The following is a 144,179-nucleotide window of genomic DNA, read 5'->3' as shown; positions in this document are numbered from 1 at the left end:
GTAGCCTTCCGGGCTCCTCTGTCCGTGGTGTTTCCCAGGCAAGAGTACTGGATTGGGTAGCCGTTTCCTTCTCCAGGGGGTCTTCGGACCCAGGGATCAAACCCATGTCTCTGTTGCAGCCTGATTCTTTACCACTGAGCTACCTGGGAAGCATGGCTCATTCTTATGTCAAGATTCAGCTCGGGTGTCATCTCCAGGAATTCTGAGCCTCCAGGTTGATGTCATTGCCCCTTCTGTTTGTTCTCACCGCACCCTGAGCAAACCTCCGTCTTAAACCTTAGTATAGACACTCCTTGAAAGCAAACTATTAATAAAAATGATGACTTATATAACTATCCTTTTATTTTTCTTTTAAAAGCCATAATATTGGCCAATTTCCAAGCTTTAGGTTTAAATCCTTAATGGAAAACATGTAGCTTTGTGCAATGCCCAGTATCATTATTATTTTGTCTGCTATTAAACATAAATGATCTAGATGAAGATTCTAAGTCCTTAAGCACACCATGATGCTGAGCAAATATGGACTGGTGTACACATTGTGAAAATTTGCCTCATCTGCTTTTGTGTGTCTTTTGTGTGTTCCTTCCTTTACTAACCCCTTATGGTCTCTGTTGAGGTTTCCCTGGTGGCTCAGATGGTACAGAATCTGTCTGCAATACAGGAGAATCAGGTTCAATCCTTGGGTCGGGAAGATCCCGTAGAGAAGGGAATGGCTGCCCACTACAGTGTCCTTGCCTGGAGAATTCCATGGACAGGGGAGCCTGGCAGGGTCTCAAGAGTTGGACACGACTGAGTGACTAATACTTTCACTTTTCGCTATGGTCTTTGTTAAACTATATTTTCTTTCTTCTGATTTCTGAAAAGTAGTTCCTTGTTTATGCTGTTTACTGCCACTTTAAGGATTTTTGTTTCCAAGATTACACCAAAGGAAACAATTTCCACTTTAACAACCATATATGAAAACCATGTACCTGTCACCCAGTGAAGGCTGATATCCAGGCTGTGAGCATTTGCCCTAACAGTAATCATAATAGTTTATATCTGTACCAGCAGGTCTATGAGATAGGAATTGCAATTGTGCCTTTTTACAGATTCAGAGAACTTAATAACTTTTCCACCATCGTGCAAGTTATAAACGCAGAGCTGGGTTTAAGAACAAATCTCCTCCAGATTCCAGAACTTATGTTTTAAAATTTTTAACTGTTTGATTTTGCAATAAAAGAAGGATAGATTAATGTGGGGAGGTCCTGTGCAACTGTCACCCCATCTCCCCCAATTTGACATCCTGTCTCACTGTAGTCAACATCAAAACCAGGAAATAGTTTAGCATCCCTTCATGTGGTAAACTAAAGTCACTGATTACCATAGACTTTTAGTTAAATATGGCTTTTGAATGAGAATAGCTTCTTTATATTGTAAAGCCTTCTTTTAAATAAACAACTCATTATTACCATGATACACACTGAAGAAGAATGTGGTTTAGATCATTAGTTCTTAACCTTTTAAGTTAGATATATTTTAGAAGGCAATGCAATGTGGACCTTCCGGGCAAAAAAGATCCATGCACGCATATGTACAAAATCATGGTTTCCTAAACATCCTCTATCTCCACCCCTCAAAATATGCTGAGACTTAGATTAAAAACTTCTGGTTTATGAGCAGCATTTAAGGAAGTCACATTTACTTAATCTGAAACAGTCTTTCTTAGTGCTTTTTTATTTTTTCCCAACTCTGCTTATAGAGAAGCCTCCAAACTCTCTTATTACTCTTTTGTTGACATTTAAAAGGCTGAAAGTTCCTTGGGTTTTCTACAACTCTTGGTGGCTTAGGGAAAAACTGTTTCCAACATTATTGCTCTTATGAACACACTTTATCTGGGTCTGCTTTCGTGTGCATAGAAGTCCTTTGGTCAATAACTTTTAAGTTGCCATTCCCTTTTCAGGTCATCACCAGAACTTGAGTAATCTGGGGTCCTGGCTCTGGAGTTAGGGATCAGGCCTGGGATCTCTGAAGCCCAGCTATATACGAGAATGTCACTGAGAGCTTCTGTCAGTTTTGAGCCAGCTGCCAGGACCCTGGAAATGTATTTCCACTGTCAGGGCTCACCCAGAGAGTGCAAGGTAACAAGTCAGATGTCAGAGCTGCAACCTGGAAGGAGAAGGGTAGATATATATCTATATATATAAGTCAGGCTGATGGTCTGGCCAGAAGGGTAGGACAAATCTTTCATTGTGAGGAAGATTATTGCCTTAATCATAAACCTCTTATATGCTTCCTGCTGAGGTAAAGCTCAGAGGCGTGTTCTTCTGCCGGAAGCCAAGAGTTCAGCAAGCCAAGAACCCACAAGGAAGTGGTCATACCTGGAAATGTGTGGGTGAAATTAAGGGCTGATGCTGACACTTTGCATGAGGAATTGGCTGTATTTTGCGCTCAATTGGCTAAGGCAGAAGAAAGCCAAAATACTTTCACTGTGTATCAGCTACCTGATTTTTATGATGATCTTTTTCCAATGAGAAGAAGTTTCACACCAGCTCTACCACTTTTTAAGTTTTCTGTCTGCTGATGAATGCATTTTATTTTGCATACAGTTGGCTTTTTACTGCCCTGAATAATTCTGTAGCCTGGTTGTTGAAAGAGACTAGTTGAATAAACTGCTTTCAAAGGTATGGTATCCATTTCCTCCTCGTGAATTTGTCTACTTAAGACGAAGTCTTTTACTGTGGTTTGTTTGCACTGTCAAACCAAGTATTTGACCCAAGAGGAGAATGAAGATTGGAAGGAGGGAGGGTGGTCCTGGGCTAGTGTCTGTTTCTAACTTTGTGAAGTGCTGTGTTGGGGTCCCCTGTTGTTGAAGATCTGCCTCAGTTTTATAACAGGAATCAGACTCTTACACCTACCATGCCAGACACTGTGCTAAACACTACAAATAATCCTCCCAACAACCCTAAAGTTGGCTCTCTTTTTTGGCCATGCTATGTGGCATTCAGCATCTTAGTTCCCTGACCAGGACTGAACCAGCAGTGGAAGCACGGAGTCTTGACCCCTGGACCACCAGGGAAGTCCCCTAAAGTTGGCTGTGTATCCGTGAGGAAACTAAAGGTCAAAGAAATAAACTAACTTGACCAGTGTCAACAAAACTAGTCAGTGAAGAAAAAGGGATTTGATCCCATGTGTTTCATCCTTCTGTATTTAAGGGGAGGATTTGGTCCTCAGCTCTGGCTTCTTATGGTACAACCTCTCTCTGCCCCTCATCCCTCCATGAGGAAATCTGGCTCAGGGATAGGAGTTGACACTCAATCCGTTGGAGACTGATTAATGACCCCAGAATGCCTTTTCACAGAAGCAGATACGCCTTTCCAGTAAACAGAATATCCACTGACCAGGGACCCTCCTCTGGGTCGGAGTGCTTAGTGAGAGGTAGATAACCTCAAAAGAAAAAAGTGAAAGTTGCTCAGTCGTGTCCAACTCTTTGCAACCCCATGAACTATACAGTCCATGGAATTCTCCAGGCCAGAATACTGGAGTGGGTAGCCTTTCCCTTCACCAGGGGATCTTCCCAACCGAGGGATCGAACCCAGGTCTCCCGCATTGCAGGCAGATTCTTTACCAGCTGAACCACAAGGAAAGCCTGGATACCTTCAAGGCATCTCATATTCAGACTGTAGTGTTAGTTGCTCAGTTGTGTCTGACACTTTGCAACCCCACAGATTGTAGCCCACTAGGCTCCTCTGGGAGAAGGCAATGGCACCCCACTCCAGTACTTTTGCCTAGAAAATCCCATGGACGGAGGAGCCTGGAAGGCTGCAATCCATGGGGTCGATAAAAGTCCAACACGACTGAGCGACTTCACTTTCACTTTTCACTTTCATGCACTGGAGAAGGAAATGGCAACCCACTCCAGTGCTCTTGCCTGGAGAATCCCAGGGACGGGAAGCCTGGTGGGCTGCTGTCTATGGGGTCGCACAGAGTCGGACATGACTAAAGCGACGCAGCAGCAGCAGCAGGCTCCTCTGTCCATGGAATTCTCCAGGCAAGAATATTGGAGTGGGAAACCATTCCCTTCTTCGGGGGATCTTTGCAACCCAGGGATCGAACCCGAGTCTCCTATATTGCAGGCAGATTCTTTACTGTCTGAGCCAAAGTCCTGAAGAATTAAACACAGCCTGTAGCCCTGAGATGGCTAAATGTCTGCCAAATATAGTCTACCCTGAACAGTGCAAGATAAACACTGATGAAGCTTCTTTCCAAAGTCATCATTTTCTGGACTCCAGGCAACTCAGGGCAGATGACTCTTCTTTTATTTATATTATCTTTAGTTGTTAGTAGTATTATATCGCTTAGATCACTTAGCCTGAGGCGATTTTAGCTGTCATCATGACTTTCTGAGCATTGGATAGAATTCATTAGAATTTACAAACCATTATTCAGGGTGGCTTACTTTTGTAATCCCAAGCCTATTTCTTTAGGTGTTGATTTATGATGAGATTATTGTCTCTAAATTCTGAGGAAGTTATCTCAAGAGTTTGCAACCTTTATTCTGTCAAGCTTGGTAGCTTTTAGAATTTCCTCTACTTGAAGACTTTAGTGATCAAAACCAGCTACATGGCTGAAAATCCAGCATCTATAGCAGTCATTTATTTACATTTTATACTGAACAACAAATGGGCAGGCTGCACAAGTTTTTTATGCACTTTATGTATGTGTGACACTTTCACATATAATGCCTGAATGGAGAGGAAGAACATCTCTTCAGTCCTAGCCTGTCCCAGTCTCACAAAGATAATGGATGGAAAGATTTCAGGAGAAATGAACATTTTGTTCTTCAGTCCATAATGGTCTTTTCCCTCTTCTTCCTTAAAAGGAATGAGGTTTATCCTACTCACCAAAGTAGATTTCTCTTTGCATCAAAAAGCTTTGTAAAGGAGCCAGCTGCACCAAGAGAGTCCTGAAATTCTTGAGAAACCGGTTTTCAATTAGGAAGGCTTGATCCAAGGCTAAGGGGGTTCATCATTTAGTGGCACTAAATTAGCCATGGGGGACTCTGGGGTCTCTTTCTAAATTGGCCACTTTTAGCCTTGTGCAGCTTGCCTGCTTTGTGAATTGCTTGTGAAACTGCAATGAGGTAATGTTTTGAAAGTGTTTTGAAAACCATAAAATGCTATATACAACTCTTAAGTTGTTCCTTCGGAGCAAAGCAGTGAGCAGTGAAAAAGGAATCAGCTGAAAGCAATTGATGCATTTACTTTTTCATGAGCCAGACATGAAGTGCTGATGTTTATTGAGCATTTACCATGTGCCAGGCATGGTATAAGTGTTTGGCTTTTATTAACAGATCTAATCTTTATAACGTTGTAGTAAGGTCGATACCATTGCTGTTGTTTAGTTGCTAAGTCATGTCTGACTCTTTTGTGACCCCATGGACTGTAGCCTGCCAGGCTTCCATGTCCATGGGATTTTCCAGGCAAAAATACTGGAGTGGGGTGCCATTTCCTTCACCAGGGGGTCTTCCTGACCCAGGGATTGAACCTGTGTCTCCTGCATTGGCAGGTGGATTCTTTACCACTGAGCCATGAGGGAAGACCGTAAGGTAGATATTTATGGCCCATTTTACAGATGAGAAACACTGAAGCACAGAAAAGTTAAGCATCCTGTCCAAGGTCATATAGAGGAAATATACTCAGGTCACACATTTAGCAAGCAATGAGATGAAGCTGGGATGCAAATCCAGGCAGCCTGGCTCCAGAGCCCAGACTATACTGCTGGCAGTCTAATCCTTCCTTACTAACTGAATTGGTAGCAGGTCCAAGACATTTGTTATGTATGTCTCAAAAGGTTAAATGTTATGTAAATCTTGAAAGGTTAAAATTGTGATGAGTAAAGACACTAAGAATCCTTTAAGGATTTGGATTTGATTCCCTTCTGATGCCTAGTCTTCATAGTTTTGGGTCCTATCTTGCTTATATAGAATAAGTGTGTGGTCCTTAAACATGCTTGTAAAGTCATCTCTTAAACACCCACTTCATCAGCAAAATTGTGGTAATGGAATTGTTTGATCTTCAAAGACCAATAAGATTGAAATGAGAGGATGTAAAGAAAAAAACTTTATAAAGTATAATGTCAGTGAAGTATTTTATGCTGGAGTCTATAATAAAAATCAGCATCAGTTAATATAATTCTAATAATTTTACTCTTCTAAAAAATTCACCTGCTGATGGTGATTGGATCTCTTTTCCTTTTTAGTAAAAAAAAAAAAAAACCCAAAACTGGCCGCACTTGCCCTCTGCAATGGCCCACACTCGTCTGTGGACTGCGCCTCTCTCTGAATCTGAATAAATCCATTTCTTACCTAAAAAAACAAAACAAAACAAAAACAACCAAAGTATCAACTATATTTTTTAACCTAAGATTGATTCATAAACATGTTTGATTTCATACTAAAATATAAATATATAACATAAAAATATATTCTTAAATATTTAAATCTATAGCTTTTGATGTATATGTGTCAAGGATATGTGTCATAGTTAACCATTCACTATTATCGGATATTTAAGATGCCTCCAGTTTTTAAATGATAATAAATAATATCACAGTGAATTTCTTGGTGCATATCTTAGGAGGAATAAATACCCAGAAGTAGAATTATTGACCCAAAAAGTATAGATATCTGAAAGCTTTTGGTATGTCTTGCTAAATTTGTTTTTTTAGAAGCATGAATTAATATTTACTTGTGACAAAAATGTACAAGGTATCTTTTTTTTGAAAATTGGATGTTTTCATTTAAAAATATTTGCCAATTTATGGTTTGCATTGTTTCCATTTAACAGCTCTTCATATATGTTTAATGCTAATTCCTTTTTTTCTATAAATGGGACATACTTTGCATATCTATTGGTTAGGTTTTCATACTGATTTCTTATGAAGTTTACTAGTCCTTTTGATTCAAATTTGTAGCAGAAATGTGTTATTACGTAGCTTATATTTATTTTGATTCCATCCTCATAATTTTCTTTGTAATTTAGCTTAAAGTCTCTAAGCTTAGGATGTCATTCCTCACCTATGTAACCATTGAAAAGAATTAAGTACTAATAATATAAAGTGCAGAGAAGGCAATGGCACCCCACTCCAGTACTCTTTCTTGCCTGGAAAATCCCATGGATGGAGGAGCCTGGAAGGCTGCAGTCCATGGGGTCGCTGAGGGTCGGACACGACTGAGCGACTTCACTTTCACTTTTCACTTTCATGCATTGGAGAAGGAAATGGCAACCCACTCCAGTGTTCTTGCCTGGAGAATCCCAGGGACGGGGGAGCCTGTTGGGCTGCCGTCTATGGGGTCGCACAGAGTCGGACATGACTGAAGCGACTTAGCAGCAGCAGCAGCAATATAAAGTGATATCCAGTTACACTGTTAAGAAAAAAACATAATGTCTCGCAAAACAATGTTAATTATGATCCCATCTCTCTCCCTCTTTCTATCCCCCCATCCCTCTCTCCCTTCATACACACACACATACAGGTTTATTTATTTATGAATTGATATTGAATGTCTCCTTTGTGGCACAGATATAGCATTGGTCAAAACAGATAAAATCTGAGTCCTTATGGAACTTGATTTATTGGAGAGGCCATACAGCAAAAGATTGGGAATTCCCTGGTGGTCCAGTGGTTATGAATCCACTGGATTAGCTCTGTCACTGCTAAGTACTTGGATTTGATCCCTGGTTGGGGAACTAAGATCCCACAAGCCACGGGCGAAAAAAAAATCACCAAAAATAAATAGAATGTCAGATAGTGGTAAGTGCTATTAACAGAAGTAGAGCAGGGTAAGAGATGGAAAGTGACGGGGGCTCCTTTAGATTCAGTGGTCAGAGATCTTTCTAAGGTGGCATTAAGATCAGAAAGTATTGAATGAAGTAGCTAGTATAATATTTTATATACCCATATGGATAGAAGAAACCCAAAGTTCTGTATTCCCCTTCTCACTGAATATTAATGGTGGTTCTTTTGTCACTCAGACAAATCCAGCAAAGGAACCTATCCTAAACTTTTCCCTTACCTGCCATAACTAATCATCACATTTTTGCCCCCTATATATTTCTAAATTTATTTTCTACTTGCCATTGTCTTCTCTTAGGCCCTTGTGACTTTTTGTTTTCTTTCACTTTTTGAAAAGATATAGTGGTTTATTTTTATGCACCAAATAGCGTGCAATTAAAATCTATAACACACGAGAACTAACTTGGTGTGGCTTCCACTGGTCAAATGGGGGAAACATGAGCATGAAAATAAACATTAATAGTAATGGATTATCAAATAGGAATCTGGGAGTTCACACTGATATAAACAAAAGAATTTTTAAAAATGAGAAAGAAGAAAAGGTCTTCCTTATAGTAGAAATGCAGCTGATCAATGTGGAAACAATGATCAGATCAGATTAGATCAGTTGCTCAGTCGTGTCCAACTCTTTGCAACCCCATGAATTGCAGCATGCCAGGCCGCCCTGTCCATCACCAACTCCTGGAGTTCACTCAGACTCACGTCCATCGAGTGGGTGATGCCATCCAGCCATCTCATCCTCTGTCATCCCCTTCTCCTCTTGCCCCCAGTCCCTCCCAGCATCAGAGTCTTTTCCAATGAGTCAACTCTTCTCATGAGGTGGCCAAAGTACTGGAGTTTCAGCTTTAGCATCAGTCCTTCCAAAGAAATCCCAGGGCTGATCTCCTTCAGAATGGACTGGTTGGATCTCCTTGCAGTCCAAGGGACTCTCAAGAGTCTTCTCCAACACCACAGTTCAAAAGCATCAATTCTTCGGTGCTCAGCCTTCTTCACAGTCCAACTCTCACATCCATACATGACCACAGGAAAAACCATAGCCTTGACTAGACGAACCTTTGTTGGCAAATTAATGTCTCTGCTTTTGAATATGCTATCTAGGTTGGTCATAACTAAGAATGATAGAATTAGAAAAATCATGACTAGGTAGCCACTATTACAAAAACTGACTCGGCCACGAGTCATCAATGGCTGCTAAAACTGGGTGAAAGTATGATGATAAATGGGATATGTATATAATCTCATAAAGTAGTCACCTACACAAGGTACTTACTGATTACAAAGGGAAAAATAGTAACTGTATAGTGGAGAATTCCTTCAGACACTGCATTAACCAAGCAAAGCAAACATCACTGGTAATAGGACACATGGACATCACATGCCTCCATCATGCACTGAGGACAGAACAGTACTTCCCTGGTATTTTTGCCAAAAATGCATAACCTAGATCTAAATACCATGAAACAACATAGGTTACCAAATGCAGGGGCCTTCTTCAAAATAATTGTCCTGCACTCTTTAAAAGTATCAAGGACATGGGGCTTCCCTGGTGGTCCAGTGGCTAAGACCCTGCACTCCCAATGCAGGGGGCCCAGGTTTGATCGCTGGGTGGGGAACTAGATTCCACATGCTTCAACTAAGACTTGGTACAGCCAAATAAATAAATATTTAAAAAATAATAATAAAAATATCAAGGTCATGAAAGAAGACAGAGAAACTACTTTAGACTACAGAAGACTAAGGTGACAGATGATAACTAGATTCATTTGTAATCCTAAATTGTATCCTGGTTAGAAAACAATTTTTCCTTTTGATATTAGACAGTTGATGAAATCTGAATGTCTATAAATTATAGGCTTCCCTGGTGGCTCAGATGGTAAAGAATCTGCAATGTAGGAGACTCATGTTTGATCCCTGGGTTGGGAAGATCCTCTGGAGAAGGAAACGGCAACCCACTCCAGTATTCTTGCCTGGAGAATTCCATGGACAGAGGAGACTGACAGGCTCCAGACTGTGGGGTCACAAAGAGTCAGACATCACTGAGCGACTATCACTCATTCACTCAGATTATAGTAGTGTATAAATGTTAATTCCTGATTTCAATAACTGTATTGTGGATATAGAAGGAAATGTCCTAGTCTTTTAAGAAATAACACTAAAGTGTTCAGGGTAAAGCATGTCCAAAGAAAATTTCAACTAGAACCTCTTCTAGATGCTTTTTTATGGATGGAGGTCACATGACACTCTGTCAATTGTCTGGTAGAGTATCCATAATAACCACTTGCAGGTTTCTTTGATACTCCTGGATTTGTTTGTTCAGGAGCCATCACTGAATGCCAGTGTGTAAGCACAGCACTATGTGTGCACAGGATAAGGCAGGAGCAATTGAAATGTGTCCTCAGGGAATTGACCACCTATAGGAGACAAGCCAAAGAGAATTAATGAGAATGAGAAAGCAAATGTGGTAAATACTAACATTTGAGGAATGTAGGTGACGGGTATCCGTTTATTATTTTTGCAAATTTTCAGATCTATGAAATTATTCCAAAATAAAAAGTTAAAAAGGTAAAAACTATTAGAAAGATGAAAAGAAATTAAAAAACAGTAAAAATATTTCAATAGAACTAGACTTTTATAGACAACTTACAAAACTTGTCCCTCTATTAGACCACAAAGGAAAATAACATTCTACAAAGCACAGAAATGTACACACCATACTCACAGACTACAAGCACTAAAGCAAGGAAAAATAAAGTGTTTAAAAATCCAAACTGCTTAGACAATCTCAACTGTCTCTAAACCATAACTGAATCAAAGAAGAGATACTATATACTTCCAGACAATTTAGAGTACGAGTTAGTTGCTCAGTCGTGTCCAACTCTTTGCGACTCCATGGACTGCGGTCCACCAGGCTCCTCTGTCCATGGGATTTCCCAGTCAAGAATACTGAAGTGGGTAGCCATTCCCTTCTGCAGGGGATCTTCCTGACCCAGGGATCGAACCTGGGTCTCTGGCATTGCAAGCAGATTCTTTATCAATTGAGCCACCAGGGAAGCTCATTTAGAATACATTTATATATTTAGAATAGAAATATATATTTCTATATTTAGAATATAATAGTAATGAATAAAACCTCTGGGATGTTGCCTAAATTATAGGCAAGGGAAAAATCCACAGTCTAAAAACTATTATTATTCATCAAGAAAGAATAAAAATCATAAACTGTTTTAGAAATTAGGGCAAAAGTATAAAAGCTACTAGAAGTCCAGTAGTGGTGGTGCTCTCTTTTCTCTTTTGGTGCTCTCCTTCCTCTGCTCTCACAAGGCTTTGTCAGCTACTTTAGGGAGCAATTTAGGGAGCAATTTCAGTGGGCCAGTACCGAGTGCTGGACTGGAGAAGAAAATAGGAGTATCTCTTTGTGGAACTTTCAAGGTGTGTGTGTAAGAGAGGGAAAATATCAGATAATAAATTATAAATTCAAAAATTCAATGAAGGTTAGGAAGATGAAGTACATATTGCTATTCAGTATCCCTAGTGTAGTGTCCGGAGAAGGCAATGGCACCCCACTCCAGTACTCTTGCCTGGAAAATCCCGTGGATGGAGGAGCCTGGTGGGCTGCAGTCCATGCGGTCACTAAGAGTCAAACATGACTGAGCGACTTCACTTTCACTTTGCACTTGCATGCACTGGAGAAGGAAATGGCAACCCACTCCAGTGTTCTTGCCTGGAGAATCCCAGGGACGGGGGAGCCTGTTGGGCTGCCGTCTATGGGGTCGCACAGAGTCGGACAGAACTGAAGCGACTTAGCAGCAGCAGCAGCAGCAGTAGCAGTGTAGTGTCACCTAACAGGGCTGTCTGTTGTCACTGCCTCCCTCCTTCCTGTTTTTCTCTGACTCTCCCTCTCCCTCTTTTCCTGTCTCTCCCTACCTTTTCGTTTTTCTCTTTTCTCCTCTCGCTTTATCTCTCCCCCGCCTCCCAATTTCCTGAAGACAACATGCTTATTTTTGCCTCATCTCGAGCCTAGTGCTTTGCTTGATAGCACTCAACAGTGGCCACTGAATGAATGTATTGAGAAATTAATGAATGAACCCTATAGGCTATTACTGAGTGGACACTCTGCCAGACAATGTGTAGGTTACCATTTGATGAACTATTTGTAAAAAAATAACCTAGAAGAGAACGTAGGAAATATATACTATAGAGTGCAAAATAGTCACAAAATAGTTTAGACAAGCTAGTAGACTGTTTAAGCAGTATAAGGTTAATTGAAATTCTATGAAGGGTAGTTTGTGTAAGGGAAAATCATGCCTAGTTTATTTTTTAGAATGCCTGAATGAAGTATTTCAGTGTACTCTGGGAAATCAGTACATGTAGTTTATTTTGATTTTTCACAGAATTCTGATGAAGGTTCACATCCAAGACCCACACTGGGGTGGGAATGTGAAGTGTCAAAGGAAGGACTGAGGTGTATGACAGAAAAAGTAGTAAGAAAAGACGTGGAAGTAATAAGTGAGGACTAAATTAGGGACACCTTGCATGGTAAGGACTTGGGATTTTATTGTGCTGCCTTTGAAGAGTTTTGAGAATGTTATCTGATTTATAGCTCTAAAGGATCTGGTTGCTGTGAGGCTAAACCATAGTTAAATAAGAGCAGTACATCAAGACTAAATAAAAGGTTGCTGCAGTAGGCGATGGTGGTATGAACTACAATAATAGCAGTGATAGTAGTAAGAAGTGTTTAATCTAGAAAAATGTTGAAGGTAGAGGGAACAGAAATTTACTGTGATTTGCTGTGTGGTGTAAGAAAAACAGAAGTTTTTGACTTGAGCCCTTGAATGAATACATTTATACTTGTCTCCTTGCCATACTGCCTGAAGAGGAGTGAGTATTTCATGGAGTTTATTTCTGTAGGACAGGGAGATTACTTACTTAGGAGGTTGTTGCAGTCATTCTGGAAAGATGAAAGGGGGCCTGAATCCAGGTAGCAGCTCTAAGTACGGAGAGATATTCAAAGGTCACAGTCCTGAGAGACATTTACGAAGTAAAAATAATGATTTAGGAAAGCAGTTTCAGGTATTTCAATAAAAATTCAAGATAACGGAATCATTTTTCCCAATAACTCCACCTACTGATATACTAAACCTTTGAGCAAGATTTGTCTGAGGCCTGTTTTTACACAGCCCAAGAGCTCAGAATGGGTTTTCCCGTGGTGCAGTGGTAAAGAACCCACTTGCCAATGCAGGAGACTCAGGTTCGATCCCTTGTTCGGGAAGATCTCCTAGAGTATGAAATAGCTACCCACTCCAGTAATCTTGCCTGGAAAATTCTGTGGACAGAGAAGCCTTGATGGCTACAGTCAATGGGGTTGCAAAGAGTCAGACATGACTGAGCACTCATGGACAGAGCTAAGAATATTTTTTAACATTTTCAAAGTATTTTAAAATGCAGATGAGGTTGGATATGTAACAGAGAACATTTATGGCTTCCAAACCTAAAACATTTACTGTCTGGCCCCTAACAGTGTATATTTGCCAACCCATGGTGTGGATCAGTGGGTTTTTTTTTTTAGTTTGTCTTTAATCTTCTATTTCTTTAAAATTTTATTTTTTAATTGAAGGATAATTGCTTTACAGAATTTTGTTTTCTGTCAAACCTCAACATGAATTAGCCATGGGTATACATATGTCCCCTCCCTCTTGAACATCCCTCCCATGGATCAGTGGTTTTTAAAGTGTGGTTCCTAGAGCAGCAAGCAGTGCCTGGTAACTTATTATAAATTCAGATTTTCAGGCCTTAACACAGACTTGCTGAATTAGAAACCCTGAGAATGGGACCCAGCATTGTGTGTTTTAACAAGCTCTCCAGGTGATTCTGATGCATGTTGATTTCTGATAATCACAGATCTAGAGAAATTTTTGTACCTGGTGAAAAATCACAGCTTCTCTGGAGGCTCAGTGGTAAAGAATCCGCCTGCCAATGCAGGTGATGCAGGTTTGATCCCTGGATGGGGAAGATCCCCTGGGGAAGGATATGGCAACCCATTCCAGTATTCTTGCTTGGGAAGTCCCATGGACAGAGGAGCCTGGCGGGCTACAGCCCTTGGGATTGCAGAGAGTTGGAAACAACTTGGCAACTGAGCACATGAAGAATAAAAGTGCATAAGAGCTTCAAACTGGAAACAGAAATGTCAACCAATAGAAAGGTTGGTACAATGAGAATATTTAATAGCTTGTGGTAAAGGGCATGCCACGGAGTGTACAAAAAAGGCAGACTGCTTGTGTTTGAATCCCAGCTCCACCAGAGTAGCAGCTGGTGACCTTGGGCAAGTTACTTGACCTCTCTAAGCCTCAGTTTCTTCATGTGTTAAATGGGCATAAAAATAGTAACTACTTTATAGGGTTATAAGGATTAAACAATTAAAGTAGATGAGTGGCTGGTACATAAGTATTAGATATGAAGGGCAATATGCATTTAATGTATTATGCTACTTCTAAGGAAAACCATGTCAAAGTTAACTTCCTAAAAGTGACAGCCCATGTATTTTGCATATAACAAAATGATTGAGCAACCTGAAAGTGTAGATTTTGAAGGTTCAAATGTTGGCACTGCCCCGTAAACCTGTTTTCACACGTGAAAAAAACCTTTAAATTGCTTTAATAGGATTGTGAAGAAAACTGCTTAAATGTGTATCCCTACATTTTATCTGTATATGGGCATTTCCTAATTGCCTTTTATTTCTTTCACCGTTTCCTCAGCTCCTCCTTTCCAAAATTCCTCAGCTGTCTTGATAGTCCCTGAGAAACATTGCCAGAACTAAGGTGCAAAGTGGCTTCCTTCACTGTAAGCAGATTTGGCTTTTTCCATGAATCAAGGTCATGAGAGTCGGTGTCTAGTGTTTTCTCAGCTATGTCCCCGGGGCCAAGTCTGATCTAGGACAGGGCTGTAATCCTGATATCTCCTGGGATTTCACCCTTTTAGCTGCTTTGGCATATAAAATGCTTAGCATGTATTTAGCAACGCCTGAACACTGAACAGGCACACAAAGAAATAGAATGCCCCCCCTCTCCGTGGAGGCCACGTCGTATTTTTTTCTACATCCCAGTACCTAGAACGCAGTAGGCCCTATAATGTATGTTGCGTTAAACCTGTTTGAACGGATGTGCCCTTCTCCGTGGAGCTTAAAAACCTCCATTTCCTAGGCTGAGTTTACGGTGCAAGCAGCTAAAGCCACTGACTGCATTATATGCTCGTCTAGAGCAGCAACCTGCAGATACCTAGTTCAGAAAGAAGAATCACTACATTTTCTCCCCCTTAACATTAATAATATAAAAGGACCAGAAAAACCAGTCCCCAAAGGGGCACAGCGCAAAAAGCACAGCGCTGCAGCCACCCGGCTCCTGTTACGCCGCGATTTCGAAGGGCGACGAGGCCCGAGCCTTGGGCCGGAGAAAGGCAGCCTCCTTGTGACGTCAAATCAGCGGACTCTCGCCCCGGCTTCAGGCCGGTTCCGGTTCCCCGGCTTTCCGGGAGCGAGAGTACGTGAGCGCGGCGGCGTTCTGCGCGTGCTCCGCAGAGGGACGCGAGAAGGTTGGGTCCAGCTCGCGGAGGAGATGCTTGATTGGCTGAAGCCGTGCTGGGGGGTTCCCCAGCCCTTTCGGCAGGGGTAAAACAATAAGAGGGGGCGGCGGCAAAGGGGGCGGGACGTCCGTGTTCCTTGTCGCTCGCCGCAGCGCCTGGCGCCCGGGAAGAGGTGGTTGTGAGCGGAACCTGCTCTCGGCTCTCCGGCTTCCTAGGCTTGAGATTTGTCAGAGGGAGGGGGCGGCGAGTGAGAAGAACCTGCTGCAGCCGGTCCTCGGCGACTCTCCCGCTGACCTCCGCGCGACGTACCCGCCGCCGCTGTTGGTTGGAGGTGTGTACGGGGGCCGGGAAGGACGGTCGGTGTGGTGGTCGGAAGGGGACATTCCCGTCGCGCGCAGCGGCCCGCGGCAACCGTTCTTTACGTGAGCCCCGGTGTCGGAGGTGTTGAGGCCGAGAGAGACATTGTTCTTGCCGGCTGCCTACGCTGCTGGTGTGTGCGTGAGAGAAGCCGAGCCTTTCCTCTCAGGTGAGGGGTGGGAGGCCGCGTGGGCAGGGAGGTGACCGGCGCGCGTCGTGCGGACAGAGGGCTCCGAGGGCACAGGTGGGGCCGGTGTTGGTTGGGGATGAGATGGCGAGCTGGGTAAGGGGACGCAGCGGCTCCCAAAGGCGCGCTGATAGAGGCTTCGGACGGGACGTAGGGGAGTGGGCTTGCCGGAGAGTGTGTTTTCAGGTGCGCAGCCCCCCACTCGTCCCCGACTCTTGTGGCTCTTACTCCCGGTTCCCCGGGAACGGGGAGGCCGCCGCTGCCGCCCCGCCCGTGGGGGAGGGGAAAAGAGGCTGTGTCGGCGGAGGCAGAAGCGACGCAGATGCGAAAGTAGCGGCCTCCGGGCACCATTTCTCTGCACGGAAACAGAATCCGGGTCTGAAGCAGCCGCCGCTTTGCTTACCCAGTACCTGGTGTTCCGCGGTCTCTGACCCGCCTCGGTTTTATCCCGGACGAGTTCTGAAACCCGGGCTATATATAACGTGTTCCTTCTCCGTGCCCTTTTATGCAGGCGATCTCTTACTGACTCAGGAATAGAAGAGATGTTTGCTCTGGGGAGGGGGTTTATTTATTTTTTCCCATCTCTTTTTTTGGGGAGAGTGGGAAGGATAGTCAAGGGGAGGAACATAACGTCCCTAGGTTGTGTTAATTTTGTTAGTTGAATCTGATCGAATTTTACCTGCATCTCTAAAGGCAGATTTCTTAAGATGGCCCTGTGCCGCTTTGGGGCGAGTGTAGATTGCAGCTACAATTTTCCGCATAGATCAATTTTTTTTTCCCTCCAAGGTATGCCTAGTTTCTTAACAGAACTTTTTTTTTTTTGGAGGGTCAATGCCTTTGCTGTCTGAAAAATCAAACAAAAACAAAACCATACACGTGCACCGAAGCTGGAATAATAGCAAAGTTATTCCGTCTTGTCCCCATATGATTGTTGTGATAATAACTTGTGTCGAAATACTGGCTTTAGCAGCTCGTGCTAGTCTTTCAAATGTTAGCATTGCATGTACCTGGATTCGTGAAACATTAACTGCAGTTTGGGGAGCCTCCTATATTAGAGGGGAAGAAAGTGGGAATTCCTTGTCTAGCTCCATATTTGGCAGTTAATATAGCCTTAGGCATGTGAACAAAGTTTCAGAGTAAACATTTGGCCCTGTTAGTATCCAGTGGTCCTTTTGATGTCCAAAATTCCTGGTCTCAGAAAATAGACGGTATGATTCGTTTAAACTGAAATGTGTTGTTTCTTTGGTGATATTATTTTCCCGTTAAATATTTGGGATTAGCCAAGAGAAAACATGTGTTATGATTTCATCTCTTGAGGCTGTTTAATTCTGAAAAGTTAGCAAGGAATTGAAGGGAGGATAAGGACCTCAAATGGATTTCTTTCTATTTAGGAGCTATTATAGTTCAAGTTGTTGAATATTCAGGGTTGAAATATTTGTCAGTGAGTAGCAAGAGGAAATGGCAACCCACTCCAGTGTTCTTGCCTGGAGAATCCCAGGGACGGGGGAGCCTGGTGGGCTGCCGTCTCTGGGGTCGCACAGAGTCGGACCCGACTGAAGCGACTTAGCAGCAGCAGCAGCAGCAGCAGCAAGAGGAAAGAACCAGAATGCTTGTGGAGTGGATAGGGACCAAAAATGGAAGGAGAAGTAAATGTCTTGAATTTGGTAGTCGAGTGAGTGAGTAGTTAGTAGGTGAGGAGAATTGCTACCAGAAAGCTCTTGAGTTTGAATAGTATTGGCACTGTTGGTAGTAGGTTATTTTCATTATCCACAGTTCACTTAATGAAAATCTCCGTATAGAACAGTCTTATGGACTCTGTGGGAGAGGGAGAGGGTGGGAAGATTTGGGAGAATGGCATTGAAACATGTAAAATATCATGTATAAAACGAATTGCCAGTCCAGGTTCAATGCATGATACTGGATGCTTGGGGCTAGTGCACTGGGACGACCCAGAGGGATGGTATGGGGAGGGAGGAGGGTTCAGGATGGGGAACACATGTATACCTGTGGCGGATTCATTTTGATATTTGGCAAAACTAACACAATTTTGTAAAGTTTAAAAAATAAAATAAAAAGAAAATCTCCCTATCAGCTAGTTACTGAAAATATATAAATACCAGTAGTGTCTTTAGGTTAACAGTTTCCTTGTCCTGAAGAATTATTGCTGTTAATTGCCCATTATCAGGATTGAAAGTTCTTCCCTTGATTGCTTTAAGTAAGACTTTTCCCAACATATTTTATACTGAGTGGGTATGGAGGTGAGGAATGACCCCTTTTCAAGGCTGGTTTTGATAATTACAAACTAGAGGGTTGTTCCTGAACTTAAATTCAGTAGAATTTAATTGACAGACATGACTCTTGCCACGGGAAACATTTAAAAGCTGACAGAACAAACAAGTTCCATCTCCTGGAACTCTGGACTGGCTTGAGCAGCAATGTAATCAGTTTCTTGATGGCTGTCCCTCAGCTTATTTTTATCTTTTAAATTCTAGATATTTTACCGTATGTTGATACTGTAGGTATGTTGGGATGACTGTTGTGGATTTCCTTTTATGTTACTGTCTTTTGTCTTTTAACTTCTTCCTGCAGTATCAAATAAACTAACAGTTGGACTTTAATTTTTTTTTACATTCTTGCATCCTGGGATGGTCTTCAAAAGTGGTAGTTCTTAAACAGATATAATGAAAACATCACTGTCCTAGGGAGGAGACCAGGTTTCAAATGCTCTCTCTCATAACTGGGGGACTTTGAACTACTTTCCTTAGGCTCTTAACATTGTGGCTTCCTTTTCTGTAAATGAAGCTATTATCTTATCTATCTGAAGGAGGTAAAGGGATGTGTAGGTTACTTGTTTAAGGTTGCCTTAAAGCATAATATAAATACACACTAATTTTTGTGGGGCAGCATTTCCACTTCAGTGCTTGGTCACTTTTAATACTTTCTGAATTTAAAAACTCACCTCCTTACCTTTGGGGCCCTCTGAAAGAAAAGGCTTAATCCACAACTATCTCTTATTTCTGTGACTGGTGCTTAGATCTTGTTTGTGATGCTTTCATTTCATGGTGCCACAACAAATTGAAGGTTGCTGCTTTCAGTAGATAAGCATTGCTGTTTTGATTGGTAAAGTCATTTTAAATAGAGACCCTTTGGTAGTTCCAAAGGTTTCAATTTTGATATGGGGTTAGCTGTTAAGAATGGGTATTGCAGTCCTTGCTTCAGTGACAATGGACCTGGGCCTGACTAGTGTGAGCCAGCCAGGAGTGAGGGGCTCTAGAGAGGAAAGGGTGGGATAATTATTCAGTAGTAGAGATAAGTTCTGAACTAGCATAGACATAGCCTTTGGTAACAGTTTTTGATAAGAAAACTGCATCCTCTTTATAGGATCTTACTTTTTTTTGTAATAGAAAGCAAGATAGAGTACTACTTCTAACTTCACAATACTGAAAAATTATTTTTGTAGAATTTTTTCTGTTTTCCAAAATGTCATTTTCTTTTGGCTTCTTTTTTAAAAAACAAGACAACATGGGGTCTCAACTTTTTAGCAGTTTTTATTTTGGACTTTTTTCTTCTAAGTATTAAATTGTGATGGAATTTCATGTAATTAGTTGCAATAACTGAAATTCCCCATCCCCAACTGTTAGAGTTAAAGATACTGCAGTTCTCATCACTCCTTATAGATGGTGGTCAGAATATTCCAGGGTCTTTGAAGAGTGAATTTTCAATTCTGCATTTTGATGCTTAAGGGGCTTCCCAGGTGACTCAGTCATAAAAGAATCTGCCTGCAATATGGAGGGCCCTGGTTTGGGCCCTGGGTTGGGAAGATCCCCTGGAGAAGGGAATGGCAACCCACTCCAGTATTCTTGCCTGGAGAATACCCAGACAAGGAGGAGCCTGGTGGGCCACAGTCCATGGGGTTGCAAAGTGTTGGGCACGACTAAGCAGCTAACACTCACTCACTTTGATACTTATATATGGCTGAGGTGCAGCTAGGTGTTTAGCAGTTTAGTATAGCTAGATTTTATGATCATGTGTAGATAGAGCCATTTTATTACTGAGTAGAGAACGGAGGTGCCATTTCAGAGATCCCTAAGATTAAAAAGGGTTAAAGGAACACAAAAGTATTTCACTTGGATAACCTTATCTTTTGTATTGTATTCTACACTGATCATTATTTTGCAGTAGTAGATCTAAAGAATTAATTTCATTTTCCTGTCCAAGTGCATACATTGCCCTTCATGTTAGTGAAATCATACTTTAGTTGCAAATTTTGTATTTCATTTTTTCCCCTTATGGTTTTAGCCTTTGACAATATTTTAATGACTGCATATGAACTGATGTTCCACAGTTGGGGTTCAGTATATTATTACATTTTTGGTTTCAAGACCATTAATTTAACATTGCCGCTGCTAAATCACTTCAGTCGTGTCCGACTCTGTGCAACCCCACAGACACCAGGCCACCAGGCTCCCCCATCCCTGGGATTCTCCAGGCAAGAACACTGGAGTGGGTTGCCATTTCCTTCTCCAATGCACGAAAGTGAAAAGTGAAAGTGAAGTTGCTCAGTAGTGTCCTACTCTCCGCTACCCCATGGACTGCAGCCTACCAGGCTCCTCCATCCATGGGATTTTCCAGGCAAGAGTACTGGAGTGGGTTGCCATTAGGCTATCAGAAAAAAAACAGTACTGTATCAGGTAAGTATACCAGATATTTTTAAAATTACCTCTTGGAAACAAAATTCCACTGTACCTTTGTATCTAGGCAGTAAGTTTCTTTATTTTTGTTTCTCTGTGTAGCTGCTCATTTTAAATTCCAGCATGGTAGAACTTTACTAGTCTGTTCCCCTACTCCACCTGCTCAACTTTATCTTCAATTAGTTGGTAATATTTAAGCACACTCAAGATTTTAACAATAAATTGTCACTAATGTAGGCATAATGTCAGATTATTTTTGCTCTGCTAGTAGTGCTAAATTAATTTTCACACTTTCGATCTTTATTTTAGAGCCATGTTTTTGAACCAATAACATATATCTGTTATGGTTATCAAAAAACAAGTGAAAATTTTAAAGTGTTTTAAAATTACAAAATTAATTATACTCTTTTTAATACTCAATAAATAGTTTACCAGTGGTGGTATGAATTGATATGAAGTTTTTTTTTCCCCTAGATCCACAACACGTTTTATCTTGTATACTTCTTTTTGTATTATCCCTTCCCCCTCCTCCCCGCCCAAGATGGGATTTGTAGCATTCTAGAATTTACTGTTTCTCCCAGCAGTCTTGATTCCAGCTTGTGATTCATTCATCCCAGTATATCACATTATGTCCTCTGCATATAAATTAAATAAGCAGAGTGACAGTATACAGTTTTGTGTTCCTTTCCCAATTTTGAACCAGTCTGTTGTTCCATGTCCAGTTCTGTTAATAATTTACTTCTTGACCTGCGTACAGGTTCCTCAGGAAACTGGTAAGGTGATTTGGTGCTCCTATTTCTGAAAGAATTTTCCACGGTTTGCTATGATCCACACAAAGGCTTTCTCGTAGTCTGTGAAGCAGAAGGGGATGTTTTTCTGGAATTCTCTTGCTTCTTTCTATGATCCAACAAAGTGGTGGCAATCTGATTTCTGGTTCCTCTCTGCCTTTTCTAAATCTAGCTTGTACATCTGTAAGTTCTCATTTCACATACTGTTGAAGCCTAGCTTGAAGGATTTTGAGCATTATGTTGCTAGCATGTGAAATGAGTGCAATTATCTTGTAGTTTGAACATCTTTGGCATTGCCTTTCTTTGGGATTGGAAAAAAAACTGATTTTTTTCCAGTCCTGTGGCCACTGCTGAGTTTTCCAAATTTGCTGACACATTGAGTGCAGCACTTTAACAGCATCATCTTTTAGGATTTGAAATAGCTCAACTGGAATTCTATCACTTCCACTAGCTTTGTTCGTAGTGATGCTTCCTCAGACCCACTTGACGTACACCCCAGGATGTCTGGCTCTAGGTGGGTGATCACACCATCGTGGTTATCAGAGCCATTAAGACCTTTTTGTATAGTTCTTCTGTGTATTCTTGCCACCTCTTTTTAATCTCTTCTGGTTCTGTTGGGTCGTTATCATTTCTGTCCTTTATCGTGCACATTCTTTCATGAAATGTTCCCTTGGTATCTGATTTTCCTGGAGAGAGCTCTTGTTGTTATTCAGTGGCTCAGTTGTGTCCAACTCTTTGTGACTCCATGGACTACACACCAGGCTTCCCTGTCCTTCACTGTTTCCCAGAGTTTGCTCAATCTATGTCCATTGAGTTGGTGATGTGATCCAACCATCTTGTCCTCTGTCGTCCCCTTCTCCTCCTGCCTTCAATCTTTGCCAGCATCAGGGTCTATTCCAGTGAGTCAGCTCTTCACATCAGGTGGCCAAAGTACTGGAGCTTCAGCTTCAGCATCAGTCCTTCCAATGAATATTGAGGGTTGATTTCCTTTAGGATGGACTGGTTTGATCTCCTTGCAGTCCAAGGGACTCTCAAGAGTCCTCTCCAGCACAAAAGTTCAAAAGCATCAATTCTTCGGCACTCAGTCTTTTTTACTGTCCAGCTCTCACATTCATACATGACTACTGGAAAAACCATAGCTTTGACGATACGGAACTTTGTTGGCAAAGTAATATCTGTGCTTTTTAATACACTCTCTAGGCTTGTCATAGCCTGTCTTCCAAGGAGCAAGCATCTTTTAATTTCATGGCTGTAGTTACCGTCTGCAGTGATTTTGGAGCCCAAGAAAATAAAGTCTGTCACTGTTTCCATTGTTTCCCCCGTCTGTTCAGAATGAAGTGATGGGACTGGATGCCATGATCTTCGTTTTTTGAACATTGAGTTTTAAGCCAGTTTTTTCACTCTCCTCTTTTACCTTCATCAAGAGGCTCTTTAGTTCCTCTTCGCTTTCTACCATTAGAGTGGTATCATCAGCATATCTGAGGTTGTTTATATTTCTCCCAGCAATCTTGATTGACAAGGGCATTTCATATGATGTACTCTTCATGGAAGTTAAAAAAGCAGGGTGACAACATACATACAGCCTTGATGTACTCAGTTTTGAACCAGTCCGTTGTTCCATGTCCGGTTCTACCTCTTGTTCTTGATCTGCATATAGGTTTCTCAGGAGGCAGATAGGTGGTCTGATATTCTTGTTTCTTGAATTTTCCACGGTCTGCTGTGATCCACACAGTCAAAGGCTTTAGCTTAGTCAATGAAGCAGAAGCAGATATTTTTTTGGAATTCTCTTGCTTTTTCTATGATCTGACAGATGTTGGCAATTTGATCTCTGGTTCTTCTGCCTTTTCTAAATCCAATTTGTACATCTGGAAATTCTCAGTTCACATACTTCCCATACTGAAAGAAGTCTTGCTTCTTTTCCATTCTGTTGTTTTGCTCTATTTCTATGCATTGTTCACATAAGAAGGCCTTCTTATCTCTCCTTGCTGTTCTTTGGAACTCTGTATTCAGTTGGGTGTATCTTTCCCTTTCTCCCTTGTCTTTCCCTTCTCTTCTTTCCTCAGCTATTTGTAAAGCCTCCTCAGACAACCACTTTGCCTTCTTGCATTTCTTTTTCTTTAGGATGGTTTTGGCCACTGCCTCCTGTACAGTGTCATGAACCTCCACCCTTATCTTCAGGCACTCTGTCTACCAGATCTAATCCCTTGAATCTACTTGTCACCTCTGCTGTATTTTTATAAGAGATTTGATTTAGGTCCTACCTGAATGCCTGGTGGTTTTCCCTACTTTCTTCAATTTATGTCTGAATTTTGGAATAAGGGGCTTGTGATCTGAGTGAGCCTCAGTTTGCTCCAGGTCTTGTTTTTACTGACTGTACAGAGCTTCTCCATCTTCAGCTGCAAAGAACATAATCAGTCTGATTTCAGTATTGACCATCTGGTGATGTTCATGTGTAGAGTCTTCTCTTGTATTGTTGGAAACAGTGTTTGCTATGACTAGTGTGTTCACTGGACAAAACTCTGTTATCTTTGCTGTGCTTCATTTTGCACTCCAAGGCCAAATTTACCTGTTATTCCTGTACCTCCTTGACATCTTACTTTTGCATTCCAGTCCTATATGATGAAAAGGACATCTTTTTGGGGGGTTCTAGAAGGTGTTGTAGATCTTCATAGAACTGGTCAACTTCAGCTTTTTCGGCATCAGTGTTTGGAGCATAGACTTGGATTACTGTGATATTGAATGGTTACTTTGAAAATGAACCAAGATCATTCTGTTGTTTTTGATGTTGCGCCCAAGTACTGCATTTCAGACTCTTGTTGACCGTGAGGGCTACTCCTTTTGTTCTAAGGGGTTCTTTCCCACAGTAGTATATAAAATGTTCATCTGAATTAAATGCAGGCATTCCTGTCCTTTTTAGTTCACTGATTCCTGAGATGTTGATATTCACTCTTGTCCACTTCTGCTTGACCACGTCCAATTTACCTTGATTTGTGGACCTAACATTCCAGGTTCCTATGCAATAATAATGCTCAAAATTCTCCAAGCTAGGCTTTATCAGTACATGAACTGTGAATTTGATGTTCAAGCTGGATTTAGAAAGGCAGAGGAACCAGAGATCAAATTGCCAACATCAACTGGATCATCGAAAAAGCGAGAGTTCCAGAAAAACATCTTCTTTTGCTTTATTGACTATGCCAAAGCTTTTGACTGTGTGGATCACAACAAACTGGAAAATTCTGAAAGAGATGGGAATACCAAACCAACTGATCTGCCCCCTGGGAAATCTGTATGCAGGTCAAGAAGCAGTAGTTAGAACTGGACATGGAACAGCAAACTGGTTCCAAATCGGGAGAGGAGTACATCAACGCTGTATATTGTCACCTTGCTTATTTAACTTATGTGCAGTGTACATATTGAGAAATGCTGAACTGGAAGAAGCACAAGCTGGAATCAAGATTGCTGGGAGAAATATCAATAACCTTGAATACACAGATGACGCCACACTTATGGAGAAAGTGAAGAACTAAAGAGCCTCTTGATGGAAGTGAAAGAGGATAGTGAAAAAATTGGCTTAAAACTCAATATTCAGAAAACTAAGATCTCAGAAAACTAAGATCATGGCATCTGGTCCCATCACTTCATGGCAAATAGATGGGAAAACAGTGGAAACAGTGAGAGACTTTATCTATTTGGGCTCCAAAATCACTGCAGATGGTGACTGCAGCCATGAAATTAAAAGATGCTTGCTCCTTGGAAGAAAAGTTATGACCAACCTAGATAGTATACTAAAAAGTTTTAATAATGTCTCATTAAAAAAGGGACATTACTTTACCAACAAAAATCTGCCTAGTCAAAGCTATGGTTTTTCCAATAGTCATGTATGAATGTGAGAGTTGGACTGTAATGAAAGCTGGGTGCTGGCAAGAATTGATGCTTTTGAACTGTGGTGTTGGAGAAGACTCTTGAGAGTCCCTTGGACTGCAAGGAGATCCAACCAGTCCATCCTTAAGGAAATCAGTCCTGAATATTCATTGGAGGGACTGATGTTGAAGCTGAAACTCCAATACTTTGGCCACCTGATGTGAAGAACTGACTTATTTGAAAAGACCCTGATGCTGGGAAAGATTGAAGGTGGGAGGAAAAGGGGACAATAGAGGATGAGCTGGTTGGATGGTATCATCGATGTGATGGACATGAGTTTGAGTATGCTCCGGGAGTTGGTGATGGACAGGGAAGCCTGGCGTACTGCAGTCCATGGGATTGCAAAGAGTCGGACACGACTGAGTGACTGAACTGAACTGAATATTGCAAGTTCCTATCCAGTATTGTTTTTTACCTTCACCATGAGACACATCCACAGCTGAGCATCATTTCTGCTTTGGCCCAGCAGCTTTATTCTTTCTGGAGGTGTTAGTAATTGCCCTTCCTTCTTCCCCAGTAGGGCTTCCCTGGTGGCTCAGAGGATAAAGCATCTGCCTGCAGTGCAGGCAGGGTTCGATCTCTGGTTTGGGAATATCCCCTGGAGAAGAAATGACAACCCACTCCAGTATTCTTGCCTGGAGAATCCCATGGACAGAGGAGCCTGGCGGGCTACAGTCCACGGGGCCGCAAAGAGTCAGACACGACAGAGTGACTTCACTTTCTTTCTTTCTTTCTTCCCCAGTAGCATATCAAATGCTTTCTGACCTGGAGGCATCTTCTGGTGTCATACCTTTTTGCTTTTTCATACTCTTCATGGGTTTCTCATGGCAAGAAATCTGCAGTGGGTTTCCATTGCCTCCTCCAGTGGACCATGTTTTGTCAGAATTCTTTACTATGACCTGTCCTCCTTGGGTGGCCCGACAGGGCATGGCTTATAGCTTCATTGAGTTAGGCAGGCCCCTTCACCAGGAGAAGGCAGTGATACATGAAGGGGAGCATTAACTTTATCTTTTAGTAATACTTTGGAAACTCGTTTATGTTGTTGCATTTTGCGTGCTAAGTCGCTTTAGTTGTGTCTGACTCTTTAGGACCCTATAAATGCAGCGTAGCCCGCCAGGCTCCTCTGTCCATAAGATTTTCCACGCAAGAAGAATGGGCTGCCAACCCGGGGATGGAACCCATGTCTCTTAGGTCTCCTGCACTGGCAGGTGGATCTTTACCACTAGTGCTACCTGCATATTATCAGTAAATTATTATTATTATTATTTTTTTAGTTCTACCAGTTTATTGCTACCAACCTGTGACCCTCCACCCTCATGCACACATGCTCAGTCATGTAACCCCATGGACTGCAGCCTGCCAGGCTCCTCTGTCCATGGACTTTTCCAGGCAAGAATACTGGAGTGGGTTGCCATTTCCTTCTCCATCAGTAAATTATTTTTATTGCCAAGTAGTATTTGATTATTTGGATTTACCACAGTTTGTTCATTCACCTGGCTAATGATCATTTAGTTGTTTTCAGGTTTTGAGTGTTAATAAAGCTGCTGCAAACAACATATAGTTCTCTGTGTAGACATATGCTTAATTTCTTTTACATAAATATCTAGGAATGGAATTGCTGGGTAATATGAGACATGTATGTTTACTTTTATGAGAAACTGCCATACTGTTTTCCAAAGTGACTGTACCTTTTTTCAGTTCCTACCAACTTTTCCCATCCTTGCAAGCACTCAGTATTTTTAGATTTTGATGTAAGCGTTATTAAAGGTATTTAGTGCTATGTCATTATGGTTTTAACTTCCAATTTAAAAAATATTTATTGGCTTTGCTGGGTCTTGCGCTTTTCTCTAGATGGAGCAAGTGGGGGCTGCTCATTGTGGTACGTTCTCTTGTTGCTGAGTGTGGGTTGTAGAGCACAGACTCAATAGTTGTGGCACATGGGCTTAACCCACCAGGCACCTCTGTCAATGGGGATTCTCCAGGCAAGAATACTGGAGTGGTTTGCCATGCCCTCCTCCAGGAGATCTTCCCAACCCAGGGATCGAATCCTGGTCTCCTCCATTACAGGCGAATTCTTTACTACCGTCTGAGTCACCAGGGAAGCTGAAAAATACTTGAGTGGGTAGCGTATCTCTTCTGCAGGGAAACTTCTTGACCCAGGGATCGAACCAGGGTCTCCTGCATTGCAGGAGGATTCTTTACCAGCTGAGCTACCAGGGTTGCAACTAAGGGCTGGGGCAGCTAAAAGAAAAAAAAAAAACTAGAGTGTAAAATATTGGCTTTCAAAATGTTTTGAAATTACATGATTAATGACTTAATTATTTTTTCACTATCATTCCCACATTGCATCAGATGGTAAATAATATGCCTGCAATTTAGGAGACCCAGGTTTGATCTCTTGGTTGGGGAAGATCCCCTGAAGAAGGGAATGGCTACCCACTCCAGTATTCTTGCCTGGAGAATTCCATGGACAGAGAAGCCTGGCCAGTTACAGTCCATGGGGTTGCAAAGAGTCGGACACAACTGAGAAACTAATGCACAATTGTCATAGCATTATATAAGTTTGTGTACAGCAAGATGATTTGACTTAACATACATTATGAAATGATTATCACAATAAGTGTTTGACTATCCATCCTCTCATACAGATAAGAAATTATAGGAATAGAAAGAAAAAGTTGTGATGTGACCTCTTTGGATTTACTCTCTTAACAGCTTTCATATATAATATAGAGCAGTGTTAATAACTTAAATTGATCATGTACATTATATCCCTCATAGCACTTTTAGAAACTGTTGAAATACCTTTGTATTTTGGTAGGCTCCTTCTCTTAAGAGTATTTTGTGTGTTTTTTTTGGCTGTGCTTTGTGGCATGCACAATCTTAGTTCCTTGACCACGGATGAAACCCCTGCCCTTGGCAGTGGAAGCATGAAGTCATAATCACTGGACCACCAGGGAATTCCCTTTAGAAGTCTTCAGCATCACAGATTTGTTCAACAATTTTTTTTAATCCTCTTAAGTACAAAGGAATGATAGATGCTGCAAAGAATCTCTTGAGCATCTCCTGGAAGCATAATACTGCCAGGCTTTTGTTTAGCCTTAACTTAAGGAATCTTCCAAACAGGAGAGGGTTATGCCTGTGCACATGTACACATTACTAGGACTAAACGTGTTAATAAAAAGAGCCAAAAGATGATACACATAGTACTTAGAAGAAGAAATGATTAGTCCTGCCTGAGGGACTTAGCTAAGAAAGCCAGGTTGGGTTGGAATAGGATCTTGAGTATATTTTCGAAAAACCCATGAAGGAGAATTGATGGTTTTGAAGAGATGGTCGTTCCCTAAATATTTTCTCTTTTATTAATAGTTCTGATTTGGAATACTCACTTCATCTTCTGCATGCCAGATTTCTGTTCCTGTTCCAATTCAAGTGGTACATTCTTTGTGGTAGGGCTATAGCATGTATCCGGAGAAGGCAATGGCACCCCACTCCAGTACTCTCGCCTGGAAAATTCCATGCACGTAGGAGCCTGGTAGGCTGTAGTCTATGGGGTCGCACAGAGTCAGACGCGACTTAGCAGCAGCAGTAGCAGCAGCAGCATAGCATTTATCACATTAGATAATTGCATTTAGGAATTCTTGCTCCCACTGGACTTGAAATTTCTTTGGTGCAGCAGATCAAGTCTGTCATATTCACCTCTCTTTTTCCTTTCATAGTTTCTGGCACTTAGATAGTATGTATTTAATAAATATTGAATGAGTTTGTATTGTCCCACCTATTTATCCAGCTGGTGTTGAATGAAGTAAGACAGTAGCCTAGAGTATGAAAATTGCAAGTTCAGGGAAAGATGCTAAATGGTATGATACTCTTGCTTATTTGCTCAGTTGTGTCTGACTCTTTGCAACCCCATGGACTGTAGCCCTCCAGGCTCCTCTGTCCCTGGGTTTCTCCAGTCAAAAATACTCGAGTGGGTTGCCATTTTCTCTGGGGGATGTTCCTAACCAAGGGATTGAACCCAAGTCTCCTGCATTGCAGGTGGATTCTTTACCATCTGAACCACTTAAGAGCATAGAATTTGTTTAGAGAGGTGAGAAGTGTAGTGGAAGGTACATTTGAAATGTTGGTTAGGGATGTGTATGTCAGCCTGGATTTCTCTGGAAGGCATAATACTTCAAACTGAATGCACGTGTTTCAATTTTATGTGTACAATGATACAGAAGTTTGGAAGACTTTTTTTTTAATGAGGGCATTAAACTTAGAAAAATTGTTTCTTTTCGGTCGTGATGGATCTTTGTTGCTATGTTGTGGGCTTTCTCTGTTTGAGTGAGCAGGTGCTGCCCTTCCTTGTGCTCCAGCTTCTGAGGTGGCTTCTCTTGTTGCTGAGCACCTGCTCTAGGCGCAGAGGCTCAGTAGTTGTGGTGCACGGGCCTAGTTGCTCCATGGCATGTGGAATCCTCTCAGAACAGGAACCTCACCCCTGTCCCCTGCATTGGCAGGCAAATTCCCATCCACTGTACCAGTTTGGAAGCCTTTTGAGAAAGAATTGAAAGAGTCTGAATTTAGTGGGAAACAGAAAGGATGGATCAAATTCCAAGAGATTTTTGAGTTGTCAAGATTTTAGTTTGAAGCTTTTTAAAGAGGACAAGTCACTCTTTAAAAGGGCCCTCCCTCTAAAGAGGGCAAGGACTGAGCTTTAAAGCAAAAAAGGTGGTGGCATCATTAACAGAAACAAGGAAACTGCTCTATCTGTATAGAAGAGAGTGTATGTATTGGTTTACTTATGAGATCATGTGTACGTATTCAGCAAGGGGTTAAGGTGTCAAATTTGAATTCTAGCAGAGACTACATACAAATTGAGATAAATCTGGAAGATGAAGCTGTTTGATGAGCAGAAATTGCCACATTAGCAGACAGACCTTGAGAACTTTGCATTTTAATGAGAAGGAAAGTTGCCTCATGGTAGAAATCTAGAAGCGTTAGGAGGAGGTGAGCATCAATGGTGATGCAGACTGGTAGAAGACTGAGGTCATTGGATTTTTGAGAATCGTGACTTTCTAGAGAATTACATTTAAGGGAGAACTTGGATTATAATATTTGAGAGGGGAGTAGAGAAGGGGAAGACTAAGATAGATGCAGGGTTAGTAATTTAGGTCAGAATATGATTAATAGAGTGCAGAGTGCATGATAGCTTCTTGGAAGAAAAGTTATGACCAACCTAGACAGCATATTAAAAAGCAGAGACATTACTTGGACAACAAAGGTCTGTCTAGTCAAAGCTATGGTTTTTCCGGTAGTCATATATGGATGTGAGGGTTGGACTATAAAGAAAGCTGAGCACTGAAAAGAATTGATGCTTTTGGACTGTGGTGTTGGAGTAGACTCTTGAGAGTCCCTTGGACAGCAAGGAGATCCAACCAGTCCATCCTAAAAGATACCAGTCCTGAATATTCATTGGAAAGACTGATACTGAAGGAAGCTGAAACTCCCAATACTTTGGCCATCTGATGCGAAGGACTGACTCATTTGAAAAGACCCTGATGCTGGGAAAGATTGAGGGTGGGAGGAGAAGGGGACGACAGAGGATGAGATGGTTGGATGGCATCACCTACTCAATGGATGTGAGTTTGAGTAGACTCTGGGAGTTGGTGATGGACAGGGAGGCCAGGTATGCTGCAGTCCATGGGGTCACAAAGAGTCAGACACGACTGAGTGACTGAACTGAACTGAGTGCATGATAAAAGTACTTTGAGAATTCAGGGGAAAGACAGGAACAAATAAAAAGATGTTTGAAGATACACAGGAGTTACAGGCAGAGTTAGTGAATGACCTCTGAGATAGTTGAGGTTCTGTTAAATAGTGTGGAAAGCCAGATGTAATCAGGTTGGTATCTTGATGAATAAATAGGATGATATCGCTTTTAACTGACAGGAAAAGAGTACCTTTTACACTGTACATTCCAGTGTGACAACAGTCTCCATATATTTATGTGTTTTGGGAGAAAGTAGGACTTTATAGGGGAATTTGACATTCTGTAAAAAGGTGTTAGATGATAATTGCTCTTGGAAGATGATTTGAGGCTAACAAAGGCTAACAACCTTCTGAAGATTCTTTTTGTACATAAGTATTCTTAAATCTTGACTATCTTTGTTGAATTATGTAGTCTTGTATGCTTGACTAAAGATCACTTCTTAATTTGTGAGTTGAGAGATCACCATCTCAAAAGGTTAAGATTTCTTCATGGCCTTAGTTAAAACCCTTTCCTTACTTTCATGTTCAGGGTTTTATTTTATATATAAACATAAGTGAAAGGACCCAAATCCCGTGAATTTCTTGCCTGTGACTTGGGTTCTTTTCTGTGAATGCATTTCCCCACTCGAGGGGAGAAAACTGAAAGATGGCAGTTGTTTGTGTAAGTAAGTGTAAGTGTTAGTTGCTCAGTCGTGCCCAACTCTTTGCAACCCCATAGACTGCAGCCCACCAGGCTCCTGTATCCATGAGATTTTCCAGACAAGAATACTGGAGTGGGTTGCCATTTCCTTCTCCAGGGCATCTTCCTGACCCGGGGATTGAACCTGGGTCTCCTGCTCTGCAGGCAGATTTTTTATACCGACTGAGCTACAAAGGAAGCCCTTGTAGCTTCCCTTGTTCGTGTAGAATACATAAATTAACCTGTTGTTAAAAGTAGAGTGAGGTTGCTTTCCATACCCCTCCCCTCCATACTTTTTACTTTCTGGTTAATGTAGTTTATTTCCCATCAGTCAATTATATTTTAGCCGTCTAAATTGAGTCCATTTAAGTCAGTGTATTTAATTGGAACACCTTCCTCTATGTAACATCTTCATTTCATCTATATTCCCTTTGGGAGTCTACCTGTAACTTTTAAAAACTGGACTCTGCACAGCCTCTTCTGTATAGCTGTTTAGGCTTTTACCAGGTTAGCACTGCTTTATCTCATTCCCCATTCAAAGTTCACTTTTCAGGTTATCTATTTTTGAATAAATGTAATTTATTGACTAATCAAGTAAAAAGTTACCCCCACTGCCAGTTTCCTTTGCCTGTCTCTCTGATCTAAATTGATGATACCATGGCTTCATGGCCGTCAACTTCAGTGACTGTAAAGGTAGTGGGCAATGTGCAGCCTTTCTTGAACTTCGTTACAAAAACTCCAGTGTATTTTGACCTTTCTTTGATACTGATTTGTGTGACACTTTTTTTTTACTTTGGCTATACGTAGGTGACAAAAATGGCAGGTGAATGTGTACTTTATAAATGTGATGGGAAATTGGGTTAAGTAACAAAGTCTCACTGAAGAAAATCTGAAGTAGAGAAGAAAAAGAGGGAAAAGTGAGAATCCCCAAACTCAGAAACAATGCCTAATAGTGTTTTTTTGTCATTGACCTTTGAACAGAACTGTTTTGTACATAATATTTTATTCAGAGGGTAAGTTAGTATTTTGCCACAGCTTAACATCAGTTGTTAACAGTAGTATTAAATGTGCATAATTTCCACATTTTTGTTGTTTTATAAAATTTTACTAGATAAATCTCCTGTTCCTCAACCTTGCCTGTCATTCTTAATAAAAATACTATGTTTTTTTTCTTCATTACTTTTTAAGACTGTTTATTTGGCTGTGTCTTCGTTTTGTCGTAGAGGAGCTTTCCTTGTGCTTGGGCTTTCTAGTTGTGGTGCGTGGGCTCAATGGTTGCAGTGCTCAGGCTTAGTTGCTCTGTGACAGGTGAGATCTTAGTTCCCAAACCAGGGATCAGCCCCATCCCCTTGCATTGCAAGGTGGATTCTCAAACATTGAGCCATGGGGGGAAGTCCCTGCTTCATTTCTTTAAACATAGCAAGTAAGTCTCTTTATGCATCAGGATTTGTTAATTCTTATTGTTGGAGGTTTTTAGGTTTGGGGGAAACTAATGGCACCTGAAGTGACTGTGTCTGACTTTGCTTTGTGCTTTAATTTTTTTAAATGAGTTGATTTAATTGTAGGTGGCACAAAATTTAAGGTAGAGCAAAGATTGAAGAACAGACTGCCTGGATTCTAGGCTGGGTTTACTTTGACCTCACAACTAGGATAGAAATGACTAAAGGAGAACTGAAGGGATAAGCCACTGTGAACATTTCTTTTCTTGAATGTGCCACGGGCTCCAAGACAGCATTTTATTCTAGCTTATTTGTTGTTTAGTTGTCAAGTCATGTCCAACTCTTTTGTGACCCCATGGACTGTAGCCTGCCAGGCCCCTCTGTCCATGGGGTTTGGATTTCCCAGACAAGAATACTGGAATGGGTTGCCATTTCCTCCTCCAGTGGATCTTCCTGTTCCAGGGATTGAACCCACTACTCCTGCATTGGCACATGGATTCTTTACCACTGAGCCACCAGGGAAGCCTTTTATTCTAGTTATAGGTGGCAAAAAAATGTTATGGAAGAGAATGCAGGGTTTAAACAGCAGTGGAAGTAAGGATTACCATCACCTGAGGCATAAGGAACAGCTTTTTGCCAGATTTCCAAATTCTGCCTATGGCCCAGGGCACCTTCCGCATGGCCTTCGCTTTTAGCTCCTCCAGCTTCTCTGCTCCTCTTTTTGTTACTGCTTGAAGCCTTACCTTCCTCTTCCATCTCCTTTGCCTGTTTCTCGGCTATTTCAAGGACTTCTTGCAACTGCTCCTCCCCCCAGACCCTGGCACTGGAAAAGAATTTTTTTTTTTTAATATCAACTGAGATTTTCAAGACAATCGCAAAAGGAGAAACAGGGAAACTAATACAGCATTGTGTAAAAATTGAGTTGGGAGTCACCAGGATTAATTTAATAGAGTTTTATCTGTAGGTTCCTTTATGGCTGGTATCTGATTTTTATTAAAAAGCATCACAGTTGTAATGATAATGGTGGGCTATCTTTGTGAAATTTTTTAAAGGGGGACCTACTTTGAGGGAATTCCCTGGCAGTCCAGTGGTTAGGACTTCTCGCTTTCACTGCCGAGGGCATGAGTTTGATCCTTGACAGGGAGCTAAGATCCAGCAAGTTTAGTGCAGCAGAAAAACCCATGTTGAAGTTTATTTGTTAACAGGAATTTAAACTGCATCTTGATTTGCTCAGTAATTTCACACACACAAACGTGTGTATGTATGTATTTAAACTAGTGATACTCATATTTTCTCTTTTTTCTTCCCATTTCTCTTAATTCCTAGTGTTACGACTTTTACTGTTTGGAGGGCTATAGACATAAATTATTTACTTTAAATGATGAAAGATTATGTTTCTATTTTTATTTTTTACTTGTTTATCTTTGAGAGTTGGGGCTTAGAGGTACGTTTAGGTCGCACCTAACCCATTCTGTTCCCTATTTGCTTGTCTGTATTCCATGATAGATTATAAACTCCGAGGGCTAGAGTCCTGTTCACTGAGGTATCCCACTTCCTATGAACAGTGCCTGACATGTAGTTAGATAATTAATAGCAAGAAAGGTTGAAAAGACACACACAAAATGTGAAACACCATTATCTGAGTATTTAGAGTATTGCTGATTTTTAATGGTAATTGTTATCATTTTGAAACAGTGCAATTAATCCCTAGAAGGCTAGAGTATTACATAAAGAAGACAAAAGCTAGTGCTGTCTATAAGTATGATCTCCCAAGCCCTGAGTTGTGCCCTCTGCCTAGTTTCCAAAAACAAACCATTAGAGTCTAAGAATGTAGGAGATAATGTTCCCCAAAGGAAAAATATACTATGAGTAAAAAGACTTTATTATGGTGCCATCTAGTCTGAGACAGCACTGGACATGCCACTTCCCCTTGTATTGAGACATAGGGAGATCAAGAAATAGAGACATAAAGAGGAAATGGCAAATGTTGGAGGTTATAAGTAGTTATTGGGAATTTATTATTTTACTGTTATTTTTTAATAAGTGATATTTTGTTTTCATTTGAATGTCTAAGAAAATTTGCTTCATGGTATTTAACAAAGATGACTTTTAAGAATTATTATTCCTATGTTTGTTTCCCTAGTATTTGACATTGTGCAGCAAAGAAATGGTTATGGAGAAGCCCAGTCCGCTGCTTGTAGGGCGGGAGTTTGTGAGGCAATATTATACTTTGCTGAATAAAGCTCCAGAATATTTACACAGGTAAATTTTAATTGGATTATTTACTATTTTTATTTACTTTTATTTTCTTGAATATGACTACATATAAATTTTGTCTTTCCTGTCTCCTCGTGTCCTGACAAGTATCTTTACAAAGCTCATGCAATATTTTAACAAACTGATGACATAAAACCCATCTTTTTCAAGTTTCCTCCTTGAATGAAATCTACAGTAAGAAAAACACTTATCAGATCCCATTATATAACACATTCACATCTATATACCCACTTACACATACACAATTACATAGTCTGGTATTTTATGTTTCTTTCTTTCTTTTTTAAACCACAGACTTTACCAACTAATGGGTTCTAGTCTTGATGGAAATCACAGGTTAAGTTGTTTCGTTTGGTTTTTGTGTGGTTTTTAAAAGTTCTCTGTAGCAGTGTTAGGAAATGAATCAGTTAATTGATTTCATTTGTGAAAATTCCTTCAGATTGATTCACAAGAGAATATTCCTTTGTGAGATGGCAACAGTAGCCTTGTTTACTAGTTTGGCAAGACATGTATGAGCTTACTTTTTTCTGGAGATTGAAATGAAATTGATTTATATTATGAGTAGTATTTATAATTTTTGTTCTACCTGTTGTATTTCTTAGTAGGTCAAAGATAAGTGAGACCTTTGTAAGGATTAGGCTGTGCCAGCGTTTATTGTAGAACACACTAGCCAGATGTGTACTTGTGTGTACTTAAGGAGAAGTACGTCATTGCTGCTTCGTATGGGAAAGAATGTTAAAGGACTTTTCTCTTTTATATATAGGTTCTCTTTATAAATGTGCTGGGCATTCTAAAGTTCTGTTTTGCATTGTGCCCTGCCATTGTTAAGCATGTGTGTAATATTCCCTATGTTATTCCAGGAGACATTTTTAGATAACTAACACTGCCCCCCCCCCCCCCCAAAAGAATCAGTACCTGTACATTTTTCTGATTATAAAAATAGAAACATTCCTGTTAACAGTATATGTGAGTTTGAGGGAGAATGGAATTATTAAGGCTTTTCATTATCTGAAATTTTGTCTTCACAGTGTAGGTATTAGCATTTTTAACTTTTCCTTTTTATAACAAGGAAAAACAAGACTCTCTACCATAATTTCAGGTAACAGCACAGACTTCTGTTTTATACTTAGCTTGTATAGCAGATTTCCCTATTAATAAAAAATTTAAGTTTGTTTAAAATTTTTTAGTTACTAACACGGTAGTGCATATCCTTTCTTATACGTGCATTTTTGTGCATCTTTCTAGTTGTTTCCTTAGGATAACTTCCTAGAAATAGAACTGTTAAATCAAAGGTATGATTTTCTCTAAAGCTTTTCTTATGCACACTTAACAGCCAAATTGTCCAAATGATAACTGTATACATGCTTGCCAGTAGTACATGGGAGAGAACAGTGTAAACAGAAAAAAAAATATGGGTAGTGGTTAAAAGCATGGGCTCTGGAGTCAGCTGCTCTGACTTGATAGGTGTGTAACATTTGAGGAGTTAATTTAACCTCTCCTGAACTTCAGTTTGTTCATTTAGATAACAGCACTTAGGTTAGTCCTGAAGTTGTTAGACTAGAATGAATCAATACATGTGTAGTGCACTGAGAATGTTGTTTGTCATAGAGGAAGTCTTCATGTTTTATTGCAGTAGGAGCTGAGTTCTCTTTATGAGAAAATTAATTTTGCATATTTGATAACCTTAATTTAGGAAGATCTCCTAGTTGCTTTATGTTAATACCAGAGAAACACTAATTTATCATGTACTTAAGAGCAGTATAAAAATATTGAGAAATTAGATGCTAAAATTATATATATATATATTAAACTTGATCTCTGAATTATTTCAATTAATTTAAATCTAAACTTTTAACCTTAGCCTTTGGAATTAGTAGTCATTTGGAACTCTTAGTAGAATGAATGTTAAATAGTATCTGATTCCAAACAGATCTAAACAACTGAGTTTTTATATTTGACAAAAATGGGTAAATAAATAGCAGCATCAGTATTTAGAATATATTTTGAATGTCTCATTTTCCCACTTAACAGCATATAGATAACAGTAAGATGAGAATAGCTAAAGACAGCATAACTAATAGCCAGGCACACTAAGAATTCTATGTCATTGCTCATTTAATCCTTATAATAACTCTGTGGAGAAGTCACTCTTATTCCAAGTTACCAAGGAAAGTGAACTTGAAGACTGTAAGTCTCAAGGTTACACAGCTAATGAGTGACAGAGCTAGAGCTGGAAACTAGCTCTGGTTAATACCGGGACTCTACTCCCTCTTAGACTTCTTTCTCTTCATAACTTTATGTTAATCATTATCAATGCTTTTTCAGGTTTTATGGCAGGAATTCTTCTTATGTTCATGGTGGTGTAGATGCTAGTGGAAAGCCCCAGGAGGCTGTCTATGGCCAAAATGTAAGTGTCAATTTCATATACATATTTAAGGTTATTTTAACTTATTTAAACTTTAACTTGTTTAAGTTAAGATTATTTTAAGTTAGAGAGTTGGAAAATAGCCTTCTTGTGCCCATGGATTTCTTCTTGAGTGTGATCAGTTAGCTGTGCTAAGATTTATGTTGCAATACTTGTCAAATGTGCTTTGAGTTCTTATAAACATTGATTTTGTAGGAAGCACAGTATTAACATTGGCATGGATACAAAAGAGAAAATGGGACATTTTTATATCACTGGTGTATTTTATACCTGAAACAGTTGAGACAGTGTATAACATTTATAGAAATGTGGGCTAAACCTTATGTTACAGGAGTGAGTAGAAATATATTCCTTATGACTTTGTAGAGGATGTGGGATTTCAGCTAGTCTCTGAATTATAGGATTGGCCTTACCAAACAAGAGGAAATTGAAAGAAGAAATGCAGACAGCAGTAAAGTAAAACCACATGTGAGGTCATGTAGTAGTCAACATAGTTTATGGAGCATGGGTCTGTCAGTAATGCATAGCATGGTGGAATGGATTCAAATGAGGCAGAGAGATTAAGTAGTTAGTATTCTAGAGTTGTTAGGAAATCGGTGGAAGTCTGTAGTATTGAATAAGTAACTTAGTATTAAAAATGTAATGCAATATCATGAGTTTATATTTCCTCTCCACCTTCTCCTAATAAAGGATATACACCACAAAGTATTATCTCTGAACTTCAGTGAATGTCATACTAAAATTCGTCATGTGGATGCTCATGCAACCTTGAGTGATGGAGTAGTGGTCCAGGTCATGGGTTTGCTGTCTAACAGTGGACAACCAGAGAGGAAGTTTATGCAAACCTTTGTTCTGGCTCCTGAAGTAAGTTTTCATTTCAATTAATTTTCATTTATGTGATTTCATTTTGCAGTTAACTAGTTGCTTGAAGTGGCTAGAGTTTCCTCTTATAGGTATAGGTATGCATATAGCTGTTTTTGAGAAATCTGTGTTGGACCTGTTCGTTTATTTGAACTTTCTGTGCTTTATTTAGCAGAAAAAATGAGATCCTGATACAGATGTGCAAACAGATGATTAAGATTACAGAAATAATATTAAAAGTATGTTATTTAATAGTTTGAAAGTAGTCGTTTCTTGAGTTTAGGTATTCTGTGATTTTCTTTATATTAACATTATAGCATGTTCAGCTTTGGAAAATTATATTCAGTATATATTATTTCTGTATTAAAATAAAAACTTTATTCTCTTTATGTCATACCACGTTTATGGGTATTTATGGAGTATTTGGGTGTTTTTTTTTTTAATAGGGATCTGTTCCAAATAAGTTTTATGTTCACAATGATATGTTTCGTTATGAAGATGAAGTATTTGGTGATTCTGAACCAGAACTTGATGAAGGTGAGGTTACTTTTAAGATACAAGGGTTTTGTTGGTATCAGTACTCTTTAATGACATGTAAAGTGTGAAACTTACAGAAATTTGACTCTGTAACTGAGTCAAAGCCCCTTTGCTCCTTTTTCTTTTTGTTTGTTTAAAAAACAGATGTTTTTTATATAAAATTCATACACAGAAAGTGGAAAAAAATCTCCCTCAATGTCATTCTCTATAGATAACCAAGAATTTGGTGCCTACTACAGAATTTTATTGTATTCTATACCAACTGATACTTTCCTAAAAGTGGAAGTAGCTGATTCAAAGCTAGGCCTTTTTTTTTCATCTAATGTATCTTTGTTAGCTGTTGATATTTTTTTGTCTGTACCATAATTATTTAATCTTCTATTGATATACATCAGCGCGTTTCTGATTCTCTGTCATTATTGCTTCATTGAATTAATGTGGCAAAGGAAACCGAGTTATGACTTTAAGACCATTTTTTCTGGGAACTTTGCTGATGGTCCAGTGACTAAGACCCCGTACTCCCAATGCTGGGGGCCTGGGTTTGATCCCTGGTCAGGGAACTAGAACCCACATGCTGCAACTAAGATATGGCACAGCCAAATAAATAATATTAAAAAAAAAAAAAAAAAAAAAGACCATTTTTTCCTACCCTTTGCTTTTTTTTTTTTTTTTTACCCTTTTCTTTTCTTACTAATAGATCTTTTTAAAAAATAGCATAATTCCAAACTTCATCTTGCTTGCTTTTTTTTAAGAGAACAAGGAATATTAAGTGCCTTTGTACTGTCAAGAAACACGCTGTTTTTAAACTATTTTATGATTTCTTTGAACATTAAAAATACATATATGAAATTGTGTATTAAGCCTCCTAAAGAAAGATGTGGTGTATTTTGTGTTGTCAGAATCAGAAGATGAAGTAGAGGAAGAACAAGAGGAAAGACAGCCGTCTCCAGAACCTGTGCAGGAGAATGCTAACAGTGGTTACTATGAAGCTCACCCTGTGACGTAAGAATAGTGCTTGCAAGGCCAAATTTGACCTAAACTATTCATATCATGTAGTTGCAAGTGGTTTTTGTTCCTAGAATTGTTGCTGAAAGTAAATTCTTGATAAAGCTATGTAGCCAGTGCCTGAGTATTTACCATGTTATATGCAAGAAATTTGGAAAGCATTCTTAAAACGTTTAATTCAAAAATTGAACATGGTTTGGCCTAAAACTAATCACTTGCTAATAATGTGTACTGTTCGGGACAACACAGAGTAGGCATTTTATTTTTTAAATAATGAGTTTTCCTTATTCCTTATTCTTTATTTCCTTATTTCCTAATAGTTAGTGCTAAAGTAAACATGTTGAATAATCCAGTTTTTACATTTAGGTTAAAGAAATGCTGCTTGAGAGTATTGTTCTTCTGCCTTCTGGTTCTTAGTGAACTTCGTGTATTATTACTTGTTCTGCCCATTAATTAGAGAAATGCTGGATTTTCTCCTATTTAAGTTGATCATTTCACTCCTACTGAAAAGGGAACGAAATGTTTTGTTGTAGTAATGGCATAGAGGAGCCTTTAGAAGAATCCTCGCATGAACCTGAACCTGAGCCCGAATCTGAAACAAAGACTGAAGAGCTGAAACCGCCAGTGGAGGAGAAGAACTTGGAAGAGTTAGAGGAGAAGTCTGCTTCTCCTCCGCCTGCTGAGCCTGTTTCTCTGCCACAGGAACCACCAAAGGTTAGATCAGAGGAACTCTTTAGACCCATAACATCACGCTTTCATACGGTGCCATTAATGAAGCATGACCTTTGTTCTGTTGTGTTTAATTGCTGAATAGTAAACTATGCTTTTTTATGTGTATGAAAGAAGCTGTGGGTTTTTTTGGTAATTCTGAGGAAATCGTACTTCACCCCCTAAAAAACACCCCTCAGAATAAAATTTAAGATTGATTCTTATCTGTGTGCAGTGTTTAGTACCATACATGAAATTATTCGAGTCCATGTAATAAAGTTGAGAGTTGCTCTTCCATTCTGTGTTAAGTCCTCTACACATGGATGCAAATAGGAGTCATGCAGTTTCCCAACTTAAAACAAATTTGCCTATTGTTAAAACAAGTGATATGTGTGCTATTTCTGGTTTAAATGGGAACAATTTCCTTACTACACCAAACTGTCTTGGAAAGATGAGTGATACCCATAGTGTTTCGTTTAAACCTACCTAAAACATCTTCTATCTTTCTGTAAAGTAGGTATATTTGGGTAGTGAGAGGAGGAGATTGCTTGTTCTATTTGTGAATGTCTGTTAAAGTTTCCAGCTAGTACTCTCTTCTTTCCTGTCCTTCCTCTCTCCCCTTAGCGCCATCACAACACCTTATCTTCCCCCCAAAAGGGGAAATAAATTGATTCTATTAGGTTCTTATTTTTCTAGCATGTGTAGTTGTTAGTGGTTTGCTTGCCACTTGCTCATCTACTTAGAGTATATAGGAACTTGCTTGTGGATTTATTTAGTAGTTCAGACAGTCATAATCTTGCATAATGAGATTTTGAAACCTGGCACATAGACTGGCATGTGTGTGTGTGCCTTTCTTTTTAGGAGTCCTCCAATATAGAGCAATAGTTCAGAAATGAAAAGAAAATATATATTTGGAAGTTTCCCTATAGGAATGTTGGTGGTTTTCCATGATTAGTAGTCTAGGTTTGTTGCATTTCCTGCAGGCTTTCTCCTGGGCTTCAGTGACCAGTAAAAACCTGCCTCCTAGTGGCACTGTTTCTTCCTCTGGAATTCCACCCCATGTTAAAGCACCAGTCTCACAGGTAACCAATCTGTGAACACATTGGATTGTATCCTTGTTACATTGCCAATTGCTTATCTCTTTCATATTTTTTAAAATGAGTCAATCAGAAATTATGGATTAAATATACAAAAAAATTGTATTAAATGTCAGTTGCACCCACTTTAAGCGCCAGATCTCCATTCATCATCTACATAGGTGGTATTTGGGGTATGGGTGTGTGAAATACAGATTTAGTTAGTTTTAACAATATATATTGTCATTTAAAAGCCTTCTTAAAATAACCAAAAAAGTCCTTTTTATAAGTTTAAAATATCATTTAGCAAAAATATTTTAGGGAAAAAATTTGAAAGCCACAGAGTAGTATGGCATTATAAAGAATCATTGTTATTTTTTTTTTAAACAGAAAACTGAAAAAAAAAAAACAAAAACAAAAAACCACTGCCTAAGCTCTCAGTCTGTAAGTGGTTCATACTGTTTAATTGAAGCCTGTACCAACTTATGACTGTAGTGTTTACCTTAACTGATCATTCTAGTATTCTGCCTTTTGTCTGTTTATCATCTTACCCACCTCAGAGCTTTCAAAAACATTGAAAAATAAAGACACTGGCTACCTAATGTGTTCATTAGTATACTTTACAGTTAACCCAATTCTAAAGTAAATAGGCACAGTTAAAGGGTGTCCAGTACTTCTCCTACATTTTGAGTCAAGCTTCATTCTGGTATAAAATTTACATGTAAAATGGTTAGTGCACATAAAATTGTGTTTATACACCTCTTTCTGTGCTCTAAACATTGAAAGTGTGAGATTTCAAAAGTAGCTAGGAATTATTAGGCAGTCTGCCTGGTGTTGGTACACATAATTAGCTATGTAATAGAATACATGGCCTTGTGGTAGCTTTTCTTTTTTTTCCAGCTAGATATTCAGGAAATACTGAGTAATTACCTCAGATCACAAACTAGAAGTCTGTCTTAATGAAGAAAATTATTTTGCCAAGTACTGATTGTACTTTTCTACCCATCTGAAGACTCAATAAGTGATTTTCTGAATTTTCTTTTGGAATTCTTGATTTCTTACCAGATTTGTGTTTGGAATCTTTTGAATTATTACTTGAATTTCAGAGAGTTGGCTACATTTATTTTAAACTTAGCGCTAGTTAAAAGTTAGAGTAACTAATGCCTATTATGCCTTTAGTATGGCACCACACATTGTGCAAAGTACTTATTTATTCTTACCTAATCCCTACAACCACCTTGTGAGAATGGTTACTATTATTATTCCTGTTTCACAGACAAGTAAATTGAGACCTCAAGTACTTCACCTAAGGTCAGACAGCTATATAAATAAAACAACAGGGCTTCGAATTCATGCAGTTGGATACCCATGCAAGCCTGTAGGTTTCTTCAGGCCTTGGAGGGCAGTGTATCTCTGCTCATCAAAGAAGAGTGTTTACATCAAGAAGAGGAGTGTTTACATCAAAGAAGAGGAGTGCTGTATCTAAGTCATGTCTATATATTACATTATATTAGATCCTAGCCTCTTGTCTAGAGAAATAAAATTTTAAGAAAAAAAAAAGTAAGAGACTGGATTGTGTTTTAATAACTTATCCCCTTATTAAGACAGAATTTTAAACATTTATAATTTAAAATTTAAAATAAGTTTCTGATCTCCTTAAGCTGTATAAGAATGGATTCATAATTGTTTTCCTTTTGATTTAATAAACCATTCAGTTTTATTTTGTCACTTTGGTATAGTATCCATTTCCTTAACACTTTGAGCATCGATTATTAATAAAAGGCTTCCCAGGTGGTGCTAGTAGTAAAGAACCCACCTGCCAAGGCAGGAGACAGACATGGGTTCGATCCCTGGGTCAGGAAGATCCCTTGGAGGAGGAAATGGCAACCCACTCCAGTATTCTTGCCTGGAGATTGCCCTGGACAGAGGAGCCTGATGGGTTCCAGTCCATGGGGTTGCAAAGAGTCGGATATGACCGAAGCGACTTAGCACACATTAATAAAAGGAGAATTAAATGTAATTCCAAAGTATTGGTAGGCATTAATTTAGAAGTAGTTAAGTTATTTTCTTGGAAGATTTGTTGGAAGTTGATCAGTTCATTTAAATAGCTTTTGTTTGGTTGAAGTACACATTAGTTGTGGTTTTACCTGCTATTCCTGAGTTGATTTGATGGTTTCATTTTTATTTCATATTCTGTTTGCTTTCATTTGTGGAATTTGTCATGTGAGCACACTTTCTGGTGGCATGGAATTAATTTTCAGGCCCTGAAGGTTGTATGTGGTTGTCTTAGTTACTTTATCTCCTTGGAGCAAGAATTTTTCATGAAATTAGTCCTGAAGAATTGTAAGTGCACAGCTGGCTTAGTTGACATATATTGAAAGAAATATTGATAATTTTTTTTTTGTCTCATATTTTTCTTGTACTGACATCAAATATCTAAAAAGTTGCTAAATTCATGTATGGGTTATTTGTAAGATGTTGGAATTTACTTAAACTTGTGTTTTTAATATTAAATCCTTAAAGGATAATAAGAACCTTTTTGTTTTGCTACTTGTAGTTATTTTTGTTTCAGTAATCTTTTGAAAAGAATCTGAATCAGTCAGCTAGAATTCTTTTTCTTGGATTGAATGAATTGAGGTTTTTCTAGGTATTTAAATTAAAAAGTGTGATTTTCTATGTTTGTTCCTTAAGTACTAGCTTCATCAAACTTTAGAAAATATTTGTTCTTTAATAAGGTTTTTTATTCATACTGTTAAAGTTGTGCTTTTAGGCCCTGCCCTCCTCAGTTGAAATTTCTAAATAACTTGCCTTTTCCAGGCATCATATCCTCAAATTATTATGTAGTCTTAAATTCTAAATACAGATAGCAGTGGTCTCAGGGCTGTAATGTTGGTTCCCTGGTCAGGCTAGAACATTCTTCTACATGTTTTGAATTAGAGAACCAAATATAATTTAACTTTAAATGAACCATTAGTTACTGAACATCTGTGTTTAATAGCACTGTACTTGGTACTTTTTCTGGTGTAGAAATAAGATATGGTCCTTGTAGGAATAAATACACATAAATAATTTAAATACCTGAAAGAGTTAGACATTGAAAATTTTTTTTTTAGCTAACAATTTTAGAACATGGGAAGCAATTTCATTTTGAGAGAAGTAGAAAATCTAGAAGAAAAATAACTGAGTGAGACAGGCAAATTTATTAAAGACTGCTAGGATAGGCGATAATATACCTTTTGGTTACAGTGGGTGAAACTATAAATTGTTTTTGGAAAAAACATAGCTCTTTGTATCAAAATTTGTCCTTGCAAATCATAGTATCCCAGTTATATAAATTATGAAAGAGTTTGAGCCACTCTTGGGCTGAGGTACTCAGAAGTGGTCAGCCATAAAGACAGCTAGTTTTCTGATTTGAAGACACATTCTCCATATTCCTGCTGAGTGTTTTCAGCATTCTTTGAAGGTGCATATGTTTTCTCTCTTCCTTGGACCATAAATATTTGGGCAATAGACTGCCTGAAGAATTTGGAAATACTGAAAATGCCATGTATGAAGGAAAAGGTAATAGATGTAGATGTCATGTTATATTTTTAACATAGTTATTTAATTACATGTATTTAGCAGTTAGCAGAAACTTTTGGAGGGTAACTTAAAATGATCTATTACTACTTCTACCACCCTCAAGAAAAAGTTGAGAAACATTGTTGGGGTCAGTCCTTAAATGCATACCTCTCTCATAAGGAAGAATAACAGGGAGCTAAAGGACTTCTGTGACTGTTTGAGATGCTATAAACATGTTCCTATATTGTTTTTTGTGTGCATCTTAAGGTAGTATTTTTAGGTGCCAGAGTATACTAAATTTTATATTTTGAATTACCAAAATATTGATTTTAAAAAATTATTCATGATGTGGAGTTTATATGAACACTAAATTTGAAGGGCAGCAAACTAGATAATTAGAAGTATGTATCATATATTTTTATCTTCCAAAGATAAAGACAGCTTTTTATTTTGTATATGTATTTACATGAAATGGCTCATCTTGCATTTTTTTACTTTCGTAGCAGTATCTGTCTCAATGTGGATGTAACTTTATTGAAAAAATATGGTTGTAAAAAACAGCTTATTATGAATTATAACCTAGAGTGAGAAAACAAAATTTACCCTACAGTCCTAGATTGGTACAGAATATCTTTATAAAAATTTATGTTTTACATATATAGGACATACACTAAAAAATATTCTAGACTTAAAATTACCATAATGCCTGCTGGTGACTTGGTTGTTGCTTTAGTTTGGTTGTTTTTCTCCTGTGGAATGTGTTTCTTTATAATGTGTTTTTTTCCCTTGTATTTTAGCCGAGAGTAGAAGCTAAACCAGAAGTTCAATCTCAGCCACCTCGTGTGCGTGAACAACGACCTAGAGAACGACCTGGTTTCCCTCCTAGAGGACCAAGACCAGGTGAGTCAGCCCCTCCTGTGATCTTCAGCAGTTAGCAGTTGAAAAGTTAGAGAAAACTGAACTGAAAAAAAATTTTTTTTAATTATAATGTATTTTATATGCAAATCCTTTTAGTACCAAGTTGCTTAAAGGCTAAAGTAATCTGATATATATACAGCCTGGGTAAAACAACTTTGAGGGGGAAATTAGTTGACATGCCATAGAGACATGTATTTTGAAAATAATAAGAGAATTTTGAGACACATTTTCTTTGGTTATTGTCACTGGTTCTAAGAATTCAAAACCGAGCTGCCAATAACCTACTCTCTTACTTAGCACTCTTATCTCTTCACAGATAAACAATAAGCACACCCTGATTCTTCTTATTTTGATTGTCTTAGGTATTAAGTAAGTTGCCATGATTTTTGACTTGTTTCCATTGTTAGCTAATATATGTAGAACCTCTATTTGAATTCTATGAATATGTTTAGATTGCTTTTGGGAGGAGGTGGGAGATAGTATACATCATATTTAGAAAATATACTTTTTTAATAAAAGTGTGTTATTAAACCAGGAGTTATGGGAGCTGGGATTCATCCCAGCCTTGTCACTGAGTTTGTTATTTTGGGTAAGACCCTTAAATTGTGACATTCTCTTAAACCATTCAGTTACTACACAAATTTTTTCTGTGTGATGCCTTTTCTTTATATGCCTCATTCTGTTCCTTGTGTTAGTGGGAGGATCATATAAGATTTTATATATGTATATATGAGCACCCTAAGGTGTATAAAAGGTTATATAAATGACATTATTGCTGTTAAATTTACTGATTTGGCTATAATTTTATACAACAGTCTTTTATACAAGATTAATTTGTGAACTGTAAAGTACTAAACAAATATTTAGTACAAACACATCTCACTATCTAAAAGCAGTTTGGTGCCTGGGTGATTGCAAGAGTTTGGTTAAGGAGAAATACTTATACTTCTGATACTTGGCTTTCACATGATCAGACCAGTAGATCTCGAAGAAGGGACTTTAGCAGTCTAGTCAGTACCCTCGGTTAACACTTCAGTGTCATGTTGTTTTCTAACTAACCTACTAATAATAGGCAGTTCCACAACTCAAAGGAGCTTATTATCTTATTAAACTAAAACAAGAATATCAAGTGTTAGGGTTTTTAACTTTCATTGCTTTGAACTAATTTTTATTATATGACATTGTAAGCTTTAATATCTGCTCTGTTCCTCTTCTCAGGCAGAGGAGATATTGAACAGAATGAATCTGACAACCGTAGAATAATTCGCTATCCAGATAGTCATCAACTCTTTGTTGGTAACTTGCCACATGATATTGATGAAAATGAACTAAAAGAGTTCTTCATGAGTAAGTGGTTTACTTTGCTTTATGGTAAAATTAAGCAGGAGGCGAAGAGAATTTTTTTTCTAATCATAAGACTTATTCCTCTTGACTTTTATTTCGGAGAAGTATTCTGTTGTTATAATCAGGATTTTCACATAACATTATATTCCAGATAATTGACGGTAATGCCAAATATTTTTGACAACTATTTTGATTTGCTGTAGATTCTAGAGTTTTTAAAAAAAAATTTTTTTTAGACTCTTCTTCCCCTTTGTTAGTTACCCATTTTTATTTTAAACTTTTTATCTTATATTGGGGTGTAGCCAATTAACGATGTGATAGTTTCAGGTGAACATTGAAGGAACTCAGCCATACATACACATGTATCCATTCTCACTCAAGCTCCTTTCCCATCCAGGCTGCCACATGGCATTGAGCAGAGTTCCATGTAGCTATACAGTAGGTCCTTATTGGTTGGTTATCCATTTTAAATATAGCAGCATGTACATGTTGATCCCAAACTGCTTTAACTATCCCTTCCCTTTTATCTGCTCCCCGCCCCACAGTCATAAGTTCGTTCTCTGTGAGTCTGTTTCTGTTTCATAAGTAAGTTCATTTGTGTCATTTCTTTTTAGATTCCATGTATTATGTCATATGATATTTCTCCTTCTCAGTCTGACTTCACTCAGTATGGCAATCTCTAGGTCCACCCATGTTCCTGTAGATGGAATGATTTTATTCTTTTTAATGGCTTAGTAGTATTCTATTGTATATATATTCTACACTGAGGAGAGTTCTTTTTTCATAATATGATTTTTAAAAAAACATTTACCTCTGTACATAGTATGTATATCTCTAGGTACCAGCCACCTTTAATTGGTCAGGAGTATAAGGTTGTATCAGATGTTTCCCAGTGACTGTACTTAGTGTTGATTGACCTGGTTCTGTAGAGGTTAGAAGAGAGAGCTGAGTGAATCAGTCTTAAATTTGGAAATGGGATTCATCTGGCAAATACAAATCTAATATAGAAAATAAAATTGTCTCTCTAAAATGTGTAGGTAACTTTTCCTTTTGAATGGACTGATAAAGATGCAGGACAACAGAATAGGCTAGTTGTTGGCATCTTAAGTGAATGACCTGTAAGAGTGAAAAGTATCTTAATGTGCACTGGCTATAGCAGCTTGCAAGTTGTGTTTTGAAATGGATCGGGAGAATGAGGTATTTCATTCTGAACTGTTAAAGTTACAAAATATCCTGTTAAAATATTTTATTTTATCCTTTGTGTAATGTATATTTTCACAGGTTTTGGAAATGTTGTGGAACTTCGCATCAATACCAAGGGTGTTGGGGGAAAGCTTCCAAATTTTGGTTTTGTGGTTTTTGATGACTCTGAACCAGTTCAGAGAATCTTAATTGCAAAAGTAAGTGACTTAAATGGCATGATTGAATACCTTCTTATTCCTGTTGTATTTAATGTGCATTAGTCTTTTTTAAATGGTACAGTTAAAAATAGTTTACTATGAACTAGTATTTATGCAAAGAATAAAGATGTGTTAGTAGTTTTAAAATTTGAGGTATGGGTCATTTTAAAATAAATTTGTTTCATTATTTACTCTGGTAAAGAAAGTTGGATATTGAGAATAGATTGCATGTTGAGAATTTTGAAAGTTTTTTTTGTCTTTTAGGATTTTCTTACTTTCTTACGTAAGTGATTTCTTACTTCTGTAAAAAAGTAAGAAAATCACTATTTCTTACACCACTATTACTGTCTAACCTGCCCATGTACATTTTTTTCTTCCTTTTTAAAGCCAATTATGTTTCGAGGGGAAGTACGTTTAAATGTGGAAGAGAAAAAGACAAGAGCTGCCAGAGAGCGAGAAACTCGAGGTGGTGGTGATGACCGCCGGGATATTAGGCGCAGTGATCGAGGTCCTGGTGGTCCCCGGGGAATAGTGGGCGGTGGAATGATGCGCGACCGGGATGGAAGAGGACCCCCTCCGAGAGGTGGCATGGCACAGAAACTTGGCTCTGGGAGAGGAGCTGGGCAGATGGAAGGCCGCTTCACAGGACAGCGTCGCTGAGGCTCCACTCTTGGCAGAGTCTTGGCAGTGGTACATTATTCATCGTGTTTGCATTCTTGTTAATTTTTTTTTTGGCTTTGGAATGTGACACAGCCTTTTTGATCATTTCTTTGATGTGAAAAGCATCTTTCAGTTATCAGTTAAATTGAGGTGGACATTATTTCCCCAATTTTACAACAAGATTCGCATTGTTAATTTATAAATCTAGACTTGGAGAATTAAGGACTGAGAAATGACCATATCTTAAACTGTCTACAACAAAATGAACTTAAAAGGACATGCCCAACTGAATTCAGGTCCTTTGAGTCAAAAAAATCCTCTGCTGCACATTTTGTTTAAGTGTTACTGTTTCTGCCTATTGTTGGAAACACAAATAGTGCAATTTGTGCAATTGGAGAATCTTGCCTTTTTTTCTTGGCTCCCCCCAAAAATACAAACCAACAGAAACTTGTTACGCACTCATCAGAATGCACTAATGGGTACTCTGAACTCATTAACCTTGACATCTGCAACAGGAGGCAACAGGGGAAAAAAATCTTTCATCTTTTTTTCCAGTAGAGCATAGTTTGTGAAATGATGAGGGCATTTTTACCTGCTTGCTGTGACCAGCGTGTGTACACATAAACCTTAACAAGACTACAAGTATATTCCAGAAGGAAGTCATTTAGTTATGAACTAAATAAAGATCAGAACTTCAAATGCTATGGTCTTAAATATTAGACCAGATTTAGTAGCTCCATATCTAAGGTTTTTTTCTACCTGCCCCTCTTCAGTACAGGGATGGCTGGCTGCTCAACACACTCCTCCTCCCCCTTTTCCTTTCTTTAAGCTGTGTACAGTGAAAATTGTCTTTACTGTATTTTTGTTCTCTGGTAATGTAATACGCATGATGGTGCCTTCTATTAATACATCATTCCAGTCTTGCTGGTAATTTTGTACAGTATAGTGTATAAATTGCTGTGCTGCAAAGCCAAACAGCTGCAAAATGTTGAGAAATCATTGAAGTATATAAAAATTGCAGTATCTTTAAAATCAGTAAAATTAACTAGAATATTATTTACCTTGTTCTTGAGTTAACAACTTTGTGTTCTCTGTGGGAGGGAGTCTTGTGTGTTTGGGAGGGAGAGTGAAGGAGGAAGTCAGTTATTTGAGTCAAAGTCTCTTGTTGACTTTTCTCTTAACCTGAAGGTGAACGTTGAAGCGTATCACTTGAGAGGTGCTTGGAAAAGTCAGTCAACTTGATGTACATTTTTAGTGACCTTTTAAAAGCAGTCAGATTCCATAAATGGCACGTAAACCTGAAGTGAGGATACTGCAATTTTCGGAGAAAAGAACAGCAGCTCTTAAGTGTTTGCATTTTCTATTTGGGGGGGCAGGGAACTGTCATTCATTTTGCACAATTCTTGACCTGATGTCAGCACCCGAGTGGCTCTGAATTTAAGTCTGGGACGACATCTTTTATTTTTACATGAATCTCTAAACAATTCTGTGAGCAAAGTTTGTAGCTGCTGGATTATTGTCTGTCTTTATAGCAAGTTCCGGTAAACCACAAATATGACAAAGGATATCCGATTTTATGCTTGGAGTATTTGGTACCTACCAGTTTCTGATGTTTCAGGCCAGGAGTGGGGTAAATAAGTGTGACCACTTAAAGCTGCTTGTAGCATGGAAGACTTCTCCATTCTGTCTTAGTAAAAGCAAACAAAAAATGCACTTGACATAATAGCAAACTGTTTCTTAATTATGAAACTGTTTGCTATTTAGTAAACTAGCAAATGATGCACATATTTTGTTTTCCATGTACCGGGCAATGTAAGTAAAATTAAGCCTATCCCTTTTTCCCCCCCTTGAATGAGGTCTTCCATGTTCGAGGAAAAGTCTTGCACTATTGGATATATTTTGGGGACACAGATTTCTCAATTTCCATTTTGGGGGGCTTAAGGATTTTTTTTTCCTGTTTGAAATACATTTACGCTTTCTAATGTATAGTACTTGAAGTTCTTACAAGAAAATTACTTTTGAGTTTTGAAGCTTTTATTCAAACTGCTTTTAAATAAGTGGTTTCTTGTCAGTGTTTTTTTTTTTATATATAGCATATTGTTCCTCTTTCATTTCTTTCTCTTCCTTCATTTGATATATATATATATAAAATTTTCAATCCAAGATATTGCCCTACCGCCCATGAAAACTGTTCTGGCACCAAAAGTAATGATAAATGTTAAGTGTAATAGAAAATTAAAGCAAAGAGCCATTCAGCTTCAGTCTCTACATACCATGAATAAAACATTAAAACATCACATGGAGAAGTTTACATGGTGATTGTTCACCTGCAGTACTGTGGACTTTTAACATTTTGTCCCCTTTTCAGTGAACCAGAGTAAAAATATTCATCTACCATAACTGTCATTTGCTGGGTTTTTTTATTGTTGTTGTTTGTTTGTTTTTATTTTTTGGATGGTAATATTCTATTCTATCCTTATGACACTATTGCAACCAAATTGGCTTTACCATCTTGGCTTTAGTAGGTATAGAAGACAATGGATTACCATCTTTATTGCTGTAATGTGTTAAGCATTATATGCTAGTAGTATCTAGTTTAATTGTTTCAGGTGGAAAGTATTCTTTGAGTTTCCATTTTGAATGTGTTTGGACTAAACAAACAATAAACTACTGATGTCTGCAGCATTTTATCTATGTCCCTAATTTAATCTATAGGTTTGTGTTCTGAAATATTTTCTCCCAGTGGCATTTCACACAACCTCAGTAAAATAAGGAATTGTTCTAAAATCAACTGATTATTATTTGTGAAATTTGATACATAAATTATTTAAGTAAGACTTGAACATAATTACTTGAACTGAGATAGATCGCAATTCAGTTAGATAGCTGATAAACAAGATAGAGAATGTTAGACCAGAATAATAAGTGGTGAGGAAGGTAAGAAGCAGACTACTAAACATTTATTTATTTGTTTTTAATAATCTTGGGTTTTCCAAAGGATTGCTACTTCATCTCAGAAGGAAGAGAGGATGGGAAGATCGAGGTGATCTGAAGTTATGGACATGACCAGTTCAGCAATTGGAACAAATTTGTGAAGCTCTAAAAGAATATTAAAAGGGAAAAGAATCATTCAGTCATAATTAACAAATATATTCTTCAAATGAAAAATAAAATCATAAGGCATATGTAATTTTAGAACTTGAGACTTTTACTTTGTTAACAGGGATAGTACAAGTGAATTTTTCCTGATATATTTATAACACTGTATGAAGATTCCGTAAATCAATCTTTACTAGTTTGTACTGGAGAAAAGCTAGACTGTTATTCAAGTACTTTTAGGAAGTAAGACTTAAGATTTTTTAAGTGTCTATTAGGCTCACTTCCAATTATGATGTATAATAACATTTAATTTTATGGCTATGGAAAAACATTCAGAAGGGATAAAATGTATGTACCATACTATATTGAAAACAAATTTGAAGAAGTAAAATATTGTTTGGTCCAGGAAATATGGAACAAAATATTTGAAAGTTGAACCACACATGATGCTTCGTTTCAGTTGTGTTATATAATATAGTCTTTGTATCAAGTAAATGAAAATGTAATGAATAGATGTTCATATTTTTTCTTCAGGATAACCTGCTCATCATAATTTATATTTCAACTTCAGGTGAATACTTGATTTTTTTTTTTTTTTTTTCCTTTTCAGTCTGTTTTCGTAAGACTTTCTAATTATTGTCTTGATCATTTTAATGCCAGAATTCTAAAGTATCTTAAATGACTGGGTAAATGAATTATGTTTTATTATGTTCTGAAAGATTTCCCTTCATAAAAGATATGAGTAGTTTAATAGATCATAAAAGATGTCAGTAGTTTTGTTTAAAGCCATTTGCATAGTTGAGTCAGAATTCCTTCAGTTTTCAAGGTATTTTTGACAATTGAAGTCTTCCAATCTGTTTATGTAGTATGTAACCACACCTTATACTTAAGAATTAATAGGAAATGAAATTGGTTTTTAGCATTACCAAATACTGGGCAAAATACTATAAGTGAGAGTTTAGAATTAAACATTCACAGTAAGATTACTACTCTTGTCCCTGATCTCCTAAGAGTTTTGATAAAGCTGGCTGCCTGCTTGGAATGCTTTCAGTTTTATGACAATAAACTCATCACCCCATAACCACCACCACCTGCCCCCTACACACATACCTATCCTTTCTGTCCTCAGCCTGTTTCCCCACAAGTTTTCTCTGAATGGTTTCATTTAGGCCAGGAATTACCTTAGCTTCAGTATATTGTCCATTCAGTAAATTTCATGTAGTGTGATGATAAGAAGTGGGCTTTGAAGATAGCCTGGCCTTGAATGGGAACTCCACCATTCAGTGGTTAGCCATTTTCTGTGCTCCTGTTTAACTCATTTGTAGACTAAGGAGGAGGAGTGTGAGGATTCAGTGAGTTAATACGTGAAGCTCCTGGAACAGTGTATGGGGCGTTCAGTTAAGTGTTGCCTGTTACTTTTTTTTATACAGTTGAATTTCTACTGTCTACCGATAATTATGTTTCAAACATTTCTTTTTTTAATCCTATTTTGCCTTGTCCCCTTTTAAAGTCCTGGTGGTGGTTTAGTTGCTAAGTCATGTCTGACTCTTGTGACCTATGGACTGTAGCCTGCCAGGCTCCTCTGTCCATGGGATTCTCCAGGCAAGAATCTTCCCGACCAGGGCTCCTGCATTATAGGAAGATTCTTTACCAACTGAGCTATGAGGCAAGCCCTTTGAAATTCAAAATTCAGAAGTCCAAAGCCATGTGTTTTCTAACTGCCATGCTTCTCTAAGTGGTGTGCATACCTAATTCTGTGATAATGAACATCTCTGTTAGCCTAAAAATGTTTGAAGTCTCATCTGTTCTGCTTAATATTTTCTCTTTGTCTCCCTTCTGTCCATTTTTTCAGGATGGGGAACAAATAGCATTTGTTCATGCTATTCTGATTAACTTTCACTGGCTTATTTAATTCATTAACGATTGAGCTTCTGCGTGCCAGGTGTGTTTTAGGTACTGTTGATAAATAATGAAATAAAACAAGGTTCCCTGCTCTCAGGTTAAAAGGTCTGAAACAGTGGTTGCATATTTAAGGTAGCTAAGGGGACTTCCTTCACAGTCCAGTGGTTAAGATTCCGTGCTTCCACCTCCGGGGGAGCTCAGGTTCCATCCTTTTTTTTTTTTTAAGGAAAAACTAGGAAGCCGACTGTGAGGAGGTTGGTCTTCATGACAAAAACAATAGGAAGTTGGTTTATTTGGTAGGATGGTAATTCTATTTTGAAATACCTGGCTACAGAGTAAGCAAAGTGAAGGAGTTAATGAGTAAGTTGGATGAAAGGATGCTGTATTTCAGTAAGCCATGATAGTAGAGTGGTTGTACTAGCTTGGACTAGAGTGATGTTAGAAACCTAAACAATTTGAAAGACTTTGTGGGTAAAACAGCCTGGTCTTGGTGAGGAAAAAGGTAGTATCAAAGAATCCAAAGTTGTTCCCTTGCATAACTACAAAAGCAAAGTGATAATGTAGAAAGTTTTAAAACCAGCCTTTCATGATGGGGAGGCAGGAGTGTTCTAAAAAAGTGTATGTTTTAAAAAACCATGCTTTCTTGATGGGGAGGCAGGAGTGCTAGTGGAACCCTCTTGGATTTTGATATGAAGTGGACCTAAAAGAAGAAGCTGTATAGGAGAGTGTAATTTAGACTCGTGCCTTTTAATTTCCAAAAGAGTATATAGAATGATTTATGTACTGTGTTTTAACACAAAAAAGCATGCTGTGCCCATTGTAGAAAGTACAGATAATCCCACAGAATGAACTTGACAGTGTAACCCATGGATGATTTCTATAAATAGCTTGGTGGGTGTGGGGGTGTGTTTTCCTTCATAATTGTTTTAATGAAGACAGACCACTTAACACTGTTTGTCAAGTGTTTATTGAGCACCTGTGTGCCCCAGGCCCTGTTCTTGAGGATACATGAGCAAGAAGTTCCTTAGTAAATAAGATGTAAAAGAAGATAATACAAAGCAACTGAGTGGCAACTTTAGAGACTGTTCCCCAGTCACCTAGAGTTGACATGGGACATAGGAGCACTCCAGTCAGAGGGACCAACTAATGTAAAGCCTACGAAATTAGAAAAGTGAAGAGGGTAATGAGAACCTGCTGCTGCTAAGTCGCTTGTCGTGTCTGACTCTGCGACCCCGTAGACGGCAGCCCACCAGGCTCCCCTGTCCCTGGGATTCTTCAGGCAAGAACACTGGAGTGGGTTGCCATTTCCTTCTCCAATGCATAAAAGTGAAAGTGAAGTTGCTCAGTCGTGTCCAACTCTTAGCTACCACATGGACTGCAGCCTACCAGGCTCCTCTATCCATGGATTTTCCAGGCAAGAGTACTGGAGTGGGGTGCCATTGCCTTCTCTGATGAGAAGCTGGGATAGGTGGAATTGGGGTTCAAGGGGTGGCAAAGTGATAAGAGGTGAACTAGACTGGATCATGTAAGCAGCCCACATACTGAGTTTATTTGGAGAAACTAATTGGTACATATATACTATACTAACCTAAAGCAATCTACAGATTCAGTGCAGTCTGTTTCAAGATTCCAATGGCATTTTCCACAAAATAGGATTTTTAAAAAAAAATCCTAAAACTTGTTTAGTAAGTAAGCATTAGTCACTCAGTCATGTCCAACTCTGTGACCCCATGGACTACATAGCCTGCCAGCCTCTGTCCGTGGAATTCCCCAGTCAAGAGTACTGGAGTGGGTTGCCATTTCCTTCAATTGCAACATGAAGCCATTAATTATGAAGACAGTTAATCATGTGAGTGATATGCTGTGTACAGGTTAGGTAGGAGGTTAAGAATGGAAACTGGAGGCTGTTGTGATATCTGAGGGGGAGGGAAATAGATTTAGGTTATTTTTTGGCAGCTGACATTAGGTGTCTGAAAGGAATTGAGGCAAGTTCTAAATAGCATAAGTATACAAATCGATAAAAACTAACCAGTAAAATAGATATCTTTACACCCATTTTCATCTCTCAAAATTGAGTTTTCTCCAATATCTGACCTAATATTTAGGCAAACCCAGGTGTAGTTATCTTTTATGGACAACGAGACGGAGGCTCATAAAGTGTATATAGTTACACAAGCATGAAGTAATTTGAAATACTGGATTAGCTAAAAGTGTTGCTCTGCTTCAAAAAGTAATTTTAGAAAAAAAATGAGTTTTAAGCAGTGAGAGTTTAAACTTTGCAGTGAATTTTACTCTGGCTTTATTTTACAAAATTGAAAAATAACAGTTTCCAGCATGAGTAGGCCTAAAATTAACGATCCTTTAATCAGGAACTACAACATTCAGGAAGTTCAGCATTAATTAAAGTAATGAGGCAGGGTGTAGACTTGGAACAGAAACTAAATACCTGTTAAATACTGTGAGAAAAATTTTGAGGACCTATTATTTTATTTAGGTTACTACAACTTACTCTGATAATCTGATTTTCCTTTATTTTTAAAGAGGTGAACTAAAGCTTGGAGAGGTGAAAACAAAGCTCTACTTGACATGTAGCAATGAGGATAGTGACCTGGAATAGAAAACAAGATGTGAGACATTTCAGTTGGAATGTGGCTTACCAGGAAGGATTAGTGATGTTTCAAAGCAAGCAGTGAAATTACCAATATGTGTGAAGGCAGTGAGAAAGATTTGTACAGCAGTTAGTGAATATTAGCATCTTCTTTGGTGGCACAGACAGTTAAGAATCTGCTTGCAGTGGTGATGCAGGAGACCCATGTTCGATCCCTGAGTCAGGAATATCCCTTGGAGAAGGGAATGGCAACCCATTCTAGTATTGCCTGGAGAATTCCATGGACAGGGGAGCCTGGCGGGCTACAGTCCATGTGGGTCACAAAGTGACATGGCTGAATGACTTAACACATGTGCCAGAAACTCTGCTCCCTGGGTGCTGGCTGGCAATACAGCTGATGCAGCCTACCCTCAGAAAACTTGTAGTTTTTGAGGGAGGCAACAGACAAACAGTTTCAGTCCTCATTAGTCCTGGGCATAATACAACTCATTTAGTTCCAATAGCAATCCTGTGAGGTAGTTCAGTTCAGTCACTTAGTCGTGTCTGACTCTATCCAACCCTATGAATTGCAGCACGCCAGGCCTCCCTGTCCATCACCAACTCCTGGAGTTCACTCAGACTCACGTCCATAGAGTCGGTGATGCCATCCAGCCATCTCATCCTCTGAGGTCCCCTTCTCCTCCTGCCCCCCAATCCCTCCCAGCATCAGAGTCTTTTCCAATGAGTCAACTCTTTGCATAAGGTGGCCAAAGTACTGGAGTTTCAGCTTTAGCATCATTCCTTCCAAAGAACACCCAGGACTGATCTCCTTTAGAATGGACTGGTTGGATCTCCTTGCAGTCCAAGGGACTCTCAAGAGTCTTCTCCAACACCACGGTTCAAAAGCATCAATTCTTCGGCACTCAGCTTTCTTCACAGTCCAACTCTCACATCTATACATGACTACTGGAAAAACCATAGCCTTGACTAGACGGACCTTTGTTGGCAAAGTTATGTCTCTGCTTTTGAATATGCTATCTAGGTTGGTGATAACTTTCCTTCCAAGGAGTAAGCGTCTTTTAATATCATGGCTGCAGTCACCATCTGCAGTGATTTTGGAGCCCCCAAAAAGTCTGACACTGTTTCCACTGAATCCTGTGAGGAGTCCTATTTATTTTACAGATGAATTAAACTCAGGCACAGTGGGGTTGACTGCTTTTCCAATAGCATATGGTTAATAGTAGATAGAGCTAGTAGAGGATGTAATAGTGACTGGAGATGGGCTGTTCCTTCATCACTCCCAGGGGTGGTATGAAAGGCTTCAGGAGGTACATTTGAGATCTGAAATGAAGAGATGGCAGCTTTAAGGAAGAAGAGCATTCCAGATAGAGCCAATGCTGTGCTTGCAAGGAGCTTGGTGTGTTTAAGGACATTAACACCAGTGTGGCCATGATAGTAAGCAGATGATATAAAGAGGTAGTGAAGTGAAAGTTGTTCAGTCATGTCTGACTTTGTGACCCCATGGACTGTACAGCCAATGGGATTCTCCAGGCCAGAATACTGGAGTGGGTAGCTGTTCCCTTCTCCAGTCAAGAGGTAGGTAAGAGCTAAATTGAGGATGGCCCTGTAGTTGGATTTTACTCTTGAACTGGGATTGTAGGCATCTGGGCAAGGAAATGATGTGAGGAGCCTGTCAGGAAGGGATGCTGTGTTATAGCAGTGGTCTCTTGGAGTAGTGAAGATGGTGATAAATGGTCAGTTAATAACTGGGATACAACCTATAAGACTATAATGGATTTGATTTTTTTTTTTTTTCTTCTTCTTTTGGCTGCACTACATGGCATGTGGGATCTTAGTTCCTCCATCAGGACTGAACCCTTGCCCCTGCACTGGAAGTGTGGGGTCTTCACCACTGGACTACTGGGAAAATTCCATTATGGATTGAATTTTGAATGTGAGGGAAAGATAATATTCAAGGATAACTCCTAGGATTTTGAAGCAACTTGGGTGGAAGGCAGTACTCTTACTGAGATAGAGAAGGAGATGAAGGAGCATGAATTAAATGTGGAGGGAAAAATCAACATTTCTCTTAGGGATTTCCCTGGTGGCCTAGTGATTAGGATTTTGGGCTGTCACTGCCACAGGGAACTAAAATCCCTGTGGAACTAAAAGCCACATGGTGTGGCCCAAACAAAATACCAGTTCTGTTGTATCCATGTTTTGTATGCCAATTGAATATCCAAGAAAAAATGTAAGGCAGTATGATATTGGAATTCTGAGAGTGCTATGCTGTGATTGGTCAGTATAGGTCTTTGCAGCTATTGGGTTAGATGAGATCATCTAGCAAGAGAGCACAGAAGAGGCTGAGGACAGCGCTCAGATAATCCCCGCATTTAGGGTTCTACAACAGGAGAACATGCAGAGAAAACAGATAAAATGTGGCAAATATTGGTGTCAAGGGAAGCTAAGTTTTGGGAATTTGTCTTGCAAAGTATAGTAAGTTGTTTAAATGCTGCTGAGAGGTCAAATAATTAGATGGACACTCAGATGGTAAAGAACCTGCCTGCAATGTGGAGACCCAGGTTCAGTCCCTGGTTCGGGAAGATCCCCTGGAGAAGAGAATGGCTACCCACTCCTATATTCTTGCCTGGAGAATTCCATGGACAGAGGAGGCTGGCGGGCCACAATCCATAGGGTTGCAAAGAGTCAGACATGGCTGAGTGAATAATACACAACTGCTAAAATAAACAGACCCTGAAATGTGTAATAGTTCAAACGCAATAGTTTTCCCCCCTCATATAAAAAAGGAGTGGTGGTGAAGAGGTCAGTAGTCGCTCCCTCACACAATCATTTAGGGACCTAGATGAATGAAGGCTCTACCAGCTTCACAGTGTGGTTTGAAGATCACATTATAATCATCTCCATTACTGCTAGATGGAAGGCAAAAGTAACATGGAGGATCTTGAATGGAGATTTTCATGGGCAAGGTCTGGGAATGGTACACATCTCATATTCCATTGACTTCAGTCACATGACCACCCCTAACTGCAATGGAAATTTCAGAAAATAAGCGAGCCACACATAGAGAAAAAAGGAGCCAGCTTATTGTGAGTGTCCAGTAGTCTGCCACACACAGATGGCTTTATATAGGTCGTAGTGACTTTTGGGAAGAACTATTCCAATGAAGTGAGAAGGATGAAAGCCCAAGAGAGAACAGGAAATTAACAATTTTTTATGTAGGTTTGCTATGAATATCTTGGAGAAGGAAATGGCAACCCACTCCAGTATCCCTGCCTAGAGAATCCTGTGGTCTGGGGAGCCTGGTGGGCTGCCGTTTATAGGGTGGCACAGAGTCAGACACAACTGAAGCAACTTAGCATGCATGAGTGCTATGAATATGAACAGAGGAAGGGGATAGAGGCTGGAGGGAGAGAGGGAACATCAAGGGAGAGTTTGTAAGAGTCATCAGTGCAAACAGAATATGCTATTTTTAACATTTGAGGAATGGATTCCAGGTTTATACTATTATGATATAACTGTGTTGGTGACTGACAGATCAAATATGGTGTATATTGAATTTGACCAAGTATTGTACTTTAGGTTTCCAAATCTATTTGTCTTAAACACTTTTAAATGTGGCAATGAGTCACTGAATCAACTACTACATTGTGAACAGAATTATCTTTTCTATGACAAATGTCCATCCTTCCATCAAAGAACAAGAACTGCAAAATGAGTCAGTCTGTTTTAATAGAATGATAGAATGCATTCATAGCTGCATGAGCCATAAAATACTGAAGATAACCTTACTTTTTTAGTCTGAAGATTTTATGGCCCTTCCGTTCACTTGGTAACTCAACTGAAGTGATCCCAAAATCCCATGATCATTCAGTATCTCATGAGACCTAAGTGAGAGGTTTTTTAAAGTTTTCTTGCAAGAAACTGACTGAAGCACATTGTTTTGGGATATCCAGATACATAGAGAATGATTGTTGCCGAGTTATTTAACAGATGACTGCTAAGGTGAGAAAGAATTGGGCTGCTCAAAGCTAAAATATATAAATTTACTGAAAAAGATTTCTGGGCCAGCTATGAATTTCTTCTCCTCCTGTATGTCTATTGTTTTATTGCAATATCATTCACATACATAAAATTCACCCCTTTAAAGTGTACAATTCAGTTTTTAGTAGCTCTGCTATCCAGGACACACTCCTAACTGGATCAAGGAATTACAGAGACCAAATTCCATTATAAAATGGTTTTTATGATTTAATGTGAAAATAACAGTTTAAGGCATCCTCATACCTTACCTTGCAGAGGTAAGGAATGAGGAAAAACCCTGTTTTGTGTGTGTGTGTGTGTGTGTGTGTGTGTGTGACTTAAGCATCTGCATGATTCTGACCTACCAGTTTTGCCTAATCATGGATTGACTTAGTCTTTGCCTTAAACATAGCATTCCTAACTGCACCCTGCTTGGCTGTCTGTCATATGCCAGTATTGCTCATGTCTTTTAGTTCCCCAACCGTCTTAGCCACTTTCCTGTTATTTCATCCCTGTCCTCCCTTCCCCTTTCGTTATCTCCAAAATATTTCCCTCACTTTCAGTGCCCAGGCTGTCCTCCCCAAGGTCCCTTCTAACGTCAGTTCTGTCGTCACTTACCTACCTTCACCTTGCCTCGTTTACTTATCACCTCCTATATTGTCACTCTCATCTACCTGTCCCACACTGGCCCCACTGCCCAGACCGGAAAGGAAGCGTCGAATCGCTTCCAAGCCCGAACATTCCCGGGCGAGGGCTGCAGAGCCCACTTCCCGGCTCAGTGGAGGAGTTTGAAGAACGCTTCATCGCACTATTTTCACGGTTTCTCCCTTCCATATTCACCCAATCCTACAAAACCACCACCACTTTTAGCCTCTCCGTGAGCACCAGAATCGCTTGTTGCTCCCAGTCTAGAGGAGAGATCTCCCACCGAAGGAAAGAAGGAAAGGTGCTCCCTTACTTGAGGACGTAGGTGTATGCTGATACTAGCGTCTGCGCATCAGAGATTAGATCGAGAGCCGAGCCCCAGGAGAACTGGCTGGATGGGTGATGCCAAGCCAATCAGAGATCTTGACGACAGAGCTCAACCAATCAGAACACGGGCGGCTTGGCGCACTCGGGGGCGGGCCTGGGCGGGTGAGGATCCGCCCCCTTGCAGCTTGGAGGCCAACGCCTTCGCTTAGGGCTTGCCAGAGCTGAGCCGTTTCACTGACTACAAGGACCAAGCATCTTAAGAGCTGCGGGGCGGTGCCCTCTCACCTTCGCTAATTTCCGTACAGGCCTTGGCCTTAACAGGTGTTGGTGCCTGCCGTGGACGCATTTCGACCCCGGCCGTATCTCTCTCTGGAGACTTTGTGCCTATGGTTGGGGACAGAGTGAGGTCGTTGCCTTGACGACGACAGCATGCGGCCCGCGGTTCTTCTGAGTGTAAGCTTGCGGCGGGTTGAGGCCAATCTGCCTACCTGCCTGCTTCACCTGGGACCCGTGACTGCGTCCGCAGAAGAAATAAAGACAGCTGTGGAATTGCTAGTTTGCTAGTCAGCATCTTTTAGACCTGCGAAGAAGATGCTCTTCACCTCAATTTTGTCTCCAAGTTGAAAACCTTTGGGACTTTCCACGCGGAAAGATTTAAAACAAACAGTAAGTACAATACTTTTTAAAGCTTCAATTATCTCGTTCTTTCACCTATAATAGATTTGTGTCTTTAACACAATAAAACAGCGTTATTTTTATTATCTAAATTATTGGTAGAAGAACCCTATGCTTCCTTGGCATATGTCCAGAGCTACCGCATTGCCAATTGGTCAGATTTCCTTTTAGTTTGTATCACCCTTTACATTTACAAGTAGAAGGCATGAGAAGTTATGGTTTATGAGTAACCGTTTCACACAACAAGAAGCTTTTTCAGCCTTGATACTGTTAAGGTATTTGTGGGCAGTGCCACTTGAAAAAGCAAGTGTGTTCAATGTACCGTGACCCAGTGTGCAGCTGGTTGGAGAGTACATGTGGATTAGTTAACTTGCAGAATGTTAGCTTGTGACATGCTTAAGGTAATTTTAATTTTGTTCACTTTGCATTTCCAAATATTGAGGACACCAATTACAAATTTTTTTTAAATGGTTCAAGTTATAGATTCCAGCTATTTTTGTCCTTGGTATAATAAGCCTAAAGTCTAGTCCTTAATAAAATATGCCGTCTTAGTGGAAGGAAAAAAAATTAAGGAAAGAGAGAGAATTACATTGATTTTTTTCAAACACTGACATTTTATTTTAAAATAGTTAATAGAAGTTAAATGGAAGTTAAAATGTCAAATGTATGGCAAGTTAGTGTCAGGGACAGTTTATGGGAGAACCTCCTATCAGAGCTGGTAGTAAAATAATGACATAATTGGGTTGGTGTTGACTGGGATTTATTTTTTCTCCTTTCGAAGATCAATCTTCTGATTTTCCATGTTTATCAACATATATATATATATATTTCATTTAACCTCTGTCTATTAACTTTCAAATAAAATGTCAGTGTTTGGAAAAAATTATCAGTGTAATTCTCTCTTTCTTCTTTCCTTAATTTTTTTTCCTATATCACTAAGACAGCATATGTTACTAAAGACTAGACTTTAGGCTTATCATACCAAGGACAAAAATAGCTGGTGTATATATATATATATATATATATCCTAAATTGTCAAATGTAAACTGATGAAAATGTATACATTGGGTTTTCACAGTTTGCTAGAACAAAGAGAATATTTGTCTTAGTCATTAGTGTACCAATAGGGAAGAAAGGAAAATATCACACTTCACAGTCTGGGTGGGTAAATTAATTTTAGATTGCCATAAGTACACAACTAATGTTATAGGTAAGAATTTGTTTCTTTCCGAGTTTTATGAATGAGTGTTTCTATGTTGTCAGGTTAAAAAATTTCAATTATGAATCATCATTTGAATATATATTTTGTTGTGTAGTAGCTAAGTCGTGTCTGACTCTTTTGTGACCCCATGCACTGTAGCCCATCAGGTTCTTCTGTCCATGGGATTTTCTTTTTCAGGCAAGAATCTGGAGTGGGTTGCCATTTCCTTCTCCAGGAGATCTTCCCAACCCAGGGATTGAACTTGTGTCTCCTGCACTGGCAGGTGATTATTTCTCAGCCACCAGGGAAGCTGGAATATAGTACCAAAGACTTTTTTTCCTCCCAAAACTTTTAGAATCACATTGGAATTAAAAGCAATATTTTTTATTTTCTGCTTCTGGAATTTAATTTCCAAAACACATGTAAAAATAAATTTAACTTTGAGGTTGTAGTTTATTAGTTTTTATATTTCTTGACAATCAAAACTTATGAATTAAAACCTAACTGTATCTGGACTGAAAAGTTTCTTTCTATTCCAAAATATCAAGTGGAATGGTTGCTAGTCCTTCACCAATCATTGGTAAAGTAAGACAGAATTTGTTAGGATTGCCTTTTTTCAGAAAATGTCATATAATGTGATGTAAAATAATTCTAAACACAAAATTCAAATAATCATACTTCTAGTGATTAATCATTAAAAGGATTTTTGAAATACAATATTTGGAACATTAACATTTAATTTTTAAAAATCTTCTTACATACTGTGTGACTGTTATTTAGTATGTTCAATGTAAGAATTTAATTACTATGGTAAGAAAAGTTAAAAAAAAAAAGTTTATCAGAAGTTGTTAGTGTTAACATGGTAATATTTCCCTCGACTGAGTAGAAAGACTATAAAGATCCTCAATTTTGATCTTTTAAACCTGATGTAAAAAAATAAATTTTATCTTCACTAAAACCAGATTCACTTGGTTTTCACATCTGAGTGAAAAGGAATTGTATTTTTCTAAGGTAGACTGTAATTGTTTTGTATAATAGTTCAAGCATTGTTTTATCTGCATTAAAAATATATTGAGATTTCATTAACATGACATTCAGTTATTTAAATTTGAAGTTAATGGCTTCAGTTCCACTTGCCTTGTCTATTATGAAATGTATGTGAATATTTTGAAAACATAGCTTAGATGGGAATAAATACAGAGGACAGCTATAAATGCAGTGTCTGCTCTAATATGGAAAACAGGTGGGGAAGAATTAATTTGGGAGGGTAGAGGAATTAATGTATTCAACATAATTAATGCCATATTTCGGTTCCCACAGAGAGAAAAATTCCTGGTGGTTTTGAATTAAAATGGAAAAATATGAGAACCTAGGATTGGTTGGAGAAGGGAGCTATGGAATGGTGATGAAGTGTAGGAATAAAGATAGTGGAAGAATTGTGGCCATCAAGAAGTTCTTAGAAAGTGATGATGATAAAATGGTTAAAAAAATTGCCATGCGAGAAATCAAGTTACTAAAGGTGAGTAAACATGTATATTGAATTGAAAAAAAAAAAAGAGTTGTTTCTTGGTCAACAGTTTTAGAAAGTGCTTTTTAAATATTTGTTTTATTTCCATAAGTAAGTTTAAAGTATAGATTTTTGTTTCTCTTTTGGTAATAAACAGAAGGATTACATCTGAGTTTTCATTTATCCATAACATAATTTTTTATTATTTATTTATTTATTTGGATGCTCCAGGTCTTAGTTACTGCAAGCAGGCAGGATCTTTAGTTGTGGCATGTGGAATCTAGTTCCCTGACCAGGGATTGAACCCAGGTCTCCAACACATTGGGAGCCCAGAGTCTTAGTCACTGGGCCACCAGAGAAGTCCCAGAACATAATTTTAAAAGTATTTGTTGTCCCTCTCTCTATCTGTCTGCCTATCTATTTACCAACAGCTGTGTTGGGAGTCTTAAAGACCATCCCAAGTTTCAGTGATTAGGAGGACTCACAGCACTCAGCAAATAGTTGTACTCTTGGCTATGACTTGTTAAAGTAAAAAGATATACAGTAAAATCAGCAAAGGGAAAAGGCACATGGGGTGAATTTCAGAGGAAATCTGTCACTTTTCTCCCAGTGGCTTAACACAGGATGCGCTAATTTCCTCCAGCAATGAGTTATGACACTACGTGTGATTGTCTAGTGAGGAAATTCATTAGAGACTCAGTGCTGAGTTTTTTTTACGGGGCTTGTCATAGAGGTACTCCCTGCTTTGCTTGCACCAAAATTCCAGACTCTTAGTAGAACTGCAGGTATTCAGCATACACCATATTGTTTGCACCATGAGTCACTTTATCAGTTCTAGAAATGAAGGAACACTTCTGAAATCCAAGTACCTAGGTACAAGCCAAGGGCTCACTTTGCAAGCCAACTTTCTAAGGATAAAAATCTCAGACCTGCTATGTTAACTCCCTCCTCCACCCCACCCACATCAATCTAACTGGAAGTTTATCCGTTTTGTCTTTAGAAAGAACCAGTGTTTGGCTTTGTTGGTCTTTCTTGTTGTGTATTTCTTTTCTATTTCATTAATTTTTGTTCTTTAGCATTTTATACCTTCTACTTATTTTGGGTGGGTTATTTTATAGTTCTTTTCTCTAATCTTTTGAGTTATACGCTTAACTTCTTTTATTTCTAGGTTGTTTTTTTTTTTCTCATATATGCATTTAAGGCTGTCATTTTCCTTCTAAGAATAGCTTGTATGTGTCCTAGAAATTTTGATTAGCCGTGCAAAATGTTTTCTCATTTTCCTTCATTTCCAAACGTGTGGAAAATTTCTAGGTTTTTCTCCCTAGATTATTTGGTTTTAACACAATTGCCCTGTGATCTGAGTATGTACTATGTAAGATTCTTATTCCTTTAATAAATACCTAATATTTGTCTTTTCCGTTATTTATCAATTATTCCTACATTTCTGAGCTTCCATCTTGGATCATTTTTCTTGTACTTAAATCATGTCCTTTTATTTTCTTTGAAGCTAGTAAGGAATGTTGTCCGTTTGTGTTTGTCTTTCAAAAAAAGTCTTTGCTTTCTGTTTAAGAGAGTGTTTTTACAGGATATAGAACTCTATGTTGGCAGTTAGTTACATTTGATATGTTCAAGATAACATTACACTGTTCTGCTGGCTTTCATTTGCATTGCTTCTATTGAAAGGTCAGACATTCCTTAGTGGGTGCATTGAAGCTTTCTCTTTGACTTTGGCTTTCAACACTTTTACAATAATATGCCTAAGTGTGGGTTTCTTTATATTTATCTTGCTTGGATTTTATGGCCCTTGCATCTATAAAATAATGTCATTTGTCACTTCTAGAAGATGCTCAGCTATTATTGTTTCATATATTGCTACGGTCCCATTCTTTCTCTTTTCCATGTAAGATTTCAGTTTCATATATGAGACCTTCCTTATATGTGTCTTATATTCTTTTGTGTTTTTCATCCTTTTGTTTTCCCTTACTTCATTCTACAGATTTTCTTTTGACCTATCCTCCGTTCAGTAGTTCTTTTTTAAAATTTTATTTGTTTCTGACTGTATTGGGTCTTCATTGCTGCGTGGGCTTTTCTCTAGTGAGGCATGGGCTCTAGGGCACTCAGTACTTGTGGCATGTGGACTCAGAGTTTCAGCTCCCAGGCTCTAGGGCACAGGCTCAGCAGTTGTGGTACACAGGCTTAGATGCTGCGAGGCATGTGGGATCTTTCTCGATCAGGGATCGAACTCCTGTCTCCTGCATTGGCATCCTTTACCAATGAGCCACCAGGGAAGCCCCAGTTCAGTAGTTCTGTTTCAGCTATATCTAATCTATTGTTAAGCTCAGCCACTGATTTCTTAAAGACATATTTTAATGTTCTAATTTTTTATTTGATTTTTTTCCCTATAATTTCCATTTTGCTGCCAGACCCTCTATTTTGCTTTCTATTTAAATCACAGGCTTTTCTAAAGTCTGTGTCCAGTAAATAGATCTCCCACATGTTTATTTCCATTGTCTGTTTTTTCTCTTGGTTTTTGATTGAGTCTTATCTCTTGATATGCCAGTATTAATTTCTAAAAGTTCTATAGAGTTTTTGGATGATGTTATCTTACCCTCTGAGAGAAGTTATGTTTGCTTAAATGAGGCTCTTGAGGGTACCCTTAAGGGTGCTTGGTGGCACTAACATTCAGAAATTTTCTAGAACTTTTCTGTTCTAGAATTTTTCTTTGGGTTCAAATCTATTGTATCACTTTTTATGGTTTCAGGTTCCCTCAGTTTTTTGACATTGACTTTTTATGCATAGTCGCTTATATCTGATAATTCCAATATCTGAACTCATATTGCATCTGTTTTGATTAACTTTATCTTCTGATTTTTTTTTTTTTTTTTACTTATAGTAACATTTCTTTGCATGCCCTGGTTATCTTTATTTTTTCCTCTGGACATTACATTTGAAACATTATTTTTTTTAGGAATAATTTGAGGCTAGAGTGAAGACGTTTTGTTCCCAAGATTTTTTTTCTTCTATGTTCATGGGCTACTGTGCCATATATCAACTTTCAGCTTTGAATCACTCCTTTTTGCTCTGCTTTGTGAAACTGGAGGGGGCCTCTGCAAACAGTTCTCCTTTTGCCAGCTTGTATGATTTTAGGCATTGTCAGTAGAGGCTTCCCTTCCTGGTGGGTCCTTTTTTTGTCATGAAGGGAGCAGATCACATGGTGGACTTGGTAGCTTGTATCAGCATCATTCATGGAACACCTCTGGTGCACCTGCACTTTCTCCACGTGGCTGGCTGACGTCCTGTGGCACATGTCTTCACCGCTGGCAGTCTGTACATTGCTATGGCAGCCATGCCTTCTCTAATGAAGTCTGAATCTCAGCTTTGGTCTGTTAGTAAGAAAAGCAGAGCAATAGAGGAAGAGAGAGGGGGATGGGGGATAATATGAAACAGATAGCCTGTGTTTTAATTTAATTAAGAAGTATATTGTTCAATCTCCACCTATTTTGAGATTTTCCAGTTATCTCTGTGTTATTGATTTACAGTTTAATTCCATTTGATCTGACAGAAGGCATTGCATGATTTCTTTGTTTCAATTTGTTACTGTGTTCTGTGGCCCACAGAGTGGTATATCTTGGTGCATATTCCACATGAGGTTGAGAAAAAAGTTACTTCTTCTGTTGTTGGATGAAGTAGTCTATAGATGGCAGTTCTACCCAGTTGTTGGATTGTGTTCTTGAGTTCAACTCAGGCCTTACTGATTACCTGCCTACTTAGATCTATTTCTGAAAATGTTGACATTTCCAACTATGATAGAAGATTCATGTATTTCTCCCTGCACTTCTCAATTTTTGCATCATATAGTTTGATTCTTTCTTGTTAGGTGCATTTTGTTGTTGTTGCTCAGACACTAAGTTGTGTCCAATGCTTTGTGGATACGTACTGTAGCATGCCAGGATCCTCTGTCCTCCACTGTCTCCCAGGGTTTGCTCAAATTCACATCCATTGAGTTGATGATGCTATCTAACCATCTCATCCTCTGCTGCCCTCTTCTCCTTTGCCTTCAATCTTTCCCAGCATCAGGATCTTTTCCAATGAATTAGTTCTTTGCATCAGGTAGCCAAAGTATTGCAGTTTCAGCTTCAGCTTTAGTCCTTCCAATGAATATTCAGGGTTGATTTCCTTTAGGATTGACTGGTTTGATCTCCTTGCTATCCAAGGGACTCTCAAGAGTCTTCACCACCTCAGTTCAAAAGCATCAATTCTTTGGCACTCAGATTTCTTTATGGTCCAACTCTCACATCCGTACATGACTATTGGAAAAACCACAGCTTTGACTAGATGGACCTTTGTTGGAAAAACGATGTCTCTGCTTTTTAATGTGCTGTCTAGGTTTGTCATAGCTTTTTTTCCAAAGAGCAAGTGTCCTTGAGTTACATGGCTGTGGTCACCATCTACAGTGATTTTAGAACCCAGGAAAATAAAATCTGTCACTGTTTCCACTTTTTCCCCTTCTATTTGCCATGAAGTGATGGGACTGGATGCCATGATCTTAGTTTTTTGAATATTGAGTTTCAACCAGCTTTTTCAATCTCTTCTTTCACTCTCCTCAACAGGCTTTTTAGTTCGTCGTTACTTTCTGCCTTTAGAGTGGTGTCATCTGCATATCTGAGGTTATTGACATTTTTCCCAGAAATCTTGATTCCAGCTTGTGATTCATTCAGCCTGGCATTTTACTTGATGTCTCTGCATATAAGTTAAATAAGCAGGGTGACAGTATACAGCCTTCTTGTACTCCTTTCCCAATTTTTAACCAGTCAGATGTTCTGTTTCTGGTTTTAACTGCTGCTTCTTGACCCTAAATGATGATGCTGTCAAAGTCCTGAACTCAATATGTAAGCAAAATTGGAAAACCCAGCAGTGGCCAGAACTGTAAAAGTTCAGTTTTCATTCTAATCCCAAAGAAGGGCAATGCCAAAGAATGTACAAACTACTGTACAATTTTGCTTATTTCACATGCTAGCATGGTTGTATTCAAAATCCTTCAAGCTAGGCTTCAGCAGTACATGACCTGAGAACTTATAGTTTACAAGATGGTTTCAAAGAAGCAGAGGAATCAGAGATCATATTGCCAGCATTTGTTGGATCATGGAGAAAACAAGGGAATTCCAGAAAAACATCTACTTCTGCTTCATTGACTATGCTAAAGCATTTGACTCTATGGATTACAGAACAGTGACAAATTCTTACAGAGATGGTAGTACCAGACCACCTTACCTGTCTCCAGAGAAACCTGTAAGTGGGTCAAGAAGCAACAGTTAGAACCAAACACAGAACAACTGACTGTTTCAAAATTGGTAAAGGAGCACACAATGTTATCTATTGTCACCCTGCCTATTTAACTTATATGCAGAGTATATCCTGTGAAATGCCAGGCTGAAATAAAGATTGCTGGGAGAAATATCAACAACTTCAGATATGCAAGGAATATCATTCTAATGGCAGAAAGTGAAGAGGAACTAAAAAGCCTGTTGAGGGTGGAAGAGGAGATTGAAAAAGCTGTTTTGAAACACAGCATTCAAAAAATTAAGATCATGGCATCTGGTCCCATCACTTCATGGCAAATAGAAGGGGAAAAAGTGGAAACAGTGACAGATTTTGTTTTCCTGAGCTCCAAAATCACTATGGATGGTGACTACAGCCATGAAATTCAAGGACGTTGCTTCTTGGAAGGAAAGTATGAAAATGATAATTGCTCAGTCGTGTATGACTTTTTGCTACTCCATGGACTGTCGCCCACCAGGCTTCTCTCTCCATGGAATACTCCAGGCAACAATACTAGAGTGGGTTGCCATTCCCTTCTCCAGGGGATCTTCCCCACCCAGGGATCGAACCTGGGTCTCCTGTGTTTACAGGAAGACTCTTTACCATCTGAGACAAACCTAGACAGCATATTAAAAAGCAGAGACATCATTTTTCTAACAAATGTCAGTATAGTCAAAGGACCACAGCCTTGTCTAACTCAATGAAACTAAGCCATGTCGTGTAGGGCCACCCAAGACAGACAGGTCATGGTGGAGAGTTCTGACAAAACGTGGTCCACTAGAGAAGGGAATGGCAAACCACTTCAGTATTCTTGGCTTGAGAACCCCATGAACCGTATGAAAAGGCAAAAAGATAGGACACTGAAAGATGAACTCCCCAGGTCAATAGGTACCCAACATGCTACTGGAGATCAGTGGAGAAATAACTCCAGAAAGAATGAAGAGACAGAGCCAAAGCAAAAACAACACCCAATTGTGGATGTGACTGGTGATAGAAGTAAAGTTCGATGCTGTAAAGAGCAATATTGCATAGAAACCTGGAATGTTAGGTCCATGAATCAAGGTAAATTAGAAGTGGTCAAACAGGAGATGGCAAGATTGAACATCGACATTTTAGAAATCAGCAAACTAAAATGGACTGGAATGGGTGAATTTAACTCAGATGACTACTGTATCTACTATTATGGGCAAGAATCCCTCAGAAGAAATGGAGTGGCCATCAACAAAAGAGTCCAAAATGCAGTACTTGGATGCAATCTCAAAAATGACAGAATGATCTCTGTTCATTTCCAAGGCAAACCATTCAATATCACAGTAATCCAAGTCTATGCCCCACCCAGTAATGCTGAAGAAGCTGAATTTGAATGGTTCTGTGAAGACCTACAAGACTTTCTAGAACTAACACCCCCAAAAGATGTCCTTTTCATTATAGGGGACTGGAATGGAAAAGTAGGAAGTCAGGAAACACCTGGAGTAACAGGCAAATTTGGCCTTGGAGTACAGAATGAAGCAGGGCAAAGGCTAATAGAGTTTTGCCAAGAGAACGCACTGGTCATAACAAACACCCTCTTCCAACAACACAAGAGAAGACTTTGCACATGGATATCACGAGATGGTCAATACCGAAATCATATTGATTATATTCTTTGCAGCCAAAGATGGAGAAGCTCTATACAGTCAACAAAAACAAGACTGGGAACTAACTGTGGCTCAGATCATGAACTCCTTATTGCCAAATTCATACTTAAATTTAAAAAAGTAGGGAAAACCACTAGAACATTCAAGTATGACCTAAATCAAATCCCTTAGGATTATACAGTGGAAGTGACAAATAGATTCAAGGGATTAGATCTGATAGACAGAGTGTCTAAAGAACTATGCATGGAGGTTTGTGACATTATACAGGAGGCAGTGATCAAGACTATCCCTAAGAAGAAGAAATGCAAAAAGGCAAAATGGCAGTCTGAGGAGGCCTTACAAATAGCTGTGAAAAGAAGAGAAGCAAAGGGCAAAGGAGAAAAGGAAAGACATACCCATTTGAATGCAGAGTTCAAAAGAATAGCAAGGAGAGATAAGAAAGCCTTCCTCAGTGATCAGTGCAAAAAACAGAGGAAAACAATAGAATGGGAAAGACTAGAGATCTCTTCAAGAAAATTAAAGATACCAAGAGAACATTTCATGCAAAGATAGGCACAATAAAGGACAGAAATGGTATGGATCTAACAGAAGCAGAAGATATTAAGAAGAGGTGGCAAGAATACACAGAAGAACTATACAAAAAAGATCTTCATGATCCAGATAATCACGATGGTGTTATCACTCACCTAGAGCCAGACATCCTGGATTGTGAAGTCAAGTGGGCCTTAGGAAGCATCATATCTCCACTAGGAAGCTAATGGAGATGATAGAATTCCAGTTGAACTGTTTCAAATCTTAAAAGATGATGCTGTGAAAGTGCTGCACTCAATATACCAGCAAATTTGCAAAACTCAGCAGTGGCCACAGGACTGGAAAAGGTCAGTTTTCATTCCAACCCCAAAGAAAGGCAGTGCCAAAGAATGGTCAAACTACCACACAATTGCACTCATCTCACATGTTAGTAAAGTAATGCTCAAAATTCTCCAAGCCAGGCTTCAACAGTATGTGAATCATGAACTTCCAGGTGTTCAAGCTGGAATTAGAAAAGGCAAAGGAACAAGAGATCAAATTGCCAACATCCGCTGGATCATTGAAAAAGCAAGAGAGTTCCAGAAAAACATCTACTTCTGCTTTATTGATTATGCCAAAGCCTTTGACTGTGTGGACCACAACAAACTGTGGAAAATTCTGAAAGAGGGGAATACCAGACCACCTGACCTGCCTCTTGAGAAATCTGTATGCAGGTCAAGAAGCAACAGTTAGAACTGAACATGGAACAACAGACTGGTTCCAAATCAGGAAAGGAGTTCATCAAGGCTATATATTGTCACCCTGCTTATTTAACTTCTATGCAGAGTGTATCATGAGAAATACCAGGCTGGATGAAGCACAAGCTGAAATCAAGATTGCTGGGAGAAATATCAGTAACCTCAGATATGCAGATGACACCACCCTATGGCAGGAAGTGAAGAAGAACTAAAGAGCCTCTTTAAAGAGGAGAGTGAAAAAGTTGCCTTAAAACTCAACATTCAGAAAACTAAGATTATGGCATCTGGTCCCATCACTTTATGGCAAATAGATGGGGAAACAATGGAACCAGTGAGAGACTTTATTTTGGGGGGCTCCAAAATCATTGCAGATGGTGACTGCAGCCATGAAATTAAAAGATGCTTGCTCGTTGGAAGAAAAGTTATGACCAACTTATCATATTAAAAAGCAGAGACATTACTTTGCCTACAAAGGTCCATCTCATCAAAGCTATGGTTTTTCCAGTAGTCATGTATGGATGTGAGAGTTGGACTACGATGTAAGCTGAGTGCCAAAAAATTGATGCTTTTGAACTGTGGTGTTGGAGAAGACTCCTGAGAGTCCCTTGGACTGCAGGGAGATCCAACCAGTCCATCCTAAAGGAAATCAGTCCTGAATATTCATTGGAAAGACTGATGCTGAAGCTGAAACTCCCATACTTTGGCCACCTGATGAGAAGAGCTGACTCATTTGAAAGGACCATAATGCTGGGAAAGATTGAGGGCGGGAGGAGAAGGGGACGACAGAAGATGAGATGGTTGGATGGCATCACTGACTCAATGGACGTGAGTTTGAGTAAACTCTAGGAGTGGTGACGGACAGGGAGGCCTGGCATGCTGCAGTCCACGGGGTCACAAAGAGTCAGACACGACTGAGTAACTGATCTGAACTGATGTTTTTTCCATTAGTAATGCATGGATGTGAGGGCTGGATCATACAGAATGCTGAGTGCTGAAGAATTTATGCCTTCTAACTGTGGTCCTGGAGAAGACTCTTGAGAGTCTCCTTGACTACAAGGATATCAAACCAATCAATTATAAAGGAAATCAACCCTAAATATTCATTGGAAGGACTCATGCTGAAGCTGAAGCTCCAATACTTTGGCCACACGATGAGAACTGACTCATTGGAGAAGACTCTGATGGTGAAAAGATTGAGGGCAGGAGGAGTAGGGGGCAAGAGAGGTTGAGATGGTTGAATGGCATCACTGGCTCAATGGATATTAGTTTGAGCAAAATCTGGGAAATAGTGGAGGACAGAGGAGCCTGATGTGCTACAGTCTGTGGGATCGCAAAGAGTCAGACACAACTCAGTGACTAAACAACAACAAATAGTTGATTTAAAATGTTCTGTCAGTTTCTGGTGTACAGCAAAGTGAATCATTATACACTTATTATATATTATTATATAATTATATATTTTTTATATTATATAATTATATATATAAATATATATAATTATATATATATTATTATAATAAGTGTATTATTATACACTTATATATGTATAAGTTATACATATACATACAATCATTTAAAAATATTATTTTCCCATATTACATTACAGAGTATCTCTGAATAGATTCTGAATTTGTTCCTTTTTGATTGTTTCTTATCTTGCAACAAAGTGAGACCCTTCTGGGCCAGCTCTCTGAAGGAGGTTCATTTTCAGGAGTAGCCATGGTCTTGTTCCAGGCTAGCAGGAATCCACCCTGGTTCACAGTGACATTCCTAACAACAGAAGCCCTAGTGTGGGATTTATTTACGTTCTCCTTAATTTCTCTGAAACTTGTAATTGTAGGTTTGTTCATAATGAATCGTTTTGCCTTCCATTTGATTTCACTGACAGACTGCTTCTAGCAGATGAGTTTCTATGGGACTGTTCACCCCTCCCCTCTTGTTTCCTGGTGCCATTCAGTTCTTAGGACGCTTTCACTGACAGTCTGTGAACCCTGTTCTCATTATATCAAAGAAGGGTATTTTTTTGGTTTTGTTTTTCTTTTTAGGGTATGTCATCAGCTTTGGAAAACTCTGCTCTGCCAGCTTTGTAACCACAGATAATCTTATGGTATCTCCCTAGACTCCTGTTTGACCTTGATGGTGCCACCTCATTTTTTGGGGGTTGGGGTCCTAGATCATTCTTAATTTCATCAAAGATGAAGCTACCCTTCTTTTTCTTATTGGCTTTGTTGTGTTCTCTGAGAGGAGAATGGAGCAGTAAGGTCTTTTACCATATTTTAAAAGCCAGGATATAGTTTCACAATTTATACTGTTTATGCATTTTATTTAGATGTTTTTCTTGTGCTGAGATCTGTTTTAGACTGTGACTATTACTAATAATTTGGTCCTCAAAAAAATTATTTTTCACTTTTTTTTTTTTTGATAGCAACTAAGGCATGAAAATCTGGTGAATTTGTTGGAAGTATGTAAGAAAAAAAAGCGATGGTACCTAGTCTTTGAATTTGTTGACCATACAGTTCTTGATGACCTGGAGCTCTCTCCAAATGGACTAGACTACCAACTAGTTCAAAAGTATTTATTTCAGGTTATCAATGGGATTGGATTTTGTCACAGTCACAATGTAAGTATTCAGTTTAAATAATAATTTATAAAGTTGGAAAGTTGGGAGAATATACAGTGAACACCCATATACCTGTCGCTGGATTCTATACTTGCTAACATTTTGTTATATTTGTTTTATGAAATATTTATTCATCTTTTCTTCCATTTGTCTACTTATTAATCTGCCTGATTTATTTATGCATTATTTGAAAGTAAGTTACAGACATCAGTTTACTTCAACTCTATATGCTTGAGCTATGCATGTTATTAACTAGCCTTTACTGTGGATATCTAGGATATAATAGAAGTTAGTAGCTATGCTACTAACTTTAGCCTATGCAAAATGCTCAGCAGTGCCAGTTTCTGGTCCTCCAAGAGTTTACAATAAATATATTTTCAAAATTTTCAAAATAAAATTTACTTGTATTAGAGAATTAGACCTAATAATTTGTTTTGCCTAGGTCTAGAATTTCTACTATTGTTTCCCAGTGTCCTCTTTTCTCTTTCCATAGTCTCTCTTTTATAACTAACTGACCTTTTTTACATTTATAATTTTTACAAATGTAAAAATTTATATTTTTTGCCTCTTTACATTTATAATTGCTTGATGTATGCCTCCACTTGGGTGCTCAGAAATCCACCTAAAAACACATATTGCTGAAACTAAACTGCTAATTATTCTTAACCAAAATTAACCTTCTCTAGACTCTTCTATTTTTGTTAATGGACCCACCATTCTTTTAGATTCCCAGGTTTAAGGAAAGTGTCTGAGATTACTTCCTAAATTCTGTTGATTTAGAATATTCCCACGCTCCACCTCTTCCTTTCCATTCCTTTGAGCACCAGACTAGCGTAGGCCTTTTGTTTTTGTTGTTCAGTTGCTAAGAAACGTCCAGGTCTTTGAAACCCCACAGACTGCAGCATGCCAGGCTTTCCTGTCCTTCACCATCTCCTGGAATTTGCTCAGACTCATGTCCCTTGAGTTGGTGATGCCATCCAACCATGTCATCCTCTGTTGTCCTCTTCTCCTCACACCCTCAATCTTTCACCTCCTATTTGTCCCACTGCCCTTCTCCCCACTTCTAGTTGCCCTCTTTGCTTTATCTTGTTCATGCTTTATCTTCTTTAAATGTTCAGTATCTTCTTTAAACACCATATGGGTCATGTCATGGGTTCCCATGGGTTCCCATCACCTTGACATGAGCTCAGACTTCCCAGGCTGGCAGTTGAGGCATAACCTAGTAAGTAACCTCTATTCCAGGAAAAACATTTCCCTAGTGGCTACTGGTCTACTCCCATTCTCACTCTTTTGCTCTTTTTGTCCCCTTCACTTGGATTGCCCTTTCATTTCTACATTTATCTAGGTCACACTAGTGTTAAACACCTGTCTTAGAGCCCACCTTTTTCCTCAAAAATTTTCCCTGACCACCGCAGTCTTCAGTGATAGCTTTATTCTCTTAGTCTTGAGAGCCCTCATTATTAGAGCAATTGATTGGAAATTCATTGAAGGCAAAGAAGAAGGGGCTGGCAGAGGATGAGATAGTTAGATAGCATCACTAATTCAGTGGACATGAATTTGAGTGAACTCCAGGAGATAGTGGAGTACAGAGGAACCTGGTATGCCACAGTCTTTGGGGTCACAAAGAGTTGGACATGCCTTAGTGACTGAACAACAACAGCAACATATATTTCATCCAATATCATTAATCGTTTAAATAAAATTTCAAGCATAAATGTTCTTTTTTCCCCAGCTAGGTCTCAGGTTCTTTAAACGCAGGAACAACTTTATCTGCTTTTATCTGTCTTCATTATAGGGACAAAGCCAGTGCCCTGCACATAACAAGTGCTAAAAAAAAGTTAACTCGCTTAACTTGACGTGCTGATCAATATATTTCATACTCTGCTTTTTATCTCATAGATTATACACAGAGATATTAAGCCAGAGAACATATTAGTCTCCCAGTCTGGCGTTGTCAAGCTATGTGATTTTGGATTTGCACGGACACTGGCAGCTCCTGGGGAGGTGTATACTGATTACGTGGCAACGCGATGGTATAGAGCTCCAGAGCTGTTGGTTGGTGATGTCAAGTATGGCAAGTAAGATGTCGTCAGCAAGGTGGGGGTGCAGAGGGCAGACTTGACTCTCTTTTTTTGATAAAGTGGAATATGTTTTCAATATAATGACAATCCCTCTAATTGGGCTTCCTTGGTAGCTCAGCAGTAAAGAATCTGCCTGTCAATATAGGAGCCATGAGTTCAATACCTTGGTTTGGGAAGATCCTCTGGAGAAGGAAACGGCACCCCACTCCAATACTCTTGCCTGGGAAATCCCATGGACAGAGGAACCTGGTGGCTACAGTCCTTGGGGTTTCAAAGAGTCAGACATGACTTAGTGACTCAACACTTGCCCTCTGCGATGGCCCGCACCCTTGTCTGTGGAGTGTGTTTCTCTAAATAAATCCCACTTCTTACATTAAGAAAAAAAAAAATCCCTCTAATACTGAAAGGAAGTTTTCAGTTTGGAAAACTTTAGAAAGTGATTTGTAATCATTTTTGTGTTTCCCTTTTAAACATTCTTGTGAAACGGGTTGGTATGAGTATGATTCTTTTAGAGGTAGAGAAATCAAGGTGAGTAAATGGTCTGTTTTTAATAGTAAGTTAGAAATAGATATATTTATCACTTGTAAAGAGAGGTAACATTGATTAGGTAAGTCTGACACTGGCATTGAGGCTGAGTAGAGTGGGCAAGGGTGGGTGTAGAAATGGAATTAAGTGAACCATTTTAAAAATACAAATCGTCTTCATAAATGAATTCTGCAAAGAAGAAGGGATTGCAGGTTTTACCAGTTTCAATAGAAATTGTTCTAAAATATTTTCTATAATTTCTCTGTTTTTAGAGCATATATCATTTAATATTTTCTTGATTACTCTGAGCTCTCATTTTACTGCCATACTGTAATTTCTGTACCAGCTATGGCCTTAAGCAATTTCAAGGTAGTTGTTCCTACGGTAATGATGCCAGAATAGTCTAAGTTCTTGTGACCGCTCTTTAAGAGAGGTTTTCTGTTTTCTCCATATTAGCTTTCTGTTCTCCTTGTTGCTTGTGTCCCCAGTAACCATCTCGTTCTGGTATGCTGTTTTCAGTGTCTAGTTGGATAGACTGATGAACCTTGTTCAAATTATGTGTAAACAAAAATGAGTAGCCTCTGAAAACAAACCCAGAAGGCTTATTTCCAGAGTAAAGTATACTTAACAAGCATTTTGACTCTTTGGAAGCCTTGTGTCACACGCTTGAAGTTTCCTGAAGCCTGGAGTGCTGCAGTCTATGGGACCGCAAAGAGTCCAACATGACTGAGCGACTGAACTGAACTGAAACATATCAGGATCCCGATTTTTACATCACCGTGCTTTTCTTTCAGGGCTGTTGATGTGTGGGCCATCGGCTGTCTGGTAACTGAAATGCTCATGGGGGAGCCCCTCTTTCCTGGAGATTCTGATATTGATCAGTTATATCATATTATGGTGTGTTTAGGTAAGATTATGCATCTGTATTTTAAATTTTAGTAATTTTTTCCTATGTGTTTCTTTTTGTATTGATTTTGCAAGTTGTTGGTACACTAAAGATGATGTGTGTGTTTTGAATGAATATAGGGAGCAAATAGGAAAACATCTCTCCCTCTCTCTCTCTCTATATATATATCAGTTCAGTTCAGTTCAATCGCTCAGTCGTGTCCGACTCTTTGTGACCCCATGCATCGCAGCATGCCAGGCCTCCCTGTCCATCACCAACTCCCAGAGTTCACTCAGACTCACGTCCATTGAGTCAGTGATGCCATCCAGCCATCTCATCCTCTGTCGTCCCCTCCTCCACCTGCCCCCAATCCCTCCCAGCATCAGGGATTCCAGTGAGTCAACTCTTTGCATGAGGTGGCCAAAGTACTGGAGTTTCAGCTTCAGCATCAGTCCTTCCAAAGAAATCCAAGGGCTGATCTCCTTCAGAATGGACTGGTTGGATCTCTTTGCAGTCCAAGGGACTCTCAAGAGTCTTCTCCAACACCACAGTTCAAAAGCATCGATTCTTCGGTGCTCAGCCTTCTTCACAGTCCAACTCTCACATTCATACATGACCACAGGAAAAACCATAGCCTTGACTAGACAGACCTTTGTTGGCAAAGTAATGTCTCTGCTTTTGAATATGCTATGTAGGTTGGTCATAACTTTCCTTCCAAGGAGTAAGCGTCTTTTAATTTTATGGCTGCAGTCACCATCTGCAGTGATTTTGGAGCCCCAAAAAATAAAGTCTGACACTGTTTCCACTGTTTCCCCATCTATTTCCCATGAAGTAATGGGACTAGATGCCATGATCTTCGTTTTCTGAATGTTGAGCTTTAAGCCAACTTTTTCACTCTCCACTTTTACCTTCATCAAGAGGCTTTTTAGTTCCTCTTCATTTTCTGCCATAAGGGTGGTGTCATCTGCATATCTGAGGTTATTGATGTTTCTGCCGGCAATCTTGATTCCAACTTGTGCTTCTTCCAGTCCAGCGTTTCTCATGATGTACTCTGCATATAAGTTAAATAAGCAGGGTGACAATATACAGCCTTGACGTACTCCTTTTCCTATTTGGAACCAGTCTGTTCGGCGATCAATGCAAAGAAATAGAGGAAAACAACAGAATGGGAAAGACTAGGGATCTCTTCAAGAAAATCAGAGATACCAAAGGAACATTTCATGCAAAGATGAGCTCTATAAAGGACAGAAATGGTATGCACCTAACAGAAGCAGAAGATATTAAGAAGAGATGGCAAGAATACACAGAAGAACTGTACAAAAAAGATCTTCATGACCCAGATAATCACGATGGTGTGATCACTGACCTAGAGCCAGACATCCTGAAATGTGAAGTCAAGTGAGTCTTAGAAAGCATCACTACAAACAAAGCTAGTGGAGGTGATGGAATTCCAGTTGAGCTATTTCAAATGCTGAAAGATGATGCTGTGAAAGTGCTGCACTCAGTATGCCAGCAAATTTGGAAAACTCAGCAGTGGCCACAGGACTGGAAAAGGTCAGTTTTCATTCCAATCCCAAAGAAAGGCAATGCCAAAGAATGCTCAAACTACTACACAATTGCGCTCATCTCACACGTGAGTAAAGTAATGCTCAAAATTCTCCAAGCCAGGCTTCAGTAATATGTGAATCGTGAACTTCCAGATGTTCAAGCTGGTTTTAGAAAAGGCAGAGGAACCAGAGATCAAATTGCCAACATCCACTGGATCATGGAAAAAGCAAGAGAGTTCCAGAAAAGCATCTATTTCTGCTTTATTGACTATGCCAAAGCCTTTGATCACAATTGATCACAATTATTGGATCACAATAAACTGTGGAAAATTCTGAAAGAGATGGGAATACCAGACCACCTGACCTGCCTCTTGAGAAATTTGTATGCAGGTCAGGAAGCAACAGTTAGAACTGGACATGGAACAACAGACTGGTTCCAAATAGGAAAAGGAGTTCATCAAGGCTGTATATTGTCACCCTGTTTATTTAACTTATATGCAGAGAACATCATGAGAAACGCTGGACTGGAAGAAACACAAGCTGGAATCAAGATTGCCAGGAGAAATATCAATAACCTCAGATATGCAGATGACACCACCTTTATGGCCGAAAGTGAAGAGGAACTCAAAAGCCTCTTGATGAAAGTGAAAGTGGAGAGTGAAAAAGTTGGCTTCAAGCTCAACATTCAGAAAACGAAGATCATGGCATCCAGTCCCACCACTTCATGGGAAATAGATGGGGAAACAGTGGAAACAGTGTCAGACTTTATTTTTCTGGGCTCCAAAATCACTGCAGATGGTGACTGCAGCCATGAAATTAAAAGACGCTTACTCCTTGGAAGGAAAGTTATGACCAACCTAGATAGCATATTCAAAAGCAGAGACATTACTTTGCCAACAAAGGTTTGTCTAGTCAAGGCTATGGTTTTTCCTGTGGTCATGTATGAATGTGAGAGTTGGACTGTGAAGAAGGCTGAGCACCAAAGAATCGATGCTTTTGAACTGTGGTGTTGGAGAAGACTCTTGAGAGTCCCTTGGACTGCAAGGAGATCCAACCAGTCCATTCTAAAGGAGATCAGTCCTGGGTGTTCTTTGGAAGGACTGATGCTGAAGCTGAAACTCCAGTACTTTGGCAACCTCATGCGAAGAGTTGACTCATTGGAAAAGACTCTGTTGCTGGGAGGGATTGGGGGCAGGAGGAGAAGGGGATGACAGAGGATGAGATGGCTGGATGGCATCACTGACTCGATGGACTGAGTCCGAGTGAACTCCGGGAGTTGGTGATGGACAGGGAGGCCTGGCGTGCTGCAATTCATGGGGTTGCAAAGAGTTGGACATGACTGAGCAACTGATCTGATCTGATCTGTTGTTCCATGTCCATTTCTAACTGTTGCTTCCTGACCTGCATACAGATTTCTCAAGAGGCAGGTCAGGTGGTCTGGTATTCCCATCTCTTTCAGAATTTTCCACAGTTTATTGTGATCCACACAGTCAAAGGCTTTGGCATAGTCGATAAAGCAGAAATAGATGTTTTTCTGGAACTCTCTTGCTTTTTCCATGATCCAGTGGATGTTGGCAGTTTGATCTCTGGTTCCTCTGCCTTTTCTAAAACCAGCTTGAACATCAGGAAGTTCACGATTCACATATTACTGAAGCCTGGCTTGGAGAATTTTGAGCATTACTTTACTAGCGTGTGAGATGAATGCAATTGTGTGGTAGTTTGAGCCTTCTTTGGCATTGCCTTTCTTTGGGATTGGAATGAAAACTGACCTTTTCCAGTCCTGTGGCCACTGCTGCGTTTTCCAAATTTGCTGGCATATTGAGTGCAGCACTTTCACAGCATCATCTTTCAGGATTTGAAATAGCTCAACTGGAATTCCATCACCTCCACTAGCTTTGTTTGTAGTGATGCTTTCTAAGGCCCACTTGACTTCACATTTCAGGATGTCTGGCTCTAGGTCAGTGATCACACCATCGTGAGTATCTGGGTCTTGAAGATCTTTTTTGTATAGTTCTTCTGTATATTCTTGCCACCTCTTCTTAATATCTTCTGCTTCTGTTAGGTGCATACCATTTCTGTCCTTTATATATATATATATATATATATAAAAAAAATATATATAGATGTATTTATTCATTCATTCATCCTCTGCCTGGCTTTTGTCTATCTGACATATGATCCTAATAATGCTTTTACCTGTCCTTCTGCCCAGCTCCCCTCTAAAGAAAAGACCAGACATTGGAAATTTTTCTGCACTTTTGCATTCAGTAAGTCATGCGTAGAGAGAATACAAAGGATCATATTATCTTTGGGTCAGCAAGCATTTGATATAATATGACTATTACCTCATTCTCATCTTTACATTGAGTGGCACAGGGACTTCCAAGGTAATTTAATCTTGCTTCAGTTATGACTTTTGCTATTTGGACAGAATTTCAAAGCGACATTATCAAAGTCTTCTCATATTTGTAGAAATGTCAACTTTCTGTTGGGTGAAGGAGTTTGGAAAATGGAAATGAGGGGAAATATCTTGAGGATTAAGTGTTTAGGTTAGAAATTCCATAAACAACACAGTGGTTTCTTACAGCAGAATTTTCATATGTGTATTTTATATCCAGTCAGTCAGTCAGTTCAGTCACTCAGTCGTGTCCTACTCTTTGTCACCCCATGGACTGCAGCAGGCCAACTTTCCTATCCATTGCCAACTCCCAGAGCTTACTCAAACTCATGTCCATTGAGTCAGTGATACCATGCAACCATTTCATCCTCTGTCATCCCCTTCTCCTCCCACCTTCAATCTTTCCCAAGATCAGGGTCTTTTCTAGTGAATCAGTTCTTCTCATCAGGTGGCCAAAGTTCTGGAGTTTCAGCTTCAGTATCAGTCCTTCCAGTGAATATTCAGGACTGATTTCCTTTAGGATAGGTTGATTGGATCTACTTGCAGTCCAAGGGACTCTCAAGAGTCTTCTCCAACACTGCAGTTCAAAAGTGTCGATTCTTCGGTGCTCAGCTTTCTTTATAGTTTGACTCTCACATCCATACATGACTACTGGAAAAACCATGGCTTTGACTAGACGGACCTTTGTTGGCAAAGTAATGTCTCTGCTTTTTAATGTGCTGTCTAGGTTGGTCATAGCTTTTCTTCCAAGGAGTAAGTGCCTTTTAATTTCATGACTGCAGTCACCATTTGCAGGGATTTTGGAGCCCCCCAAAATAAAGTCTCTCATCTCTCACTGTTTCCATGGTTTCCACATCTATTTGCCATGATATGATGGGACCAGATACCATGATCTTAGTTTTCTGAATGTTGAATTTTAAGGCAACATTTTCACTCTCCTCTTTCAAGAGGCTCTTTAGTTCTTCGGTTTCTGCCGTAAAGGTGGTGTCTTCTGCGTATCTGAGGTTACTGATATTTCTCCCAGCAATCTTGATTCCAGCTTGTGCTTCATCCTGCCTGGTATTTTGCATGATGTACTCTGTATAGAAGTTAAATAAGCAGGGTGACAATAAACAGCCTTGACGTACTCCTTTCCTGATTTGCAACCAGTCTGTTGTTCCATGTCCAGTTCTAACTGTTGCTTCTCGACCTGCATACAGATTTCTCAGGAGGCAGGTCAGGTGGTCTGGTATTCCCATCTCTTTCAAAATTTTCCATAGTTTGTTGTGATCCACACAGTCAAAGGCTTAGGCTTAGTTAATACTGCAGAAGTAGATGTTTTTCTGGAACTCTCTTGCTTTTTCAATGATCCAGCGGATGTTGGCAATTTGATCTCTGGTTCCTTTGCCTTTTCTAAATCCAGCTTGAACATCTGGAAGTTCACGTACTGTTGAAGTCTGGCTTGGAGAATTTTGAGCATTACTTTGCTAGGGTGTGAGATGAGTGCAATTGTGGGTAGTTTGAGCATTCTTTGGCATTGCCTTTCTTTGGGGTTGGAATGAAAACTGACCCCTTCCAGTCCTGTGGCCACTGCTGAGTTTTCCAAATTTGCTGGCATATTCACAGCATCATCTTTTAGGATTTGAAATAGCTCAACTGGAATTCCATCACCTCCACTAGCTTTGTTCATAATGATGCTTCCCAAGGCCCACTTGACTTTGCATTCCAGGATGTCTGGCTCTAGGTGATTGATCACACCATCGTGGTTATCTGGGTAATTTATATTAGGTTAGGTATTAAAATTGAGAGTAAAGACAAAAGTGATTAAATCAGGCCAAAATCACTTGGGTAAAAATCACATTCTTAAAGAGTGGAACTTATTTATTTAGATTAGATTCTGACCATACAACTATTAGTATTTGCAGTTTGGGTCAGCAATTTTGTGCTTTGTTGTTGGAAATAAAGTATTTTTTATACAATTAAAAGAAATTATACAGTGTTCTTTACCTGTCCTTTTCCTAAGCTCCACCCTCATGTCTTCAAGTTTCTACACAGTGGCATGGGAACTTTTCTGAATGAGTATGTTGAGATATGAATGTCAATTTCCTTTGAGTTGACTTTGTGTTAAAACCACCACAATGACTGCCAGGCACCACCACAATAAGAGCACTGTCTTTGGTTGCTTTTGCATGCTGAGAGAGTCCCCACTTTACATACTGAGTTCCTCTCATCTCTACTCTACACCACCTGTCCTATAATGCATAATGACAGAGATGTGTGCCATTCTCACTGCCAGGGAATCTAATTCCAAGACATCAGGAGCTGTTTTATAAAAATCCTGTGTTTGCTGGAGTAAGGTTGCCTGAAATCAAAGAAACTGTACCTCTGGAAAGACGCTATCCCAAACTCTCTGAAGTTGTGATTGATTTAGCAAAGGTAATCAATACTTTTTTTTTTTTTTGCTCTTTCTGACAGGGAATTTACATTATGTGGATTTGATTTTCTCTTTTTTTTTCCTGGTCTACTTGATCTTTTCGGTCAACAGTTTCCTCTGACAACTTAAATTTTTGTACATTAAGAAAGGAGAAAGGGGGCGGCAGAGGTTGAGATGGTTAGACAACATCACTGACTCAATGGACAGGAATTGAGCTAACATGGGGAGACAGTGGAGGACAGGGGAGCCTGGTGTGCTGCAGTCCACGGGGTCACAAAGAGTTGGATACAACTTAGCCGCTGAACAACAACAACAACATTAAGAAAGAGTTTGATTTGGTGGGAACAGAGATGGAGGAATGTCAGAGATAAAGTCCTGAAAATTTTGCTTGTTTTTTAAAAAAAATCATTTTGTATTATCTAGCATGTTTTAAGTGTGAAAACAGTCCCATAATGATGTGTTTTTAATGTTTAACATTTAAAATGCAGGCCTTGTATAAGTGGAAAAAAGAAAATAGGATAAGAAAATGAAAAGACAAGTAGAGAAGTATTAAAGTCTAGGGCTTCAATTTAAAGTATTAAAGTCTACAGATCATGATCCTGTAGTATATTGTGAAAAAGCGGTTTTGTTCAACCACTAGATTCACTGAAGCTAATTTTTAGATGATCATCCCCTTTGCCTTGTATTTAATTGAGGAAGATATTAGGAACATTCTCACTGGATCAAGTTGTTTCTAAAAGTGGACCTTTTGGAATTATTAGCTCAAAAAACCCTCATTAGTTAGGACTGTCCTGCTGCTGCTGCTGCTGCTAAGTCGCTTCAGTTGTGTCCGACTCTGTGCGACCCCATGGGTGGCAGCCCATCAGGCTCCCCCGTCCCTGGGATTCTCCAGGCAAGAACACTGGAGTGGGTTGCCATTTCCTTCAATGCATGAAAGTGGAAAGTGAAAGTGAAGTTGCTCAAGTCATGTCCGACTCTTAGCGGCGACCCCATGGACTGCAGCCTACCAGGCTCCTCCGCCCATGGGATTTTCCAGGTAAGAGTACTGGAATGGGGGTGCCATTGCCTTCTCCAAGGACTGTCCTAAAGTGTTGTTTTTTTGAGGGGTGGCCCACACCATGTGGCATGTGTGATGTTGGATCTTGGTTCCCTGACCAGGAATCAAACCCAAACTCATGCCCTCTGCTGTGAAAGCCCGAAGTCTTAACCCATTGGACGACCAGGGAGGTCCCTGTCCTAAAGTGTCGATAAAATAAATATCTCTAAAAGAGCAGGGTCACATAACATTTAGCTAAGATATTTTTTGCTTTTTTACTTCTTTAAATAACTCATTTAAAAAAAGCTTAGTAAGCTTATGAATAGTTACAAGTTCTTAGAAAAATACATTGTTATTTTTCTACCTAATGTAACAGATCCAAATATTCTTTATTTAGACTAGCTTTATGATCTGTCTATAAAGAAATTTAAAAGGAATAAAGGTAAAATGATTGTCCAGCTTATGTCCCTTATGGTAGAATCATATGACGTTTTGAACATTTTATTATAGGAAATCTTAAACATAGAAAAGGAAGTAGAAAAAATAGTGGTGTCATGAACCCCCATAAGCTGGTCATTAGCTACAATGGTTAAAAATCTTTGGGAAGTATTTCATCTATCCTATCCACACACTTAGGAATTTTTTTTTCTCATCAGTTTTTTACTGTGTGGCCTGTGGGATCTTATTTCCTTGACTAGGAGTTGAACCTGTGCCCCATTAGTGGAACCACAGAGCCTTAAGCACTGGACCACTAGGGAATTCCCTCAGCAACATTTTTTTGGAGTATTTTGAAGCAAATTGCAGATATTATGATATTTCACTTACAAATACCTTAATTATTTGTATAATTTTCTTGTTATTGTAAAGCTACTTATTGAGTCCCTTCTATTTTAACTAGCTGTGAGTGGCTCCACAGGGACAGAACAAGATATAATAAAATCTATATGAAAATGAAAGAATAAGATAAAATGTAATCATCTATGTCAAGTATTTAGCACAATAATAAGCACAGAGTAGTTCCCTTCCCTTCCATTCTGCAAGTACTGTAAATTTTAAAAATTCTCAAAAATTTCTTAATGTAAAATGTCTAATCAGTGCTCAAAGTTTCATTAATTTTCTCATAATTCCTTTTTATAGTTTGAATTAGGATCCACATGAAGTCTAGAGATCACAATCAGTTGATATGTCTCTTAAGACACTTAATTTACAAGCTCCTCTTCACCTCTTTGTTTTTTGTTTAAACCTTGCCATTTATCTGTTAAAGAAAACAGGTTGTTTTTCCCATAGAATTTTTCACATAGTATAGTTTAATATGTTCCTCCATGTCCCATATTTTGTATAAACTCATAGTAGAGCTAGAGCTTGATCGGAATTAGGTTGAGTTTTTGGCAAGGATACTTCATAAGAGCTTTTTGTATATTCAGAGACACTGAATGTCCGGTGGTCTTTCTTTCTGTGATACTAGCAGTCATTGGTGGTCACTGTCTAGATTTGTGCTTTATTCCTTATCACTTATTATAGATGTTTAAAATTCATTGACTCTGAAGAAGAATTTTCTATGTTTAGACATGTAAGTGTAGGCAGTTTTTCTTTGATATGAACTATATATATTCCTTGGTTTCCCAGAAATGCTTACATATTGACCCAGACAAAAGGCCCTTCTGTGCTGAGCTCCTGCACCATGATTTCTTCCATATGGATGGATTTGCTGAGAGGTACGGTACCATGTGTCGTATGTCACATCAACCTAGAGTTAAAGTAAGGCCCCCATAGCAGTACATAACAGTAACAAACAGTGTTTCTTTACCCACCTGTTCTAATAGGATTTCAAATATTTACCACCCTACCTCCATTCGCCCTTAGCAACAACACCTTCCTAGGAGTGGTACCCTGCATTCGCTAACTTAGGGCTCTTGGTTTTCACGAAACAGTCCCTTCATGCCATTCTTTCTCTCCCTGTGATGACCTCTGTCACTCAGGTCACTGATTTCTGGTCTTGCTACCAGCTGTGAGATGCTATCATCTTGGGTCCTGATGTATTTGCAAAGGTGTCATCTCCTGTTGCTGCTGAACTTACACCATACCCAGTCCTATGACACTGCTGACTCTGTGGATGTACATGGAGACTTTGATGTGCCAAACCTGTGTGTGCCAGAGTAGCTGGCATAGTCTCCTGTGCTGCTCCAGCTGCTGGCATCAGTGCAGCTGACGAAACAAAAATTAGTGAGATAAGTGGCAATGACATTGCTTTATGTTTTTGCCAATCTATTTATTATTAACTTAGTAAAAGAAAATTGGATCCTCGTATTTGCTTCCACATTCGATTTCTTATGATATGTTGTTTTGGTTGAAGTATACAGAGAAACTGTGGCCTCACATAAATATGTAGTTGGAAAATGGAAGAGAATTTTGATAGTTGTTTTAGATCACCGTGGGTATTTTTCTTTGATTCCATACCAAAAAACTCTGATACTGTACCAAAACTGGACAGTGGTGTTTCTTAAAGGTTGCTTGTGTTGTGGAATCTGAAACCATATCAATGAACTTCTTTTCCCATTACATGAAAATCCACTTGTCTGTCTTACACTTTGAGTAGATCTTTTACTCATGCATGCTTTTGTAGAATCATTCATTCAGTTCAGCTCAGTTCAGTCGCTCAGTCGTGTCCGACTCTTTGTGACCCCATGAATTGCAGCACGCCAGGCCTCCCTGTCCATCACCAACTCCCGGAGTTCATCCTAACTCATGTCCATCGAGTTGGTGATGCCATCCAGCCATCTCATCCTCTGTCATCCCCTTCTCCTTCTGCCCTCAATCCTTCCCAGCATCAGAGTCTTTTCCAATGAGTCAACTCTTTGCATGAGGTGGTCAAAATACTGGAGTTTCAGCCTTAGCATCATTCCTTCCAAAGAAATCCCAGGGCTGGTCTCCTTCAGAATGGACTGGTTGGATCTCCTTGCAGTCCAAGGGACTCTCAAGAGTCTTCTCCAACACCACAATTCAAAAGCATCAATTTAGTCATTTGGAAAATACTCTTTTGCTAACTTATATAGAACTTTAGTAATGTTGACATTTCATTGGACTATATAAAAAAGTCACATTCTCATCAGAAAAACCTTTAGTATTAGGAACTGCTAAGTTGACAGTAGTGGATACAAGTTGAATGAAATTCTAATTTTTTATAAAAATGTGAATTTTATCATTAACACAAATATATTGGATTTTTCCTTGAAGTAACACACTCCTTTGTTCATTTTTTAAAAGAAAATATCTGCTGAATACCCCCAAGTCTGAGTAGTAATAATGTTTCTGTCAGTTTTTCAAGTAATAATGTTCCATGAAGAAAGTGGCTAGTTTAGCTTGTAACTCAACCAGCTACACAAGTGCTTTTCTTAAGACAACCATTGCACTTTAACTTGCAGCGGAGGTACCTTTTCAGGGGTATAGATTTAATAATGTGTGTGTGTGTGTGTGTATATATATATATGTATATGTGTGTGTATATATATATATATATATATATATTTTACTGTTCCATCAGGGACATTCTTAAACAAAACTGCCCCCTCTCCAACTTAAACTTAAGAATTTGTGACTAAAAGAATATAATAAAGTCTGTGTAAGGTTTGTAAAATTTTGTACCTCTGTAAAGTTTGGTGCCTCTGCTTCAGTCTTGGTAAGGTGCCTGCAGTTTACCCCCCATTGCTTTTTGTTTCATCAAATGTCAGATGGTGAAAAAGAAGTCACCTTCATAATAAGATAAGAGCTTTGATCTTATGAACCTCCTGAAAGATTTTCAGAGATCCCCAGTGGTCTGCAGAAACCTCATTTCTCATTTTGAATAACACAGTCTAGTTTAATACTCTATTCTTAAAGATAAGTATCTCGAACACCAATTTTTACTAAATTTATCTGTTTCATACAGTCTTATTGACAAATGTATTTTTATGTAGGTTTCCTCAGGAACTGCAGTTAAAAGTACAGAAAGATGCCAGAAACATTTCTTTATCTAAAAAATCTCAAATCAGAAAGAAGGAAAAGGAAAAGGATGAGTCCTTGGGTGAAGAGAGAAAAACACTTGTGGTACAGGTAAATTTCCATGTTTTAATGCATATTAAATTTTAAGTTTAATATATCCTTAAATTTGAGGGGGGTATGGGATATTGAAGATCTTAAAAGTTTCCTGAGTGGTTAACAAGTTCACTTTTAGCTTAGTTATAAAAATGTATTTTCTGTAGACATTACCTGTTTTAAAAAAAATCTTAGGATATCATGTACTGAGTGCCTACTGTACACAAATCTGTATAATAGGGCTTGTCAGGAAATCATATTCATTCAAGAACATTTAGACATGCTTGTGTACACTCATATGCAAATATATACACCATTTTTCCCCCTTAGATAATAGGAGAGAAAAATATAATTTTTAGAATTGTATATAAAGTAGAGCATTTAAAAATTGAGATTTGGGTACTCAGTTAATTTGAAATTTGCTTTTCTTGGTAAATTATCCAGAATCTGTTCTCAGTAAGATAATTCAAATCTACCACCAACTCACTCACATTTTCTCAAATGAACCCAAAGAAGAAAGAGGACTCAATTTTGTGTTCCCTGACTCTAAATACATGAGAACAAAAGTCAGCATGCTTGAGTCCTCTTTCATTGCTTTCCACTGAACTGTAATTTGATATGTGTATACCTGCTTATGTGTATATATAATTTTTTTTAAAGTAATTTATTTTTGACTGCGCTAGTCTTCTTTGCTGCGTGTGGGCTGTCTCTAGTTGCAGTGTGTGGGCTTCTCACTGCAGTGGCTTCTCTTACTGTGGAGCATGGACTCTAGGGCACGAGCTCAGCAGTTGCAGTACTCGGGCTTCAGCAGTTGTGGCTCACAGCCTTAATTACCCCTTGGCAAGTAGAATCTTCCTGAATCAGGGACTGGACCTGTGTCTCCTGCATTGGCAGGCAGATTCTTAACCACTGGACCACAAGGGAAGTTCTGTGTATACATCATTAAATCTGATATATATATGTCAGAGCTCGTGTGAGTTGCATTTTCATTTGAAATAGGTGTCTGAGAATCCCAGGTTTAGTTTTAGTTCCATAGGTAGAATAAGAAAAAACTGGAGCACAAGAAGGTGTTGTCTCTGGAATTCTGCTTTTGTTGACAAGTACTTCATAGGAAAAGGTGATTTTTCCTTCTCCTCAGATCATTAATGTTGTTAATATTTTATAACAGGATACCAATGCTGATCCCCAAACTAAGGATTCTAAAGTATTTAAAATAAAAGGATCAAAAACAGATGGAGAAAAAGTGGAAAAAGCGAGTCGAGCTTCAAATGCCAGCTGTCTCAATGACAATGGGATGAGCCCCGTCAAAATAGTGCCTTCAACAAGCCTCCGAGATTGCAGCAATGGCAGCGTGGACCAAACAAGAAATCCAGGCATGGCAATTCCCCCACTCACACACAATCTTTCTGCAACAGCTCCCACTATTACTTCTGGAATGGGAACTATCTCAGGAATTCAGAGTTACAGGTATGAATTAGGAAAATAAGAACAAAATGTTCTTACATATTTACAAGCTGCAAATATTTATCAGTCCAACGACCTGCATTATTACTTTCAGACTTCTGGATACTCTTCATTCTTTTTTTTAAATTATTTGTTTATTTGGCTGTGTCAGGTCTTACTTGCAAAACACAGGATCTTTTGTTGCAGTGCACAGACTCTCTAGTTGTGTCACACCAGCCTTAGAGGGCACAGCTCAGGAGTTGAGGTGCACAGGCTTAGTTGCTCTGTAGTATGTGGGATCTTAGTTCCCTGACTAGGAATTGAACCTACGTCCCCTGAAATGCAAGGCACATTCTTAACCACTAGACCACCAGGGAAGTCCCTGCTATTGCTTCTTGTCAGGTTGCTGTTTCAAAAGACTTCTTGGCCAGTGTGATGAAAATTATTAGCATTTGATCAAAAAATTTACCGAGTCCTAAGAAAATAGAGTTGTATTATTTAAGGTGAAGAGACTCTATAGCTATTTAGTTTAATAACACAAAAAGAGGTTGTCATAATAAAAGAAATAATTGGTTTTGCATGTCTGCTGTTGCATGGTGTGGCTGTGGGCATTTAGTAGTCAGTTCAGTCCCTCAGTCATGTCTGACTCTTTGCGACCCCATGGACTACAGCATGCCAGGCCTCCCTGTCCATCACCAACTCCCAGAATTTACTCAAACTCATGTCCATTGAGTCAGTGATGCCATCCAACCATCTCATCCTCTGTCGTCCTCTTCTCACCTTGAATCTTTCCTAGCATCAGGGTCTTTTCAAATGAGTCAGCTCTTTGCATCAGGTGGCCAAAGTATTGGAGTGTCAGCTTCAACATCAGTCCTTCCAGTGAACACTCAGGACTGATCTCCTTTAGGATGGACTGGTTGGATCTCCTTGCAGTCCAAGGGACTCTCAAGTCTTCTCCAACACCACAGTTCAAAATTATCAATTCTTCAGTGCTCAGCTTTCTTTATAGTCCAACTCTCACATCCAAACATGACTACTGGAAAAACCATTTGTTGGCAAAGTAACGTCTCTGCTTTTTAATATGCTGTCTAGGTTGGTCATAATTTTCCTTCCAAGGAGTAAGCGTTTTTCATTTTCATGGCTGCAGTCATCATCTGCAGGGATTTGGGAGCCCCCCAAAATAAAGTCAGCCACTATTTCCACTGTTTCCCCATCTATTTGCCATGAAGTGATGGGAACACATGCCATGATCTTAGTTTTTTGAATGTTGAGCTTTAAGCCAACTTTTTCACTCTCCTCTTTCACTTTTGTCAAGAGGCTCTTTAGTTCTTCTTCACTTTCTGCCATCAGGGTGGTGTCATCTGCATATCTGAGGTTATTGATATTTCTCCCAGCAATCTTGATTTCAGCTTTTGCTTCATCCAGCCCAGCGTTTCTCATGATGTACTCTGCATATAAGTTAAATAAGCAGGGTGACAGTATACAGCCTTGACGTACTCCTTTTCCTATTTGGAACCAGCCTGTCATTCCATGTCCAGTTCTAACTGTTGCTTCCTGACCTGCATACAGATTTCTCAAGACGCTGGTCAGGTGGTCTGGTATTCCCATCTCTTTCAGAATTTTCCACAGTTTAATGTGATCCATACAGTCAAAGGCTTTGACATAGTCAATAAAGCAGAAGTAGATGTTTTTTCTGGAACTCTCTTGCTTTTTCGATGATCCAGCGGATATTGGCCATTTGATCTCTGGTTCCTCTGTCCTTCTAAATCCAGCTTGAACATCTAGAAGTTCACAGTTCACGTATTGTTGAAGCCTGGCTTGGAGTATTACTTTACTAGTGTGTGAGATGAGTGCAATTATGCAGTAGTTTGAGCATTCTTTGGCATTGCCTTTCTCAGGGATTGGAATGAAAAGAATAGGCAGTAAATTCTGATTAAACTGCATGTCACTGGGTGGTAAGTTTTTGTTCAGTCACTAAGTCATGTTCAACTCTCTGCGACCCCAGGACTGCAGCACACCAGGCTTCCCTGTCCTTTACTATCTCCTGGAGCTTGCTCAAATTCATGTCTGTTCATGTCACTTGGTGTTGGGTCATTTAATTTTGTGCTTGAAAAAAATAATTACTACTGCTTCTAATGTAAATTTTTTTGTTGTTTTTGTTACAGAGTGGATGAGAAAACCAAGAAGTATTGTATTCCATTTGTTAAACCAAATAAACATTCTCCACCAGGAGCTTATAATATTAATGTGACCACATTGGTAAGTGAACTGTTCTCAGTGGTAGAAGAGCAAGCATTAGTCATTTCTATATTTTATTAATATTAAACATGATAGTGAAAAACTGAGAGTTTTGTTGGGAGATACATCATAATGTAGAAACTTAACTATATATATATCATCCCAGACCATCAAAGTCAAGTTTAAGTTTTATAAATCTAGAAATTTAAATGTAAGATGTTATTATTATACAGAATGGATAAGCAACAGTGTCCTACTGTATAGCACAGAAACTGTATTTAATATCCTAAGATAAACCATAATGGAAAGGAATATAAAAAAGAATGTATATATAACTGAATCATTTTCCTATACAGCAGAAATTAACACAACATTGTAAATCAACTATACTTTAGTCAAAAAGATGTTATTGTTAAAATGACCTGCTTTAATTTTTTTCAGTAATCATAAATTTTCTTAACCTAATGTTTGGTGATCAGTACTTTTATAGAGTAGATTTGAAAAGGTAAATTATCTTATCTCACCCAGATCAGATTTCTGGTAGAAATATTCTATTTATTCACTTAACATATTTATTATCCATTAAACAGAAAACACTGGAGAAGAATAAGTTAATCTTTTTTTTCAAGGAGCTTGTGGTCTAGTAGAGAATAAACAAATTAAAACATAGTGTCAGATTGCAGTAGTAGAATCATGTCAAGGTTCAGAGGTCTTCTGAAGGTTGAGAGGAGTATTATCAGGCCAGAAGTCTTCTTTTAAAAGTTAAGTTGAAAAAAAAAAAAAAAAAGTTAAGTTGAATCATCATTGCTCTTCCACTCAAAACCCTCCATTGGCTTCTTATCTCTGAGAAAAAACAAAGTGCTTTCAGGGCCTTTTGGTCCCTGAGTGATTTACCCTCGCCATCCCTCCATCCCACTCTTGGCTACTCTCATTTTTGATCACTGCAGTCCATCCAGCTTGATGGCTCGGTGGTTAAGAATCTACCTGCCAATGCAGGAGACACAGGTTCAGTCCCTGGGTTGGTAATATCCCTGGGAGTAAGAAATGGTAACCCAGGGGGCTCATGGGCTTGCAAAAAAGTCAGCCATGACTTAGCAACTAAACAAGTCCAATCACATTGATTTCCTCGCTATTCCTAGAACGTGGCTAGACGTGCTCCCACAGTTGGGTTTTTGCACTTGCTGTTTCCTCCCTTTTAGAGTATCCTTACCCCAGATAATCCAAAGCTTTGCTTTCTCTCCTTCTTGACTTTCATGAAATCTTACTGTGAAGTCTTCTCAAATGTTTTAACTCATTTTGTCTCCTATTACTTTCTCCCCTCCCCTTGTTTAATTCCCCACCCCTAATTGCCTTACCTGACATCCTCTGTATTCTCTTATTTATGTAATGTCTTTCCCTGCTACCCCTTTCCCTGAATGGAAACTTCCCAGGAGGAATTTGTGCTTTCTTTGTTTTCATCACTGTTCTGCCCCACACCTTGAATAGTGTCACATGCATTTAAACTGCTTAAGAAATGTGGTGAATGGATTCTTCTGCCAGGAACAGGGAGGTATGGATGTATATTTCCAAAGGAGTATTTTTCTCATGATTTTCCCTTCTCTACCTCTCTCATCATCCTCAGAGCTGAAAAGTATACCCTTCTTTTCCTATCTCTCATGATTGAGACATTGCATTTATTTTTCTTTTAACTATTCTTAGCCTATAATTTCTGTATCCATAGTACTTTCCTTTTTTTTTTTTTTGCTATACTCTGCTCATTTATTTATGGATTTTTTTTGTGTGTTTTACATTCCTGATCTCCTTTGGAAGACTATTTTAATCAGCAAGGCTTCTCAAAGTAGCTGGCTCAACACCGTTTTGCTGCCATTGAGATCAGGCTTCTTTCAGGCATTACATAATCAATGCTGGCTGATAATTTTAGATCTCATTTCTGTTTATCTTCCTTTGGAACAGGGACTCAAGAAAGGAGGTAAAGATTAGTGGGGAGAAGACCCATGGGGTCTTTTCTTAATGAAAATTAACAGAGGCAGAACTAAGCATACACTTTCTTCAACTTCTAGGTTGAATATCAATACCCTTCTCCCATGCTTTGTACCCTGATTCTGAGATGTAGATAAGTATATTATTATAAACATCTCTTATGTATTTTAACTTGTCACTTTTTGAATATACAAATCTAGTAGTTTATACTCATTATTTTATTGTTTTTTACTTGTGGATAGTTTTTTTTTAAACTAATTATTTTATTTTATAGTTGATTTGAAACTTGAGGCTTAGCACTAATTCTATTAAAAGAGTAAATAGAAACATCCAAAATAAAGAAACTCAAAAGTTCACTACAGGACTTCTGAAGACTTTCTGGGAGGCAGAGTAGTTCACAGAATATTAAACTCAAGACATCTGGACCCTCAGGGGCTTAACACTGTCATTATAGTCTTTGTGTGTATATTTCACTGTTTATACATGTATGTGTATATACATGGACATACATATGATTTCATCATCTATATGTAGTTTTTTCCTTTTAGCAAATCATATAATATCTCTGTGTATCATCTGTTTTGAAAATGTGGAAAAGATTGTAGAGTTTCTGTGTTTCTTAAAGGAAACAGATTGGGAAATGTCAAACTCACAAAGGTGCAGAATTGAAGTGCTACTGCTGTTCTTTATTATTTTTCCAGACTTTATAAAATATGAAGTAATAGTACTAAGAAAGATTAGGAAAATAATTTGAATAATAATTTTATCCTTTATACCTTAATAAAATGCATTTCTAGGAAGATAGTATCATTTGCTAATGCTGAGGAAGGAGACAAGGACAAATGTAAAAAAATGAGTAACAAGATTACCATTGGGAAAGTGAAAAGTGTGCTAGGCGATGTGATCTGTAACAAGATGAACTATTCACAATTCAGGTGTCAGTAACAACTATTTGCATAAAAGTCCAGCAAGTGTCATAAGGCCTGACCTTGCTGGCCTGAAAGGACACTGATGCCCATCTTTTAACCTTGTGACGCTTGCCAGTTGGTGGAGGGAGAAGGAGAAACTCAGCAACCAAGCACCCCACTTGTTAGCAATTTTAGTAAATTTAATAGGAAGAGATTTGAAATAACTGGGTGAAGTTGTTTCATTTGTTATTAGTGTTCCTCAAACTTTATATTATTCCAGCTTTTGTATATTATTCCAGCTTTTGAATTCCATAAATTTTAAGATATGAATATAATAGTTATGAAAAGGGGACAAGCTTACCTGGAAGCTAATTCATTTGTGTTAACCATTCTGATGATATTAGGTTGCTAGTGAAAAGAGCCTACTTCAGGCAAATAAGAAAAGAAGGGAATACTCAAAGACAGATGTCCGTTTGCCTGAACTAAATTATAATCATCTCCCTGAACTAAAAGCCCTGGAAGGCATCGGTATGTTTATAATGCTTTTCCTATTTTAGCCCTTTTGTATACGTTATTTAAAATGTATGTTAAGTAAACTAACAATATTAAAAATGTTTAGTAACTTTACATCTTTAAGTATGTGAAAATGTAGACTTATGTACAATAACTACAGACTGAAGGACAGATATAGAATGTGAAAAACAAACAAAAATGTCTCATTTTCTCACTGTTTATGGTTATTTTTGTCTAGCTCGGAATTCCAGGCTAATAAAGAAAGAGAACAAAAATCTTTCAGAATCTCGAATTCCGTCTCTGGCCACAATTGACTTGCACACCCCCAGTATCACATTACAGCAGGTAAAGAAATACTGTCTGTAGGTTTCATGGAACTTGGGTTTCTCTCATACTTTCTTTTGGGCTTCCTGGGTGGCTCAGCGGTAAAGAATCTGCCTACAATGCAGAAACTGCAGGAGACGTGGGTTCGATCCCTGGGTGGGGAAGATCCCCTGGAGGAGGGAATGGCAACCCACTCAATATTCTTGCCTGGGGAATCCCGTGGACAGAGGAACCTGGTGGGCAACAGCCCTTAGGGTTGCAAAGAGTCAGACACAACTGAAGTGACTTAGGACGCACACATACTTCCTTTTAAAGTGTCATATGGAGAGTTTGCTTTTATTGATTGGGTAGGTTTATTAGTGGTATCTCACCCCACTCCAGTACTCTTGCCTGGAGGATCCCATGGATGGAGGAGCCTGGTGGGCTGCGGTCCATGGGGTCACTGGGAGTCGGGCATGACTGAGCGACTTCACTTTCACTTTTCACTTTCCTGCACTGGAGAAGGAAATGGCAACCCACTCCAGTGTTCTTGCCTGGAGAATCCCAGGGACGGGGAGCCTGGTGGGCTGCCGTCTATGGGGTCGCACAGAGTCGGACACGACTGAAGTGACTTAGCAGCAGCAGCAGCATAAAATTTGCATGTTAAATTTTATTTTATGATTCATTGCATTAAGCACCCTTATTACATATATATTTACATAAACATTTCCCAGCTTACAGTGATCAGTTTTTTATAGGTTAAAAAATTGTGTGTGTGTGTGTGTATTTAGCCTAGCTGTGGCTTTAATATACCTATTCTTTATTTTAGGTTATGGCATTTCACTGCAATAATACCAAAATTATTAATATTACCCATCTTTCAAAGAGTTAAACTCTGGAATTGTTTTTATCCTCTTAAAATGTATTGTTTATTTGACACTTTTCCCTAGGGCAATCTGCTCCATCCATGCTAGAGATTTTCTTTTTAAATTTATTTATTTTTAATTGAAGGATAATTGCTTTACAGTATTGTGTGGGTTTCTGCCATACATCAACATGAATCAGCCATAGGTACACGTATGTCCCCTCCCTCTTGAACCTCCCTACCACTTCCCACCCCATCCCACCCCTCTAGGTTCATGCTAGAGATTTTCTATTCCATATAGTCTTTTTCTATAATTTCTCGTATCTCTCCAGAATATTTATGTTTCTGCTCCTTTCATATCAACAACAGTCATATCCCTAAGAAAACTGGCCAACTTTTTAATCTCTTGGGCCATCCATAACTAACAACAAACTTGAGACATGCATCCCTGAATTTTTCCCTTTACTTCTTTTTTCCCCACTTTTGTTCCTCAAACAAGTTTTCACTTCTGCTTGATGCAACTTTTATTTTGGAATTCCCCATCCCGATTGTTTAAGTATCTCCATTTCATAAACAGCCCCTGTACGTACCCTCTTCCTCTATGTGGGTACTTTTTCCTACTGTTACTCCTGAAATAATTTGTACAACTCTGCAAACAAGGGGAATGCTGTTGCTGAGGATAACAAATTACAGAGGCAGTTACCGAGTGATTCTGAGAAAAACATTTATAGACAGCTGTTGCTTTTTGCCTTATCCCTTGCCAGCCATTTCGGGAGCAACATCATTAAAGCTAAACAAATTCCTATTGTGTGAAGATGAAGCATGGCCACAGATTTTATTTTTAGGAACTACAGTGTTGCGGGAAATTCCTTGTATACGTCTAAACTTAAATGTAAAGCAGATTTTAAAGGCAAAAATTCCCACTTGCTCTTTGTGAGCACATTATTGTTCAAAGCACTTTTTGGGTCAACATAGCTCAATCTACAGAGAAGGCAATGGCACCCCACTCCAGTACTCTTGCCTGGAAAATCCCACGGACGGAGGAGCCTGGTAGGCTGCAGTCCATGGGGTCTCGAAGAGTCGGTACATGACTGAGCGACTTCACTTTGACTTTTCACTTTCATGCGTTGGAAAAGAAAATGGCAACCCACTCCAGTGTTCTTGCCTGGAGAATCCCAGGGATGGGGGAGACTGGTGGGTTGCCGTCTCTGGGGTCGCACAGAGTCGGACATGACTGAAGCGACTTAGCAGCAGCAGCAACAGCAGCTCAATCTAGTTGCATGCAATGGAAGAAAAGCTTTGGCTGCCTTCCCCCTTCTTCAATATTTTTCTTTCTCATTCTGAACTAATCGTTTTATATCTGAAAACTGGTTCTGCATTTTTCCTCTCAAGTTATTTGTTCAGTTTCCATTTGTATTTAAAATACAATGAAAGAGAAAGTAGGTGTATTGAAAAAGCAGATTAACACCAAAATAACATGAATTTGTGTGTGGAAAATCTGGGTGGAAAGAGACGTAACTGGAGACTGAAAGCCAAGGGCCTGCCTTCTGAGGCTGTGACCTGCCTTGCACCCTTACTTTCTGGTATTCATCAATGCACTGAACTACATAACATTTTCACATTTATAAAAGTCTATTATATACCTTCTGGAACAATCTGTAAGATAGATTTTGTAAGTGAAATATTGCTTAATCCATGGAATATGTCTCCACTCCTCACTCCACCCCATGCTTACACATTTTATATTTACAGACATAACTTCAAATATTTTCCTCTAAGCACTGTTTGCTTCATCCCACAAATTTCCATATGTTATATTTTCTTTATCATTCTGGTCAAACATTTAAAAAATTTCCCTTGTAATTTTTTCTTTAACCCAATAATTTTTTAGGAATGTGTTGTTTAACAGACACTTGGTTATTCTTTAGATACTTTATTATTAATTTATAATTTTAACTTCATGTGATCAGAGAATATACTCTGTATGATTTCGATTTTTTTAGATGCATGGAGATGTGTTTTATGGCCCAGCACATGGTCTGTCTTGGTGAATAAACCTTATTCTCTTAAAAATAATGTATATAATTAGTTGTTGGATGTAGTGTTTTATAAATGTGAAATTCGATTAAGGTTGATAATGTTCAAACGTTGTATATTCTTGATGATTTTTTTGTTTAGTTCCATCAGTTCCTGAAAGATCTTGATAGATCTTTCACTATGATTGTGGCATTGTCTATTTTTCTGTTTATTTTTGCTTCATGTATTTTAAAAAATCTGTTTTATTAGGTACAGACACATTTATACTTGTTTTGTCTTTCTGATACATTGTCTCTTTTATCATTTTGAAGTCTCTCACTTTATCTCTCTTGGTGCTCTGTGCCTCAAAGTCTATTTTATCTGAGATTAAAATAGTCACTGCAGTGTGCGTACGTGCTAAGTCACTTCAGTCATGTCTGACTCTTTGCAATCCTGTGGACTGTAGCCCACCAGGCTCTTCTGTCCATGGAATTCTCCAGGCAAGAATCCTGGAGTGGGCTGCTATGCCCTCCTCCAGGGGATTGCCCTGACCCAGGGATCAAACCCACGTCTCATATCTGCTGCACTGGCAGGTGGGTTCTTTACCACTAGTGCCCCCTGGGAAGCCTTCACTCCAGTGTACTTACAGTTATTTGTCTTCATAGTGTGTCTTTCTATCAATACTTTCATTTACTTTCAGCTTATCTGGTTTTTATGTTTTAAGTGTTTCTTTTGCCAACAGCAGATAAATTAGGATCTTCCCTTTGTATCCATTTTGTCAATTCTGATTCTTTTAATTGGAACGTCTGTTTATTTTCTATTTCTTCTAACAAGTTACTACCAATTTAAAACAATCTCCATTTGTTCAGCTTCACAGTTTCCATAGGTTGGAAGTCAAGGTACAGCTGCTGGTCTCCTTAAGAGTCTCATAGGCTGAAATTAAGATGTCAGCAGGGCTGCATTTCTCTCTGGAGGCTCTAGAGGGGGAATCTGTTTCCAGGCTCATTCAAGTAGTTGGCAGCATCTAGTTCCATGTGGTTGTGGGACTCATGTCCCGTTTCCTTTCTGACTGACACCTGGGGGGTTGTTCTTGGCTTCTAGAGGCCATTCACATGGCTCATGGCCTAATTCCACAGGCCTCAAAGCCGGCAACTGTGGTTGAAACTTTCTTACTCCTTTGACTCACTCTTAACTCATCTGCCTCACCTCTCTGACATTCTTCCGCTTTTAAGGGCACATGTGATTCCTTGGGCCCACTGGGATAATCTCTCTGAGGGTCAGCTGAATTGATAAATTAATTTCATGTTCATTAATTTCATGTTCTTTAATTTCATGTTCATTAATTTCAAAGTTCTTTCACAGAAGTAGCTAAGTGAGTTCGATTGACTAACCAGGGACAGATATCTTAGGGGAATATCTTTAGAATCCTTCCTACCACTGAATATTTAGGCCAATTAACATTAATGTGATTATTCAAGTGTTTGGATCTAGCACTATTTTTTTATTAGTTATTTTTGTTCCTCTGTTTTCCCTTTCCAGTCTTATTTTGTATTTAGGTATTTTTAGTACTGGTTCTTTGGTGATAATCTCTGCATTATTTTTTTAATGAATTCTCTAAGGATTACAGTGTATACAACTAATTTTTTCATAGTCTACTTAGAATAAGCATTGTATCACTTATAAAATGTAGAATCTTTCAAAACCTATTTCTCTTCTGCACACCTGAACTTTATGTTAGAGTTATGTATTTTATTCACATACATAGAAAGCCTCACTACACTATATTATCTTTTTGCTAAAATAATCATAAGTATTTTATTTTATTTTTTAACTTTACAATATTGTATTGGTTTTGCCATATATCGAAATGAATCCGCCACAGGTATACATGTGTTCCCCATCCTGAACCCTCCTCCCTCCTCCCTCCCCATACCATCCCTCTGGGTCATTCCATTGCACCAGCCCCAAGCATCCAGTATCGTGCATCGAACCTGGACTGGCAACTCGTTTCATATGTGATATTATACATATTTCAATGCCATTCTCCCAAATCATCCCACCCTCTCCCTCTCCCACAGAGTCCAAAAGACTGTTCTATAAATAATCTATAAATAATAATAAGTATTTTAAGCAGTTTATGCAAAGAAAGTAGTTTTCTATGTTTACCTAGCTACTGACTTTTAATGTTGTTCTTCCTTCTTTCATAAAGATTACAGTTTTAATTTCTGATATTATTTTCCTTCTGTCTGGAAAACCTCCTGTAATGATTTTTACTGAGCAGGTATGATAATGACAAACTCTTACTTTTCTTTCATTTGGGAATCACATTATTATTTTGCCTTCTTTCCTGAAATATATTTTCACTGGATATAGAGCACGAGTTGGTAGATTTTTAAAAAAGAATTTTTTTCTCTCAGTGCTATAAAGATAATTATTTCTCTGTCTTCTAGTCACTACAGTTTCTGGTGGAAAATTATCAGGTATTTGAATTGTTCCTCTATATGAAGTGCTTCATTTTTCTCTAGCTGCTTTCACTATCTAATCTTTGTCTTTTGTGTTCATTAGCTTGAATATCTTATGTTTGGGCATAGTTCTCTTTGAGTGTATCCTTCTGAAATTTGCTGAGCTTCTTGAATCTGCAAACTGATCTCTGTTACCAAATTTGGCAAGTTTTGGTCATTATTTCTTCAAATATTTTTTCCTGCCATATCTTTCTTTTCTCTTTATGAAATTCCAGTGACTTATATGGTAGACCTTTGGGTAGGTTTTTTTTTTTTTTTTTTTTTTAGGTTCCTGAGGCTTTTCACCTTCTTCAATCTTTTTTTCTGTTTTTCAGATTGAGTAATTTCTACTGATCTATCTTGCACTTCTCACTACTCTGATAGCAGGGCTTGCCCTTTGGGCAAAGTCACAGTGGTGAAAAACAAACAAAACTGGAAACTTACTCCCACACGAAGGGTTGTATCTCCAAGTTTTGACTCTTGTCCTTCATCCTCAGTTGTTTTTTTTGTATTTTTTTCAAACGGTTTTGATTTGTTTATTTTGTTGATAGGTAGTAAACATGGGTTATAGCAGGTTTACATTGCCCTGGCACATCAGAAGTATCATTTAGCATATATATCAACAACGAGGTCAGAGAGTAAGATGAAGCCCTTACTTCATCTTTTTCTGTATAAGCAGCTTGAGCTATCCATATGAATAGTTAACCCTTTGGGGGAAGTAGGACTTTGGCAATTACTGAGAATCTATTATGCTCAATTATTAACTTCTAGGTATCAAAATCTCCCCTGTCAGATGATTCAGAGGCTGATTTGCCTCCCGTGGAACACCAGCACTGAGTGGCCTGTCGATTCTGAACTGGGTAGGTCTGATTTCTCACACTTGGAGCTGTGTTACCCTTCATGGGAAATGTTGTGTGTTAATAGCTTGCTAAAGTTACAGATTCCCAGCCAAAATATTCTTCCATGTTTGGCTCTGTGGGAACTCCTGATAGACAAAGAATTGTACCACTTAAAAAAATAGAAGTAGCATTTGTCTCTGGGATGAAATCCTTTTTCATAGAGTTTACATCTCTTGCTTTTAAACTAATCTGCTGTATTTTATTGGATACAGTAATGTGAATTTAGGGTGAGAAATGTTCCAGGAGGATACGGACTTATCTCTCTTATCAGTCATATGCCCTTTGGGCTTGTAAAACAAGAAAGAGCAAATGACTGCTAGATAATCCTTTTCCTAATAAAGAGGTATCAGCACTAAACCCAGTGATTGCTTTCCTTTTAAATAGAACTTTTTAATGCTAAAACTTCTCCCCCCCCAAATCAGACCTTTTGGGGGTGATACTTTTCTATGTGAGCTCACACACGTCATTCAAAATTGAGTATCTCATTAACTCTGTGAAATGTATTGGTAATAAAATCCCACATTCTCATAACTGTGTTGTTAGAATTAATCTTTCAACCTCCACAAAGTATTTTGAATGTCTGTGACACCAAATGTGAATTTACTGTGACGTGAACAAATTTTAAATTTTAATTTCTCATTTTTAGAGGTCCTTTCCAAGGCCCTAGTGGAAGTCATTACAATGCATTCATTATACATACTGTGTAAACTTCAAGCTCTCTTAAAACCTGGATCTGTTTTGTCAAAATTAGTCATTATTTATATAAAAGTGGATGTGCTACACATGATAGTTTTGGTGAGTAATTATCCTGAAGACTGTCTTTAAAATCTTGTTTTTGATACTCATGATTTTCTTAGACCACGTAATACCTACCAAGACTATCAATATATACAGGGTAAGAAGGCAAGAGAGGTAGAAATCAATTTCTAGCAGGAATTTATATGAACTATTGGGTGGTATATATCCCCCTTTGCTTTTAGATGCTGCTATGGTACCTGAGAGAACATTCTTGTGCAACAGAATTCTAGGAGCAGAGATTCATGGCTTTGAGCATTGACTTCTGAACTGCCTGCATTTTCTAAGAAAAGCCTTACAGCAGAAGAAAAGACACCATCCATGTGTTTCACAGGAAGATTGAATAACTGTTATCCCCTCACATTTCAAGTCCGTTGATGCTATTTCAAGATGTATCAAATGAAAGCATAGTGATAGGGTTCTTGTTTGAATGTGTATTTACTATTAGTAGATTGTGTATTTAAAGTGAGTAAAAATAAAAGAGAAGCATTTAAAAGGTTTTGTTATTTATGCATTGAATCTTGTTTGCTATCTATATAAATGTGTACATTTATTTGGAAGTGAGTTCAGTGGAGGTAGATGATCAAAACTAGGATCAATTGAAGAAAATGAAAAAAAAAAAAGATAAAAAAGATTTTGTTTCCTTTACCCAAACTTAATTATAAAACAAATTTAAAAATCTTGCTTGTTTCTATGCTTTAAGGAGAAAAGTAACTACTCTCTATGGATAGAAGTGTATCTTTGGTTTCTGTGATTATTGTTAATGTTTGATCAGTGTTATTGTGGGAATTTTGGCCTCTGCTGATCTTCTAAGAACCACACTAAAGCAAATTTTGCAAAGAAACCATTATTTCTAATAACTTAGTGTGATTCTGGCATTGGACAGTCCTCTGTTTTGTAAGATTCTAGTGCTAATGTTCCTGTGTGTAGGAATGTGATTGAAATGAGTGGTGAAGAAGAATTTCGTTAAGTTTATCTTGGAGCTGAGTACTGTGCTTCTCATTTGAAAAAAAACAGAGGTAACCATACAGAGTTTCAGGGCTGAAACTGCGTTATACCAGTCGACTCAGGCTGATTACTCTTATCTGGCTCAGTGTCTATGAAACTCCCCAGTTGGAAATGCTTTAGGGAGGGAATGTTGACTGTGAGGACTTCTCTCTTGTCCCACTGATAGTTTGAAGGTGACATTAGACAGAACCTAGAGATGTTCCTCTCTCCTTGTTTCCTCAAATACTTAGGCCTTCCCCAAAACTTGTTATCAAGGTGCAAAATCATTTACCATCAGCGCATACATCTTTTCTAGTGCTCTGGTCCAAACTTTTAGGTGGTAATGTTAAACCAGTTGGACTGCAGGTTTTTGGTTTCTGGGTTGTAAGTCGTGCTCTGCATTTAGAGAATGGTTTTTAAGGGGACCAGAATTTGTGTGGACACTTTTTTTTTGCCTTAACCTATTAACAACATTTTGTTTTTTTCCAAAAGGCATTGGCTAGAATGCCTCCCAAATTTAACTAGCACTTTTCTCTATTACTCTAAAGAGCTTAATATTGAAATTCTGACCTTAGACACTTGGGCTTCAAAAGAATAGGACATTCCAGAGGAGGCAAAATAAGAGGCTCCAATGTGGAGTCTATTGGTGGTAGTTCAGCTAAAATTTGGTCTTGATTCTGAGGTTCTATCTTTAACCTCTGACCAAGTATTTGACTAGATTGTTATGGCTAACATGCTGAAGAAAATTTGTGTATAAGTACATTAAAATATTATTTTATTTTTACTTTGAAAAATATTGCCAAGAGACTCTACAGCATGGAAAGCAGATGGTACTTAAAAAGCCAAGTGTTTCTCTAGTTTATTTCTATGTTATTTTAATTTATAGATCAGTGTGAAAATATCATCTCAGTGTCTAAGGATCTAAGATCATAACCTTCTCATTTCTATATTTGCTTTTGGGCATTTTTTTGTTTATTAAAACATATTGTGAACTTCAGAGTTAAGGAACTAAAAATGATTTACTGTAAGTCCAGGTTGAGACTTGAGGATCTTATCTGGTTAGAACTTGCAGAACTACTTGAAAAAGAAGATTTTGCAAATTGGGGCCATAGATACTGAACCAAAATAATCCCTCTTTTCAGTTTGAGGTTACTTTTAACTTTTTCTCACCTACAAGGATATGATTAAGCCACTTACTAATAGAAAATATATGTATGTACTGGTGGGGGAAATGGGCTTGCTGTGTGTATGTATGTTTTAAAATTAATAAATATTATATCTTACTGAGCTCCATATATGGTTTTTGCTTGATTTTTATTTGCGACCATGAATAATGCATGCAGCACTGTATAGTTTTAACAGATAAGTTTGAAATAATCCATTAATTTTCTTTTCAAAATTTAGGAAATGGATAGCAAGTTAATTTTCTTGTACAGCCAGTGATACAAGCAGCCTGGCCCTGTCTTGTCCTTTACTTGTCTTGTAAAGACGACCTGGTAAAAACTGTGACAAACTCAATCTTAGAAGCTGGTTCTCTTGATTGAGAATACCTTGCTTGGTAAGAGAGAATGCCTTGCTTGGTTAGGATAGCTAACATCCTATAGAAATGGGACACAGAAGATGTGTTTTCTCTTGTGACTCTCATCATTGGTTCCTTCACTTTAGTTTTGCTACAAGGCTGAATCTATAGTAAATTGTGTGTTACACTAGGTGGGAAAATGTACTTGACTTGTTTGCTAAGCCCTGCTTCCTATAACCGAACCATTGGCAGGAATTAGAGACCTCAGCATCACTGCTTTTCAGGTTTTAAGGCTGGTCCTAGAAAATTGGACTAAATGAATTTTTTCCCATTTTTTTGTGTTGTGTTTTAGCATTAGAAATGAACCCTTAACACTCCTCCATGTGAATGAAAAAGTATGTTCTCACATTATGTTTTAAAAGGTCTTATTTTCTCTCTTTGTAGCTTCAGACATGAAGTAACTCTAAAGTGTAATTACCATGTTGTTGTTTAGTCACTAAGTGGTCTCTGACTCTTTTGCCTCCCCGTGGGCTGTAGCCTTCCAGACTCCTCTGTCCATGGGACTTCCCAGACAAGAATACTGGAGTGGGTTGCCATTTCCTTCTCCAGGGGATCTTCTTGACCCAGGGATAGAACCCAAGTCTCCTGCATTAGCAAGCGAATTCTTTACCACTGAGCCACCAGAAAAGCTCATAATTATGATAAAGCTTATCTGTTTCTTAACATGTCTTTCTGAGAAGTACCTTACCACAAATCACTTGTCATCACTTGTAAGTAACTTGTGATTTAGAGCTTTGTGTTTGTAGATATTTTTGGATATTATTATTGTGGATATTTGTGATGTTATTATATACTGAGAAACTGAAAACAAAACAAAAACTCACCGACAAAATGTTGTTTTCCTTTGCTTTCAGTGAAATTTTATTTCCCTCCATTGCATAGCCTTATTTAATCCCTTCTTGTTCTACTTTGGCGTGTAGGATCATCTCCTGTAGAAGTGAGGAAGGCTCTAGCCAAATTTTGGAAACTGTGTTATTGGTTAACATGAATTAAATGAGGAGTCAGGAAGGTGAAACCAAAATATTTCAATTCAGCATTGGATCTCCAATCAGTCAAGAGAACAGGTTTTTTTGTATCAGTTTATCTCCATTTAGCTATCTTCATGCTTCTAGAGCTTCCCCAGTGGCTCAGTGGTAAAGAATCCTCCTGTCAGTGCAAGAGACACAGGTTTGATCCCTAGGTCAAGAGATCCCCTAGAAGAGGGAATGGTAACCCACTCCAGTATTCTTGTCTGGAGAATTCCACAGACAGAGGAACTTGGAGGGTTACAGTCCTTAGGGTTGCAAACAGTTGGACATGACTAAAGTGACTGAACAAACACACATGTGCCTCTAAATTTGGAAAACGACCTCCATTAACTGCTGCTTGAATTGAAAACAGTCCTTCTGTCCCACAACAATGTCTCCACTGGTTACTTCTCTCCTGAACCCCAAACTGTTTGGTGTTGTTTCAGGGGTTCTGACGAGGTCTGGTACTATAGTCCTTTATGTCTCAGCACAAGAAAGAATTCAGTGAGAGAAAAGTGATAGATAAGTGATTTATTACAATAGGACGCTTCTGAGGCTTACAAGTGGGTGGGCAAGAAATGCTGCATACCGAGAACTTACTGGGCTACAATTTTACAGTCAAAGGAAAAGTGGGGAGGGGGAGAAGAACTTCCTTGTCTCTCTTGACTAGACTCTGTGCTTCTATCATCAGTTCCTTCTCCAGGTTGAGCAGGGGAATTTTCTTGTCCCTATGTGGTTCATCTAGGTCCACAAATTATTGTTGTTTCTTATGTGTGCAGAGAGCATGTCCTAGGGATCATTAACTTACTGAGTTCACTGGGCAAGTGGTGGGCCTCATGCCACCCTTGTTTTATTGCTTTGGGGCATGTCTCGTGCTTCTGTTACATGGTTTTGTTGCTAAGAAAGCCTGCTTGGTTTTATGGTTAGGCAAACTTGCTTTCTTGAGCTATCATTAACTTACAGGGATTTTCCATATTTTTCCTACTTACACTCCCCTAGTAAGATTAACTAATCACTTACATTGTCCCTTTACTCTGTCCCTGTCAAACCTACAATTAGTCTCCTTCCTTTGATGATCAGTCCATTTGCTTACACACATACCTACCTGTCTGTCTCCTCCGCTATATATTTTTCAAATAGAAAAGCTGTTTGTTGAGTTACTTCTAGACCCTCCGGGAGAGTCAGGGCCAGATTCTGAAAGCACACAGACGGGCGAGGTCAATACCCAGAGTCGCCGCCGCCGCCAAAATGTCTGTGTCTTTAAAGATTGCGAACCACATCTTTTTTATAACCTCTTTCTGTTCCAAACCATCTAGCTCTGTGATTTTTATCTGACAATAGGAATAGAAGCCCTATGAAGGTAAGAATGTTAGTCATGGTTTACAGGCAAAGTATAGGCTTCAAAAGCTTAAGAAATTTATCATGTCACTCAATTAATAAATGATAGAACTGTGGGTGTTTGTTGAGAAGACTCTTGAGAGTCCCTTGGACTGCAAGGAGTTCAAACCAGTCAATCCTTAAGGAAATCAACCCTAATAGTCATTGGAAGGACTGATGCTGAAGCTGAAGCTCCAATACTTTGGCCACCTGATGTGAAGAACCAACTCATTGGAAAAGACCCTGATGCTGGGAAAGATTGAGGGCAGGAGGAGAAGAGGGCGACAGAGGATGAGATGGTTGGATGGCATCACCAACTCTGAGGACATGAGTTTGAGCAAACTCTGGGAGATAGTGGACAGGGAAGTCTGGCTTGCTGCAGTTCATGGAGTTGTAAAGAACTGGACATGACTGAGCGACTGAACAACAACATGATTACTTAGATCTGGAATCAATAAAAAAAATATATATGTATTTTGTTTAGATAATATAAACTTTTGGAGCTTAGACTCCTGGAGCTACAAGTAACCTCATCCATTTACAGAGGAGGAAGCATGTTTCTCCAGCCGTAAACAAAACTTCACATTAATTAAATTAGATTTGGATACTGCTCACCTTGAATCAAACATTGTAGCCAGGGGAATGGTGTGCACTGCTTGGCTTGGGTCTCTGTTAAATTTCTTTGAATTAATGAAAGAGCAAAAGGAAACGGGATTATACTGATTGGTCTAGGTTAATGACCACCTGGCTTCCACCCAGCTGGAGGCAAACAAGGAATGGATGCTGGAGAAACAGTCGCAGTGCTCACCAGGGATATTTTGAAAATGCAAAAGGTATGCTTCCTCTTAGATTTTGATCGATTCTGACATATTGTCCTCCAGAAATGCCGTGCCAATTTACATTCCCAGCAACAGTGTATAAGAACGTACCTCCCTACAACTGGACCATATTAGAAAATACTACTAATAGTTTCCATGGGGCTTCTCTGGTGGTCCAGTGGTTAAGAATCTGCCTGCTGATGCAAGTGCCTAGAATGTGAACTCAAGTGGGCCTTAGTACGCATCACTATGAACAAAGCTAGTGGAGGTGATGGAATTCCTGTTGAACTATTTCAAATCCTAAAAGATGATGCTGTGAAAGTGCTGCACTCAATATGCTGGCAAATTTGGAAAACTCAGCAGTGGCCACAGGACTGGAAAAGGTCAGTTTTCATTCCAATCCCAAAGAAAGGCAGAATGCTCAAACTACCACACAACTGCACTCATCTCACACTCTAGTAAAGTAATCCTGAAAATTCTCCAAGCCAGGCTTCAACAATATGTGAACCATGAACTTCCAGATGTTCAAGCTGGATTTAGAAAAGGCAGAGGAACCAGAGATCAAATTGCCAACATCTGCTGGATCATTGAAAAAGCAAGAGAGTTCCAGAAAAACATCTATTTCTGCTTTATTGACTATGCCAAAGCCTTTGACTGTGTGGATAACAACAAACTGGAAAATTCTGAAAGAGATGGGAATACCAGACCGCCTGACCTGCCTCTCGAGAAATCTGTATGCAGGTCAGGAAGCAACAGTTAGAACCAGACATGGAACAACAGTTCCAAATCGGGAAAGGAGTACGTCAAGGCTGTATATTGTCACCCTGCTTATTTAACTTATATTCAAAGTACATCATGAGAAACGCTGGGCTGAATGAAGCACAAGCTGGAATCAAGATTGCTGGGAGAAATATCACTAACCTCAGATATGCAGATGACACCACCCTGATGGCAGAAAGTGAAGAAGAACTGAAGAGCCTCTTGATGAAAGTGAAAGAGGAGAGTGAAAAAGTTGGCTTAAAGCTCAACATTCAGAAAACTAAGATCATGGCATCCAATTGCATCACTTCATGGCGAATAGATGGGGAAACAGTGGAAACAGTGGCTGACTTTGTTTTCTTGGGCTCCAAAATCACCGCAGATGGTGACTGCAGTCATGAAACTAAAAGATCCTTACTCCTTGGAAGGAAAGTTATGACCAACCTAGACAGTGTATTAAAAAGCAGAGACATTACTTTGCCAACAAAGATCCGTCTAGTCAAAGCTATGGTTTTTCCAATAGTCACGTATGGATGTGAGAGTTGGATTATAAGGAAAGCTGAGCACCAAAAAATTGATGCTTTTGAACTGTGGTGTTGGAGAAGACTTTTCAGAGTCCCTTGGACTGCAAGGAGATCCAACCAATCCATCCTAAAGGAGATCAGTCCTGAGTGTTCATTGGAAGGACTGATGTTGAAGCTGAAACTCCAATAGTTTGGCCACATCATGCGAAGAACTGACTCATTCGAAAAGACCCTGATGCTGGGAAAGATTGAAGGCAGGAGAAGGGGATGACAGAAGATGAGATGGTTGGATGGCATCACCAAGTCAATGGGCATGAGTTTGGGTAAGCTCCGGGAATTGGTGATGGACACGAGGCCTGGCGTGCTGCAGTCCATGGGGTCGCAAAGAGTTGGACATGACTGAATGACTGGACTGGACTGGACTGGGAAGATCCCACATGCCTTGGAGCAGCTAAGCCCATGCACCACAACAACTGAGCCTGTGCTCTAGAGCCCATGTGCCCAGAGCTTGTGCTCCGCAAGAAGACAAGCCACTGCAATGAGAAGCCCATGCTTCACAGTGAAGAGTAGCCCCTACTCGCTGCAACTAGAGAAAGCCCTCACTCTATACGAATACCCAGCACAGACAAAAATAAAAATAAATGAGTAAATCTTAGAAAAATTTACCATGGGGACCAAACTGGGTGAAAGTTCAGTTCAGTTCAGTCGCTCAGTCGTGTCCGACTCTTCGTGACCCCAAGGACCACAGCACGCCAGGCCTCCCTGTCCATCACCAGCTCCCGGGGTCTACTCAAACTCATGACCATTTAGTTGATGATGCCATCCAACCATCTCATACTCTGTTGTCCCCTTTTCCTCCTGCCTTCAATCTTTCCCAGAATCAGGGTCTTTTCAAATGAGTCAGCTCTTCGCATCACATGGCCAAGTATTGGAGTTACTATGCTTTAGTTAATGAAAAATATTAAAGGTCTTAAGAAAAACTGAAGCAGATTTCAGCTCTACTATTGGAGATTTTCCTTTGTAGGTATGTTTCCCACCTCCTGAAAACAAAGGCAAACACCAGATTCAGATAACATAGTTTGGTACAAAGTATATTGTAGATCAAAAATTATTTTAAACTGGGAAATACAATGCAGCCTGGAGAATGTATTTTTTTAATTAATTTTTTTATTGAAGGATAATTGATTTACAGAATTTTGTTGTTTTCTGTCAAACCTCAACATGAATCAGTCATTGGTATACATATATCCCTTCCCTTTTGAAACTTCCTCCCACCTCCCTCCCCATCTTACCCCTCTAGGTTGATAAAGAGCCCCTGTTTGAGTTTCCTGAGCCATATAGCAAATTCCTGTTGGCTATCTATTTTACATATGGTAATGTAAGTTTCCATGTTACTCTTTCCATACATTTCACCCTCTCCTCCCCTCTCCCATGTTCCTAAGTCTATTCTCTATGTCTGTTTCTCCATTTCTGCCCTGTAAATAAATTCTTCAGAACCATTTTTCTAGATTCTGTATATGTATGTTAGAATATGATATGTATCTTTCTCTCTCTGACTCACTTCACTCTGTATAATAGGTTCTAGGTTCATCCACCTCATCAGAACTGACTCAAATGCATTTATCTTTATGGCTGAGTAATACTCCATTGTGTATATGTACCACAACTTCTTTATCCATTCATCTGTCGATGGGCGTCTAGGTTGCTTCCATGTTCTAGCTGTTGTACATAGTGTTGCAATGAACAATGGGATACATGTGTCTTTCAACCCTGGTTTCTTCAGGTTTCCTTCTATGCCTAGAAGTGGGATTGCTGGGTCATATGGTGTTTTTGTTCCTATTTTTTAAGGAATCTCCATACCATCTTCCATAGTGGTTGTATCAATTTACATTCCCACCAACCGTTCAAGAGCATTCCCTTCTCTCCACACCCTCTCCAGCATTTGTTGTTTGTAGACTTTTTGATGATGGCGATTCTGACCAGTGTGAGGTGATATCTCATTGTGGTTTTGACTTGCATTTCTCTAATAATGAGCGATGTTGAGCATCTTTTCATGTGTTTTTAGCCATCTGTATGTCTTCTTTGGAGAAATGTCTGTTTAGGTCTTTCCCCCACTTTTTGATTGGGTTGTTTGTTTTTCTGGTATTGAGTTGTATGAGCTGCTTGTATATTTTGGAAGTTAATCCTTTGTCAGTTGTTTCATTTGCTCTTATTTTCTCCCATTCTGAGGGTTGTCACCTTGCTTATAGTTTCCTTGCTTATGGTTGCTTATAGTGCAAAAGCTTTTAAGTTTAATCAGGTCCCACTTGTTTACTTTTGTTTTTATTTCTGTTACTCTAGGAGGTGGGTCATAGAGGATCTTGCTTTGATTTATGTCATTGTGTGTTCTGCCTATGTTTAATTATACTTGTCATCCCAGGTAAGGTGGTCAGATCTCAGATCCCCTTTCTTCTGTTGAGTCTTGGGAGAAAATAAGTTAATGAGAGAGAGGCATTTTTCCCTTTTAGGGTAGAGGAATGAAGAAGTCAGTGCTGCCTGGATGGCTGGAAGTTATTTAAGGAGAGTTATGAAAGTTCTGAGCTCGGGAGCTTTTGTAGTTGACATTACATCCACTTCGCTATGGTGACCCCTACTCCTTTGGCTCCGCCCATGGCTGCCCAGTGCTGCCAAGCATGATCCAGGAGGTGGCAGTAAAACCCCGTTCACTGTAAGCGATTTTCGTCCTACGGGGAAAAGTGCTAAAACCTGTGATGAGTTTCACTTGAGGGGTATTATCTGCCCTTTTGTCCATGCCATAAATGGTCTTCTTTCCCCATTTTTAAGGGCCCAGTGTTGAGGATTGCTTAATCTATTTGATTTGGCAAACAGAGAAGACGGCAGCAGAGAATGAGACAAGTAGATAGCATCACTGACTAAATGGACATGAACCTGAGCAAACTCCAGGAGATAGTGGAGGACAGGAAGCCTGGTGTGCTTCAGTCCATGGGGTCGCAAAGAGTCGGACACGACTTAGCATCTGAGCACGAGGGGCTCTAAGAAGCATAGAGGGAGCCGAAGAGACCCAAGGTATGTGGACTTTGTCTCTGATTGGATCAGGTTCTCCCCTAAGGTCAGCAAGTTGCTGGTGATTCAGAGGTCAGTGAAGCAGAAGCAGGGGCCGGAGGAGAGCTCTGCTGGTGGGAGCATTCCTGTGGGGAGGAGGAGCTGTGGATTTCACTGAGAAGCCTGAGTAAAAGAAAAGAATTTGGAAAATTATGAAAGTAAATTTGCCTCACAATGATGAAAGGTGAGCAGAAGGGTAAAGGCAGAGTGGCAGGAGGCGGATCAGCCCACTTCAAAGAATGCTAATCCCAAAAGAGTGCTGAACATCTTTGGAATGAATTGGAAATACAGTTTCCAAGTGTGATTTACAAGTAGCCAAATGTAAGCTGATGCTCACAATGAATGAAAATTGGAGAATTAGTCTGCACTGGCACTGGTAAGGATGTGGAGAAAAGGGAGCCCTTGTAAACTGCTGTTGGAAATGTAAATTGGTGCAGCCGCTACAGAAAACAGTATGGAGGTTTCTCAAAAATCTAAAAATAGAACTACCATACACTGGCAATTCCACTCTTGGGTATGTATCTGGGGAGAAAAAGCAAACCAAAAACATGAAAAAAATACATGCACCTTAATGTTCACAGCAGCATTATTTACAGTTGCCAAAATACGAAAGCAGCCTAAGTGTCCATCAACAGATGAAGAATAAAGAAGATGTGGTACATATGTGCGTGCTAGGTCGCTTCCCTCATGTCTGACTCTTTGCGACCCTGTGGACTGTAGCCCACCAGGCTCCTCTGTCCGTGGATTCTCCAGGCAGGAATACTGGAGTGCGTTGCTGTGCCTCCTCCAGGGGATCTTCCCGACCCAGGGGTTGAACCTGCATCTAAGTCCACCTGCATTGGCAGAGGAGTTCTTTACCACTAGCACCAGCTGGGAAGCCCCCAGTACATATATATTCAGCCCCTCAAAAAAGAATGAAATTTTACCATTTGTAGCAACACTGTTGAACTTGGAGGGCATTATGTGAAGTGAAGTAAGTCAAACAGAGAAAGAAAACTACTGTATTATATCACTACTACTACTACTACTAAGTCGCTTCAGTCGTGTCTGACTCTGTGCGACCCCATAGACAGCAGCCCACCAGGCTCCCCCATCCCTGGGATTCTCCAGGCAAGAATACTGGAGTGGGTTGCCATTTCCTTCTCCAATATTATATCACTAACATGTGGAATTTCACTAACATGTAGAATTTTAAAAAGACAACAAACCAGTGACTATAACAAAAAGATTCACAGATATAGAGAATAAACTAATGGTTACCAGTGGGGAGAGGGAAGGGAGGAAAGGTTATATAGGCATAGGGAGTAGGAGCTACAAGCTATTAGGTATAAAATAAACTACAAGGATACATTGTACAACATGGGGAACAGAACCAATTTTTTTTTTTTAATGTATTTGTTTATTTTTTGGCTGCTCTGGGTCTTTGTTACTGCATGCCCGCTTTCTCTAGCTGTGGTGAGAGGGGCTTTGCTTGTTGCAGAGCCTGGGCTCTAGGGTGCTCAGACTCAGTAGTTGTGGCTCATGGGCTTAGTTGCTCTGCAGCATGTGGAATCTTCCTGGAGCAGGGATCAAACTCGTGTGCCCTTTAGCACCAAGCAGATTCTTTTTTTTTTTTTTTTAAATTATGGCTGCATAGGGTGTCAGTTTGCGGCACGCAGGATCTTCATTGCATCATGCAGGACCTTTGCTCCATGGCATGTGGGATCTTAGTTCCCTGACCAGGGATTGACCTTGTGTCCCCTAAATTGCAGGGTGGATTCTTAACCACTGGACCACCAGGGAAGTCCCAGCAAGCAGATTTTTAACCACTGAACCACCAAGGAAGTCCTAGCCAATATTTTATAACTATGGAGTATAACTGATCACTTCATGGGAATTAGATGGGGAAACAGTGGAAACAGTGTCAGACTTTATTTTTTGGGGGCTCCAAAATCACTTCAGATGGTGATTGCAGCCATGAAATTAAAAGACGCTTACTTCTTGAAAGGAAAGTTATGACCAACCTAGATAGCATATTGAAAAGCAGAGACATTACTTTGCCAACAAAGGTCTGTCTAGTCAAGGCTATGGTTTTTCCAGTGGTCATGTATGGATGTGAGAGTTGGACTGTGAAGAAAGCTGAGCACTGAAGAATTGATGCTTTTGAACTGTGGTGTTGGAGAAGACTCTTGAGAGTCCCTTGGACTGCAAGGAGATCCAACCAATCCATTCTAAAGGAGATCTGGAAGGACTGATGCTAAAGCTGAAACTCTAATACTTTGGCCACCTCATGCGAAGAGTTGACTCATTGGAAAAGACTCTGATGCTGGGAGGGATTGGGGGCAGGAGGAGAAGGGGACGACAGAGGATGAGATGGCTGGATGGCATCACCGACTCGATGGACATGAGTTTGGATGAACTCCGGGAGTTGGTGATGGACAGGGAGGCCTGGCGTGCTGTGATTCATGGGGTCGCAAAGAGTCAGACACGACTGAGCGACTGAACTGAACTGAACCGATAACCTTTAAAATTGTGAATCACTGTATTATACATCTGTAACTTATATAATATTGTACATCAACTATACTTCAATTTTTAAGAAAGTACCTAAGCATTGTAACCCTTGTTTTCTTTAGAGTTGGAAGCAGCTCTCTCTAGATTATGCAGCTCTCCTGAAAGTTTGTAATTACTGCTATCAAAATTGGATATCTCCTGTTACGGGCTGAACTCATCCCCTTCAAATTCCTATGTTGAAGCCTTGTCCACTGGATTTCAGAATGTGATATATTTGGAGACAGTACCTTAAAAAGGTGATGGAAGTTAAAATGAGGCCATTATGGTGGGTCCAAATCCAATTTGATTGATGTCCTTACTAAGAGAGTATGTGGATACACAAGAGAGACAGCAGAGGCACACAGGCGCAGGGAAAAGGCCATGTGAGAAGGCAGCTAGTGTGTGACCATCTGCAAACCAAGGAGAGAGTCCTTTGAGCGAACCCATCCTGCTGACGCCTTGATCCTGGACCATCAGCCTCTAGAACTCAGAGAAAATAAGTCTCTATTATTTAAGCCACCCAGCCTTTATAAAGGCAACGCAAGCAAGCTAGTACACTTCTTCAAATAATTTTTGAAATGCCATAAGGTAACATTTACAAAAGAAGTTGGCTCTTAGTTTTTCATTTTTAATCAGTAATTTAGCTAATCCCAGTGTTGGAATGTGCCATAGCCCAATCACTCAGACCCAAACTTCCTTCCTGGTTTGAATGTCCCTTGCTGACACCTGCTGCCCACAAATCCCCAGAACACACCCCCCAACCATGATGAAACCACGTATGAGAGTGCTGCCGTCTTCTGACTTCCCTAAAGTAGTTGCTTTTATTTTCCAGAGAAGGAGTAAGTTCTGTGCAAAGAAGAAGTTCTGGATAGAAGGGCCCCCTTCCTAAAACTGTGTGATACTTTGTCACATTGATCCCAAAGCAGCTCTGCTCTTTTCAGAGGCTCCTAAAGGCTTCTTTCTTTTTTTTTTTTTGGCCTTGACTCTGCGTTATTGACCTCAGAGCAGCACCCTTTGGATGCAGTTAAAAAACCAAACATACACAATGAGATTGGAACTGGATTTAGGCTGATGCCACCTGACACCAGGAAAATTTCCGCAATCAAGGTAGATTTATATAAAATGCTAGGGGAGAAAAATGAGGCAATCTGGTGCCGAGTCCATGAGTAGCCAACTGGCAGAAGAGCAGTCAGTAAAGGAGTGGACAGGTCATGCCTCTTCCTTGTAAGTACGATTGCAAATCGCACTGCAGTGGGTGAGCAGCAGGATGAGTTTCTCATCAACTATTTCCCATACAAGTGTTGTCTCTTGTCCATTCCACTTCTGCACGTGGACAAATTTGCCTCCATCCAGCATCACGATGGACTTGACTTTCCTGTCATCTGCTGTTGTCTCATTGAAATTCACTCCCAGCTTGAAGCTGACCTCCCTATTCTGGATGACGCTTTGTGTTTCTATGGTGATTGTGTCCCCATTCACTTCGATGACTGTGATAGGCTTGGTAATATTGGCCGCCTGTTTGGTAGCAAAACCCACACCAAGAGACTTCATGTAGTCATCGAAATTCCTGCTATCCACTAACTTCCAGGTACCCATGAAGGTGTCCACTGTGGTGAGGCTGGGCTAGGCTGGGAAAGAGAAGACAGAGAATGTGTGCAAGGATTCTGGGACCCTGTTTCTTTTTTTAAAAAAATTATTTAAAATTTTACTTTTGGCGACGCTGGGTCTTTGTTGCTGCACAGACTTTCCACTAGTTGTAGCCAGCAGGGGCTGCTGTCTAGCTGTGGTGTGAGGGCTTCTCATTGCCGTGGCTTCTCTTGTTGGGGAGCATGGGCTCTCTGCTCACAGACTTCAGTAGTTGTAGCATGTGGGCTCAGTAATTGTGTCCTGGGCTCTGGAGCACAGGGGCTTAGTTACTCTACAACATGTGGGATCTTCCTGGACCAGGGGTCGGAGCCCCATCGTCTCCTGCATTGGCAGGAGGATTCTTTGCCACTGCATCACCAAGGAAGACCTTAAAGTTTCTTTTAAAGACATTGGCAGGGGCCCTTCCCTGGCATCCAGGCACAGGTTTGATCCCTGGTTGGGGAACCAAGATCCCACATGCCACGCTGAGTAACCAAAAAAAAAAAAAAAGACATTTTGATCATCATCTGGTGCTCATCACCCAGCTCCAGTTCAATCCAGGTGGTGGTTGTGGAAGGACATGCCATCTTATATCTTTTATTTCTCCCTTTGAGACCCCAACCTCCAACTGAATTCCCTCTCCTTACCCAATTAAAAACTGTCTTCCCCAGATACCAGTGAACATGAGTTTCAGCTGAACCAGTCTAGATGCCCCATAACTCTTATAATCAACATATGAATCACTACAAGGTCGGTCATACTGTGGGCTGTAGGAATAGAATTTTATGTTTAACTTAGCTTCAAGGCAAGAATAAATACATGGTTAATTTTCTGTGAATTTACTCATCTGTGATGAGTAACTATGTACATGATACAACAGAATTAGTTTTTACCATACAGAGCAGCAAACAAGATCTTTTAAGCACCTACTTTTACAGTTTCAGTTTCAAAATAACACACCCAAACATCTTTCCCCATATGGGCATGACTACCACTCTTTAAATTCTAGTAATTGTATCATGCCCAGATCAGACCAGATCAGTTGCTCAGTCGTGTCCGACTCTTTGCAGCCCCATGAATCACAGCATGCAAGGCCTCCCTGTCCATCACCAACTCCCGGAGTTCACTGAGACTCACGTGCATTGAGTCAGTGATGCCATCCAGCCATCTCATCCTCTGTCGTCCCCTTCTCCTCTTGCCCAAGTCACTAGTTAAAAATTGGACATCATGCTGACATATTTTTAAACATTAAAAAAAAACAAAAACTCAGAAGACAGAAAAATTCCAAGGGCAGAAAGTGTTGGGATATAAATTTTTTTAAAATAAAATTTAAGGACAAGAGGGATATGATAAAAAGCTACTGGTATTACCAACTCCACCGTGTCCGACTCTTTGCAACCCCATGGACAGTAGCCTGCACCAGGCTCCTCTGTCCATGGGATTTTCTAGGCAAGAGTACTAGAGTGGGTTGCCATTTCCTTCTCCAGGGAATCTTCCCGACCCAGGGATCAAACCCAGGTCTCCCGAATTGATAGACAGATGCTTTACCGTCTGAGCCACCAGGGAAGGCCCACATTACCAACTCAGGGCACAGTTCAGGAACAAGTATGAATTATCATACAGGGTTTTCAGATCTTTCCCTGAATTTTTACTGATTGTATCTTGTAAAAGTCCACCCTTTTCTCTCCCACCCCAGGTTTTGCTCTTAATTCCCAAACTGATTTTAGCTAATAGATTCTACTCTACTACTGGATTATTTAAAAAGCATAAAGAAACCTTGGACTGAAGATACAACAAATTATCTAACCTTAGTAAGAGTACATGGATTCTGTTTGCTACCAAACATTATAGTCATTTTACGGTGACCACAAAAGACTGTTTGCTTCTTGTTACAATGACTATGAAAAGATACAGTAAGCAGAGGTTTTGTTTTCTTCATACTGACCACAAACACAATAAAACCAAAAGAAGATGTGTTCACTTGGCAGAACTCAACATAAAATTCCTTTAAAATTACTGCATTTCCACTTTGCTCAGAGTTTTTAATCACAAAATATCTCAGTGAACAAAAATATGAGTTACATCTCATCTTGAGTGTACACCAGAATCTTAGGTACTTTTAAAGTCCACGTAGGTGTAGCCCCTCCCACAAGTCAAGTGCGCCTTCTTGGGGGGAGGAGGGGTAGCAGGGACAGCCTAGCCTGCAGGGCACTGTCCTCCCCAAATGACTGTGACCACTTTCAGTGCAGTCATTGCACTGAATGCAGGATATTTCCCCCAAGATCTTCTTTTTAATCTTCCTTCTTTTTGTACCCGCTCCCCAGTCTCAACTGTCATCTCCCTCATCTGTTTCCTGAGACCTTAAACAGGCCAGTTCCTCCCCGACAACTAAACCCCTATTGCTAGGTCCTGTGTTGTTTTTAATAATGTCTTTTTAATTTCATTTTGAAATAATTTCAAGCTACAGAAGAGTTGCAAGAATGATATAAAGAACTGTCATATGCCTTTCCTCCAAATATATCAATTATAAAAACATTTCCCCATGATTTTTTTTCACTCTCCCTCCCAGCCTCCCTCCATGTTCCCCTTTTCTCCCCCTATCTCCCTTCCCCACCTTCCTTCTCACACACACACACACATTTTTTCCCCCAAATAATTTAAGACAGTTGCATAAAACATATTCCTTTACCTTCAGATTTTTATCTAAGGATCTTTTCTTACATAATTATCAAGCTCAGAAAATTTAACATTGATATATGGCTACTACTTAAAACATGGTTCACATAAAAATTTTCCAGTTGTTCCAATAATACCCTTTATGGGAATATCTCCCTTTCCGTCCCAGCTCCAGGCCATGTTACATTTAGTTGTCACGTCTCTTTAATCGTCTTTACACTGTCTACCCTGACATCCACATATTTTGGAAATTACAGAGCAGTTGTTTTGTAAATTTGGGTTTGCTGGATTGCCGGGGTCCAGCCCCGGTGGATCCAGGGAATTCGAAGCGGGGACGGCGTCGGCGAGGATCAGGAAACAACTGCTTAATTAAATGTTAATTAAGGATATAAAGAGTAATAGGATAGCTCAGTGAGGAAATTCAGTGGAGAAAAGAGGCTGAAATAAGGATAGCTCAGTGAGGAAATTCAGTGGAGAAAAGAGGCTGAATAATTCAGCGAGAAGGTGAGAGAGAGAACAACATGGGGAGACCAAGTTCCGGTGAACAAGGCCCGCACTTTATTTTCCAAAGTAGTTTTTATACCTTAAGTTATGCATAGAGGATAATGGGGGAAGGGGTAGAGTCATGCAGTAAGCCAGGCTTTCTTCCTGCAAACTTATCATACGCAAAAGTTTAGGTGATTTGCATCATCTTCTGGCCCAGAGGCCTGTTAACATTTTAAGACCCTTTCTTCAGAAAACTTATTTTTCTCTAAAGGTGACTAGTCAGGTGCCACCCTCCAAAAGCATTAAAGTTGCATTCCTATAGGGCAAAGGTGTGGTGGGCTACAACAAGAAAAAGAATTAACTCAAGGGTCCAAGGTTACAAACGTTAAAACTACTACTTACACCAATCATATTAATCAATACACTGCCAGGGACACAGCAGGTAAGGGATATGGAAACTTAGCAGCAAACATTGGCCCAACAAGTGAAAAACCCTTCACCAATACAATTTCTAATCCATCTTTTAACTACTCAAAGGAATCTGTGTTTAGACAGTTTAGAACATCTTCCGCCTCTCACAGTTGGGAGGCTCTGAACAATCACATGTGGCCGGAAAAACCTATTCAGGCAGGCTAGAGGATTTCCAAAGGAGTTTGTAGGTTGAAACACTGTCACACCCAGGAATTATTAACTGGAGCTGTAAGCTAACTCTTTTTTCAGAGAGAGGTAGTAGGGGACAGCCCCCCGTAAAGTCAGAGGTGTAGGTGAAAGCACAAAGCAGAAAGTAGGCAGACTCTGGTTTTGGGGGTAGATGCTCAGGAATTTCCAGGGGGACTCCTGAGGCTCGATTCCGCCTTTGCGTATGCCGAGCCTCCTTCCTCATGACCTTTGCCATGGGCGGAGTTCCTCACACTGGCTCCCGGCAGTGATAGAATTCTAGTTGAGCTATTCCAGATCCTGAAAGATGAGGCTGTGGAAAGTGCTGCACTCAATATGCAATATGCAATATGCACTCAGTATGCAATATGCCGAGTCCTGGCACTGGATGATTTGATTCAGGTTAAGCCTTTTTAGTATAATTAGAACTTTAGACTTGCATAGGCTATTTCTGCCACAAAGCAAAAGATGTATTAAAGCATGTATAAAAGATGCATTAAAACAGTCACATGTTCCCAACAGACTGCCATTGCTGCAGAAGCAGACAATCCCATCTATACGCTGAGAGGAACACCTGTAAACTAGTTCATTTTGACATATTAGTACTTGAAAATGATCCCCTAAGTCAATAAACCTGCTACTGCTGCTGCTGCTGCTAAGTTGCTTCAGTCGTGTCCGACTCTGTGTGACCCCATAGATGGCAGCCCACCAGGCTCTGCCGTCCCTGGGATTCTCCAGGCAAGAACACTGGAGTGGGTTGCCATTTCCTTCTCCAATGCATGAAAGTGAAAAGTGAAAGCGAAGTCGCTCAGTTGTGTCCGACTCCTAGTGACCCCATGGACTGCAGCCCACCAGGCCCCTCCATCCATGGGATTTTCCAGGCAAATAAACCTACTAGGTACCTCCATATTTTAAAAGAAAAATGTACTAACCCAAACTCACAAGGATCTTCCCCGATGGCTCAGTGGGTGAAGAATCTGCCTGCAATGTAGGAGACCTGGGTTTGATCCCTAAGTTGGGAAGATTCCCTGGAGAAGGGAATAGCAGCTACCCACTCCAGTATTCCTGCTTGGAGAATGCCATGGACAGAGGAGCCTGGCAGGCTATACTCCAAAGGATCCCAAAGAGTCAGACATGATGGAGCAGTAATATTTGGATTTGGAAACTCACAAAGGCCTATACTTTTAATTGTGGTTGTGGGCTGTTTCTCATGTAGGCTATTCTATGCATGTTCAAGGGTGAGAAATGATGTAATTTTATCTGAGGCCATTTCGAAAAAGGGTCTTACTGTGAAATACCCCAGGAGTAGCCCACTTTCTGTAATGGATGCACTGAAGCTGTTACACCTTTTTTAGTTTGTCTTAGTTTTCCTGAGGTCTATAGATCACCAACAAGGCCTTCAGGGATTGGATTTCAGAGCAGATTTAATGGCGATCCCTACAGTCCATGGGGTCACAAAGAATCGCACGTGACTAAGCAACTGAACCACGCTGAGATACTGGATTGCAGTTCAAATGTCTGGGGAGAGAAAGGCCTGTCAGAACCAGGTTGGTTTTGGGCGGTGGAGTGTGGTGAGCTCACGGAACAGCTGGGTGAGCAGTGAGAGGTGAGAGTGAGAGGTAATAAAGCAGGAGGTCCAGGGAGGGAGGTGAGGTTCAAATACAGCACTGATCTGTCTTCATGTTTGCCCAAGGTTGGCCCTTTTCAGATTATGCCCCATCAACCAAAAAGAAAGCAAATGAGTGAGCAAGTTTATTACAAAATATAGATTTTTTTTTTAACTTAATGAGGATTTCAAATACAGGTTTACTTAAGCTTGTGATTTCTAAGCAAATATCTGTTCTTAGGATGAAAATCTGCTATGTAGTAAAGAAAACAGTGTTTTTCTTTTTATCTTTTAATATAGTGAGGAAACAGAGCATGATGACTTTATATCTCTCTCCACTTCCCAGGCAGCATTCCCAGCATCTCCATGACTTTGTGTGCCCCCAAACTCCTACATTTTTTCCTTCGTAGAAGCAGCAGCAGCAACTTTGCACATAGTTTTTGGGAGGAACAGATGTAAGCCACTGACCACATATGAGAAACCGAGGTTCCTATACTACAGGCAAGGTGAACACACAAAAAGGAGGCAGTATTTTACAGAATGGCTAAAGAAATATCAATAACAAATGAACACAGCCTGTGGGATTTGTTGCTGATATTGCCTTCTCACAATACAAGGTTCCTATCAGTTCAGTCGCTCAGTCATATCCAACTCTTTGCGACCCCCATGAACTGCAGCACGCCAGGCCTCCCTGTCCATCACCAACTCCTGGAGTTCACTCAGACCCACGTCCATCAAGTCAGTGATGCCATCCAGCCATCTCATCCTCTGTTGTCCCCTTCTCCTCCTGCCCCCAATCCCTCCCAGCATCAGAGTCTTTTCCAATTAGTCAACTCTTCGCATGAGGTGGCCAAAGTACTGGAGTTTCAGCTTTAGCATCATTCCTTCCAAAGAAATCCCAGGGCTGATCTCCTTTAGAATGGACTGGTTGGATCTCCTTGCAATCCAAGGGACTCTCAAGAGTCTTCTCCAACACCACAGTTCAAAAACATCAATTCTTCGGCGCTCAGCTTTCTTCACAGTCCAACTTTCACATCCATACATGACCACTGGAAAAACCATAGCCTTGACTAGATGGACCTTTATTGGCAAAGTAATGTCTCTGCTTTTCAATATGCTATCTAGGTTGGTCATAACTTTCATTCCAAGGAGTAAGCGTCTTTTAATTTCATGGCTGCAGTCACCATCTGCAGTGATTTTGGAGCCCCAAGAAATAAAGTCTGATGCTGTTTCCACTGTTTCCCCATCTATTTCCCATGAAGTGATGGGACCAGATGCCATGATCTTTGTTTTCTGAATGTTGAGTTTTAAGCCAACATTTTCACTCTCGTCTTTCACCTTCATCAAGAGGCTTTTTAGTTCCTCTTCACTTTCTGCCATAAGGGTGGTATCATCTGCATATCTGAAGTTATTGATATTTCTCCCGCAATCTTGATTCCAGCTTGTGCTTCTTCCAGCTCAGCATTTCTCATGAGGTACTCTGCATATAAGTTAAATAAGCAGGGTGACAATATACAGCCTTGACGTACTCCTTTTCCTATTTGGAACTATAGTTGACTGAATTTGTGTCTGTGGAGTTCTAGACTTACTAGAACATCTCTGTACTTGAATTTTGAGCCTAGAATCTTGTTGAAAGTTTTAGGGGAAGTATATAATTTAAACTAGTATCTATATGAAGAGAAGAGAATGGGAACTCACTCCAGTATTTTTGCCTGGAGAATCCCACAGACAGAGGGACCTGACGAGCTACAGTCCATAGGGTCACAAACAGTTGGATACGACTGAAGTGACTTAGCATGCATACGAAGATAATAGGAGAAACAGTGAGATACATATCAAACTAGTTTTCATTGGTGGCTTAAATAGTTAACATTAAAGTATATTTAGATATTGCAGTTTAAAAAGAACTTTTTTGGTTAGGTAATTTAGTTTATAGTATCTTTAAAATAGTACCTATTGTTAAACTCCCCATAGCTTTTTGTTTTAATCTTTATAATTTTTTTTTGTTGTTGGAAAACTGAGTGGATCTTGAAAGTTCTCTTCATAAGAAAGAAGTTTTGTAATTATGTATGGTAACAGATGTTAACTGAACTATTGTGGTAATCATTTTGTAATATATACAAATATTGAATCATTGTGTTAAATAACCTGGAACTAATATAATATCATGTTAATTAAAAGTGAATGAATAACCACTGCCAAACAGAATAAAACAAAACTTTCTGTCTTTTATAATTTCTTTTAAAGATCACTTTGTAAATATGCCTTGCTTTGTGAGTTTTCCAGTAAGCATAAAATGGTGTCATTAATGTCTCCATTTGGTTTATAGCAGTCTCGATTTATTTAAATGCTCTTCACTGTGATTTAGAAGATGGAGATGATTCTTCTGGTATTGCAGGATGATAGGAATTATGGGAACCACTCATTTTAGAACTTTTCTTGCATAAACATGCTGTGATCATAAAAAGTAAAGGATAAGAATAATGTCATTATTGCTTCTATTCTGTTATCATGAATAACCTATAAACCAATACGATCACTGCTGACAAGGAGAACAACTTCCAGTCAGTGGAGTTTAAGATGCATAATTTTCCAACCCAATTGTTTTCGTTGAAAACTGAAAGCACAAATCTTTTTCTAGTCTTTTCTGAGGCCTTGGCTTCTTTTACTTCAGCACATTTGGGGCTTCTCTCTTTTCTCTGCTTTCCTCAGAGGAACTTCCTCTCCAGAGTCTTCTCCTGGGGAAATAATTGTAATAAGGAGGAAGGCGACTGTATGGACAAAAATATGGATGGAATTGAAAATGGTCGTTCCACGTTGGAGGAGGATAAGGCCTGTATGGAAACCTAATGTAGACTCGGAGCCATCGTGGCGGGAAAAAATAGAAGGGACACCTGGGTGTCCTGGTGATGGGCTGGATCCTAGTCACTGGGTTCCTTGTGGCAGGGGGAGGGGTGAGTGTTAAGATCTCGCAGTCTGTAGGGTTTGCATTATTTTGTGAGTTTCCAGGAGGCATGACCACTTCTTCTTGTCCTGTGGGGAGAAAAGTGCATGTCAGGAAATAGGCCTGATGACAGGAGCAGAGGGGAGAGTCATCAGGTGTAGCAGAGGAGAAAGAATGGAAGGGAGAATTCTAGAGTCTCCCTAAAGCATGTTTCAGAGAACTGTCTAGGTCAGTAAAATGAGACATGGACATTCTTTGTGACCCAGAAATTCCATGCTGGAGAATTTATCCATGAGAAATGAGTGTGTATGTCTACAGATTAGTTCAAGAATTTTTTTTTTTAAGCAGCTTTTTTTTTGGCCACACTGTGGGGTATGTGGGATCTTAGTTCTCTGACCAAGGATCAAACCTGGGCCCCCTGCAGTGGAAGTGCAGAGTCTTAACCACAAAGGAAATCTGCATAGCACTCTCATTCATATTAATCTAAATCTGGAAACCATCAGTGGGCTCCCTGGTGGCTTGGATGGTAAAGAATATGCCTGCATTGTGGGAGACTTGGATTGGGACTATCCCTTGGAGGAGGGTATGGCAACCCACTCCAGTATTCCACCTGGAGAATCCCATGGACAGAGGACCCTGGCGGGCTATGGTACAAAGGATCACAAAGAGTTGTACATGACTGAAGGAACTAAGTACATACACACAGAAAGCATCAATAGGTGAGGATAAATAAACTATGTATTCATATAATAAAATACTACTCAGTAATAAAGACCAAGAATTATGAATACAACAACATGGATGTATCCTATGATGCTACGTTGAGCCAAAGAAGTTAGACACAAAAGAGTATGTAGTGTATTATTCCATTTATATGAAATTCAAGAACAAGGAAAATTATGTTAATCTATGACAGATGTTCAAGCTGGATTTAGAATAGGCAGAGGAACCAGAGATCAAATTGCCAACATTCGCTGGATCATCAAATAAGCAAGAGAGTTCCAGAAAAACATCTACATCTGCTTTATAGACTATGCCAAAGCCTTTGACTGTGTGGATCACAACAAACTGTGGAAAGTTCTTAAAGAGATGGGAATACCAGACCGCCTGACCTGCCTCCTGAGAAATCTGTATGCAGGTCAGCAGACTGGTTCCAAATTGGGAAAGGAGTATGTCAAGGCTGTATACTGTCACCCAGGTTATTTAACTTCTATGCAGAGTACATCATGTGAAATGCCAGGATAGATGAAGCACAAGCTGGAACCAAGATTTCCAGGAGAAATAGCAATAACCTCAGATATGCAGATGACACCACCCTTATGACAGAAAGTGAAGAAGAACTAAAGAGCCTCTTGGTGAAAGTGAAAGAGGAGAGTGAAAATGTTGGCTTAAAATTCAACATTCAGAAAACTAAGATCATGGCATCTAGTCCCATCACTTCATGGCAAACAGATGGGGAAACAATGGAAACAGTGAGAGACTATTTTTGAGGGCTCCCAAATCACTGCAGATGGTGACTGCAGCCATGAAATTAAAAGACGCTTACTCTTTGGAAGGAAAGTTATGACCAACCTAGACAGCATATTAAAAAGCAGAGACATTACTTTGCCAACAAAGGTCCATCTAGTCAAAGCTATGGTTTTTCCAGTAGTCATGTATGAGTGTGAGAGTTGGACTATAAAGAAAGCTGAGTACCGAAGAACTGATGCTTTTGAACTGTGGTGTTGGAGAAGACTCTTGAGAGTCCCTTGGACTGCAAGGAGATCCAACCAGTCCATCCTAAAGGAAGTCACCCTGAATATTCATTGGAAGGACTGATGCTGAAGCTGAAACTCCAATACTTTGGCCACCTGATGCAAAGAGCTGACTCATTGGAAAAGACCCTGATGCTGTGAAAGATTGAAGGTAGGAGGAGAAAGGGATGACAGAGGATGAGAGGGTTGGATGGCATCACCAATGTGATGGACATGAGTTTGGGTAGGCTCTGGGAGTTGGTGATGGACAGGGAGGCCTGGCATGCTGCAGTCCATGGGGTCGCAAAGAGTCGGACACGACTGAGCAAATGAACTGAACTGAATGGTTTAAAAAAAAGTGAAAAACAGCTTAGGGTTATGTGTAGGTGTTATTTAGTGGAGAAAGGAACCAGTGAATTCTTTCGATCTTGATCTGGGTGGTTGTTACATAAATATGGAGATATGTATACACATTTATATTTATACACATACATATAAATATACACAAAAATATATGTGTACACACATATGATTATATGCACATATGCATATATGTAAAAAGTGATTCATCTGCACTTTTAAGATGTTGCCTTTTATTGTGCATAAATTATAAATAAATAAGAAAATTTGGTGGAAAAAAATGCAATGTTAAGAAAAGTAACTGTCCCCCCGAAGGCTATTAATCCAAAAGAACTTGCTTCACTTCCCCAGCAGTGAAATTGCTCCTTGAAGAGGACAGAGGGAGAGTCTACAGGCAGCAGAGGAATGAGCAGTGAGGACCAGGTGACAAGTTTCCAAGAAGAAATTTGGATCAATATCCAGTGTCAAGGTCTTTCCTCTAGCTATATCATTTAATCAAATTGGCTATGAAATAGCAAGATTTCCTTTAGAAAATTATCCCTTCTCTCCTTTAGAAACTTGCCAATACAAGTCTGGAAAGGGCAGCTGAGTGTGAATGATGGAAAAAATGAATTCCTCACAGGACTATTGTTAGACATTCAACTCTTTCATTGACTGGCCAGTGACAAATCAGATTTCATCCAAGAATGTCAACAAAGTGACACAGTGGAGGATGTAAGGAGAAGGTGTAGGGGAGAGGCTGGAGAGTCAGGAGTTGGCCAGCTGAGCCAGTCTTTCCATAGCTGTAAAATGGGGAAGGCCTCTCAGAGAGAAAAAGAGACAAGTACCTATGTGGTAACAGGGTGATTGTGAGAGTAACCTCGGCTCTTGACTTTCCAGGGTTGGTCTTTTTGAGGGCTGGCTGTACTTAAGTTTCTTGGAAATATCTTTATAATAATCACCTCTATTATTTTGTTAATCCAGCTTGAATGGGTGAATTAAATACTGACTCTTTCTCCCATATCCACTCAGGCTACCGAGTATTAAAATGTTACGGTTGAAACTGGATTAAGACATTTCAAACTACAGAAGATGACTTAATGGCATATCACTCATTCTTTCCTCCTATACAATCAGATTAATTATGAACCTTTTTAACATAAAAACTTTCTGCTGAGAATCCAGTTGCTAGAGAGGAAGCTAGCCTTACTCTTGAGCTCCACTGGGACATTTTGCTATCAGATAAGGTTTAGCTAGGTCTTGGGCTCTGCCACTCAGTGAATTGGATTCTAGCTTTTAAAAATATCCACCCTTTGTGCTCATTTTACTTCTTAAAACTGAGGCTACTTACCAAATCCTCCTGACATTGGGGTGTTAGAGTTGTTAGTGTTTCTCTGACTCTGGGATGTCTAGTGTTTTTTAAAATTAAAAAAAACTTTTTTATTTTGTTTTTTTTTGACCATGCCACGCAGCATGTGAGATCTTAATTCCTCAACCAAGGATCGAACTTGTGCATTCTACTTTGAAAACTCAGAGTCTTAACCACTGGACCACCAGAGAAGTCCCTGGTTTGTTCAATATTAGTCAATGCTGTCTTATTCCAGGAATTTCTCGGTACTCAAGGTCAAGATATATGCTCCTCCCAGTAACTAGCTCACGTAGAACCACATTCCCCCAGCAGACTACACACGTGGTAACTACTGCAGGTTCCTGGTTGGCTAGCTCAAGTGTTGTAACATGTGGGAACTTTAGGGACTTATTTGGGGAACTGTCACAGGCTTTTTACGAGGTTCAGGCCATATATCTGAGTGAGTGGGTTGATGCCATTCATGGTCTCCGAAGAGTTAATACTGCTCCTGAATTCTCTCTGTCCTTGTTCTGATCCATTCTCTCTGTCTTCTAAACCTCCCATAGTCTCTTCAAAGCCCCTTCAACATTCTCATTCTTCTTCATTCATTTGAAGAATTATCTTCGCAATTCTCCTGACTTTTCTAATGAAGAATTCTCTTCACAATTCTCCTGGCCTTTCTAAGCAGATTACTTTGCTTCATATTGCAGAGAGAAAACTTCGGTGATCTGCCATGAACTTCTTTGTTTCTACTTCTCTCACTTCAAAGAGAAGTCTACACATTCTGACTCCCTTTCCCTCACCCTATTTAATCCATAGGAATCTGACTCTGTTTCCGCCATCCCACAAATAAGTATTAGTGTTGTCACTAGTATTGAACTCGTGCACTCTACTTTGGAAACTCAGAGTCTTAACCACTGGACCGCCAGAGAAATCCCTGGTTTGTCCAGTATTAGTCAATGCTCTCTTCTGACAAATGTTGACAAATACTTTGACAGCAATCATCAATGGTCCTGGGCTTTTAAAAAGTTGGTTCCAGATGCCAAGAACATCATTTCCCGCTCTCTTTGCCTGGTTTATCTCTATGCAGATTTCACATCTCATTTCCTCAAGGAGGTCTTCCCTGCCCTGAGGCTGGCTTAAGGCCTTTAGCAATATGCTTCCACAGCACCCGTGAGTCCACTTTCACCATATTTATCGGTTATGTGATTAGTATTCAGTGGTTATATTCCTCCTCCACTGATGTACCTGCGAGATCATCATGCATACCTGCTCTCCTGATCACTAGCACTGTGCCTACAGTGGACTTGATCAGACGGAGAGAGATCTCAGCTTCCATAATTGCAAAAGTTATCACTTTCCTACCTCTCAGGGATAATGTGATTATTAATAAGCAAATATTTCTCACTATGTAGCATACTGACATGACACCAAAGATACTGAATATCAAAAATGAGAGCTCTTCTGTAATCTTAATTAGACTAAAGTCAGTCAAATATTTAAATGCAGATTGGAAACATTTTGAGAGAATAGCATAGTGTTTAAAAGCACAGGATCCCTTAAGAGAACAGACTGTGTATGATTTCAGTACCTTTAGACCATGAAATTTTTGGATCTTGTTTCACACCCCTGGATATATTCCAGTCTCTCCTGGTTTACAGTCTTTGGGAACTTGAATAGGATTTGTATTCTGCTGTTGTGTGAAAATTGTATAAACCATAATTACATTGAATTTGTTCAAAATGCTTTTCAGGTCCACTACCTCCTTCTACTTTTATGCCTATTCATTCTATTAATTTTTGAGAGTTTTCTATTTTAACTCCAACTAAAAATCTTAATTTATCTACTTAAAAAATAATTGTAATATACAGTGGAACTATATATAACTTTGTTCTGCATTTTCCAAGTCACTTGTAAATGTTATCATACTTTCATAATTTTTAAAAACAGCATAGAATCCCTGAGCTCTATGACTTATATGAGCTCCACCATTTAATAATTGTGTGACTATTGACAGCTTCCATAACTTAATTGATAGTGTCCTCCAAGTCTGCCTTTCCTTATTTGTTAAAATGGAGAAAACAATGCTCCTTATTGGCTTGTTGTAGTGTCTAAAATAAGATATGTAAAGTGCTCAGATATGGATATGAGAGTTGGACTGTAAGGAAAACTGAGCACTGAAGAATTGATGCTTTTGAACTGTGGTGCTGGAGAAGACTCTTGAGAGTCTCTTAGACAGCAAGGAGATCCAACCAGTCAATCCTAAAGGAGATCAACCCTGAATATTCATTGGAAGGACTGATGCTGAAACTGAAGCTCCAATACTTTGGCCACCTGATGCGAAAAGCCAACTCATTGCAAAAGACCCTGATGCTGGGAAAGATTGAAGGCGGGAGGAGAAGGGGGCGACAGAGGATGAGATGGTTGAATGGCATCACTGACTCAATGGACATGGGTTTGAGTGAACCCTGGGAGTTGGGGATGGACAGGCAGGCCTGTTGTGCTGCAGTCCATGGGGTTGAGCAACTGAACTGAGCTAGTAGGTTATTGAACCTCCATGAAGATGAGGAGGACTGTTGACTCTATTGGTCATTGAAAGTGAAAGTGAAAAAGTCTCTCAGTTGTGTCTGACTCTTTGCGACCCCATGGACTATTCAGTTCATGAAAATCTCCAGGACAAAATACTGAAGTGAGTATTCTTTCCCTTCTCCTGGGGATCTTCCCAACCCAGGGATCGAACCCAGGTCTCCGACATTGCAGGAGGATTCTTTATCAGCTGAGTCACAAGGGGAGCCCAAGAATACTGGAGTGGGTAGCCTTTCTATTCTCCAGCAGATCTTCCCAACCCAGGAATCAAACCGGGGTCTCCTGCATTGCAGGTGAATTCTTTACCAACTGTCCTATCCGGGAAGCCCCTATTGGTCATTGCTATAAACAGTCCTTCGCTTAGCATGAGTACTTATGCCCAGTACATAACAGATGAGTTGAATGAGTGGCCAGGCAGGCAGGTGAGGATTGTATTAATGGGTGTTGAGTACATTTCTGCAGATTTTTGCAAGTCTAAGTGAATATTTCATTCTAGTCTCAGAAAAAAATTAAAAAAAAATTTTTTTTTTTGGTTACATGGCATGTGGGATCTTATTTCCCAGACCAGAAATCAAACCTATGTGCCCTGCAGTGGAAATGTGGAGTCTTACCACTGGACTGCCAAACCCATAAAATTTTCAAAAATAATTTACATTCAAAATTAGAGGATAATAAAATAAGCCAAACTATTGCTGGAGTTTGGACATCAATTTTAAGTGGGTTTATTATAGTCTAGACATGAAATTCATAGTACACCAACTAGTACTTTTAAAAAAAAGTAAGGATGAGATGACCTCGTTTTAGAAAATATAATTACCTGTAGTCTGTGGTTGTTTGGGCAGACAATAGCTGTTTTGTAGTGCGCTACCCTGATTTTTAAGAGAAGTAAGCTTTATGCTTGATGTATAAGTATGCAGTTCTTCTTTTATACATTCTCAGGTGCCTTCAGAGGCGAACCAAAAAGAAATATAAGTCCTGTGATTAACTTGCTCACAATAACTGCAACTTAATCCACTGCATAGACTCACAGAATGACTAGCTATTTTGGTCAAGTCCCAAATTTTACAGATAAAGACTTTGGAGCCCACTTCACACAAGTTCACACAGGCCTCTTTCAATCCTGTGCTGTGAGTCTAGTCAACTCAACAGTGTGCAGGTTACTGTGTTAGGAGCTGCGGCAAAGGCAGAGATGAAGAAACAGGGCCTATGGGGAGATGCTACAAATACATGGATTTACAATACAGAGCATAACGCAGCAAGTACCGTGGGCGATGTGTGAATTGCTGTAAGAATTCAAAAATGTCAGATAGAAGGAGATTGCAATTTTAAAACTACGTATCTTAAGAAAACTGTTGTGAAGGTGACATAGTGACTTCTATGACACACATAGTACCATAGTGACACTAAATGACATCCTATGAAGCAGAATTGTAATAAACGGGTGAAAGCAGGGGAAGCGCTAGCCACTGCTGCTGCCATGGAGATGAGAGAGGACGGGGTGAGTTCAGGGACCCACACGTGATCCTGTCTGGCAGAGCCAGGACAGGTGTAAGCAAGTGATGACCTGGAACCAGGGCTGCCTGGAGAGAGTGAAGCTGCATTTGAAGGACTTTGAGGCCAGTCTGAGGGACAGTGGGGAAGAGGGAGCCCAAAACAGAAACCACATTTTAGTGGTGCTTAAAAAAAGTGAATAAACCTCTAATTTCATTATAACTTATTTAGCTACATGTTTATAGGGTTTCCTGAAGAGTGGTTCACTTTCTGGAACCACCAGCTCCAATGGCCCGGCTCCCCTCCACTCTGTTATGAGCTGTGGTGCATGGGCGCAGTGAACTGGTTGGGGGGTGACTAGGGTCCACTAGGGTCTGGCTGCACCCCTGCAAAGTTCCAGGGCCACATGAAAGGGGTGGAGGGCCTGGTATGACTCCTGGGGCTCTCCTCCTTTTCTTGCCTGTCCCCAGGGTTTGCAAACCAATTCTCTAGCTCAGGCCACCTGGAAATATTGTAGTGGGGGAAAAGGAAAGAGAAAGGAGCAGTGGAGAAATTGAATCTCATAGAATCTCAAAGCAAGAAGTCTAGGCTCACCTCCACAGCACCAGGACACAACTGACTAGACATGATTAGGAAATCAAAGAGGTGGACATTGCTATAATTCAGGGCAGATATTGTTAGCTCCACAGCAATAATAACTAGTATTCATATAGTGCTTGAAGCTTGAAGAGCTTTTCTTGAAGGATAGCTCATGTGGTCCTAACAACCCCCATAATAATGGATGTCATTCATGCCGTCACTTTACACAAGAGGAAATGCATTTCAGAGCAGTTAAGTTCATCTGAAGTCATATAGCTAGGACTGAGACTAGGACCAACATCTTCCGATGATAAAATTCAGTGTCTTTCTCTTTAAACACATATGCTGATGGAAGCTGACGTAAATGTTTCCAATTCATGGATATGTATAATCATGGAGCCAAATTCATTCTTTTTACACAGCTTATTAATTAGTGGACCCACAGGAGAATAAAAGCAAAACCCTTACCTTCTGCCACAGTTACCACCAACCAGCAGACCAATAGCCAGTAGGAGAAGCAGGGTCTGTGAGCCATGGCTTCTACCCTGAGCAGTCACTGCCTCGAACCCAACGTGGCTTTAAAGGGGGTGGGTGAGTCACCCACAGCTTGATTCAGGGAGTTGTATTTGCATAATGGACCACAGCCATCAGGGCCTGTGGTGTGAGGGTAAGAAGTCAGCAAGGAAATACCAGACAGTATTTATCAACCAGAGCCTCTTATAATGACGGCCAAACATCATCTATCCATCCTTGATTGGAGCTGGATTGTGGACAATCACATCTTCGCTGTACTTCTAATTCCTTTAAATCTTTTTCTCTTAGTGCCTTCTCTTTACTTGTGTTCATAGGTCTCCTCGGCAAGAGAAAGGATCTGTCCAGGAAATATTCCACACTGTTTCCTTCCGTATAGCTTACCTCACAAAGCCAAACGGGATGGGGAGGGGGTTATCCAAAGGCTCAGGGACTGAAGCGGTTTGACGAGGCTGTTCACAGGTTTCAGATCAGGGATTATGTCTTTTCTGCTTTGGTTCAGGAGCCAAGAGCAACAGTTGAAAAACTGTCTTCTCTAGTAGCCGTCATGGTCGTTATCTAAGCAGACATGAAAATTTTGGGAGGTTAACTTAGTGAGTTGTCCTTTCAGGACTCCCTCTGATTCATCAAACTGCCCCAAAGATGCCCAGTTTGTTTCTTGTCAGCTACTGGAGGAATGGGAGGGCATGGTTGCAAGTGATTAAAAGCATGGCCCCTGGACCTAGAGATGATCATACTAAGTAAGTCAGAAAGACAAATATCATACGAAATCCACGTGGAATCTAAAATATGGCACAAATGAGCTTATCTATGAAACAACAGACTCACAAATGCAGAGTACACATCTGTGGTTGCCAAGGGGATGTGGGGCATAGGGGGAGAGGTGGGTTGGGAGTTTGGGATTAGCAGATACAAACTTATCTAGAGAATGGATAAACAACAAGGTCCTACTGTGTAGCACAGGGAACTATGTTCACTATCCCGTGATAAACCATTATGGAAAAGAATATGAAAAATGATGTATATAGGCGTATAATTGAGTCACTTTGCTGTACAGTAGAAATTAACACATTGTAAATAAACTATACTTGAATAAAATAAAGGTTAAAAAAGGTATGGACTTTAGAGTCAGGAAAAACTGGCTCCAGCCCTGATTCTTTTTCTTACTAGGTGGGTGACTTGAAGCCTCAGGGGTAAAATGGGGCTTGTAGTATTTCCCTCTGAGGATTGTTGTGATGAATGAAAGGTAATTGACACAGAGCTCCAACCACAGTGCCCGGCACAAGAAAGGGAGTTGTTTTTAATTGGAGGCTAATTGCTTAAGACTATTGTGGTGGTTTTTGCCATACATTGACATGAATCAGCCATGGGTGTACCTGTGTCCCCCATCCTGAACCCACCTCCCCAGCCCATCCCAAATTAATTAATTAGTTAAAAAATCACTCAATTACAAGGACAAGTTCAGCTGGGATAAAGAGGTTTGAGGACAACACAGAACAGGTTTGGAGACAAAAACAACTCAGGTAGTTGGAGCAGACGTACATGAAGGCGCTACAGAGAAGCTTCCGGTTTCAAATGTTCAACATGCTGCGGGCACCCACCAGACTGCTCTGTATAAGGACTGGAAGCCTCCTTTAAGCTGCTGAACTGGCTAAGAGACCGTCTTCTACTGTGTCAATATAGATATTGATAACGTTTATTGAGCATCTATTATGTGTCAGGCACTGTGTTAAGCCTGTAGCTTGCATTGTATAACTGAATGTCCATAATCCGCGAGGCAAATGTTATCATCTTCATTTTACCTACAAGGAAACCAGGGCCCAGAGAAGTACTCAAGCAATGTATCCAAAATTGCAACCAAGGCCCAGAGAAATACTCAAGCAATGTATCCAAAGTTGCACCACTGAGGGGTGGCAGAGCTGAGATTTTTAAGTTGGTGTGAATCCAAAGCCTGTCTCCCCTCTTCCTGCCCACACTGGCTCTGCTAACGAATATTAAATAAAAGGTGTAACAAGAATAAAAATACAAAAGTGAAAAAAAAAAAAAAGAAAGGGAGTTGTGATTGCAGCTAAATTACAGTGACTTCAATTCTTTGTTCTCTTAGGAGCTTATACTTGCCAACTCATTCGATAGCTCAAAGACCAAATGGTTGAGCAGAACATTTTCCTGGCCATTGCAGAAAGAACAAAACAGAGCACAGTCCCTGGCTTCAAAAGGCTGGCAATCTAATGAGAGAGACTGTGCAAACTGAGAACCAAAGTGAATAAGAATGCAAACACTCACCAACTAGAAGAATGGTAAATTCCACAGACTTGATGATAATCCTAGGCAAAAATTCTAGAAATAGATGGTTAAGTCAACGATGCGTCAGCAATTTGGAAAGGAAGCAGGGACAAGCTTAGTTCCTGAGATTCCACGGTTCGGTTCTGTTGACCACATGTCCTGTGCCACGTCTCGGGCTGGTATAGGTGCTCGGGCTAAAGATGGAGTTCCTGCTCTCATGGAGTGTCTAGTCTGGCAGGGACATTAAATGTTAATTAAGGAATGACAGGAAAAGGTTTGAGTGTTAAGATAAAAAAAGCACTGGGGGCTGCAAAGCAGAGACACCCATAGCTTTACGCCAATGGGTGTGTATTACGTAGACTATTAATACTTTGTATTCTGTATTAGAATCACATTGCCATGCCAATAAAATTAGATCCACGTACTCTCTGTAACTACTGCCAGTGTTGTGTTTTATGGATTTACTGCAAACTATTTAGCCAAATATTTTGTATGATGGACATTTGTATTATTTATTCTGTTCCTCTTTCTTTTTGTATTGGATTTCTGATGACCTTTCATTTGAAATGTTGATGAAAATAAGTAACAAAAGCAAAATGGTAATAGAATTTTTTTTTCTGTTTGCATTTGTTGTCCTGAAGTTTATGAAGTAAAGAAATAAAACTTCAAAAGGAACAAAAATGTTTAAAGTTTCATACAATTCTTTTTTTTTTGGCTGCACTGAGCAGCATGCAGGATCTTAGTTCCCTGACCAAGGATGGAACCCATGCCTCCTGCCTTGGAAGCATGGAGTCTTAACCACTGGACTGCCTGGGAAGTCCCTCATCGAATTTTTATTTGACAGAAAATCCTAACATATCTTTTAAACAAACTTTTATTATTTATTTATTTGGCTGAGCAGGGTCTTTTAAAAAAATGATTTATTTTTGGCTGTGCTAGGTCTTCCTTGCTGCCTGTGGGCTTTTCTCTAGTTGTAGGGGTCTACTCTCCAGTTATGCTGTGCCGGTTTCTCATTGCAGTGGCTTCTTCTTGTTGGCAACCACAGGCTCTAGGGTGCCCAGGCTCCAGAATTTCAACTCCCAACCTCTAGAGCACGGTGGTTGTGGCACATGGGCTTAGTTGCTCCATCGTATGTGGGATCTTCCAGGACCAGGGATCAAGCCCGTGTTTCCTTCATTAGCAGGCAGATTCTTTTTCAGAGAGCTACCAGGGAAGCCCTACGCTGGATCTTAGTTGCGGCCTGTGGGATCTAGTTCCCTGACCAGGAATCTAACCCAGGTGGCCTGCATTGGGAGTGGGGAGTTTTAGCAGCTGGACCAACCAGGAAGTCCCTGTAACATATCTTTACTGCTGGTCTTTATTTGCATGTTGTTGTTCAGACCCTACAAGTTGAGAACTGCTGGATGTCCGTCTGCGGCTTTGAGGGGCACTCTGCAGAGCCGCCTATCACATGCTCAAGGACCCCAGCACGACTGCTTGCGGATGATCAGCAGCACCTAGCTTCACTTACCCCCGCAGTCCTGATGAGATGAAGTCCCTGTTTTGCTGCCAGGCCTTAGGTAACCAAAGGCGCGACAGACGTCCAATGAGGCTGGTTTCCTGCTGCAGAAACCGCTGAAGCTGTCTGGGGGAGGCGTTCCCCTTACCTGGCCGTGTGAATAAGCCGGGAAGCTGCCATCAGGGCCGCCGTGAGTCAGGATTACGGATAACCTGGGGAGAGTGATGGGTACCGGCCTGCCCCCTGAGTCAGGCTGAGGGAGTAGCGGTTAGCGCTGCGAGGCTCATTTCCTGGAGGCCTGGGGGTGGATCACACTCCTTTCGGGAATCTATAGGCTTCTGTGGTTGGCGCCAACGTGGAGCAGACTGTATGACTCTCCTGCTAGGCTTGCTAAGGGCGTCTTCTGCTGGGATTTCTCCTAAAAGGGATTGCAGGCACCTGAGATTTATCTCCAACTCCACCACTTTGCAGATCTGGAGACTGAGATGAGACCTGGAGAAGTTTCCTAAAGTCATCCCAGTGATTTAACAACAGAAAGGCAGTAACATGCTGGTCAGGGGCGGAGTGATGCCCACCACGTGAGAGCTTTCATTTATCAATGGTCTGAAACAGTATCAAGCCAGTGGGATAAATCAGGGTGCTAGTCTCTGCCTTGCCACCCATTAGCTGTGAGGCCTTGGACCTGTCAGCCTGACTGACTCAGTTTCATCTGTATAATGTATCATTTGCTGTGTTCTGTGCACCACTCTTCTAATTATTGTGCATACATCAAGCCATTTAATTCTCAAAATAACCCAATGAGGAAGGTACTATTGTGAACCCCACTTAAAGATGAGGAAATTGAGGCACAGAGAGGTCAGTTCATGTGACTATTAAGTGGCAGAGCCTTGATATGAACACAGGCAGTTAGGCTCTGGAATTCATGCTCTAATCGCTGTGCTAGGTGGACTCTGACCCCCTGGTTGTCAGCTTATTGTTATAAAGGCTCTGTGAAAGTATCCTGAAAATTCAGGCATGCACTGTAGGACAAAAGCTGGTTGTTAACGTAATTTTTTTTTCAAGGCTTAAATAAATAAAAAGAGGTAGAGGGAGAACTTACAGATTAAAAGAGATTTAAGACACATAAACAGTTACAACATTTGGACCTTATTTGGGTCTTGCTTCAAATAAACAAATTGTTAAAGAAAATACTACTGGGGAAATGTAAACACTGACTGGATATTTGATGATATTAAGTAATTATTGCAAATATGATAGTGATAAATGATTTTAACAAAAAGATAAAGATGGATTCAGAGATAGTTGCTGAAATATTTACAGGTTGTATGTTGTCTGGGATTTACTTCAAAATAATCAGAGGATGGGGAGTGGGAGTATAGATGAAGCAAGATTGTCCATGTTTAATAATGATTTAAGCTGGGTGAGGGGTGTATTTGGGTTTATGATGTCAGAGCCCCATGGACCTACTTTGCAGGGCTGGTGGGGAGAATGACAGCTGATAGGGAGAGAAGGGGTTGGATGCTTTTTCGGAGATTCCCCTTCTAGGGTACCATTGATTTCAGGGTGACCCCAGTGCTTCCTACATGGCAGACTCTTAGTGGATTCTTCTGGCCTGCATGAATGCATGAACATATGGATGAATGAATGTGAATGAATCTGGCCCACGATGAGCTGGAAAACCAGTCTGTCACAAGATCAGAAACAGAATCTAATTTCTAGGTCAAATAGAATGATGAAATGATTCTGTATGTTTCCCAGTTAACCAAATTGTGCATTTAAAGGTATCTTTATCTATCACTGTCATGAGGACCAAAATACTCCTACACCTTCCCGCCTTATCCTGGTAGACAAAGTACACGAAAAGATTTACTAAAACCTCCACTCTGAAGCCACATCCCCACTATTCACACCTCTCAGAGACAACACTGCTCTGAGTCCCACTGCTGTTATCTTTTGCCTGCCCTGCCCAACATCTGGCCCAGTGCTACTGATTAGCCTAAGTTCCCTGGCTTCAGGATTGTCTGTATCCTACACTTGCAAATCACATTGCTTTTCTATGGCCACAGAAATTGGTTTAGGGTTGGGCATTTGACTCAAGCCAAATCAACCGGGGCCCAGTCAAAACCAATCCTGGAACTTTTGTATAAGTGACTGGAAAAGAGGCACATAAATTTTGCCTTTGGACTTGAAGTTGGGGAGAGACATACCTACACAAAGAGAGTCTGCTCAATAAAACCGATTGGAGAGAGAGCAGATTCTGACATCATTTGACCCCCTGGATCCAGCTATACCTGCGGCCATACCCAGTGCACTGCATGCGGTATGGGAAGATTGATTCTAAAGTATAACCAGCACAGTCTTACGGTAGCAAATCACATAGAGAATAAAGATTCTAGTCTAGTGTTGCTTGTTAAATGGAAAGAAGAGCTATTAATTTTTATATTCTTGTATGTGCTTACAAACTATAGAAATAGGGAGTAGAAAACTATGTCAGTTCCAGTGGTTGGGTAAGGTAAGGCCTTTGAAGAAATTAAGATGATTCTTTTTATCATTCCATGCGTTCTTCCTGAGAGCTGAGAGAAGCCCGGTGACTAGACAGACTTCCCCGCAGGTGGAAGCTGTGGATACCTGTGTCTTGGCTACGAATGCGGTCAGGTGACTTCATCCTGTGTGCTCAGCCGCCCTGTTTATGCCTGGCAGTAGCATCAGACAGATCCAGGTTGCGGTGATGAGTCACTATGGGCTTTCCCCAGCTTCAGACACAGGGTGCGTATAGATTTTATCCTTCAACCTTAAACTGCCCCAGTTTGAGCTCCTGAATTTCCATTCAGGAGTGAAGTCTGGCCTTTAGGTGTTTTCAGTGAGCAAT

General features: G+C 39.6%; 4 protein-coding genes across 8 annotated transcripts; 2 read left to right on the top strand and 2 right to left on the bottom strand.

Moving 5' to 3' along the window:
- The first annotated feature begins 15,518 nt into the window (after positions 1-15,518).
- G3BP2 (G3BP stress granule assembly factor 2) lies at positions 15,519-52,681 on the top strand. Of its 2 annotated transcripts, XM_005909115.3 has the most exons (12): positions 15,519-15,742; positions 35,368-35,486; positions 37,827-37,908; positions 38,617-38,790; positions 39,234-39,324; positions 40,224-40,326; positions 40,863-41,043; positions 42,021-42,119; positions 46,472-46,574; positions 47,811-47,939; positions 49,218-49,336; positions 49,724-52,681. In XM_005909115.3, the coding sequence occupies exons 2-12, from the start codon at positions 35,392-35,394 to the stop codon at positions 49,994-49,996; spliced, it is 1,449 nt and encodes a 482-aa protein (XP_005909177.1). In that variant the 5' UTR covers positions 15,519-15,742; positions 35,368-35,391; the 3' UTR covers positions 49,997-52,681. The 2 variants fall into 2 exon arrangements, with proteins under 2 accessions (XP_005909177.1, XP_005909178.1); XM_005909116.3 differs by lacking the exon at positions 42,021-42,119 and having other exon boundaries at positions 15,521-15,742.
- An 8,162-nt stretch (positions 52,682-60,843) lies between these two features.
- Positions 60,844-108,518, top strand: CDKL2 (cyclin dependent kinase like 2). Of its 4 annotated transcripts, XM_070372523.1 has the most exons (15): positions 60,844-63,263; positions 65,794-65,992; positions 76,630-76,824; positions 78,724-78,902; positions 80,225-80,337; positions 86,537-86,676; positions 89,337-89,425; positions 91,664-91,799; positions 92,950-93,248; positions 95,390-95,483; positions 98,755-98,878; positions 99,102-99,208; positions 105,342-105,408; positions 106,094-106,242; positions 106,428-108,518. In XM_070372523.1, exons 2-15 carry the CDS (start codon positions 65,825-65,827, stop codon positions 106,473-106,475), a joined length of 1,908 nt encoding a protein of 635 aa, XP_070228624.1. In that variant the 5' UTR covers positions 60,844-63,263; positions 65,794-65,824; the 3' UTR covers positions 106,476-108,518. The 4 variants fall into 4 exon arrangements, with proteins under 4 accessions (XP_070228624.1, XP_070228626.1, XP_070228628.1 ...); XM_070372525.1 differs by lacking the exon at positions 106,094-106,242 and having other exon boundaries at positions 60,848-63,263; XM_070372527.1 differs by lacking the exon at positions 106,428-108,518 and having other exon boundaries at positions 60,850-63,263; positions 105,320-105,408; positions 106,094-106,226.
- An 11,618-nt stretch (positions 108,519-120,136) lies between these two features.
- Positions 120,137-121,531, bottom strand: LOC102267751 (fatty acid-binding protein, heart). The gene is made up of 2 exons (XM_005909120.2): positions 121,484-121,531; positions 120,137-120,550 (listed from the first exon to the last, which is right to left on the bottom strand). The coding sequence occupies exons 1-2, from the start codon at positions 121,529-121,531 to the stop codon at positions 120,137-120,139; spliced, it is 462 nt and encodes a 153-aa protein (XP_005909182.2).
- Positions 121,532-123,433: 1,902 nt separating this feature from the next.
- On the bottom strand, positions 123,434-137,533 carry ODAPH (odontogenesis associated phosphoprotein). The gene is made up of 4 exons (XM_005909121.2): positions 137,467-137,533; positions 128,872-129,011; positions 128,648-128,727; positions 123,434-123,590 (listed from the first exon to the last, which is right to left on the bottom strand). The coding sequence occupies exons 1-4, from the start codon at positions 137,531-137,533 to the stop codon at positions 123,434-123,436; spliced, it is 444 nt and encodes a 147-aa protein (XP_005909183.2).
- Between the last annotated feature and the right edge of the window lie 6,646 nt (positions 137,534-144,179).

The sequence above is a fragment of the Bos mutus genome, chromosome 6 (genome assembly GCF_027580195.1).
Source record: "Bos mutus isolate GX-2022 chromosome 6, NWIPB_WYAK_1.1, whole genome shotgun sequence".
NCBI lineage: Eukaryota > Metazoa > Chordata > Mammalia > Artiodactyla > Bovidae > Bos > Bos mutus.
Note: the sequence above shows the minus strand (reverse complement) of the source record. Positions and strands in the feature narration are given on the sequence as shown.

What these genes read in the sequence shown, in the direction of transcription:
- G3BP2 (XM_005909115.3), top strand. Translation starts at nt 35,392, where the DNA reads ATGGTTATGGAGAAGCCCAGTCCGCTGCTTGTAGGGCGGGAGTTTGTG. An exon ending in GCTCCAGAATATTTACACAG is followed by an intron (nt 35,487 to 37,826) that starts GTAAATTTTAAT and finishes ATGCTTTTTCAG; the next exon opens with GTTTTATGGCAGGAATTCTT. An exon ending in TGCCACAGGAACCACCAAAG is followed by an intron (nt 41,044 to 42,020) that starts GTTAGATCAGAG and finishes CATTTCCTGCAG; the next exon opens with GCTTTCTCCTGGGCTTCAGT.
- CDKL2 (XM_070372523.1), top strand. Translation starts at nt 65,825, where the DNA reads ATGGAAAAATATGAGAACCTAGGATTGGTTGGAGAAGGGAGCTATGGA. An exon ending in GAAAAACACTTGTGGTACAG is followed by an intron (nt 91,800 to 92,949) that starts GTAAATTTCCAT and finishes ATTTTATAACAG; the next exon opens with GATACCAATGCTGATCCCCA. An exon ending in GCCTGTCGATTCTGAACTGG is followed by an intron (nt 105,409 to 106,093) that starts GTAGGTCTGATT and finishes TCTCATTTTTAG; the next exon opens with AGGTCCTTTCCAAGGCCCTA.
- LOC102267751 (XM_005909120.2), bottom strand. Translation starts at nt 121,531, where the DNA reads ATGGGGAAAGATGTTTGGGTGTGTTATTTTGAAACTGAAACTGTAAAA. An exon ending in TTGAAACTGAAACTGTAAAA is followed by an intron (nt 120,551 to 121,483) that starts GTAGGTGCTTAA and finishes TTCCCAGCCTAG; the next exon opens with CCCAGCCTCACCACAGTGGA.
- ODAPH (XM_005909121.2), bottom strand. Translation starts at nt 137,533, where the DNA reads ATGGCTCACAGACCCTGCTTCTCCTACTGGCTATTGGTCTGCTGGTTG. An exon ending in CCATCACCAGGACACCCAGG is followed by an intron (nt 128,728 to 128,871) that starts TGTCCCTTCTAT and finishes CCTTATTACAAT; the next exon opens with TATTTCCCCAGGAGAAGACT. An exon ending in GAAGCCCCAAATGTGCTGAA is followed by an intron (nt 123,591 to 128,647) that starts GTAAAAGAAGCC and finishes TTAATTAAGCAG; the next exon opens with TTGTTTCCTGATCCTCGCCG.